This window comes from Grus americana, chromosome 7 (genome assembly GCF_028858705.1).
Source record: "Grus americana isolate bGruAme1 chromosome 7, bGruAme1.mat, whole genome shotgun sequence".
Taxonomy (NCBI): Eukaryota; Metazoa; Chordata; class Aves; order Gruiformes; family Gruidae; genus Grus; species Grus americana.
In genome coordinates, this window is record NC_072858.1 from 19,628,013 (window position 1) to 19,753,297 (window position 125,285).

Sequence of the window (125,285 nt, forward strand, 5' to 3'; positions counted from 1 at the left end):
TTTTATTTGGCGATGCAAAATCTTGTATTCATTTTATTGTGGTCCTTGCAGACCTATTTTGGAAGCTTATTTCTTTAGGTTGGCTCCCTGGTGATAGTGTCGTTGCAAGAACAATGAGCCTATTCAAGACTAATACATGATTTCTAAGTGGGGGCGATTTACGCTATTAATAGTTCCAGGCAAGCCAATAACAACAATAAGTCTCAGTGGACAGACTGTTATGTAAATACAGGAAAAGCTAAACTTTACTGCATTTTCCTATAAAGGCAATGTTTACTGACAAATTGGATGCCTTTATTTAAATTATGAAGTGTATGAATTGTAAATGAACTACATGAAACAGTGACCTATGTTGTGACTTAACATTTTAACTTATTAAACACCATATATGTTCCTATTTCTATGATGAAGCTTTCCCTAGAGCACAGCAAGTGCTTGGGGAGGTTGTAGCCAACTCCACATATGACCTCCAACTGCCTATTTCAAAGCTGCTTTTTCAGAAGTGTTGTTCTTTTATTATACAGTTCAATAACCCATAGTTTCCAACTCATCAGAACAGTTGCTTCGTTTTCAAACTTTCTCCTACTCATTTGATTGTATGCCTCTCCACTGTATACAGCAGAGATGACCAGCTTCAAGTTTGAAATACTCTTTTGAGTGGTTATACCTCCTCTCAAAGCAAGTTACAGGGTAAACTCAGGACTGCGAAGGAGGAGCCAGGCAATTATTTTAAAAGAATAATTGATTTCATTGGTATCGGCTTGCAGGGGGGTCCTGAGAATTGTCAGGTGTTCATTACAGTGTGCTGAAAATCCATGGTGCCATTTATTGAGCAAGTTGAGAGTAAGAATAAAGGTTTTTTTCTTTAGCGGTAGTCATTGGTATGACCAGAAAGGTAGTGCATGTGCTCTCCTGATGTGCCAACCAGTTCCACTCTGACAGCCGGGGACATCTGGTGCTCTGTGTCAGCAGGGACAACCAAAATGTTAGTGTTCTTTTGTGAGAAACAGCAAAATAAGCAGGATCTAATCACTGAAAATACTTGCAGAGTGGTCAGGCTAGTAAAAAAAAAACATGCGGGGACAGCTGTAAGTCAGTACCAAATTAAATTGCATTTGAGAAGTGAACACTATGAAGTCAGAGAAATTTGTGTGCATTTGCTTCATTTGTAGTCCTCAAAGATTCATCATACTCCCAGCTGCTGTTTCTTCAATCACTTATTAAATGTTACCAAATCTGAGCTGAGACAGAGCTATTTGGCAAGTAAGTCTTGAGACTTAGAAGATAAGATTAATTTGTTTTCAATTTTCACTGTATAAAACCCAACACCCTTTGTTTTTAAGATTAAGTAATTCTGATAATGAAGAAAAATAAAGAAGTTTCCCTGGCATATGTTTATCTCTGACAGATTCTCCGTATCACTCACATATTGTAATATGTAAATTTCTTTTCTTCACCAAATATAACTAAGCCAATACTTCTTAGGAAAATGAGTCTTCCACTGAGAAGACTTTTGTCTACTTATGGGAAGAAGTTAGGTTTCAAAGATTATGTTTTCCAGAATGAAACAAGGTAAAAAGCCTTTGATCTGTCCAGATGTTTCCTCTAGGGACATGCCCTTCTCTTTGAGATCTCAACACATTTGGTGAGTCATTATGTTCTCCCTTTCAGTTTTCAGGCTTTTGTTAAACTATTAAAGGTTTCCTTTGTGGTGAGAGCTGAGTGACTGGAATGTACAGAGGAGAGTTATCTTTTGTAGTCAGGATAAGTGTTTATTCTCATAAGGTTATTAATGAGATATTTCCTCATGTGATGTATTAGCCATATAGCATTTACTTAGTTGGGGTATTCACTATCTGAGCTTCTGACACCTACTTTCAGGAGCTCAAACCACTTCACAGATGTCAGATTTTGTGTCTAGCATTAAGCTTTTAGGTCTTTATATATTCCTCTACTTTCAGCTTCTACAGCTAGAATGCATATAATCCTTACTATTTTTATCCAAGAAACTAATACTGTATTCCCTTAATCTGCTTTAACTCCTCTTCTACACTTCCCTTCAGAGCAGTTTCCCAGAGAAACAAGATTTCTCCATTCCCTATGTGGTCCCTACAGGCATCTTCCTTCCATTGGGTAGGTCCAAATGATCAAAGACTTTCTGCCCGTGTCTATGTCCTACCTGAGCTGGCCAGGCCCAGAGCAGCCAAAAACTTTGGGTGGTCTGAGACTGGTGCTTCATTTCCATATTGCTCCTTTAGGTAGTTTGCCCTAGGCCCATTATTTATGTTGCAAAACGTATCTGTATGGCATCTGGGGCATTTCTAGGATCCTGAACTCTCTTCTTTGATGTTAGTCACATAACAACACTTTAATAGTAGATGGGATAAATGGGGGCCAAACAAGACCACCTGACATAATTATACAAAAACTTTTGGGGAAAACTGAATTGACCTAGAGCTAGTCGCAAGTCATATAACATGAGCATAACTGTCACCTTCAGCTAGGCTTTGGTAGTTCTTGTATCTGTGTATGACTGCGGCATTCACTGTGAACCAGTGTCTGGCCAAAAAAAATAAATAGAGTTCATTATGGAATAATTTTGGGGGTGCAACGTACACCTACCATCTCGAAATAACACTTTGATATTGCAGAAAATGCCAGTGTTGCTGTTTCAGGAAGGGAATCTTTGGTACATGAAGGCAGTGAAAGCATGGCACCAGGACAGTACCACTCTCCCACTGAGCTTTGATAAATGGTAATCCCTTCTAAATGGAAAGCAATCCTCCCATATACTTCCCCATGCTCTATGGTATGGAGGGAAGCCTCTGTAAAGTCTCTGCAAATACAAACCGTGGAGTAACATGATTGCAACACTGGTAAGGATTATGCTATGAATGTGGAAAGAGATGGTATTTTGTCAGCCAGTAAGCACTGGCAAAGAGGGAGAGAACTCAGTCCAAGGGTTCCAGTGTGCATCCATCTAACTGGGCTCCTGGGAACAGCAAGAGCACAAAGCAGACATGGGTGGCTGGAAGCAGGATCGGTCAGGTCATTTTACTCTTCAGAGGAAGCTGGGCCATTGTAAACCTAACTGGATGCTTCATTGCACTGCATAGATATATTTTTGGTTTCAGTAACGGCAGGGATGTTCAGTGGTGAGAAGATATTGATTTTTGGGTATAAAAAGAAAAAATAACATGGCTGCAAGTGGGGATTGGACTAAGTGAAGCACGCTGTTAACTCTTCTTTTTCTCCCAGCAAACACTTCCATCAGATTATTTACTTTGTGGTAGATCACGTGTTTTAGTTTCAGGGTGTTTGTTTTTAAACATGTGAAGTGGTAACAGAATCAATCAGACATGAAATATATTAAGAATAGGATTGTTTCGCAAAGGAATTTAACTTAAAATAATGATTTTTGAATGTTCAAATTAGTTCTGCAATTTTCTTCCTGCTTTTTTTTTTTTCTAAATTTTATTTTATTTGAAGGGTTTCTTTTTTGCTATGAATGTGTAGTGGATAAAACAAGTTGACTGAAAATAGTGGTAAGATTAGCTGTAGTGTGCTTCAATTAATAATTTTTATTCAAGAAACTTGTCCATCAATACTATGTTTTCCTCATGTGTCAGGTTCTCCCTCCTACCCAGGGATCAACATAGAAGAGATAATTATAGTAAATTAAATCCAAGAGCTCTGAGCATTATGCCAACCTGCATGTCCTAACACATGGGAAAGAGTGGAGGCGCATTCCTCTCGATTTGTAAGGGATTCCCATTTCTTGAAGCTGAATAGGTGAATGGAAATTTTGCTGATGAGAACAGTTATCCACCCACGCTTCCCTCCAGCAGTGCCATGAAAGTCACCGGAAGACCTGCCGGTATTAGACTTGTTTCTACTACTAGCCGACGTCAGGTGATTGAAACTGAAGTAGGCCTGTGGACTTTCACTAAGTGAAATATAATTGTTTTGCACTCCTACGTGTGCTTTTGTCAGCATTCAGAGGCATTCATATTTTCCATTCCACCAGTGACGTGCTCCAGAACTTATCCTTGCCCCCAGGGGCACTTAGCATAGCTCCGTGCAGCACGGTTATTTGGCAGACAGATTCTCCTTGCTCTTTATGAAAAATTGCCCAGCTTTTCAAATAGCTTGCTGATGCCAAATCCTGCCTTCCTTGTTCTATATTAGTCCCCGAAAGGTTTCTTTCTTCACTAAATTTTACCATAAATGTGTGTGGAAACTGTAGTTCTAATACCGTTTGGAAGGTTTTTATAGGTGATTCTGTAAGCACGAAGATAGTACAGGACAAGAAACTCTTCAGATTAATTGGTTGCTACTTAACCATTTCAGTTCATGTCATATATGCTGGCAGCACTTCTTTTAGGAGTGCCTATTTGAATAAAATATAAAAGTACATGGTAAACAGAGTGCTGATGCTGCAGTCCTTGACTTTGGTCGCATCTAGTGTGAGAGGACCAAGGCTGTACCACGTGCAGCATGCGTGGTAAAGCCAACTGATATGACAAATTGCAACAGCAGTCCTAAAAAAAGGCTTTCCTGGTGGGTAACTACTGGAATAATAATATGAAACAGATTTTTCAGGACTCAACTGGACAAGACCCTGAGCAATTTGATCTGACTTCGAAGCTGGCCCTGCCCTGAGCAGGGTGTTGGAGAAGACGACTTTCAGAGGTCCTCTCCTGCTTCGGTGAGTCTAACCACATGTTAATTGATCTTTTAACTGATTAACTGCTTCAGTGATTTCATGAGATCTAATGGATGAAAATGGAATATTCCATTGTCATAATAGTAGGAAGCTACAGAGGGTTGTCTGGATTAAAAAAAACCCTTGTCATCAACATACTTAACTGTAATGATTGAAGCACTTTTTATAGGTAGTTGAAAGAAATCCTATTCAGCTCATTAAAATCACTTTTCAGATCAGGCATAATTAGTCAATAATTTGCTGGATTAAGAAAGGCATTTGCTCCCCCCCCCCGGGTATCCACTCAGAATTCTCAAGTTATTTGAATTAAAAACAAGTTTGGAAATATGACTTTATTTTTTCTTGCCAGGAATATGCAAACAAGATAAAGTAGGCTTTCTCTTTGCCTGGAAATGACAGGATGTCCTCCAATTGTTAAATTCACTTCTAGACTACAGTTTAGAAACATTTTTCACATTGTTCTAACAATTTTCATGCACTTTTGATGACACTTTCTAGTATTTCCTTTTGAATGCTAGCTATTTACTGTTTATCTATGAAGTCTCTGACTTTCCAGTAGATCCTGTACAGCTGCAGTAAACTGATCATAGTGTTAAGTTTAATTCTATAATAATTTTTTCCTGGCAGCTCCTTGTATACTGCTGACTTCAGTGACTTCATCTGCAAAATTCTTCTGAACTGAGCTGAATACATACTTGTATCCACTGCTCAGACCCTCTTTTTGTATTTTCTCTGCATCAGTGAGAAGAAAAGTAGAAAAGAAGAACTGAAGACTAAGACTCATCAGCTCAGTTTAAATTGAAGTCATAATAAACTGTGAAACTATTTCTAAGCAGATTAGTCTATTTCTCTTCTAAGTCTCTGTGTAGCTGGCCTCGTGGGCATGGAGGAAGGTGTAGGTTTCAGATGGTTTTGATTTTACCGAGGCTTTTGATGTTCAGATCAGCAAATCAGGGAAACATAGTGTAGATTAATCTACTATAACATGGATAAAATGGAAGAATGAGGTGCTTCATGAGCATGTCTTGTGTCTGATAATATTTTCAGTAAATTGAAGGACAATAGAATTCAAAATTATTTTGACAAATTGAAGAAATGGTCTGATAAAAATAGGATGTGATTTTTAAAACAGATCAAGCAGTCTGTCACAGGTTTTAGTGGGGAACAAGTAGTTAAGTGGTAGAAAAAAGGATTGAGTGAGTGAAAACATGAAAATGCATCAACAGTGCTTCTACTCTGCAAATGACAAATCCTGGGTATTTAAGTAAAGAGCTTAGCTTGCAGGATAGATCAAGGTTTTTCCACTTGACATTAGCAGAATGTTAGCTGCAGCACTGTGTCTAGTTGGAGCAGTATGGCTTTAGGATGTAGACTGATTGGAGATAATTCAGAGAAAAGGGACAGCAATAAGGAGTCTTTTAGGATACATGATCTATGAGGAAATAGGGGAAAAAATTGGCACTCTGGAGTTGATTAATCAAAAATGAAGACGAAGGGGAGACATTACCGGTCTTCAAATGCATAAAGGACTGCTTAAAGATAGAAGCAATAGCTTTTTTATATATATACCTACTGTATGTAGGATAGAAACAGTGAGTTTCAACTGCAATGAAGGAAGATTTGGTTAGACATTAGGCAAATGCAATATATTAGCAAAATGTGTGAGGGTAAGGATCATAAAAGGCTGGAATGTGATTCTCAGGAGGGTTTTCAGTCATCTTTATCAGAAAGAGCAGTTCAGAGATATCCATGTGGCTTTGTGATTCTGCCCTAAACCAGGGAGTGTTAACAGATACATATTAACTGGGTTCTCCTCTTGCTCAATTCTGTACAGTCCTGGGAAAAAACCAGAAGCTCGCGGCTGGTTGGGGCCAGCGGCACAGATCTGCTGTATGTGGTGTGGAGCTCCCTTCTGCCCTGTAAACAGCTCGCTGCTAACCTCCGCTCCTAACCTGTGCTTGAACTCCCACTCCCTGCTGTGTCCACACATTTACCCCCCCCTTCTGTCCTCTGGGCACTTTCAGTTCAGTTCCTGGTGAGCTGCTCGTCCTGTGCCTGTCTGTAAAAGGAAAGCACACGTGAACTAGAAATAGAATTACTAGTAAACCAGGGAAGTTAGTAGCTCCACTTCGGATAAGGAAATCTTGAGTGGGCTGGAGGACAGCCCCAACCGTGTTATGCGAGTGCTGAAGTGATCTGGGCAAACAGATCTCACATAATGTGGAAAGATTGAAACAATGGTCTCTTGTGAATTTAAGTTACTTTTTCTACTGGCTGGAGTTGCAGGTTTCTCGTGCTATTTCTCTGCATTTATAATCTCTTATTCAGTTGCTAGAAATGTGCTACTGGCTAATGATATATAACTGTCTCCCTTCTGTTACATAATGTGTATTTAAATATGAACAGGGATATAGATGGGCAACAAGTCCTAAAATCTTGGGAAATTCCCTGTTCTATTTTGTGACTGTTTCTGAAACCTCATTTTATTACCATTGTAGTAAAGAAATGGGAATCTTTTCAGCTGCTTTTTTTAAGTGACCTTTTTTGGTTTTTGTCAAAAACATTTGTCATTTCCCAGCAGTGTCAAGTGTAGTCTGTCTGACCTTCCTCTTATTTAAATGCTGTAAACTGTCTCTGCTGAAAGCTGGAAATGTCTTCAGAATTCTTTTGAGAGAATCACTAGCGGTTCTACACTTTAATGTCAAAAAGGACTATGCAGTTGACCATCTACTGTCATAGTTGCTGTGTGACATGAAGCTTTTACAGCTTGCGCTGAGACCAAACTGCAACAGTTCTTTGCGGACCACACACCAAAAGCAATTGTACTTCAGCAAGAACATGTACATAGAATATACACATATCTGTGCAAATGCGCATGACATACTATTAACTAAGGACATCAAGAGCCTGGTCAGAACCGACATCTAAAATGTTTGCACGCAGCTTTACACAGGATATATTATCTCTTGCCAAACTATGCAACACTGCAAAATGGACAGCTTTGCTTTTGGTATAAACCTTAAAAAGTAAAAGCCCTGAGCCAGTCCCTCATAAAAGTCATTGCACAAAATCTGCTCCAAATACTTTAATGTCACTCATTCCTTAAGATTAGTAGGATAAAACTGAGAATAGCTAAAGACAGTGAATTAAGTCCCATAACAGCAAACAAAAGGGATAAGTTTACATTAGGGATTGAGAATGAGTTTGTTTGCAATGCTAAAACTATTCCGATGATACCTTCTTTCAAGTGGTCTCTTCCCCTTGTGTGTCAGACCAGGGCCTCAAATATCAGCAGAGGGTGACCCTTGAATCTGTAACAAGCAGGTTGCTTTTCTAATTAAAAAAGTCCCATATGTGGGCCACTGACAAGTATCTCAAAATAGATGATCAAAATTTTCTGGAGGTCTCTTGCGGTCAGGCATACTTGGTCCTTTCTGACTCACAAAGGGAAAGGGACTGTGAGCCGGTTCCCCATGCTTGATTTGAATGCTGAAGAGTCAGAGCAGATGACAGACCAGAAAAAGACACAGGAGTGAGATGAAGAGACTTTGCTTGGTGGGAAGAATAGAAAACATGCCTGCCTTTTCCATTTTTTTTAACTCTCCTGTCTCCAAAATGTGTGTCGGTGCATCCTGAAAGAGCCTGGGTGCTTTCCACTGGTCTGTGAAAAGTATGGTGTGGAGTTTATGTCATTAAATACACTCAGAGTGTGGTACAGCATGTTTTAAAGACTGTGGGGAACAGTCACCCCAAACTAACAATCATCCTGAACTGCTTGGTCACATCTGGTGTCAGTCACGGGCAATATACTTTAATCACATTTGAAAACCAAATCATCTGGATATCAGAACAAGAATTTTCTGATTCTCTCAGTAATTTCTATAAAATCTAGACACTTCTGTCCATCTTGGATGTGATCAACAAATGCTTTTTTAGCCGCATTTTACCTTTAGTCTGACTTGAGCTGAGTGTTGGTATAAGGTCACTCGGGGTTTAAGGTTTATCCAACAGTGAGGCTTTCTTCATCCTTCTGTTTAGGGAACCGATGAGCCGGGACACGGCCTTGTCACAACAACTACCTGCTATCTCTAGTGCATTCTCCAGCCTGCCCAAAGTGTAAGCAGTGCACCTTTGTTAGCCTTGTGGGTAACTGGTGGCCTTGGGATATCCTGGCAATCTCCCCGGCGTGCAGCTCAGCGCTGATGTGCATGCTTGAACAGCAAGGATTGCAGAGCCCTTCCCGCTGCCCACATGCAGATGGCCCAGACTGATAAGTTCCGAACTTCTAAGTTCTTAACTTAGCAATCCAAATATTTCTTTTAGATCCACGTGTCACACTCTAAGTCATCTTTCTTTGCTTTGATAATAGTTAGTTATAAATGATACCCTCTTTCTGCTCTCATCGCTTTTCCTTCTTGTTCTCCCCCATCGCATAATTTTGTTATCTTCTTTTGTTATCTTCTTCTTTTGTTATCTTTTGTTATCTTTCTTCTTTTTTTTTTTTTTTTTGGTGAAATAATAAGGTTGGTCTGTCTCAAAAAAGCTTAACTGAGACACACAGAGGAACTAGACACCTAAACCTTCACCGAAATCATTTAAATGTTTGGTAGCTAAATAATTCGGTGTTTATTTAAATACTTGTGGACTTGGCACTTGAATGCCAAAGTGAAGCATAATAGGTGGAATACATTTTCACTATCTCTGCTCCCTACCTAGATCATCTCATTGCCCCAAAATTATATAAAAATATAAAACATTAATTCTAGGGCAACTACCACAAGTCACCGTTCTCTGCATTGCAAAATGGGACTATGTCAGAAGATGGATGAAAGTTCTGCAGTGATGCTCCAGTAACAACCTCAGGAGATATACTGACCAATTAATTAATTAAATATCATGGGTTCAGTCATCCATCTGCTTTTGTTGTGTTGTATCAGAAACAATACAAATACCTTTCCAAACCTGGCTGAGGTAGAAGAACAAGAGAGGACAGTGACCAGGAACATCCTGTTTGTGAGGCTCCATGGCTTCGAGAGGTACGTGTGAAGGGCAGAAGTGTCACAATAGGACAGTGACTGTTCTGATGCCTGTGGCAGCATTCCTGGCAAACCTAGGCATTCCCTTTTGGAATTCCTGCCTGTTAATGCAGGTTGAATCAGCATAAAATACCCAAGATCTGATCTGCAGCTTAATTCCTGGAGGGATAAACAGTACACTCACTGAATGGCTGATTGGCTTGCCAAAGTTGAGAAAGATGTGGAAGAAGATGTGGCAGGATCTGCATACCATATGGAAGTCCAGAGATCAGTGAGGATATGCTCTTATGAGCGCTTATGACATGTGTGCGTGGTAGATCTGACAGTTGAAAAGTTTTGAGACAGTTTAAGGTGTGGTTGTAGTTGGATCTGACTCCCTTTGGCCCAGTAAGTGAGATCATAGAATCATAGAATGGTTTGGGTTGGAAGAGACCTTAAAGATCATCTAGTTCGAACCCTCCTGCCATGGGCAAGGACACCCTCCACTAGACCAGGTTGCTCAAAGCCCCATCCAACCTGGCCTTGAAGATCATATGACAGTGATGTTTTTGTGCTGACATGAGTTAGGGATGTGTTGTATCATAGATTTCCTGCTCTACAGTCTGTTCCCTTGTGGGGCTTTTTGGGCAGATTACTTGGTGGTTCAGCCTCTTGTTTCTCAGATCAGTTACTGTCTCAGGAAGCAGCTTTTCTAAGCAGTGTCAGAGCTAGTCATTATTTGCACACTGTCATTGTGAAAGTAATGTTCCCCTTCAGCCTCCTACTGAGAACTACCAAGGAATCAGCATTCCCTTGTAACCTTTGCAGCACGGATCTTGGCTTGGCTAAGCTTCTGCCAGCCTCTGCACAGAGCAAAACATGTTGCTGGCCATTGGCTTCCTCCAGTGTGAGGCTGCATGCAATACAGAGAGATTGCAGGCTACAGTGCGGGATTAAATCACAGATGGAGTCTTGTTGATGCTCAGACAGAACGTATGTCTTGCAGCCTGCTGGTCATCCACCAGATCATGGATTCTGTTATGTTAGAGTGGAGAGGTTGGGCCCACGGAGCAAGGTAAGTACAGGCCTTGGAGAGGTGAAGAGGTGACTGCTCCAGGCATCTCATTATCACTGCACTACATCTCACACAGGCTGCAACAGTGTCTTGCCCCATGCTGCTCCCGTTCGATGCTTGTGTGCAAGACCTATGCTGATCCTGTGTGGAGTATGTCTGGGGAAAAATGAATGCTGCTTTTCTGGAACATGAATGGTTTCATTGTAGCTTTAGTGGTACTGTGATCCTTGGCCTGGACCTCTTGTGTGAGCAGGATGGACTGATAAAATGGGACCAAAGGAGTACGGCAGTCAGATGCAATGGAGAAAGAAGGTTCCACAAGTATCTTTCTGCAGGCTAGCTTAATACAGCACCCATCCATGTCAGGACTTGCCCAAGACAAGAGCAGATGGGTCCAGGCCATGTGGACAGGGAAAAGTGTCCCCAGAGGGTTAATGAAGAAGCCTGCTGTCCTGCTATATACTGCACCCTTGTCATAAAGTACTGCTCAGTCAAGTGTTGCTGGGACTGTACCAGTGTTGTGTCTGCATCTCCTCCCGAAAAAGGTAATCCAACAGGCAGTGGAAGCCAGTAGCATGCAACCTGAGGAGTATGTGCAGCAGGGAGGAAGGCTGCTGGGAAGGCATGGTGAGAGGTACGGCCCTGGGACCTGCTCCAGAGGTGGGGCAGGAATGAAATCTGGGACCGGAGTGTGTTGTGAGGTCAGGCTGGGCGTTGTCACGGAGGGTGATGATCTGCTCCAGAGGCTGAGCAGGCAAAGAGGCTCAGGCCAGAGCAGACTAGGAGGGGGGAGCAGCAGCACTCTGAGTGAGCTGTTTCTAGCTGTAAAGCTAGAAAATAATGAGAAACATAAACAGATGGGAAGGACAATCTTTTTACTAGCCAGGCAGCAGCTTTTTACTTAGACCTTCAGTTATGTCCTGGAGTTACTGGGGAACTGAGGTTATTCTGACTGTCTTTATCTATGAGGGATTTCTCTGTCCCTCCAAGTTCTCCCCCACAAATCCTTCCCACTCCTCCTAGGTAGACAGACTATCCCTGAAAGCCCTAAGATTCTCCCATGAAGTCGTTGGGGCTTCTTCAGGACCCATGGTCCCACTGAGAACATGGTTAAGCTCCCAGATGCCTTCCCCTGTGTGCAGCTAGCTGTCCTTGGCATCCCAGGCTGTCCTGACCCACCTTGGGCTCGGGTCTCTGCCTGCCCCCTTTGGCACACACACTGAGCCACCTGCGTGACCTCTTGCTGGGGCCCCCAGCCACCCAGAGATGTCCCGCCACAGGACAGGTGCTGACAGGTCATTTGGCTCCGCTGGGTTCTTGTGCAGGGCTCATGGTGTGGGATGGGATCCAGCAGAAGGATAAGCCTCTGCAGCGCAGACGGAGAGGTTCTGGCTTGGCGCCGATGTTATGCTGCCACGCGGCATGCTGGACGCAAAACCAGAAACTGGAGAGGGATTGAGATGAGTAACTCATAAAGTCACAGTCAAAGAAGAAATCTGAGGTCAAGATCTGGGTGTAAATGACTAGAAATGGGGTGAAAATTGAAATGGACAACAGAGGGTATAAGCCTGTGTTTAAAGAAGAGCAGAAGGCACCAGAAGGAAAGAATGGGTTGATGGAAATACATGCAGGGTAGCCTCTGGTCACACAGGCAGAACCTGCTCCCATAAATCCTGGTGGCACAGCTGCAAATCAGCAAAACTTTTTGGAGATGTTGTGATGTTTCTAGAAAGGATCAAGAGCTTGTTTGATCTGCCCGTGGCATGCCCAATCTGGCACTATAGCTACAGCTGGCTTTTGCATACAGTTGAGCTGGAGCTGAGGCTGCAGTTTTACAGCAGGAAGTGCTGAATGCCATATCAGCAAAGATGGTCTTGCTCCAGCTCCAGACCCCAGGCACCTGCAGTGTGTTGCTGCTCTTTCAGGAGTGCTGGTCCAAGCGTTTGCCCAGCTATCCTGCGTGCCGCCTCAGGAAGCTGATCTGTCCTGGAAAAACAACTCTGGGGAAAACAGAAAAAGGGTCATCTTTAGTTTATTTTTTTAAAAGTCAAATCTGTTCCTTGGTATGGTCTGGCATGGTGGTGGGGGCCAGTGTGCCAGGAGTAAGTGGCTGGCAGGCCTGAGCAGGGCTCCTTTAAGGCACTATTGCTACCAAAGCCTTGTGTTACAAAACCATAACATGAATTTTCCTGCAGATGCCAGAATGACCATGACATGGTGGTGGATAACCGCACTGCTTCTCTGTTTTTAGTAAATTATTATAATAACCTTTCTCTTTCACATAGATTTCCTCACAGGCACAAAAGAGCTGATTATATGTTTTATTAGTTACTGAATGTCAGAGCAGAAAAAGTAGAGGAAGTGCAGGAGGCTGACAAACAGAAAGTTTTCTACAGAGATTTCTCATACAATGTATACTTTTCCCTAATGCTGTTGTGTTTAACACAGAGAACTCTTGAACAATCTTCTGCTTGCATAAGAAACTTGTACTGTCCTGAAAATGTTATGATATTCATTATACTCAGGTTCTGAGAAAACTCTGTGTTTACAGAAGCTGCTTCATAAGTAAACACTTCTAGACGCAGCTTTACTTTTTACCAATTACTTTTGTTATATTTTGGCAATCTTTGGCTAAACAGAGTTATGTTAGTGACTAATACAGTTGTCTGCTATCTACTCACTCCCTTTTCCCAACAGCTTCCCACCCACTCTTTGGCCACTTTCAAGTAAATCTCATGATGGTATAATAATCTTAAAGACAGCACATTTCCCCGGGTGTGAAAACACCATGCCATTAATAACTGATTTTAACTTCCTGTACTGATGATGTACCCACTTTCCCCAGATAAATAACCAAAGGACTGAATGCTCCTGCGGGCATGACTGTCCAAGCGTTGCACAAGCAGCAGAGTTAATGGCGTGCCAGTCCTGCAGAGTCATGGCTTATGTCCACATTCCCCAGTGGCTAATTTAAGTGGAATCCACACAGTAGCCCTTTCTTCATTATAAAATCAACCTTCTCCTTGTCTGTTTTTCAGCAACCTGGAGAATGTTTGTTCTTTGGCTGGTACCCTATTGTCAGATTTGCTTGAAATTGGTGAGAGTGTAAAGCCATTGGGAAAAGGAGGCAATGGCATGAAAGACAGACAAAATGCCATATACCGGCAGAGTGATCACATAAACCTTTCTGTTGAATGTGAGTTTTACTGCCCTGTGACATGAGGAATGGGGGGCAAACTGGAGCAGAGGAAGTGATGCTGGGGAAATCTCTAGTCTGTGCAAAGCCTACTTTGGATAGCTTTCTCCACTGAAGCAGAGAGTGGCATTTGCGAGCTGCCTACCTGTGGCAATGGCTAAGTAGTCCTTGCCTTAAACCTCTTGGGTAGGTCACAGCTACGGGCTGCAGGAGCAGCTGCCACAGCCATACAAGTGGCACAGGGTATTCTGCCTTTCTGCTTCTGGGGACGCCTCCAAGTTCTGAGGAGCTCTTATCTGCAGGAGAGCAGGAACCCTCAAATCTTTGTTGCTATAAAAAGGAGGGAACATTAGTGTTGGAAGTCTGCTGACTTTTCCCTCTGTCTCTTTCCAGAAATCAAGAAGCTAAAGGTCACTCCATGGAATTTCTCCATCCCCAGAAGCCCTTGCCTTGTGAGCAGCATGAGCATGGTCATACTGAACATCTGTTCACTCTTATTTCTTGATGTTTTCCTTTGAGATTAAAGAGCCTATTGATGGTACTTGGCTGGATCTAATTTGGGTAGAGTGGAAGAAGCCAGACTTCATCCTTTTATATAACTCTAGCCTAGCCCTGGGGACAACTCTGAATCCATAAGGACTCTGCTGGCTTCACTTTATAACTGGTTCCTGTCCTCTGCATTGCTTATTGTGTGTGTGTGAGATTAGTAAAAATGAAACAGTGATTAAAAATTTTCTGATGGCTGTAACTGAAAAGCCAATGTGATATGTAGAAATTATTTCCTATTCAACACATTTTTTGAGTAGTTTTTCTTAGTATCTGTTTGCTTCTCTGCCATACGATCTATAGCTCCTTGTCTTATAAATGACCATTTATATGCACAGCACATCCATGCAGGTCTCCACGAACCAGGAACAGCACATAGAGCACCTGTCAAGACCACAGGCATGTTCCCTTTGGAAAGGTTGAATGGAAATTGAGGAGAAGTTTCACCATTTGGTGTCAGAACAATCCCTAATGCCTAATTAATTTTCCGTTGGCAAATAGGCAGCTGTATCACCCTTACATAACATTATTGACGTTATTGCCAGCTAGGTTAGACAGCATTAAAGGCATCTTTGAAGACAAAATACTTGTGGGTCTTTTTATGATTTGAATGGTATGTCCAGACTGACTTGCTGAGACAACATTTTGGGGAAAAAAAAAAAATGCAAGATTAAAAATTAAGAAGCCTGCCAACTACAGGCACCCTGTTATCTGTGTTAGCATTTGCAGACTCTTAAAGCATCTTGGCTGCATAATAACTTCAGGAAGGTCTAAAGGTAAAGTTCTGGGCTGTGCCTCTCAGGTATGCAATACAAAACCTTAGGCTCAGTGAGCTGTGGGCTGTGTAAGACCCATTCATGTTCTTCTGGGAGCTGGAGGAGACTTAGTTGTAATTAGTAGAACTGGGTGTTTATATAAGTGGTGACTGATTTATGGTTCAGAATAAAACCTGGGCATGTCATTGTATTGTCTGCTGTGCAAATGGACCTCCCTATCCTATGGCTACGCTGCAAGGAGCCAGCACTGAGGGAAACCTCACCGATGCAAAACTGGGAATTTTTTTTGCCTTTGGGCAAGGAAGGGGAGATGAAAATTTCTCTTCCACAGCCTTTTGAATGTTTTCTGAAAATTAGTAAAATTTAAGGCATTCTACTAAAACAATGATTCTTCACTAAAAAGGTTATATTTTGCTTATAATTAGTCAGGGTAGGTTTGATCTATTTCTGCTTCCAGGGAACCTACTGGAATTACTCCCATTGAATTCAGTGTGTATAAGATTAGACTTGCCTGGCTGTTTGTTTCAGAGTGTAGAATACTTCTGTTTCTGATGCGACTTCCTGATCAGGTAATTTTATTTGAGGTAGAAAACATATTTTCCAATCACATTTCCATTTGAATCTATTTGCTATGGCAAAGCTCCTAAGTAGTCCCTGCTGCTTCCTGACCTTTGACCAAATGTTCTAGTAGTTTCCCTATTAACAGTAAGCAGACACAGAATTTCAGATGGTACTAACTTTGCAACAAGGATTGTGTTTGGGTTTTTTATTGTTTGTCTGGTTTAATTTCCTCCCCCCCCCCCCCCCCCCGGGAGTATTCTCACTATATATGAATTTCAGATGAAAGAAAAAAATAGCGCAGAAGATTAGTTACTATATTAATCAACAAAGAAAAATCATGACATTAATGGACCACCAACAATTGTTGTTGAGAGAGTCTCAGAGACAGGAAAACATCTCTACAACGAGAAGGCCCAAGCCCCCATGGCTGGTTGTTGCAGCTTTTGTAGGGATCATTGGGTTTGGTCTGTTCATCATGGTGTTAAGAACTAGAATGTTCTCAGCGGTGGCTGGACAGAAAATGTAGATGTAGATTCTGATGATTTAGATAGGTGCCAGCCCACAGGTTTAAGTAATATGGGCAGGAAGTTTTGTCGTGCATCAGTGCGGATGTATTGAGTTCAGCAGAGCTTCTCCCATTAAACCAGCTGGGAATTTAGATACTTCTGAAATTTGAAAACTTTGAATTGGCTTTGGGCTTACTTCTGCTGTTGATTGCTGGGAAAGTCTTAGTGATTTCACTGTGAGCTCAGTGAATGAGAGTAAAATTTGCATATAAGTACTTTTGTAATCAATAAGTATGATTTTTTTTTTTTTCAGTGATGCCTACGTGGTTTTGTTCTTCCACATTCTGTATGTACAGCTGTAGGTCCACTGCCCCGTTAGCAGCCACAGACCCTGTGGGTCAGTGAGGGGAAAAGCTGTGCTTTGAGTCACGCAGCGGCTGGCTGTCATCCTCGGGGAGGTGTTGGTACCCCACTTTCTGGTGGGAGGAGAACTCCAGCCTGAAGTGCGAGAGAAGCTAGAGGGACTTGGCAGAAACGGCACCTGTGGTGCAGGGTTTTGTTGGCAGCTCCTTGCTGAGTCACTGAACCAGAGCTGCGTGGGTGCAGCAGTGCCAGGTCAGTGCCCAGGCACCTTCATGGTGAGCAGCCTTGGGCAGGGCTTGCCATGCCAGGGGCTCCAGCAGCATCTCCGGGTGCACGGCATCCAGGGGCAGGGAGCTGGCGCACCCTGCAAGAAGATGAAAGAACAAGTCTAGCTTAGCATATGGTGGGAGGAAATAAAGCAACTGCTCCCTGATTTTGAACAGCCTTATGCAAGATCAGTTTAAAAAACAAAACAAAAAAGAACTTCATGTAACGTTTAGATGATACTCTGCTGCAGTGTGTTAATGTTGGTATTTGAGCTCAGACTCAGGAAGAAAGGGGTGCAGCCTGTGCATGGTTTTATAGTGGTCAGAAAAAGATCTGCACACCACTGCAATAAAACTTTTGCTTAGGATGAGAATTCAGAGTGGAGAAAACAGACGAACAGACCAAGCAAATGACAAGCAAGCAGTTAGACAAAACCAAACCACTTCCACGTAAACACTCCTGGAAACTGCGGCCAGTACATCATGTCAAGTTTGGAGGAAGAGGCACCACACGAGACCTTCAAACACTGATTGCATGTGTGACATCTTACTTCTCTTTCCTTTTTGGCCACAGGAAGTGGAATATCTGGGGGATGGAAGAGCCTGTACCATCAGCGCTGTGGAATACACCAACAATTATAAAACCCTGCTTTGGAGGGGAAGTGAGAATTGGTGGAGTGGGAAGATGGAAGGACTTAGCTAACTCTGGTTAGGGTGACCAGATGTTTGGGTTTTAAGAGGCAGAGGGGGAAGATCCTTCTTACATCTTTTTAAGGAAGAGGAAGATGTGCTGCTGGGTCAGATGAGCAGTGGAGGAGTCTTTGCTGTCATGAAATAACGATGGAAGCAAGGTAAACATGCCTGGTGCTGCTGCTTAATGGGTGAATGCTCTGCATCTTGGCAAAATGAGAAGACGCACCACCACAGAGCTTTTTGCTAGGACAGGAGGGCAGCCTACATACTCTAAAATTGTCCCAGTCAAGGGGTATAGCTGATCCTCCATTTTTGCAGTGGTCTGTCCATTTCTACAGCATCTCTGTTAGCTACTGCCACAGAAATATGACACAATCAGTCATCTTTTGCTGTTTCCTCAACTCATTTTCTCACCATCTCTCTGTCCAGACTGCTCACTCTGTCCCTGTTTCAGCTGATGCCATCAGCTTCAGCTGCTCCACAGACACATCCTGTCTTTTATTTCATCTCACTGGTGTTAGTCTTGTTGCTCCCACTTAGTGCAGACCTCTTAAGACCTCTTTACTGAGAAGTCAGGAAACAAGATAGTTATGAAAATGTGGAAGCAGCCTATGATTTCTTCTCCAGCAAACTCCCTCTGGACAACAGTGCTGGGAATAAGCTCTTTTTCTGGAGTGTTTTGTGGGACGTGGATTGGTGGCATATGCCATGATGAATTTGCCAGGCATAGAGAATTACTGCCTTTCCCTGGGAAGAGAGAGCAGAGGGGCATGCTAGGCTGTCACAGTGGAAAAGCAAACATCTAGAAATGCTCCATGAAGGTGCTTGAAATCTAGGCTATTTCCCTTGGTGAAGGTGGATGCTGTGAGAGGAACCAGGCACTGGAAGCAATGTGTCTGGAAAGGCAGGACTTCTGATCCCTTCTGATAGTTACTGACCCAGAAAATGCCTGTGACAGAGCAGAGAAAATGAAGAACCTCAAAGAAAGGCTGATGAAATTCCTCTTCTTCCAGAGGCAGTCTTGCAGGGTCAGTGAAAAGTTTCTGTGCAGAACAGAATCCTTGGCAAGGATGCACTGCTGACAGATGTGAAGCAGATGCCCTCAAGACCAGGCAAAGCATCCAACACTCTTCTTCCTGTTCACCCCAGGTATATCTCAGCAGGTTGTGTGAACAAAGCTGGGAACTGTCTTGTCTGTCATCCTGAACTGCACATGGTGGTTTCCAAGATAGAAAAAGATGGGCACATATCATTTAGGAGGGGCTGAGGTATTAAGGAGTTAAGGTTCAAGCTGTTTCTGTTGCCAGAACAATTCTTTGGCTCAGTCGCTGGGTGTCCTCAGGTTACTCCTCAGGAAGAAGGTGGCTGGCAGTAATTTACACCCATTATTCTGGCAGTGGCAGCCTGTTCCTTGCTGGTGTTCTCCCTGAGCACGCACACGCTTCATTGGGTGGCTGCACCATGCCTGAAAGCTCCAGTGGTTTCAAGGAGCATCACGTTGACTGTGTGTGCATTGCACACCCGGTCTATATGTGTGTGCAACAAATCCAGTTTTCTGCAACAGCAGCAGGCCCCCTGTTCTTGCAGAAATAGACTGTGCTGTTCCCAGCGCAGCCACCGCAGTTGTGTGAGAGAGGAGATCTGCGTACGTGGTTTACTGGAGGGGGCTAAGGGCTGGGCACTGCTGTGCTACGCGGTGATGTGCGGGGCCATCGACCCCGCTCCCCCGAGAGAGGGGTGGCAAGGAAACTGAGGGCTAGGCAGCTGCACCTTCAGGGAACGGCACAAGGCTAGCATAGCACTTTGTGGGCTTTAAGGCACAACTGAATTGGTGACCCCTAGGAGACACCGACCACAAAAGCTTAGACGTTCTGGTGTATTTCTGTCCTCAACGCTGGGGATGCTAGAGGCCATGACAGAAATTTAAGTATAGCCAAGAAAAGAGATAACCTGAGGTTTAAGAATAGGTAGGCGAAGGATAGGGAGAAGGATATGTGGTTGTATATGCAGCTTGGCTATTATTTTTGACACCTTCATTGAATGGTGAAGGAGGAAACCCAAATTTTTGCAGCTGTAGCATATGTGGAGCCACTGTCACATTGTTTATCGTGCAAAAGTTTTGTCTTCCTCTTGAAGTGGTACGGCTGCAGCTGTTTAAACAGTCTAGCTTTCTGAAAGACAGTAAAATCTTTATGCTGTTTCATTTTTTGAAAACTTAAAACAATGGGAAAACTGAATATTGAAATTTGTCCGATTAATAAAAGCAAACCACAAATATAACTTTCTATTTGAATTTAGATTCTGTAATTATTTTGGGTCAACATCTCATTAAATATCAAACTTGTATATATTATATTTCCTTTTCCTTTCTCCTTCCAAATTGGGTAATAGGAAGTTCTCTTCCTGTGATTTACTATGATGCAGCACACTGTAGTCCTTGGTTTGGGTGTTTTCCTACACATCTCAAAACCAGAATCTTCTTCAGTTCTCTATTTTTATTCTTTCCGCACATGGATGGAACCGAAAGTTTCTGCGGACGCTGCATAATGCTCTGGGCAGCCATTAGGTGCTACCAGCTGTCTGGAAGATCTAGTTTGAGTCCTGTGGTAAGGAGACATCCTCCTATTACAGTTCCACTCTAACTTATACTGGTAGAAATTAAAAGTAATTCTATTGAAATTAATGACTTATGCCAGCCATCTAAATGTGAGGAAAATTCAATCTATTAATTTCCAAGGGACTCTTCCCTTTAACAAACTTAGGCTTGATTTAGTGCCCATTGCAAACAAGTAAGCACTTTTTATCTACAGCTAGATATCCAAAATTATCTGTGTTTAGCTGCGTACCTACAGCAATGACATGGGAAATACCTTAAACTGACGTCAGTCAGGCCAAGGCAGAAAACTGACAATCAAACCTACAGGAAGCCATAAAAGCTGTTATGTTTTGTGCTGCAGTAGCATCCCTTACTTTCTTCCATTAATTTACAGGTTTGGTTTTTTTGTTGTTGTTTTGTTTTTTGGGGTTTTTTTAATACTTTCCCGACTTACCTGTGTTTTTCTTCTCATACAGACACCATATTCCTATGGATCAGATACCAGTACATGGAGCCTCCAGCAATATCTATAATAATATTTAAACATGGATGTTTAAATGCCGCCACAAAGGTAGAGCTTTGGCAGATTAGTGGGTGTGCGGAGAGGTAGCTGAGATGAACTGCTGTCAAACACTACCGTATCTAAAACTGCAACATACTTGTGAGTCCTCAGAATGACTTTTTAGATATTGGTGAGTTCAGTGATTGACTGTTTTGCTGAATCGGGCTGTGTTTTGGCTTATGATAAACATTGTGACTGATGTGCCAGATCCTGGAAGTGTTTTAGCTATGTGACCATTGGTAGCCTTCTAGCACTGTGTTCTTCCAGATGTTTTTCTGTTGCTGTGGCACATGCTGTTCGCTTTATTTATGTTCAAATGGGCTTTCTGTTAAACATTTTCCGTATTTCTTTTTCTTTTCCTCCTCACTTCATCAGAATGCAGCAAGGCTGACTGCTGGTGTAGGGAAAGGTGCCAAAGGAGCCAGTGCCTAGTTTGGATCACAGAGCCTACCTCCAAGCTGATGAGCCACGTAGCGTCTCGAATGACGTGGATCCAAATGGCAGATTAGATCCCCATCTAGGTTCAAGCTCCGAAAATTGTTTGGAATCCAAAGTTATACTGGTAACAAACTGGTTCACCAGTGTCATCTGACAACTGATGCTGGTCTTCTTCGGCGCAGATATAGACCACAAAATAATTACATCTGTAGGGTCTTAGTCATGTGATCAATACACCAACAATGTTGACAAACTTTTGGCATGAAAGGAATCCCACCAGTAAGGGATGGCATGCAGGATAGGAGAGATTTAGAGAATGTGATGCCTGTTTCCCAGTAGCCGCCTCCTTCTTTGTTTTGTTTATCGAGATTATCACACAGTGGCGATACATGTGCTCTCATAACCCATTTAGAATAGATTTATATACAAAATGATGCTTTTGAGTTAGGGATAGGAGTACTTATTTACCTTGCCTAGTTTAAGGTGTTTAGTATTATCGATATCCAGCCATCTAATTTAGATTAAGATTTTATTTTAGCGAGAAGGTATTTTAAAAAGACTTCCTCTGGCACTGAGCAGTGTTCACGCTGGAGCTCCCATCTGTACACATCCTGAAACCTGCTTAGAAGAACAGTGCCTGAAAAATAGGGAAGGGGTTCTTTCCTAGGAGGTTGACCCTTACTGATCTTCAAGAGAAAACTTTAATTTTGAATCTAAAGATATTTCTATTTCATTTGTTCTTCTGTCTCATTTATTATTATTGTCTATAAGTCCTGTAGCTGCGCTGTTGCCAGCAGAGTAATGATATCTAGTGGAGCATGATGTGTTGGCTGACCTTTGGAGATGGCAGCTGAGGCAGGGCATGCCAGGAGTTATGCCTTAAAAATTACGGTTCAGCACCTTTTTTGTCTGCCTGTGATGTCCCAACAGTGAAGAAGGAGTTGATTAATTATAATGATTCAGAAAGTCATTACAATGATTCAGAAGGAGCTGCAGTTACAAAAAGCATGAGTTATGTTGAAATTAAATTTTAAAGACTAATTCCAGGAAAGAACTGATTTTAGACAAGTCACAATTAATTTTTCTGGTAATGGTCTGGCTGTATCTTGTAACTAAATATTGAGAAAATGGGTAAAGCAGCAAAGCTGTTATGGCAAGGGGCAGGGGTTAAAGGACTCTGCTTAGCACAAGATGTTAACATCTTCTTATTGTAATTTTGCAGTCATAACCCTGAACGTTTCCAGGGGTTTAATGATCCCATAAAAGTTAAGAAATGCATTTAGGACCTGACATAATAATAGAAAAGGGCATCCATTTAAAGAAATAAACTGCATATTTGTGGCCTTCTTACAATAAGGATGAGGCAGGAAAGAGAGAATTCCTCAGCAGACTCTTAGCATGACAGCAGAATAAAGGAAACAGATGCACAGAGCTCTTTTAGATCATATATCTAAACTAGGTGAATACAGACTTCATTCTGATGAAAACAAAGTTTTCCCTGGAAATGAAATCCAAAGCACTGTAATACCCAACGGTTTTGTACAGAGCCCAACTCCATGGGGCTCCTCACAGAGCAATATTTAGATGATATGTGAAAATGAGACAGAATAGGCCAAGTTCTGGTTGCGACAGCAAACCTGGTCATGCGTAAAATACCTTCACACTTGCAAAAGGTGCCTGGTTAGGGGCCAAGGAAATTCATGTCAGCCATTATATTTTTGCCAACTGTTTGTGGAACTAAAGCACTAACTGCATAAATTCTGCTTCCTTTGCTGAGGTGGTAATGAATACAGGAGATTTAGCAGAACTGGACTGAAATTTTTTGAGCGTAAAGATTTTCAAAAAGAATCCTGGACTAGATGTTATATACCCATAAGCATACATACTGCTGTGTGAGGGAGAGTCAGAAGTCCCTACTTGTTTAATTCTGGATTGCAATGTACACATAAATGTATGCATGTAAAAATACACTCCTACTTTGGGGACTAATTAGCAAGTTTCAAAGACAGATAACCAAAGGGAAATTCAAGGGTAACTGAACTAGCATGCTTAATCATGCTAATGTGATCATGCAGAAAAGCAGAAAAAAATGTTCTTTTCGGTTTTGCGTGCTTGTCATTGTGCAGAAGATGTGCCCTTCAATGAAAGGCTGAAAAAAGTGGTGCTGTGTAGCCTGCAGGAGCAAACAAGATGAGGTGGGAAGCATGATAATGATTTTCAAATATGTGAAAGGCTGTTGTAAAAAGGAAGGGAAGAATCTCTTCTCTATGTCATTGGGGGTATGGCAAGACAGATGACTGAAAATACACCAAGGGTTCGTTCTGATATTAAGACAAACTTTTTAAGAGTAGAGATTGTGAAAAATCAGTATGAATTACCTCAAGTATTTTGGGGTCTCCATCTCTGGAGATAGGGCAAAACTATTTTAGATAATCCTGCCTCAGGGCAAAGGACTGCAGTAAATGACCTTTCAAAGTCCTTTCTAGTCTTACAAGTCTCAGAAAGTAACTAGTAGCTTTTAAAACAGAAGGACTGCATGCCTCTATTTTAAGGTGGCTGGAATTTCCAGCCCTTTCTTTTTAAATAGGAACTCTCTCTGGAGTCCATTGTTCAACAGGAAAAATTCTTGGGTTTCACCTTAGCTAGAAGACTTAATTTCCTGTTTGATATCATAAACAGTTCTGTATTCTCATAGAAGAAAGTCCCAAATACCTTATTAGGAAAGAAGAAAAAAAAACACCTCAAAAAAATCCCAAAGGACGGTGTAGTGTGGCGACGTAAAAAACTTTATCGTGTAATGCTGCCTTCACAGCATGTTATTTGCTCTTGCTACCTCCTGCAATCTAACCAAAATTAGTCCCATAGAAGAATTTAGGTACCTAATATCTCGGTAGATGCCAGCATCTGCAAGTGAGTTCTCAGTGCTGAGCCTCTGTGCCTTAGCTGCCTGCACAAACCGGATGATTCCTTGGCTGCCTTTCCTGTGGTATGCAGTCCTTTAGATAACTGATGTGAATATCCTAATAGTTTAGGCATCCCCTGGAACAGAGAGAATTAATTTCAGTCTTACACAGCAATGAATACACATAGTGGAACTGCTTCAACAAGAGTGATCAGGAAAGAGATGTCCTCAAATAGCCCAGACTCATGCTTCTGGGAGGTGGGAGACTTGCATGCAATTTTCTACTCCAGACCAGAAAAGGGGATTCCAGCCAGATTCTGCCACATCTCATGTGAATGTTAACATCTACTGCACCAATTAGTATGAGGTTAGATTGGAAGAAGGAGGAAGAACATCTGACTTGCATTTCTGTGTTTGATAGTGTGGCAAGACACCAAAGAGATAGGCATCGTCCTATTTTAAGTCATGCCTTTAGCTCCAAGAAGGCAGTTCTAGTATTTTTAGATTTAAAAAGTCTGCTTTGCTTTTTGGCTCTGTCATGGACTCCCCCATAGACTTATCTATACCAAGGTTGTCTGTAAGTCTGCCCAGATTTGTTAAGGGTAAGTGGTGAGTGTAAGCTGATGACTGATTAGATCCTCAGGAGGAACGCTGCCTAGAACGGAAAAATTCTTCTTGCTTTCTAGTGATAACAGTTTGCCCCTTTGATCTCAGTTGCTAACTTGGATTCAAGTAGAGCAGGATTTCACCTGAAGTCCTGTTTTGAACTACTTACAGCTTCTAATGCTTTCTTTTCTTTGCTGAAATGTTCTGGACCTGGTCGCTGTCCAGACATAATGTATTGATTTAATTTGACCAACAATATTTTCAGTCACATTTGGAAGAACCATTTCCTCCATTTAAGTAAAACACAAATACATGATTATCTTTCTTTGGAATAGGTCCACAGCTAAGAGAAGAAAGTAGGAAAACTGTATTTCTTTCTGAGAAATGCTTTTGCATGTTCTGTTGGTAGTTGGTTTGGACTTAGATGAGTCAGGGGATGTTGAAAACTGCATTTCCTGGGTGATCTGTGCATTTTTATTGTGAGGTATGTCGGAATGCCTTTGGAGGGGGGAGGAGGAAGCTGGTCTCTGAAAGACTGTTTGACTCCAGCCCTTACACAGAACAGAGCTTTTATCTTGTGTCCAGCCCCCAAATTCCAGCTCATGAATTTACTCATCTGTTTTCATTTACAAATAGAGAGAGAGCCTAAAAAGTTGCACTAATAGCAGGTTAATAGAGTCTTACAGTTGTAAGGGCAAGCAATGATGAGAGGAGAAATAACCCCACAAATTTTCTATGCATCTCCTTGGCTCTCTCCTACAGTGTATATTCCTGTGGTCACCAGGTTAATGTAACTCTGTCCTGCAGTCCGTAGGCATTGAGCCCCAAGCACCTTGCAGTGGGGCCACAGCTCGGGAGTCCTTGGAAGCACCTGTTAGTTTAACTGCTCAAGAAATCGCTTAACCCAGGCTTCCTAAAGGGTGCCCATCTAACCTATTATTATTTAAATTGCATTGAGTAACATTCCTCGTTTCTTTCCTTATAGCATCTTTAGGGGTGCTCTTTGGAAGTTCCTCATGGACATGTGCCTGATGTCAGGGAAAGGATTTTGAGTGCTGTAGGGAGATCTGAATAAAGCTTTCACAGTAAGACCCTTTCTCTGGAAAGACATCTCAGTAAAGGAGCTGTGTACCTGGCACGGCTAGTTGCTAATTTGCTGTTTGCTAAAGATACATAGAGCTACGAAAAAGCATAATACATGGAGTACTTTGCAAACTCTGACGTCTCATGGTACAGGACTGTGTATTTTCAAGCACTCGTCATCGTTCTGGTTTTTCCGATGGAAGCGACAGCCATAGATTTTATAAGATTAAAAAATATCTTGGCAGCAAGCTTACTGAGGTGGTTATTCCAAACATTTATATAGCTAGACCAGAAGTCAAAACTGCATTTAATGTATAGTTATTTAAAATGATAGGCTAACTTACAAGCCTGAAAGAGAAAGAAGACAAAACCATTTACAACAGCATGTTGTAGCAATTAAGGGTATTATTCATAAACCAGTTCCTCCAGAAAGCCTCTAAGCTGTCACCACCCACCCCTTCTCCTCCCCCATCTTCACCAGTTGCTTTTTCACTCGATTATGGTGATAAAAAGACTGCCCTTTGGAGGGCCAAACATCAGGACAGCCATCCTGTCTTTCCTAGACTTTCTCAACCACTGCTAACGCCTACCTGTGACTGGTATCTTGGCAGTTGCATCGGTAACGATCAAGTGAATGTCTAACTCTCAACTGTTTTATTTTATGTGTGAATGTTTATTAAGACTTTACTGCAATGCATGTTCATGTTGGCACAGGTAATGTTGCACGTACTTCAGTAACAGTGCCAATTCTAGATTTCAGAGCATTTCGTTTCCAGCCCAAATGTGTTGTTATGACACAGTTTTTTCCATGTGGTATTAAACTTAAAACTGGTGATCATTGGCTGTGCTGCAGCAGAATTTGGCATTGCAGCGTGGGACTTTCTTGAGCCACTTAATCCTAGAGCTAGTTGAAGGGAGTCAGGCTGTGCTCATCCTCAAATCTGAGAAGCATTACAAAAGCTGTCACATAACATTTTATGACATTGTAGGTATCATTTTTAAGTCTTGTGGAACATGACTTGAGGGATCGCATGTAAAATTGGAATTGTAACTGGCTCAGCTCTACCAGGGCAAGGCTTTGTGCCCTTGTCATAGCCAGTCTGCTGCTTGCTTCGTGTGCGAGCTCATTTACAAAATGTGCTATTCCTGTGAGAATAATTCGTCTCCCCAGAGAGCGAGGAGCCGGAGAGCCTGGGAAGGAGCCGGGAGAGCTCTTGCAGGCTGTCCATCCTTGCCAAGCCAGCCCGGGGGCGTGCACGGGGACCGGGAGGAGGGGACACGCGTGGGACTGCGCGGACACAGGCTGCCACCTGCTGAGCAGGGGCGGGGAAAGACAGTCTGCAGCGCTTGGTGCATGATTTTTGTGAACAGCGAGGCAAGCTCTAGCTGTTACCTCCCTTCTTCCCAGAAAACAACCACGACCACCTCCCAGGGTGGTTGTCTACAGTTTAAACAAGTTTAAAGGAATTTAAATCTGAAGAGATTTGACTGAGAGGTTCAAAAATCCTGAATTATTTAGTGACCACTATCTATTCTTGGATAAATGAGGGGGCACTGTCTAGTATACATTTAGTTGCCCCCCTGTCCCCTAAAGTACAGGAATAAGGGTTGTCCTCATGTCTTAGAGACAGACCTTGGACCTCAAGACCCTTTGAGATCAGCCCAGATCACAGCCATCCTTCCCCACGAACTGCAGTGACAACTGCGGTCCGTGCTGCCCCCAGAAGAGGGGAGGTGCTGGGGCACAACCAGCCCTAGCAGGGATGGGGGCTGCCTCACCAGAGGGCTGACAGTGCATCAGAGCAATTTGGGGGTGTCATAAAATGTTTCCTACAGCGTCAGCTATCCCAGACATATGTCTGGAGAGGGAGCTTCATATAGTATGAAGGAAGGAGCAGGAAAAGACAAGAGAATGTAAGTCTTCAGATGTTGATAATCTGGAAAATATATCAATCTCATTAGTGACTGCAGGATAAATATGCAGGAACTGAAACTGGATACTTCTGCCTCATCCTTTCTCGTTCATATCCCAATGACACACGTACAGATGGAGAGCCAGTCGTACGGACAGCACTGCGGGAAGATGCATGGGAGGCAGGGTCAGTGACCTCTGTGTGCTGCACGCCCCTCGGGCGCAGGAGGCTGAGGGCTGTGCCTCCAAGGACTGCATCTTTGGCTCTCTCCTGCCATTGCTTTCCATCACTAACTCCTCCCCTGCATTTGTTCAGGACCTCTTTTCAGCATCCTGCAATCACAGACATTTTTTTGCTGATTCCCTGCTAGGTTGCCTGCTATGAAAACAGCACTTTGTCACAGTTGCTGGTTTACTGGGGGAGCAAGAAACCTCTGTTTAAAGCCATGGAAAAGGGCCCTCTAGCACTCACTCTGCCTTAAAAGTCTTGCTTTCAGTTTGGAAGGGAACTTGAACTAAAACCACCGAAAAGCTATCCAGAAAACACTGTACATTAAGTTTTGTGATTGTTCCCACTTCCCTCGTAATTCATAACCGCAGCTCCATAATGGAGGCTAGATACACATGGTGGGCATTTTTCCTCCTGCTAGCAGGGGGATAGCAGGAATGCGACTTCCCTTTCATGTCCAAAATCAAAGTATTGACAGTAAGAGAGGAATGTGAGTTTTGAGGTTGTATCTTCCCTCAAAACAAGAAAACTGTCCAGCTCCAAGGCTTTTCCCAGTACAGTTTTATTCTTCTTGCAAATTTGTTTGTATTGTTTTCCTTCCCTCTTCTCCATACAGGAAATAAGCCTACGGCTCTCTGACACTTTAATATGCTTGTCATGCTATCTGTGCAGAAACATCTCAGACTCTGTACTCAGGACTTCATTTCTCAGCCATGTCTTTACAAGAACTGGCAGCCTGCAGGATAACTTTAAAAATAATCTATTTCATATTGAGGAATCCTGTATACTAGAGCTGTCTTAAACCTCTTGTGCATTCTTCTGGTGCCACGCTGTAATAGTGATCTTGTTTCTGTCTTCTCGCAGGTGTTTGGTTTGCTTGCAGAGCAACGGGAACTATTCTACAGTTTGCAGCGTGGGTGAGCAGATGGGGTGGGTGTGCACGAGCAAAATAGCCTGTGGAATTTCCGAACAGACCCCTCACTCGTGTGGTCACTTTCGATTTGCAGGGGACTGATGTGAGATCATCCTTCTGGCCTTATATTTCTATGTTCCTGTTCTTCTATTGTTGTTATTTTTAAATTACATTTGTTCTGGTCTTACTATTTAAATAACAAATGCTAGTGTTGTGAAAAGTTTTAGTTAGCTTCCTGAAAAAGGAGCTTCCCCTTTGTAATCTGCTTTTCAAAATGTGCCAAGTCATTCCCTGGGCAAGTTCTTGTTTCACTTTCCACTTGCTATTCTGATGCTGGGTTTCCATAAAACAGGAGTTTCGGTTTTCAGAGTAATTTCTGTTGCTTTCATTTTTCCTTTTTTATTTTTTTCCCTTACCTAAGCTGAGAAAAGAGCTATTTTACACTGCTCATGACACAGCCTTGTTGTTTGGGAGAAAGGGGCTGGTCATTGCAAATGTGCGAAGTGCTGAGCATAGATACTGGAACTGTATTTCAGTGAGCAGCTAAGGCAGTGGCAGTCATAGAATCACGGAATTGTTTTGGTTGGAAAAGACCTTTGAGATCGTCAAGTCCAACCGTTAACTTAGCACTGCCAAGTCCACCACTAAACCATGTCCCTAAGCACCACATCTACACGTCTTTTAAATACCTCCAGGGATAGTCATCTTGTTTATCAGCATGAGACTCAGCGTGGACTTTACTTCTGAGAAGGAAAGGTGAGAGCAAAAGCTGAAACAGTGCTAATACAACCTGCTTGGTATGATTTTCCTGTGCAGCCCTAGTTTGAAAATGAGGCCAGAAGCAGGAGGCAATGGAAAGCTGGGTGTGTTACTGTGGCTCAGCAGAACTAAATTGCTTTCCGTCCCTGGTCTAGGTACTTTAAGATTGATCAGATAGCTCTACACTGCACTGCTGACTGCAATGCAGACACATACGCACTCCTTTGGAAAACCAACTGCACAATATAATAAGTCCTCTTATTTGATGCACAGTGTTCTAGCTAAGTAAAAGAATTATGATGTCTGCTAACCACTAGAGTTAATGGCAGTCTGGGTTCAGCCTTGCAGTATGACTCATTGCTCAGGGACTTTTTTTTTTTTTTTAACCATCCTTGTACTGAGGTTGGGGAATTCCGGTGTGATGAAAGGAAAATTTCTCATGCTATTTCACTGCCACAAACTCATGAGGTTTGATGTGTCCATTTTAACATCTGCCTGGTTCAGATCAGTTATACAAACTGACCCACTGAAGCCCTGAGAGGTGGACAAGTTGCTGGTCTAGAAACTGGAGGCTAGTTTCTGGTGGCCAGATGCCTCACCCTGAGAGATAAAGTCAGCAGCCAAGAAAGCCCAAGGTTCAAGTCAAGCACCTGCCAACATACCTTTAAGCTACATTTATGTCTCCCTAGGTGCGACATAGTACAGGGAGCGCCTGTCTACCAGGGCTTGTGAGAGCATGGAGCTCTCCTTCCTTCCATCTTGGCTGTGCTTCCACATAACTGCAACCTAGGAAAGGTGGCACAGCCTACACCCCTGCTGTGCTGCTTTTCTGAAAGGCATTTTATTCTCCTGTATATGTGGAGCCTGGCCAAACCATGGCAACTGTCACAGCATGTCAGATCCGTACACAGATAGCACAGACACAAGTCATTTATACAATGCTATGCCTTAATCAGCCCATAAGTGCTTAAGTCTGGTGTGCAGATATCAAACCATCCAGTTACAGCAGCCTGAAGGTTTTCCTTTGAAAAGCAGCACAATGTGGGGATTTTGGAGGTATAGTAGTGGCAAGCTGATTCATTAGACGCTTGGAAAATGCAGAGAGGTTAGAGGTGAGAGAGTCCAAAGTGAGGTGAAAGGTTTTTCCAAGCATTTAGCATCGATGTGATGCTTGAGAGCTGGGGAAGTGCTGTACAACCTGAACCGGGTCTGGGCTTGGCAACAAAAAAACATGTTCTGCAGCCTTCAGACCTTCCACGGGTCAAGTCTATGAAAGGCTTAAAGTTTTTGAAGATAATCTAAGTCCTGCTTTTCCTTTCAGGCTCCTGCTGAATGCCATACACACATTTCTAGCTGTTTCCAAGGGCCGCGTGCAACCCTTCCAGGCACCTCACTTCCAGCAGCGTGACCTTTTGGAGCAGCCCCACGCAGCTGTGGGCACCCAGCATTGCCGGCAGCTGGCACCCTGCTGCCAGACCTGCCCTGCCCTTTCCTCAGCCCCGGGGCCAGCTGGCAGCAATGGCACCCTACCCCACACCCAGCTGGCAGCAATGGCACCCTACCCCACACGCAGGTGGCAGCAATGGCACCCTACCCCACACCCAGCACGCCCCAGTAGGCAGGCAGGAGCAGGTCCAGGTAGGTCTTCTCACGTTTTGGCTGGAGATTCTCTCTTGGGAACTGATGGCAGAGCCGAAGAAGAAAGTCATCCTGCTTCTACGGGGTGACCTGGAAAAATTAAACCTTTCCACTGAGGTGTCCCCTTCTGTTGAGAGGTTTGGTGAGACTTTGCATAAAGGGTGTGTGAGCGGGGGAAGACCTCGCCACAAAGCAGCCCAGCACTACTGGCCTCGAATTTAGGAACTGAGCGCTCTGCGATGGAGGAAAGGTAAGGTGTTTTTTTCAGGGGAGTGATCTCCCTTTTTGTGATTTACTGACCTGAGTAAAAGAAAACCTAAAAATGACATCTATAGATTGCATGATAAGAAGGAAAGAGAGAAGTCATGCGCTATATGGATTTATTATTTTTTTAATGACAATGATGTTTTCATTGTATCAGTTCCTGCATTAGAAAAGCTAATGTTGCACGCTGGCTGATGGAGACTTTATAGAGCTTGTGCAGGTTGCCTTCCAAAAACCACGGTTCTGCTGTGCTGCTTCAGCTCCTGCTTCTTTGAAGGGTTTTAACATTAGGAAAGGCTTGCAATCATTGCAGACAACAAGGGAAACAATCATTTTTACTTAGCACTTGCAGCTTTTGCATAGAAAACTTGCACATGTATATATATACACATATAAATACATATATACAAAACTCTGTATATGCACACACAGAGGTGCTTTTATACAAGGGAGAAATCCCATTTACAACAGAGTAGAATTTAATTATACAGCAACACCTATATTAAAAAATAATCAGGTGTATGCTATTTTTTGTTGTTGTTCAAGTATTCTTCCCGGCACGCTTCATAGACTCGTAACACTGGAGTTTTCACTTTAAAATTGTGGGATGTTGCATTTTTTAATGTGAGCAAAACATTACATTAAGTAATGCAGGACCACACATTTAGACTAAACCTTTTCTTCAAGTAATGACTATTTCTTTTTGTAGTGAATCCTATAGCTGGACTCTTATATTGTACCTTTTAGTAAATAGGCCATAAAACCTCTCCTCCCAGTTCTTAACAACTGAAATAAAATAGATAAAACTTTTTTAAAGTACAGATACTGCTACAAAAATCATAACTGTTCCTTGTTCATATAATTTCTTGAACCAAACTGCCAATGAAAATGTCTTTTAAAAGCTGTTATATTATTAGAAAAATACTAATTCAGTCAGAAATAATTTTCAAATGACTCCGTGCTATGTCTCTTCGAAACTACTAGAACAGGTTTTGCTTAGGTCAGCACTATCTACTGATAGTAGAATTTTTCTGCTTTCCTCAGTGCAGGTTTTGCTTTGCTCAGTGTCATCACCATGAGACTGTCCCCCTTCCTGACAGCTGGAAACAGCTGCCTTCAGTTTTTCCTCAATTTTATCAGCTGCAGCGCACATTTTAAACTCTCTTAGGCTTCTTATTAGGTTTACATAGGCTCCTTTCATCCCATGTCTTTGATACCAGACTTGAAACAGCTTAATCTTCTGTTCAGATGTATCATTCAAATAATCCCGAATAGTTTGATCTATGATAGGTTCTGGTACTTTGTGATTACGAACGAATGTCTTGACTTGTTGGAGTGTCATCTCCTCCACAATTTCAGCAACATGGCTGCTCAGGTCAATATCTAGAAGCATAAAAGAAAATTAATGGTCTTGGCACTTATATCTTACTGGCTTTTTTGTCATCTGCGCTCAGAATTGGTATTTTTCCTATCCAAAACAGATTAAGTTTCTGGTATTCCTGACATGGTATGTTTTATATGTGGTTTTTTTACAATGTCTAGCGGGTCTACTTTTACATGTTCCTGCCAAATGCTAGGTAATTCAAATATTTAAGGTTGCGTCCATATTGCTTTCTACCACTTGAAATAGAATCTCAGTTCCCTCTGTAACCTGTTCTGTCCTCCTTTATCATTAAAGTGTGGTCATGCCTCATGTACCTGTTTTGCTCAAAATAGCATTGGTAAGGGTCCTGGAACAGGACAGGTCTTTTGTTGTGGTGCAGGCTTGGAGCTTATGTCCTCCTCCTGTTGTGTGCTACTACTGTGGATTTGCCCTTGAACATAAGGTAGGTTTGTCTTCCTGCGATCCCACTGCCAGGTGTGGGACTACTCCATTATCGTAATTATTCATGATTCTAAAAATTCAGCTTGCTGCCTCCTAGTATCTGTACCACATGCAGAACAGAAATTCACCTGTTATTCATTAGTAATTGCTTCCTATACAACAGAAATTCCTCCTGAGGCAAAACTTTCATGATACCACTAAATGCCTTAATAAGGATAATATGAACTGGCATTTCTTTAATACGTGTTCACTGTTGTGCTAGAATGATGGCTCTAGGCAGTGGCAAAGTCTACACAAAAATACCCTTTTTTAGTGTAGGATTTACATGTCTGTATTTTTTTTTCTTCTACTGAATTTTGAGAAATTACTTGTCTCTTACCTCTGTGTATGAGAGGTACATTCTCCTGAAAAGAGAAGCAAGAGAGAAATGAGCAGAAACATTTCATAAAACACCAACCTGGTATAAGAGGATAAACACATTTCACACCACTTGACTTCTGCAATTTTCTTTTAGTTTTTTTCCATGATTCCCTTGTGCTATGAACGAGGGAATCAGATAGGACAGACAGATCTCTTTTGACTAAGGTAACTTTGGAGAATCGCCTCACAATTGCTATTGCCTAAAAGTTTACATGGGGACAGGTACCCTGCATCAGTGGAGGCCTGATGATTTATGAAGGTTTGATCCTGGTCATGTCACTTAGGAAGCACATCAACACATCCTGAAGAAATAATACAGGGTTTGTCTTACTTCTCCCAAAAATGTCCTCATGGTGAAATTTACTTCATTAATGTCATAGAAGAGAGGCATGCACATGCCTGGGGAATCTCAGTGTAATTTAAATGGAACAAAGTTCCTTGCATGAAGCTGAGGTTTTTTGTGATCTAAGCAACAATACTTACATAAGAAGCAACTGCTTTGAGGACTACTTCATTTAGGTTCTCCTTCCTTGTACGATTTTTCCATTTTCTCTTGTCTGAAACAAAAAAAAAGCATTTTTAAAATCCAGGACAGAGTGTATCTCTTGTCTGGACCCTAAGAACATAGCATCTGAGTAAGCAGCTGAATATCTTATTCAGAGTATGGTAGGAATAGGGAATCACTTACACCAGAATATTGCTCCCGCTATTAGTAATAGTACAACCATAATCATCAAAGCAGTGGCCCACCATTGCAATCCTGTTTCTGTTGGAACATTGGAAACATTACATGAAAGTTAAGTCAAGAAATGCAATACAGCAACACACTCTAAATTTTAAACAAGATTGCATCAGATTATAAGAGCACTTCTGTTGTCTCCTAATAGTAGAAGCTACCTCTTTGTTAAAGTCTTAGCTATCATGAACTGCCCCTAAAAAGGAGTAATAGCTCCTACATCTGCACAGTGATGAAGAGAAAAGAGCAACCATGCTCCACAGGTCAGTACAGGGCCCAGAAGATATGATGCCCTTAGCTGTTAGGAATCACTATGGGCCACCATGTAGAACAGTACAATTGCAATAGCCTCTCAAAATACAGCAGATGCTAGACCATGCTAGGTCTTAAAATGCTACCTTTCATGCCGCACACAGTGTCTGAAGTTGAAGTACATTGTTTTTCAATTACACCACTTTCACATCTGCAGAAAACACAAACAAAAATTATTATGGGATTTGTTTCTTTCTTTTATAAACTCTGTCAATGGAGCAAATCAAAATCTTCTAACACTTTTTATCAGCTAAATATTTCATATATCAAGATGTTGGAGTTTGGAATTTAATAGGTCTGAAAATAGTACGGAAAGGTATGGGGGTGGAAAAAGGTGTGGAGATGATTTTCTAGATGTAACAGTTGTTCACACAAAGACAACAGGAAAGCTCAGATACTTCATGACATTTTCTTGAAAAGTATATACAGACTTGGTGGGTATATACAAGTTTTTTCTGCGTGCCTTTGGAAAACTGCATGGATGCAAGTTAAATTGACTGAGCTAAGTCAGCTCAACAAGCTAAGTGCAACAGAAAACGAGTATGTTTTCCCTCGGGTTACACGTTACCTTAGCCTCCGTCTTGAAACTGGCTGGAAAAAAGCTTGCTAACATATGATATTAACAATTTCATATTTAACAATGAAGGCATAAACTTACATGGTGCATGGACTACAGTGCCCACATGGTACAGAAGAATTGCAAAAATAGTTCTTTGCACAGGTGCATTCTGTGTTCTGCTCTGGGGTACAGTTCTTTGCAACCTCCAAACCTAAAATAAATTTCTTAAAGTTTGTTAGTTTGAAAAAGTAGGCCTTAAAAAGCAGGCGTCTGCTCACAACCTCTCGTCCTCAGACTTACGTGCTTTTAGCTCTACCACACTGGTGAGGCTTACTTGTAAGAACAAGCGAAGTTTTGTAAAGAGCCCTGCTGCCGGAGTACTGGAAATGCGGAGATGGCACAGAGACCTCTGCTGGCCAAGAGCTCAAAAAACGGATCGCTGGAAGAGGACTCCTTTGGCAGCGCCAAATGAGCTGCTGCTTCCCTTTCAGAAGTGTAAAGCCAGAAGGAAACTCAGATCATCACGTTACACATCTCCCTGCTTGATGTCAGAGAGAAGTTCTTTACTCCCCCTGACCACAAATTTATCTCTTCTTGAGGACCTCCAATGGTAAGGAATTCCACTCTCTCTCTTAGCTAACATACTCCCTGCTTAAGTATCAGAACAAGTAACTTAATTTTCTTCTATCCTCAGTGCATATGATGAAGCTATCTCCATCTATGGAAAATTATTTCTGCATTAAAAATTACTTAAAGTAACTACCTACTATGAAAGCTATTTTCATAGGCATATAGGAAAAGAAGTGAAATTTTGAGTTATCACATTCAGTGCTCTGCTGTAATGGGAAAACATGTTATCTTACAAAATTTGATGAAGCTGTACTGTGAAATCAGTGCTGAAACCATTCATGGAAATACCAAACACGAATGATCCTAAGAATGGTTCTTCTGGAACTTCAGTGGTAATTTTCCTCCTGTCTAATGTTTTCTACTGACTTCAACTACAATATTGTCCATGGGACAATGTGATTAGTCAGCCCATTACCCTTTCTTTCCCCTTCGGTTTAACCGATAGTTTCCTTTGTGGCCCTGTACAAAATGCTGAATTGTTTTGCTCTACTCCATTATCCATCCAAAAATGCTTACTATAGTAGCTAATGAGAGGAAATATTTCTATGTATATGGAGGTTTTACAGGAAGGGGAAAGCACTAAAGATTGATGTTCCAGCAGGTGATCTGAATGCAACCATACTGGAGTTGAGCTGTCTCTCTGCTCACCAAACTTGAATTTGGATATGAAGAATGCAGAACTATCATCCCCTAACTCCAGGAATACTAGAAGTACAGGACACCTGGTGGAACTGGTAGGAGATCAGTTCAATGGATTTTAAAATATATGATGGATATTTATGCAACAGGTAGTGAATTTCTGGAACCTGGTGTCCCCCAGCAGGTTCACGCACAAAGGGCTCACAAAATGACTAGGTAGGGATGGACCTTCTAATGTCCTTTCCCACAACTGTGGATGCTGGTAGACTTTGCAGGGAACAGACCACAGAAAGTAGACATGTTTGTTTGTGTTTTTTCTAAATAGCATCTCTTGCCTCCACTGCTGAATGCAGAATACTGGGGTAGGTGGACTGCTGGCCTGACCTAGTAGGGCATGCCTTGTGGTCTCATAATTTGATCCTACATCCCACATGGCATCTTGCATGTATAAAAGACACCAGTCCATCAGCTCCAGCAATTTTAAATAATATTATTAATTACATGAAAGGCTATGAAAGAAACCACTGGGACTTCTCCCATCCCTGCTTCTTACAACACCCCTCTTCTTTTAAATAGAGCGTGAAGGAGAGAGCAAGCTTTTCTTCCTTAACTCTACCCAGTTTGTATAGGGTCTGCTTTGCAAGGGCCGCTGCGCAAAGACAGATACAAGGAAAAACAATGGGCCAACGTAGCTTGTTCTTCTTCCTACTTTGTGCTTGATGAAAGGGAACTGGAGGATAAACTTATGACTTTGTCATAAATTCCTTCATGTACTACCACTAAAACATTTTAACCTGCATCCTACCCACTATTCAGGGACTGTGGCGACTTTTCAGTCAGATCCTGTATCAAAAGAGTCATTGTTGGAGCTGCTATTTCTATAGACATACCTAATATGCTGTCACATGAAGAGCATCTCATACATTCCTCCAAATCATTTTCATGATGTATGTATTCCTTTCCATTCTTACATGGAACACAGTGTTTGTTAATATCTGTTGGGCAGCTGATATTTTTAACAAAACCTGTAGAGACAGAAAAACCAGAATGAAGATTTGCAATACCTTTGGACAGAAGCCATCAGCTCTAAGACCTATGTCAGACTTTCTTTTTAATCCCTAATACTTTTTGATTTACAAATATGGACAGAATCTATATTCTTTAGGTATACATATATGCTCTTCAGGAATCTAGTATACATAAAATTTGATTATCCCCCCTCTTCCTCCAATTTAGGACTATGGAGAACACACCAAACAAAACTGTACATGCAAAATAGGAAAAACCATGAATATATAGAGTCTTGTAGGCAAAAGCCTGTGCTTGAACTGTAACCTCTTTCAAAGATGTGTATGTAATTCTTAGCTCTTTTGTGACAAGCATGTTATGCGAGAGCTACTATCTGTAATGAAAAGTTATCGGTACGCTGAGCTCAAGAAATACTTTTGAAGTGTCTGATGTCCTGTAAATAGAGAAAGATACAGCTAGAATGAAGCATCACATTCAGGAAACCACAGCATGCCACTTAGCTATCCCAGCAGAAAGCAATTGTGTAAGCTGTGGTTTCCACTCTTAATGACTTTTCGACACAGTCTTATGATACTCACCACGATTACATTTCTTGCAACACTGAACACCTGAACTGTATTCACCGTTCTGACATCTATCTTCTCTCTTAACAATGATCCTCCCTGTAATAAATTTATTGTGCACTATGTGTTTTAGAGCTTCAGTATCATTTTTGCACTGTGTTTCATTAATTAAGACAATCACCTAGGAGAGAAGAATAGCAAATTAGACAAAAAAACTGTCAAGGAACGTAGGTGTGTTTTACTACTAGTACAGCATTACATCAGTACTGTTACTTTGTTGCTAAACATACTAATATTCACCCCCTTATGAAAGTTGTTCATTACTTCGGAAGAGTTAATGGACAATGAGGACACAGATTTAATGCCATCAACCCTACCACTACAGGCACTGATCACTTTGAAAATTAATGTTTGAAAACAGGCCCATACATCTGAGTTGTAACAATTACCTCGTATGCCTAATTATAGTGCAAAGCAAAGGAACTCCCATTATTTTCTTGAAGAGCTTTCTCCGCCTCGGATCACTGTGCCTAAATCTGCCCTTTCTTAGCCAATAATAATAATGTTTCATAGAGAACTTCCTTAATTCAAATGATATCTTAATTTCTTGCCACCCTACTGTTTCTTGCAAACTGAACAGTGTTAATGCATCTCTGAAGAAAAAAAAAAAAGTAATGTTTTAATCTCAGCCAAAAATATCTGATTTCTAAAATGATCTTGTTCTCACTTTGTTTTCCAATTCAATTATTTTTCTCCTTAGTATATGACGCCTACATATTCCTGAAAGAAGTCTTACTCTCCCTTCAAATTAATTTACATCCTGATCCATTTCTCTGAATGCACTGTCAGGTTAAATTGCATAGTGCTTGCTTTTTTATTTTTTTTCCTGTTAGTAGTAACTTTAGTAGCCATCGCTGTCCTGCCTCTTTTCATGACAATGAGAAAGCACTATGGACCAGAGAACAAACCACTCTTTTTTTTCTATTTTGGGAGTAAGGTGGGAAAATGAGGACAGATCTGCTATAGTTTGCCTTCCTCTTGGCAATGGTTTGTGGAGAATTCTGTATATACTTTGCATGCACTAGGTATAAGAAGTCTATATAATGGAGCTATGTAATGCTTGTTGCCTGGACAAGTAGATTCCCTCCTAGAAATGTTATGCAGGACAGCCTGCCTTTACTTAGCCCAGTTTCTGCTGATAGTTTGGAGTGATTTGAACATTCTCACAATTTATTTTACTTGTGTTTTACTAACTCTCTGTGTGGAGTTGTAACAGAAAAAATTAGGACAGTCCTTGCCTTGATGAATTTGAAGTCTTAACATCTCTACGTTCACTGTTCTTGCTCCTCTTTAATTAAAAAAATATTGTTTCGTATTTTACAAAAGACTTGGGGATATGCACTGTGAGAGATACTGAGGAAGGGGGGAAAATGATGTCTGGGAAGAAATGGAGCAATGCTATTGTCCTTGGCAAAATGAAAGAATAGGCCAAGCTGTGAAGGAGAGGGATGGCAGGGTACCTTTTTTGGAAAGATTAGTGGGGAATGAGGTGCAACACAAAGAAACTGCCAAATCCTCATACCAACGGTGCACTGCACGGACTATAAAAGTCCTGCCGATCACAGATCCACTCACATTTTAAATCAGCATGCAAAACACCTTGAGTAATTTATTTTTAATTTTGTCTTGGATATTTGAAAGAGGTTAATTCTGAATTGTTGATTATCTTTGAACACTTTTGAATTGCAACTTAATACAAATTTGAATGTATCTGTTAATTTTAACAGCAAGGGACATGGTATATACATATTTAAGGAACTTTCCAATAATTTGAGGACTGCTTATTGTTACACTCGAGGTTTTTTTTTCCTGACAGAGGGTGATACTTAATGGCTGATTAATTCAGTCTTCATGATTTTGTGTTAAACTGCTTGGATACCAATCATAACTTTAGTTAGATGCAGAAAAATCTTTAATTATCTTAAATATGAACTGACTGAAAAATGAGTTTGGATTTCAAACTGGGCTCTCAAGTGACAGAAGTGTTATCTGTGGCTAATTAATTGAAGAAACCAATATGACCACTGTCTGCTGACTTGTACAAGTAGCCGCTTCTTTTGATCCTCTAGTCTATTCAGAGATGGGAAGGTGAAAAGCATTTTCTTTCCTTAGCAGCCATCTGTTTTTAAATTATGTAGTATTAGGAACTTGACTGAAATTAAGAAGGCCTTTCTTTGCACCTGGAGGAGAAGGTTTAGCCGCTAAAAAAGCAGTTTAGCACATGAGAAACTCTGTATATGGAAGCTCAGCCCATCACTTCCCCTGTTCAGTGCTCTGACTCTCTTCCTTTGCTGCCCAAGCTGTGAGGGTGCTCTTTGCTAAATTCCGGTGTAATGATGTTAAAAGGTTAAAGTTAATGTAAGGCCACAACAGGAGCTGTCATCTGGATGTGCCAAATTAGCGTGCTTTGTTTTCCTTTTGCCTGGGAGAACTGTCTTACTAAAAACTGGGACAGAAAGTCCAGTTGACTACTTCTTAGTAATTATTTTTTAGAGGCGTGGGTTCAGTCTGGTTTGGCTTTCCCTGAAGCAGGGTGAAGCCCCACACCTCCATCACTCCCCCGCCACATGTTGGATTGGGCCGAGCGAGGGGACGGTCACAGGACAACACTGGGGGGACGCGTTTCGTGCTGGCTCTCTGAGCTGGAGGATGGTGACACCCCGACCAGCCTGCCCGCCACGAGGCCCTGGCCAGCAGAAGGGTTCGGAAGTGAGGTGGTTGCCGGGGCAGGGAGGCCCTGAGGCAGCACAACGGATCTCTGGTGACCCCAGGAAAGCCAACAGCACCAGATGGCTTCCAACCCTGAAGGCCCGTGGCGCGGCTGGGGCACATGGTGGGCCAATGCAAATGCCGCCCGCCTGTGGGGTGAGGAAGTTGGTGGGGAAACGACCCTTTCATCTCCCCGCGCTGACGGAGGAACTGTGATTCAGCAGGGCGAGCGAAGAGCGCAGCACCGGCCGAGGCTCTGATGAAGCTGCCCCCTCGGTGGTGCTCACCTGCTGCGAGGGCCCAGCTCCTCCTCTTCCTCCTCGCCCGCCCTCGCAGCCGCACCTGGCGAAGCACTGCACACATGCGGATGCTCTCTGTCCTGCTTCTCGCACCCAAACCTCCCCTTTTTAGACCAGAGAAGTCAAGCCATTTTTGGGAGGGACAAAAAAAGACCCTGGGCAACAGTAAGGAGAAGAGGGCGAGTGAAGATAACCACAGCCCTAACGCACCCACAAACCGTACCTGGGCACAGCAGAGAAACTGAACGGCACTGGTGCAGCACAGAGCACGCACAGAGAAAGAAAGCGTACAGAGAGTTGTGCAGAAAATGGGATATAATGAAAGAAGGAAACATTTTTCTAAACGACTAATACCAGTAAAACTTAGCTGAGTTTCTTTTTGTGTTTACTGAACGCCTGCAATCACAGTGCGTGCACAGACACAGCCTTCCCTCACGCGAACAAGTCTCTCCGCCTCTTGCTTATGCTTGTATGCAAACAAGCTATGCTGATAGAAATATAACGCTTTTTGATGGAAGCCCTCCACTGTTGCTCACGTTGAACTTCCTGGTACACTTACAAGAAGTGGGGATCACTTCTCAGAATTTGACGTTTAAGCAGAACGAAACACCTACGTTGGTTCTGCTCACAGGGACGTCTTACACCATCTTCCTGTACAAGGAATAATGAGAAGACTGTGGAGACTTTATAGCTTTCAAAGCAACACCCTAATTTTTTTCAAACTTTTCTTCTTCTCCTGGATTTGCACCCTCTTAAAAGCAATCCATCTGCCATAGAGAAATTTTGGTATGTCTTATAGGAAAAAAAATTTAATAGTCATTTAGCTTCCTGTGCACACCTTAATTGCTTTCCTTGTCACTGAGCAGCGAGTGCTGCTAGTGGAAACACTTTAGGGGCTTTCGCAGAGGCACGGGTGATAGGTGCTTTTTTGGTGATGTGTACGTTCGAACAGCAGCTGTATGTTTTCAGCTTAAAATGACTCATAGAGGCTCTACTCTACCTTTCTCATCCTAACCTAAAAAACAGTTGTCATATCTAAACTGAAGACTTAGATTGAACTGAGCAGACAATGGGAATAAAATCAATCAAGCGGGGATATCTATCCTTAGCAGAATTGATAAAAATTATCAAATGAGCACAAAGTTTTTGGTTTCTCTCCTTTTGCATTGCCCAGGCACTTAAGAGACCTTTCTACCTCCTTCTCCTTCACTCCTACAGAGTCCTCCAAAATGCGTTCACCAACAAGCCTCTGCTAAGGAGACTTAGAAACCTGTTTTCATCTGTGTTCCCAGGGCAGAGTGACGGGAGCTTCAGTTTCTTTGAAAACCTGTGTGATTTTTGGGAATCTCAGGGCTCCAGTTCTGCCTGTATCAGAGTATTCTTCGTAACAGGTCAGCTTCCTTCAACTGAAAAGTTTCAGCAGACCTACCTTATGGGTATGTAATCTCTGCTTTGGAAGTGTGTGGACATGTTATTTGCATACAGGAGTTTTTAAAGCTTTACAACTTTTAACACTGAGGAAAAAAAATTGTGTCTGCTTTCTCCTGTTATCTTTGTAATACACTTTATTTTTAGCAAACCACTTCTTCCATTTCGAATCCATAGATGTCTATGGACAAGAAGGCTGGTGCCTTCTCATAGGGTGGCTTTTTTTTTTTCCACTCCACATTTGTTACATGGGGCAACATGCATGAGCTCATCGGGGCTTTCTAAGTGTTTAAAAAAAGGGGGAGAGGGGACTTTTCTTGCTTTTTTTGCTTAGTGGGAGCTGAGAAAAACTTTAACTCATTTTCTGAGTTTTGATTTGCTTCTGGTACTTTTGACAAATGGTTGCTAGAGTTAGCTCCATTTTAATAGTTTTCTATGCAATTAATCTCCGTTGCGTTAACCCTGTCAGCATGGTATTTTCAGAGAGTAATTTCACACCGCTTGTTAAGAGGATTCTCCACTCCAGTTCTTTTACAATGATAAGTAATTTCTGCTTCCAATATCTCCAGTATCATTTTTCCTCATCTCTTCCCTGCCTCCGCAAGGCAGAAGTTGATAGCACCAAAATAACCACTAAAAATAGTATTTCGTCTTCTACAGTCTTTTATGAGAAGGACAAAAAGAATCCAGTTCCATTTTCTGAAGCCCAGCAATGGGAGTTGGTATTTCCCTGCAACTAGAAGCATCCTGAGCTTCTTAAATTTCAAGTGTGATGCACGTGTTCAGTGCCTGTGAGAATAAGAAGCCTCAGCTACTGTCCAGTGTCTTAAAATAGTTGCTGTCCAAATTCAATCCATTACTATTCACGTCTTGGCTGACTCACGTGCAAATTATGGCAATATATTGAGGGGTGGGAGTTGTTATTTTGGTTTTGGTTTTTAGGAGTACTGTACTAGTGAACACCTAACAAATGCTATACAGTTTGGGAGAGTTGGAGCAATATTAACAGCTCCAACCTCACTTTGATGTAGTGGCTAAGGATGAACATGAGCTGGACAGTGTAGAAATTTATCAACTTTTCCCCATTTTCCTTTTGTAACAGTTTCTTATTGGCACTCTTAACTGTGGAAATGTGAGCAGACAAATGTTTCCAGAATTGGGGCCTTTGTAGTTTTCACTGGAGTCTTGGGTCATCCCATGACTTTATGGCTGTTTATAGGCATACATTTAAATGTGTGCTTTAGTTGTCTGGGAAATGAGAAAAAAGGGTTAGCACAGTAATGTAGGAGTACTGTTTTCAAAAGTCTGTCTTCTAAATTTCCAGAAAACTGCCTCTTTGTAGTCATATCAGATAATTACAAAATACTTAGATAACACTTCACTCTCTTAAGATGGCCTATTCCTTTAGAGTGTGTCTCTGAGTGGTATGTGGCTTTGTGGCTTGTTTTACAGGGTTAAAGTTAAATGTTTTCTAACTACGTAGGCCATTGTTATTTTGCATGAGTATCCCTGCAACTGCTTCTACTTTAATGCAACGTGGAGTTGCTTACCAAATTGAGGTCTCATTCAACAAGCTACTTTCATGTTCTGGTTTAATCAATATGTCAAATGCTGTCCAGCTGTACTGATTTATTAGTAGTGGAACAACATGCTAATTAAAAAAAAAAAACCCAAACATAATTTGTTTTTTATAAATACAAAGTATGTAGGAGTGCCACAGTCTTTCCAAGGGCTACCAAAATTTGGAACAAGTGGAAAATAAGAATAGGAATGATACTTATTCTCTGGGAGCAGTGAGATAAGAGAAAGTATTTTTTACCTTAATTTATATTCTGAATAGTTCTAAGATACTGAGCTAGACTGACATTTCCGCTAGTTGTTTGCTGCTTTGTATTTAACTATGCTCTGGTGCTTTGTGCAGGGGCATGGATATAACCCTTTGAATCACTTTAAATATTTTACTACCTGTTATATAGTAAATCAGATCAGAATTTGAATAGTTTTTACCCTACCATCTGATTTTAAGCTGCCAAACCCCAAAGCAAACTGCATTCATTAGCAATGTAACCACACTGTGAACAGATTTTGAATGTGAACTCCAGTGAGTTCTCTCTGAAATAGGTGAGAACTGGGGCTGGTGAAGCAATGTATACCACATCCGCAATTCCAGGCAGGTCATGGCTCTGCTATGCAGCAGGGCTTACTGCCACCTGCCTGATCCCCACTATCCTGCCCCTGGGCTCTCGGAGCAGGGCTGCCTCGGGCAGCTCTGCCAGAGTGCGGGCAGAGCCAGTCCGTCTGTACCAGCACGTGCCAAGGTCTCCTGCCGAGGAGCTTGCTGCCGCTACAGCTCTTTGGCCTAATGCACCGGTACCAGCAGAGATCCCTGTGCAGCAGGTGCTGAAACACTTCCTTACCTTCCTTGCTGGCAGTAGCCCTCCAAAATGAGTGTTTGTGAAGGTAACTCTACTGATGACAAACCTAGACACATGACCTAAGTTCTGAAGCTGCAGAGACTCATACTGTGCATGGTGGATGATTAAGCCAAGAAAGGAAAGCCCTGCCCCACTTCCAATAAACACCGCAATTTGTGCCAGTGGACTTGGCCTATTTCCCTAGCTTTTCCTTGGTCACAGTCAGTAGTGGTTCAAAACTCCTCTGCCACAGGCGTTTGCTTTGATGTTGCTTTACCAGATCACTGCATTACAGAGGTGCAGTGCAAGTCAGCTTTCACTAGCGCGGTCTTTGCCCGGGCAGATACTCAGCCACAGATCTAACTGTGCTGTCTACGCATGGACGTTGGACCTGCGTCGCCCACATCTCCGCCCAGGTCTAGGTGGCTGCAGACCGAGGCCAACGGCAGCTGTCCCGGGGTCCCCCCCAGCTGTGGCACACGGCCCGGTGCTCCCTGACAGCTACCTGCATCCATCCCCCTTTTCTTTCCCTCTGCTTTTCCACAACGCCCGCTTCCCTCTGCTTGGCACACTAAGAAGTGACTGTACAATCATAAAGTGCCTCAATTTGAAGATGGGCTTTTTAAAGAAGAAAAAAATCGTCTAAATGAATTACTTGAAATCGCGAAAAAAGTTTGTTGCGGCCGGCGGCGATCAGAAACCAGGCAGCGGTTCTAGCACCGCCCGCCGCAGCACCCCGCGTTCCCCCCCGGCTACGGCTGGCGCCGGCCGGGGCTGGCCCCACCGCCGGCCGCCCTGCTGCGCAGCGCCAGCCCGTCCCGCCGCCGCCCGGCTCCCGGGCGCCCGTCCCGCTCCCCCGCGCAGGCAGACACTTACGAGGAGCAGGGGGAGGAGTGCCCGGGCCATGCCGCTGCTGCCCAGCGCTCTCCCTTGCACCTTCCGGCAAAGCGAAAGCGGGGCCCGTCCCATCACAGCCGCCAGCGGTCTGCTCCCGTCTGCGCCCTGCCCACGCCAGGCTCCTCCCATGCTGGCCCGCGCCGGCGCTGGGGCGGGGGAGCGGAGGGGCCGGCGGCTGGTAGCGGGCCGAGCTGCCTCTTCCCCGCCCTGCCCGCAGGTGCCCGCCGCGTCGGGAGCCAGCCCCGGGCAGGAGCTTCCGCCCCCGAATGACCCCACGGGCGTGGGACGGACGGTTCTGCCCACGGGCAGCCCCGTGCGCTCTGCGCTGAGCTCCCCTCTGTGAAGGGGAGGCAAGGGCATGCCGGCCCCCCCTCGGGGTGTCCTGGGCACCACGCTCTCAGCGGGGGCTGAGGTGTTTGGGCTGTACGGGGTGGGGAGCACCCGCTCGGCAGCTTGTGAATGCCAGGCATGGCCCTGAGGTCACGAAGCAAAACGCCAACAGATTCTGGGCTGGGTGTGAGGCGCTTGCTTCTTGTGCTTCAACTGCTGAGTAGAGCAACTGCCTCCACATCAAGGGCAGAAACTCCAGTTTTGCAATATTAGTAGGGACAGGCTTGTGGCAGCGAGTCCTCAATCATCTGTAGGAGCAGAGCAGTCTTTCAGAGTAGGCTAAATTCACTGCAGCAGAAGATACTGCCTTTTGCTGTTCTATTGAAAGGATTCCTCAAGCCAGTGACTTCTATTTCATAGCTATTTCCAGTCACTTCTTGTGTTTTTCTTGCAAGCTTTCAGTGGTTTGAAATGCCCATAGTCTGGCCTCCTCCGTAGTGTTAGAAATAACATGATGGTGTCAGTTACCGATATGTGTTTTGATCTTTCAGGTTTTGACATGATGCTGTTGCCTTGGGAGGACGATGGTTGCAGTTGAGCTCACATTTTCATTTTAAACACCATTTTTCAGTGGTTTATGACTCAGATTTTGAGAAATCCTTCAGATTTTCTGCTGGCATGGCTCTTAGCTGCCATACAGATAAACTGGGTTCATAATATCATAAAAAGTAGCTGCTGTTTTAAATATTTCAGGCTTTTTAACCACTTCCGGATAAAATGAAATGTACTGCTGACACATTTTTAGAGATGCAGCCTTTGGAGTATCCGTTAACAATCAGCTTTTTGCGTTCTCAGTGGCAGTATGGAGTCTGACGAACGAGAGGCACCTCTCTTGGGTGCAGTGTCTGTGTTACACGTCTGTCTGTAGTTCCCAATGGGCAAACCCAAATCAGTGTGTACCCCAGGCTGTTAATTTTAGCGGAAATTTGCGTGCAGCTGGGGTGGAGTAGGGACTGCGAGCAGCGTTGCCCGGATCTGGACGGCTGCTGCAGCAGAAAGCTCCGTAGACTTGTTTCCAAATTCATCGTTTGGGGGATTGTGGTTTGTCCTAAAAACAAAACCTGATGTGGCTGGGCCCTCAGCAGGCATCGCTTAGCGCTCAATGACACTTCAGTGTGTTGCTCGCCCTTATTATCCAATGTCTTCTGCTAATGTAGCTAACATCTATTGCATGTAGTTTATGCTCTTCCCCCCCCCGGAGGTGTGATGACTGCATGCATATATCTGTTTTGCGGTGGAGTGTTTTTGTCTTGGTAGGGACCTTTGAGAAACATTTGAGAAGCCACCAGATTCTTGTCAAAACAATAGTGTCGGCATATGACTTGGAGTGATACCGCATGTAGTTAACAACTGTAGCTGTTTGGGATTTTTTTAATAAATATAATGGATACAAACCAAGAGACAGCAATGTGTTTGGATGATTTTTTTTTTTGTTTGTTCATCCTGAGTTGCTATCAGTAGGTACTGTAAGGCCAGTGTTTTCATCTTTGACCTGTTCCTTGGGTTGCAGCAGCTTCTTTTGGCTGGTGAAAGTGGCAGCATTGTCTGTTTTCTTTACTCGCCCTCGATCTAAAGCTTATTTCAGGTGTCAGTTGAGGAGTGCTAAGCAGTACAAGACGCTGCACTGTTTTGCTCACCAGCAGATGGCCTTGCACCTTTCCTAACAGGCAAAGAGAGGCTAGACTGAGCTGGGATCAAACTCCAGGAACAGTTAACACACAGGAGACTGACTTTTTAGTTCTTTTGCTATTCCACCTTTAAAAATGTAATGGTTTGGAATTAAAGTGGTGATTTTTATTTATCTACTGTACTGGTGTGTGGGGGGTTTCTGGTTTTGTTTGTTTGGTTTGGTTTATCGTTTTTTTTTTTTCTTGTTAGTGTTATTCTATGTCCACACATGTGCAATGGTCATAGGAAATTCTGTTCAAGTTAGCTGCAAAAACACCCAAGGAATAATTTTGGACACATATGATTACAGTATTCTGGCTTTGAGAGTCACTGAGTTGGAATCTGTATTCATTCCTTAACCAGCATCAAACCTTTTCTTCCCTCTCCAGAAGCCTACTGGCACCTAGAGAAACTGACTCCAGCAGGGTATTATGACTTTATTATTTGCTAAGTTTTTGAGTTTTTAATTAGTCTCTCCAGGTGAAGAAAAATTTGTCAAGGTGAAATAAAACACGATTGACGGCTCAGAGGCCTGTGCATTGTATTAGTCTCATCTCAAAATGTTGAATCCGTATTTATATTCTAGAAGGAAGATAACAGCGTGGGGGAAAAGCATAAGATCTGACTTGCTTTCTACTACTTCTTTCTTTGTTAGATGGTTACAGGGGTTTTTGGTGTTGTTTTTTTGTGGTTTTTGGGGGTTTTTTTGGGGCGGGGGAGAAGGGTGTTGGGGTGCTTGTTTGTTTGTTTGGGGTTTTTTAAATTTAAATATACTGTTGGTTTTTTTTAATACTTGGTTGAGATTTGTTTTGATGTATTGGTAATTATTTAGCAGTTCTTTTGTACTAAGATTGGGCAATTAGATTAATGTAGTGTAACTTAACCAAAGTAGTTCCATCAAACCTAAATTGTCCTTTGACCTACAACACATGTTAGAAGATTATTGTTGCACAGAAGACTTACACTGGGTTACCTTAATATAATAAATATAGGAGCTGTTGAATTTGAGAAGAGTTATGCACTCCTCACTTCAATTGTCTTCCTGTTCACTTTGCATTTTCCTGTCTTCTACATGTTGACTTATTCCCCTTTCTTTTAGTAGACAGTAAGTTTGCCTTAAAATGTGGATTAGGGGACACAACTATTGTATTTGGACAACTTGATTTGGCTGAAAAGGTTGGAAAATGGGAGAGAACACAAAATATATGCTTTGGAGATAACAAAATATTTCATTTAAAGTATGTGATTCATGTTTTGTAAATAACCTGAAGTTTAAAGGGAAGAGGAAAAAGCTCAAATAATAATCGGGCCCAAGTAGAGTCATGTTTTTTCACATCGTGTCTGCATTTTGTTTTATTTTGCTTTTCTGCTTTGTCTCTCCCCTCCCTCATGTATGTTCAGAACAACCTAATTTTGACGTTTGGTTCAAGTATTAGACTGAGCAATCCATTACTCATGCAGCTCTCCTGCATCTCCTTCGTCCTTGGTTCAAACCTGCTTCGTTCTGTGACTCTGGTCACAAGCATCAGATAACCCTATTGGGAAAAGAATGGCATCAGTCCTTACATCATCAGCTCTTACCGAGTACAGTTTTATGGTGGAATACTTTGCCCTTTTTTTCCCAAATTCTCTGTGAAACATTAAAACAGTGACCTTGCTCCATCCATCAGCTTCACCCTTTGCTCCATGGTCTTGTGGACCAGAAATGATCTGTAACTGCTGTAACTATTGGCTATTTTGTTGCACTGTGACATGGCCAGATTGTGACAATTAGAGGTTACCTTTCTCCCTTTCTGAGGTACTAGTTATAATCACTTGATTCAGTGGTATAGTGCAAGGTTCTTGGTCAGATGATGTGGTAGCAAAACACTGTATTGGCCCAAACACCCTGTTCTGCAGCTGGAGAAGCTGACAGGACAGCATAGAAGTGGGAAAGCAATGTGTCATCAGAGAGGTTTATGAACACCCTGTGGGTTTGGGTTTTTTCTTTTTGGTGTTGTTGAGTTTTTTTGGGTTGGTGTTGTGGTTTGTTTTTTTTTTTTTTTTGGAAAGGGTGCTGCATGGTGTTACATCAAATCAGATCAGGGAGTTCTGGCATACAGCATATTCCTATTAGAAGTAATAGTGATCTGATACACAGGCCTGTGGAGCCATAGATACTAGTGTTTATCTAAAAAAACCCCACACTAGCGACAAAACAGAGTGGAAACACAATAAAGCAGAGTAGAAACTGAAACTTGTAGCAAGTCACTTGTCCTCTCTAGCAGTTCTTCTCTGGAGAAGGTGATAAAGGAGAATTGGGAATAGTCCCTGTCACTCTAAAAGAAAGTTGAAGCAGATGTCTGTCCTTTTTCTTGTAATTCAACTTCTTGACACAACCCTGGATCCATGCTTTTTTTCAACAGACCCAGTTTGATGACGTCAATGCATTCTTCACAGCAGGAAAAAAATCATTTTTCAAACAAACCGAGCATTTCCTTAGACTGGAAAAGCAAATTGGCTGGATGCCTGGTGGCTCCTACAGCCAATCACTATAACCTTACCATAAATGTAGATGTGTTTCTATCTTAGGGTTGATTATTGACTTTATTTTAGCCATGGGACCATCCTGTCCCAGTCCTCTGTGTGCGCACTGTACCAATGCGTGCTGAGATCCTGAATGCTGCATTATTTAGCAAAGATTTTGCACATCACACGGGATCACTTAAAATTTGACTTTGTGACTTGATATATTGTAAATGCATCTCTTAAATGTTTTGCAGAGCTCTGTCTCCATCTAGAACTTGCAGCAGGCAGCTTAGCTTCAGAGGTTGGCTGGTGCTCTTTTCTCTTTTTTTCAGGCATATTGCTCTTAGTTGTTTTTTGATGATGGTATTACTAATACTAAGATTATGCTTTATACTTGCAAAGCTTGGTGTACAGCAAATGCTGTCAAATGGGTAACAGATGAACTGTAAAAGGTCTTGAGATAATGTGCTAGGAAGGCTAGATGTTCTCCAGAGATGAGTGAGGAAGTGTTCAAATCTTTTTTCCTTCAAGCACTGCCTGGACAGAGCATGACTGATTTAGTCTATGAGCAATATTATTTTCCTCATGAGTTAAATCCAAGGCTGAATCCTCGTACTAAGGATCAGAGAGGAAAGATCTGTAGACAAATATCTGGAGTTAAAAGGTAAATGTGAGCAAAAAGAGGTCTTTTGTTCTGCTTTTAACCTTTGATCTGAAGTGGCAGTAACGGGCACACCAGGTGGCTTTGTTTCCGATGTTGAGTAAGTGACACACAAACAGCCTCCCTTCAAGGAACGAAGTTTTCTTAATAGTTTTAAAGTTAACTAAGATAAATTTTATTACAGGTGGTGGTGGGGAAGAGAAGCTAAAAGAAACATTCTAAAAGATCTTAGCATACTGTAGTTGATCAGAATTTCTGAAACTGTAAGAAATATTATGTCTTTTGGGATTTAATTCCAGCAGCTTGCTTTACTCTGTCATGATCCTCTTCCTGGGATATCACCTAACAAGGGAGACTAGCATGCTTGGGTAGAGCAATGTCTTGTGGCTGACACTCCAAACACTCTTGGGTTTTTTTGGATATCACTTAACTTTTGAAATTCTTTGAGGTGGGGGAGGGACAGTGATTTGAAAAGTTTTATCCCTCCCACTAACGTCTCAGATGCAGTTCGGCATCCTCTGTGACATCAAACGTTCTTCAGAGCGAGAACAGGATGCAGTGATCTCACTCTGAATGTTTGTCTCCTGGGCACTGCTGTGCGCTTTTAACCAGGGCTTGTGCTTCAGGTAGACGATCAAGAGCTAAATTCTGGCAGAGAGGGGCTGTTGTGGTAGGAGCAAGGTCTGGAGGTGGTGGGGCTGCCACCGTTCTCTGCCTTCATCTACTCACCCACTTCCACCACACATCTGCACAAACAGAGGAGAGACCTGGGTAGCTCATGCAGCGACAGGAGTGAGTCATTTCTGTTCAGCTGCACAGCCCACTGAATAGTCAAGCTTTTATGAGCATGAAGCAAATTAAATGAGTATGTAGCACAGGCTAATTTATATTTCTATCAAAAAGCAGTTGATTGTTTTCTGTCAGTGGTTCTCATCAGTGATTAAATGGTGGGCTTAGAAAGCTGTACATCTCCAGGGATGATCATAACAAGAAGGAATACACTGTTTGCTGTCTGAAGCAGTTTGTTAAGTTCCCAGATAAGACGTTAGTGGTATTTTTCAGTTGAATCATTTCTCAAATACTCTTTGAAGCCAAGTATTTCAGAAGAGGCATCCTTTCCAAACTGCACAGTGGCTGCCTCTTCTGCTGTCAGCTAGCTCAGCCCGTGTCTCACGCAGGAACGGAAGACTGGATGGGGAACTGCAGAGTGATGAATAGCAGAATGTGTGTTTCTTGTTCCCTGGGATGGGCAGGAGAGCCTGGGGCCAGCACAGGCCAAGGCTTTAACAGTCAGAGGTTTCCCCTGTGTTTCTGCTAGGTCAGAGGTGCTCAGAAACTCCCTGTTTGGAGGCAGCCTGCTGGGAGGAGAGCAGTTCCTCGGTGTGAGAAATTAAGAAGGACTGGCATCCGTTTGCTGTAATAGCGTAAGGAAATTGTCTTACCTTCTTGAAGTAGAGGTTTCGGACCAGATTCTCAGATGTTATTGACTCACTTCAGTGAGCCGTGATTTTACTTGAGACCAATGGTAATTATACTGTTGTCTTGAGTGAAGCTAAAATTTCACTGCACATGCTCAAGGTGGATGTAAAGATATGTTATATCAGTAACTGAGGACTTCTGTCCCTCTGGAAGACAGGCTGGCTGCCAACCTCCTCTCCATCGGCCCCCACTTGCTGCATGGCTGAGCCTGGAGCATCTCAGCTTCATGCAGTGAAGGGCTGTTGCTACATGGAGCTTGTTCCTTGCTGTCCCACTATTCCTGAGTGACCTGGTACAAAACCCATGTGTTTTCTTTTCACAGGGCCTACCTGAAAAACAGGATCTGACAAAAACAAGTCTACAGAAGAATAAATATACATTATTATAATCAAGCTAATAGGGAAGGTTTAGCCCTCATGAAAACAGTAGCTTGTATTGTGTAAGCAGAAAAAAATAAAACAGATGTTAGCCCTTTTTCCCAAGTGTGATTGTCCCCTGTTCCCCCCAGCCCATTTTTCTGAGAAGGCCTGGCTATTTGCAGTGCAAGTGGCGCTGAGTTTTTAATGCTATAAAATACTATAACAACACTGTTTTATTTAAATACAATTCAGAAAGGAGGACATGTTTATATTGAAGACCTGCTAATTGCACAATTTTCTCCTTTTATTAAACAATGTGTTCATGCTGTGTCACACAGACTAATCAGAGTGCAGAGGAAAGATTTATATTACGTTGAAGAGGTCTGAGCATTTGACCTCGTAAGTGAATTCCCAGAGACAGCTAAATACAATGCAGAAAGTAATAGGCTGTAATTAGGAAGCTGAAAGAGTTGTGTGTAGTTCTGGTATCCTGATGTGGAAACTATCCAGACATTTTCAAGATCCTTGGGCAACAGTGTTTTGCAGCAGTGAAAGGAGTTACTGCGTCTATTCAAGAAGTTACTAGCAAGGAACTGAAAGGAGAAACCTGGTGAGTGCCTACAGGGGTGACAACATGGTAGAAACTGTAATTCTGAGACAGAGATATACAAAACCTTGTCTTTTATTTAGTGCTGTTACTGACTTACAAGAAGAACTGAACATGAATCACCAGCATATAGCATTTTCTGCCAGCAGGTACGTGGCATATTCTCAAAGTCCTGGAAATCGCAGTGAAACCAGGCAGATGTTAGCCTTCTGTCTATGGAATGGAGAAGTGCGTGCAGCAAGAGCTGCATCTCTGCCGGTCCCTATGGGCACGCTATATGTGTGTGTGCAATACAGAACAGTATCTGTGATCTTATCCTGGTTAAGAAATGGATTGAAAAGCAGTTGAGGTTGGAGAAATCTCCAGCTGGGCTGTAGGCAGATTAGACCTGAGTCCTGGCAGTTTTCATCCCCCATGAGGCCAGTGGTAGTCTTGCCATTGATTCCAGTGGAGCAACGATTGGTCTTGAAATGGGCCTGAATGAGCAAAAGCTTTGCAGAATTCTGTGGGTTTTCCTTATTTCTGAAGGATGGTTATATTTGTTTCAGAAATGCGTGTCTAAGTCAATCTTACAGTCATAAAAGGAAAAGAACAAAATATTGTTCTTTGATCTGATATGGAATTTGAGCAAACAGTTAAAGATGGGCATGTAAAACACATTTAGTGGAAGAGAAAAAACCTCCCACATTTGCCTGGAAAATGCTGATACACTTTCAGAAAACCAGCCAAATTGTAAAATAAATATAGCATGTTATCTTGTACTTTTCCATAGTTCTTCTGATGGTAGGAAAGAGGAAGAAACTAACTTACGTAACTAAGATGCATCTGCAAAGCAAAGGCGAAAAACCTGCCTACTTCAGTCTTCTTATGAGTCTTGAGCATCGTTTGGGGAGAGGTTTATAAACAGAATGTGCTAGACCATGAGTAATAGCTGTGTGCTAAGTTCCTCCTGGCTAAGTGATCAGCCATCACCAGCTGTCAGTCTCCTGGAGCATCACAGTAGATAACAAGAGGGTCTTCCAGGCCCAAGCAGCAGCCAGGATGTGTGCAGGAAGGTGTGACAGAGGCATGGTGACACTGCACACAGGGCAGAGGAGAGCACCAGTGAAGTCCTGTCCTTTCTGCAACCTGCAGTGAGTTAGGCACCACTTTGCCAGGTGTGTTTGCACCTAGTTTTCATCAACCAAAATAACATTCAGCAAAAGTGCGATGGATGGGGGTAGGGATCCTTTTGCACAGGTCAGAGATGCAAAGAATTTTCTCAAGGCTTCGTATTATAAACAGGATTCTGCTGGGGAGGACTGTTTTATCCTAGATCTATAATGTAGATTGTAGCAAGTTATAAAAACACACACACGCACCTTCTCTGTGACCTTTATCTGTAACTTCTGTTATTGTTCAGATCACTGATAAAGGCGTTAAGGTGCATAGCCAATGATGGGAGAGAAGGTCCCACAGAATCTCTCCCACTCAGCAGTGATTTCCCTGCGCTGATGTGCTGTGAGACTTCAGCTAGGCAGAAATTACTGCTGTGAATGCAGAATTGACCTATGCAGAGCACTGTTCACATTCTGCATTCACCTTATTTTTAATTATTTTATGTTTTAGAAGGTAAAAGGCTTTAGGGGGCTTTTACAACTAAGTTTGCAATATTCCTCAAAAGTTTGACAAGAAGTAATTTTTATAAAGCCTTATTCATCAGCATTTATTATATTATCTTCTTTTTCATTATTTGGCTTGTGTATTGGCAGCTGTAATAGTCTGACTTAGAGGGTGTGTTCATCTGGCAAGTGTGTAATTAACTACTTGCCATTACGTGCTTGAAATTGTTAAACTGCCTTTCTTCCTCTTTTGGGAAAACCCCTTAAGCACTTTTAAGGACTAATGAAAATAAATGTTAATTATTCTGGAGACGCTTTGGCCTGTTCTCTAGAACACCTGGATGGATGCAGGCTATCCAAACCTGCTGCACTGTGCATGCCAGACTTTACTGCTGGCTCTTTTCACACTCTCCTGCAACGGCGTTGAAATAGAAAGTCCCAAACAGTTTTGCAGTCCTTTGAATTGACATCTGACTTTTTCCTGGTACAGAAAACGCACATGTATTAAATATGCTTGCATTTGCCACGTTATTTTTAACAATTCCATATAACAACATATATTTCCATATTATAGCATGCCAATTCCAAAACTATGTTTCCTTTTCATCCTAAAGTATTCTTTAAAGTATGTGTTCCCTTTAGTCATATAGGTTGTAGATTTCCCCTTGTATTTTTTGTACATTCTTCAGTTTATGGCCATATAATGCTCACTCCTACGTTGTGATACAGTGGTTCTCATGGAGGTTTAAAAAAAGAGTTCAGCTGTGGTCTGGGGGGTTAAGTTTGTTTATAGATTGTGCTGAGTGGCTCACACAAGACAAGGAAGTTGCAGCAGGGCTGTGTCTCCTTGTCCTGCCCAGCAGCGACACCTAACTGCTCTGAGCACACCGAGTCCAGGTGCCAGGAGAAGGGCTGGAGAGCAGGGCTGGGCCATCTGAAGGGGTAGGTACCTTCTTGCTGACATTTGTGGTGAGAGGGACTCCACAATTTGTCATCATCCAGAGCCCACGAGGAAAGAAGCTGTGTGGGTTTCAAAAAGTGAAACTAGCACTACAGAAAATTATTAAATTTGGTAGTGAAAGAAATTACCCCATAGAGGTCCTTTTCCTGCTGTTTGCCAAACTGGCTGATAGAGGCAGTTGAGCTTGTGAAGCTGTGTGATGTAACTAGGTATGCAATGAGTCCACAGTCTTTATCTGTAATAGCCTTATGCAACCTGCTTCCAGCACGTTTCTCTGATGGGAATTGTCTCATCAAGTGCAAGCTCATCTTGAAACCTTTCTTTTCATGAGATAATAACAAGGCAACCACTTCAAAAAAATATGGTAGGAACTTGGTCTCCTTGTTGCTGTCCATCTAGGAATATGTTGGCTGGGGAGCTTGGAAGTTATTGTGGAGGAAGGACCTCTGTGCTCCGCCTGCCCCGCTCACACGCTGCGTAGGTCTGACTTCTGTAGGAGTACAGGGCTTGTTTTTCAGTGATATGGTGGGAAGATTTCATTTACATTTTGACAAATTTAGATAGCATGTTATGGGGGAGGTTCTGATAATCGTCTGGGGGAATCTGTTCTTTCTCAGCTCTTAGGAGATGTACTGATGTAACGTTATCATGAAGCCTTGTCTACAATGTCATTTAGGACAGATATCTCTGCATGAACTGTGAACAAGGTACTGAGGTGCTAAGAGTTTGTGCACAGTGGGGCAGAACTCAGCCTTGGCCAGTGGCCTGAGGGCTCACCCAGGATCTCTGGTGGATTTGCAGCTCTTGGTATAAATACAGTGTTCCTTTGACTATGCTTCTAATATATTTCATGTTTTCTTTCTAACATTAGGCATATCTACACCAGCTGGAGTGCGAGCTATGGGTGCTGCCTTGCAGATAAAAAGTAGAGCTTATTTCCACAAAAAATCATGGAGGGCAATCTATCTCCAAAACTATGTGTTTAAATTAGGCAAATTTATGGAGAATAAAATCTGTATGCTTCTATTACAGATGGATATAGGTACAAACTCCTGTCTCAAGAAATCCTTACATTGCACACAAGGAAGCAGAAAGGATATAGGAAAAAAATTATGAATGTAGGCGTTCCATTTCTTTCCTAAGCATCCGCTATAAGGAAATCTCAGAGACAGGATACTGAGCTAGATCGATATCAGCCTGACCCAGCAGGGCTCATTCTCATGTTCTATTTATTTATTTAAGGAGGGTGGGGAGGGAGCTATTAGCTCATTTTTACTTTGACTATGTTCCTTTGATTTTGAATGAGAGATAACATTACCATGGAGAAAGATACCTTGTCAGGAAGATGAAGGAAGGTTGTGAATTAACATGCTGCATCACCCCGCTCAAGAGGCTCAGGAGGCAAATGTTGTATCCTCTGGCTCTTGAACAGCACTGGCAAAACTATTTCCCAAACTTTGTAGGTTGAAAGCTGACGTATTTGAGAATGATTAGAGCCATTTTGTCTTAGTTGTTAGAGAGAGACCAGTGCAAGAGCCTGACAATCATAGGGAAAGCTAGTCTATGGTTCTGACAGCTCATGGTTGATCTGACACTTTACAGATGCATACTGTGTGACAGCTGCAATGAATCAGGTTATTAGAGGGACTTTCTGCTCCCTAAAGCTTATTTATTCCTGCCTTTCTCAAATGGGGGGGTGGAGAAGCGTAAAGCCTATCAATGAGATAGAGGAGAGGGCCTGAAGCCAGACAAACCAAAACATTTGGAGTTTCTGCTAATGCTACGAAGATGAAAGGAATCCCCAAATAAAAAGGAGCCAGGGACATATTTAGCAGAGCCTCATTCCTAAACAGCCAATTGGATGTAGGCAGGAAGGTCTCCATGCACGTCGGAGAAGTTGTTTTCCCTTATAAAGTAATAGCTTGTAATGCTATGAGTAAAGAGGTTACTTTATTCCCAGTTTTCTACAGCAGTTGGGATAAGACTGCAGCTTCTGCCCTCCTTTACCAAAAAAGTATGGCATCTACGAAATGGTGCATGGCCTCTGAGCTGGCATTCTTCAGGCCAGCTGAAGTCCATTTCCTAGGCGTGGTGGCCATACAGCTCCTGCTGCTGCGGAGTCCCAAGTACGTTTTCTGTCCATACAATCTGCACAAGTTACTGAAAACCAAAGAACGTGACCTAAGGAACACGCAGCTAAGAGTTTGCACTGATATCTTGAAAGATGCTTGAGGTGAATAGGAAGCTCCCAATGTGCATGGGAGCTTTGCTAGTATTGCTATAAAGAGAGCAGGGAAAAGTCTATGAAAGAAAGAGGCAAAATTACTTTTTCTGCTTCTTTTCCTTTCTCAGATCATACTCTGGACATGCTCCTGTGATGGAGGCTGCAAAAGGGTTTAGCATGGACAAACAGAGAAGTTCTCAGGGGAAGCCAAACAAAAGCCATCGTTTTTGGCTATGGGCACAATGAAAGAACTAGAACTTCAGGGTACAGACACACTGGGCAAATCGTGCTGTGGCAGTTTCTATAGAAATGAGTGGGGTAAGTACTAAAAGATAAGCAGCAGAAAGTGGTGATGGAAGTGGCCTCCAGAGGGGAAGCTAAACTACTTCCAGGGGTGTTGTGTTCTTTATCTTGAAAAAAATCGTATATGTATTTGGCTAAGCTGGTACATGTCTATTGAGGAAGATTCAGAGGTTGTACCCCCAGCATTTAGGCTTGGTTCTCAGACAACTTGTTCTGTTCAGTTCTCTTTAAGTTCTTATTCCTGTCTCATGCCAAGTAGATTCTCCCCTTCCTCCTACCCCTCTCGTAATGACCTATGTTGCTGACAAGAAAGGTATAAACTACTAATGTAATTGTTTCCCCATGTGTTTTTATCTGTAGTAATACCTGTGTGATCATAACTCGAGCATGGAATCACAAAAAAGAAAAGAAATACTTATTATGTCCCTTGAACCGGACTGACCTAACTTCCTGGCACAGTTTACCTGTTTTCCTTCCTTCCTTCCTGCCCCAGGACCTTCCATAACGTAACGCCCCAGAGACAAGCTGCCTGCTGAGCGCTGGCTCTCCATTGTGTGCTGGAGGCAAGGCTGTGCAGCGTCTCCATGCTTTTGCTGTCCTGTTCCTGTGTATCCATCACTACTGATCAGTCAGTCTCTGGGCTTACTTCGCCCTTCTAGTCCGTATAGCCCTGTCTCTGACACATATCCTGCATATGGTAGGTCCCCCCAAACAACTGGTGTTTCCTCTTTATTGCCCTATCAACAGCTACCTGCTCTGAATAAGACTGTGTCAGCCATATCTTTTTCATGAGCACCCTAAAAGCTGGGATTCCTACACCTTTGGTGCCTGCGACAGACAAGGTTATGTGTGATCCCCACCCGAATAATTGTTCCTCATAGCAGCCAAGGGGCTGCTGCTGCCGTCATTCCCTCCACCAGTAATTGTGGTACACAGCAGGCTAAGTTTACAGGAACTGTGATGAAGCTTAACAGAGATACAAAGGTGTCTGTGGTTTCTGTGTGGCCACTGCCTCCTATAATATCCACAGAGGTCTCTTGTAGAAACCTGTTGCCTGTATTCCTAGTTATGCTGAGGTGCAGTGTGAATGGTGTACCAGTTCTGCTGAAGGGTTGTTTACTTTGCTTTGCAATCTCAGGTGTGCTTTATCGGCATCATCACCAGTAAGCTTTTTTGGGAGTGTGAGCCTCTTCTCATTAAGGTGAAGAGTTTAGATTCTTTTGGATCTTTGTCCCAGTCTTGATATTTCCAAGGAGAAGTAGTAGATGATGCTTCTGAAAACCTTGGATTATGTTTCCTCCAGTCTAAGAGGTAATTGATGTTTGTATCAAATCAGACATGATACTGTGGTGAAGATACTGTACTGCTGTGTGAAATTCTCCTTCCCCTTGACCTGATATTCCTTGGTCTAATACCGTACGTTCTATGTGAGGTAAGTAATTTTTCTCAGCTGTGTTTGAGTGTTGTTTGAAAACAAAGAATTTGGTTTTGGCTGTCCTCTGAGTGTCAGTCGGAGATATGAAAAAAAGAATCTGTTTATATCCTCTGTTGTAGGTTGCTTACCTTGGTGGGTTTTTTTTTCCCTTTTTAATTTTATTTAAATATCTCTTGTCTTTTGCCCCAATGCTGGAAGTGAAATAATAAATAGCTTTTGCATGGCTCATGTTCTAACACTTGTTAGCTTCTGTTTCTGACCCTCAAAGGCAGTTACATTCCTTAAAAGTTCCTTTCCTTAAAAGTTAAATTCCTTTTGGTCTTCAATCCATAATTCTGCCTATCTGCTATCTCTACTAGTGGCCTAATCCTTATAATCTCTACATCAGAAAAACTCCCACTGTGGTTGTATGGGAGATTTTCTTGCATTAAGACTACTCAATTAAGCAGCAAACGCTGTAAGCAAACGTGATGCCCCTCCCCATTGTAACAAGACTCGCAACACAAGGATCTCACTTGGATTTTCACATCTTTCTTGACCTGTGTGTGTAGAGCAGTTCTGAATTTGTAATGGTTTAGTATTGGAGTTTTGAAATGTTGATTTCTGGTCTTTAGTACAAACTTAATGACAAAATATTGTTGACTATGAAAGTGCTGCTTTGCTAGAATCAGCCTGTCCAGAGAACAGCTGGCTACAGCTGTAAAGATCCAGTCCTGTGCTGAAAATAACTTCTACAGTGAGAACCCTTGCTTTATTTGCTAAAAATATGTTAAACGGAAAAGTTAGATGGGGGTTATAAAATTTAACAACTTTATTATGAACAATTTGAGATGAGTTTACAACAGTCCAAACTCGTGGCCATCAGTGGAGCAGCACTAGGGTGAAGTTGGCCCACGGTTCCTAGAGTTTTGAAAATAAGCTGACAGAGAAACAGAACGGATTCTAACCCATCGCAATCCAGAAGGGATCATAACAATCTTTTAATAGAACATTTTCACAATCTTCAAAGACTTCACCGTGAACCCTATACAACAGCAGGTACTTTTTTCACTACCCTTAAGCCTGTGGGCAGTATTTAGCATACAAGCAAAACACGGAGCTTTTAAAGAGACCTTGTAGCAAAATTCAGCAACTGTGTAGCTTGCCAGAAATATGTTCATTGTTTTTGTCAAAATATTTAATGAAAGCAAAGTGTTTCTTTAAAAATGCCTTCCCTATTACAAATGATTGCTCTTTCCATTTATCTCTCTGCCTCTTGGATGTTACTATGGAGGCCTGGACCTCTCTTGTGTGAACACATGCTCCTCCTGCCAGAGGGTATCTATTGCGGGCACACTCCATCTTGCTGTATTTTAGCAGCTCTCCTGAAGTTTTAAAGTGTTTATCTTACACAGCTGAAAGTCTCCTCCTGTTTCATGAGCTCTACACTGGAATGCAGTGGAAGAGACCCAGGGCCTGTGGCCACCCAGATTAGAGGTTTTTGTAATAAGGTCCCTATATGGTTTTGTTAGAGACTTCAGCTCTGTCTCTGTCTGTCTCTGCTCCTTGTTTGGGAGGCTGGTGGGAGGAGAAGAACCGAAGAGGCTATATAACCTCAGAGCTTTCCGATACAGAGTGCACCATCCCAGAGCAGCTATCCCCAGCCAAGCACTGTCAGGGTAAGTGGCACTGAACCAGTAGCGTGATTTACAGATTGCTGGAGGACTTCAGTTAAATAATGTCCAATGGAGGTTATTCAGGATGATGTACTGCTGTGCTGTAGTTTGCTTAAGCAAACTTACTTATTAGAATTGAACTGATAAAATGCTTGTAATATCTATATTGAGTTGTCTTTATTTTCTAGCACTTCTGAAAGGGAAATAAAAGTTCTACCTGATGATTTTCCTGATTCCACCAGCACTCCAGCAATAGCATGAAGACATTCTGCGTAATGCCATGGCTGGAATTATAGCTTTTTTAATTTTTAAATGAAACCATGTGACCCTGCGGTGTTAGTTTTGTACAGAACAGAGTTCCTGAAGGGGTGAATTTGCTCACTGTGTAGTAGGGTTTCTCAGCAGGTGCTGTTCGCTTGGTGTAAGGTGAGGTGTTTTGGGGAATGTGACTGTAAGAAGAGCTGGAAGTATGCAAAATAGCAATGTCTAATAGGATACAATGAGGAGTGTGTATTTGTCCTTGTCTCTATGTATATAAATCTACTGTTCTGTAAAATGCCAAACATTTTGTTAAGGAACAGGCTCCACACAGTATTTCTTGTGGGGCGGGAGTTCTTGTAGTAGATTGTTGTGGAGATTGGTGAGTGATTGGTTATCTTTAGATGTAAAGCAGGTAGAAGAGAGGCTAAATACTGTCTTAATTTCTTGGGAGAAAAATTTTCTTTCTTCCACAGTGCTGAGTGACATTTGCTATTGTAAGATCTTAGTACTGCATGCCGTGGCAGTCCTGAGCTGTAACTCACTGGCTGGTGGCAGAGAGCCCTGTCTGAAATCATTAAGCTTTGATTTTTCAACTTTTGGTGCTTTATTACTAAATATGGTTTTCATTTAGAGTCCACTAAGCTCAGAAATGTAGCCTTTCCTACCCGCTTCTTTCCCCTCCCCCAAGTGATTTTTGGCATTGCATTAGCAGCATGGGTTTGAGTGAACCCCCTGACCTTGAACTCTGTTCCAAAAACAGATGGTTGAAAAGCCTATTTCCTAATTAGGAAATGGTTTGTCCAAACCAGTCTGTTCATTCATGTTAGATAACAATTGTACTCCATTCAGTAAATGTTTGACTATAAAGGGCCTATTTTCCCAGGAGTTTAATAAATACAAAAATTGCAACCTACTTTCCTTTCCCAATAATAATGATAAAATATCTGAATACCTCCAGTTAGGATTTTCCTACCCTTGTCTTCTCCTGGGAGCTACGCTCAAGCAGCCTGCAGGAGCGGGGCTGCAGCATGTCTCATGGCTGCCTGGCTAGGGAGAGACAGAGGATCTCGAGTGAAGGATTTAAGAGAACTGTCTGTGCTTGTTCCATCCGATGTGGAGGCTAAACAGATTGTGGGCTCCTTTGCTCATCAGCTGTGGCTCTTGCTGACCCCATTCCCACTTCGTCCTGCGTTTCCAGTTCTCCTGTGGCAGAAGGTTTTGGAGACTGTGTGCGGAGCCAGCTGGTCTGTGGATGACAGCTGTCTCCTTTAGCTGCTAACACGCTGCAATTTGTTGAACTCTGCGTGGAAGCCCAGGCTCAGAGCTAGCCAAGTGATTCCCTACCTATAAATTGCAAGCAAAGAGTTCTTCTCGAGTCCTGGTATTCAGTGCTTGTTTCTGTAATTGACTTTAATGCCTTCAAAGCATTTTTATTACCCATATTATCTTCCTGTTGCCAGAGGAGGAAAACAGTTTCTTTTTACTGAGACAAGGAGCCAACATAAATTACTCTGCCACTCTACAAATGCAGTTTATTAGCTCTTTTGAAATGTTGATAGACCATATGCTATGGCCTGTTTTTAAAATGCATACTGTCCCTGACTTAATTTTAAAGGTGAGTTATTTTTTCTGAGTGACTAGGGGAGGGCTGGAAAAGGCTTCCCCCCCCCCCCTTTTTTTTTAATTGGGAACATTTATTCTCTTTTAAAAGGTTAAATGTAAACTTGATTGGCCATCTTGGCCCAGTGGGTAAACATCTGCATCAGGAAAGCACCACTGGTACATGACTAGCATTTAATGTGGAAGCCCAAGACTGGATGGGGAAGACTGAAGTGCTCTTACCTTTGATAGCTTTCCAGTTGTGTCAGGACTTTGCCAGGGTGATAGAAAAGTGGGGGAAGTTGTGCTGAATCCGATGCAAAGGGATCTTTGTTTTTGCAGCTGTCAGTCCAGCATTCTCTTTTATCTCCCACTCACCCCTAGCTGTGGAGTTCTGTGACCAAATTTAGATAAACATTTGCTACTCCCTGATCTGTCTGCCCATGACACAGGACTAGAAGTCTTCTCTGGAATCTCCCGGATAATCTCTAGTGCATATGGCCCTCCGGCAGACGTGGTTGAAACCTCTCACATTTTGAAAAGGAAGCCCGTTCCCGTGTATGGCCCCACAGGTCTCGTGATTGCCAAACCGGGGCCATACCTCTCTTTGCTGGTGCTGGTTGCTTTCATACAGTTGTCCCTGTCTTCAAGGGTGGATCTGCTACCCGAGTACGGTTTGTTGTTTGGGGTTTTTTAATTATTTTCTGCTGTTTTTGTAGGGCCATTTTCCGTCTGGAGGGCCTGAGGACATTGACATAGAAGATGTGCGAGGAAGAGGACAGCACTGCCCTTGTTTGTGACAATGGGTCAGGGCTCTGTAAAGCTGGCTTCGCTGGGGACGATGCTCCAAGAGCAGTTTTCCCTTCCATTGTGGGTCGTCCCAGGCACCAGGTGATGAACTGTTTTGGTTATTCCACACTGGGCTTGTAGAAGGCTTTGCTGCGCCGTCCCCAGCCCTCCACCCCAGAGCCACCTTCTCCTGTGTTTGGGACTAGCCCAGCCCTGGGTGATCTGTGTAACGCCGCATTTCCAGGCAAAATGAGTCCAGCAGTGTACTCACCTGAGTCGAAGCAGGTCTCTTGCCTTGGGAGAGAAGTTCTAAAATTTTTCACTCCCTTATATGCTCTCTTCTCCCTGTCCCTTAATTTTGGATTACCCAAAGAACTTGGTGAGTAAAGCTAGTTTAAAAAAACCCCACAAAAGCCCAATGCAGAAGTATCTGGAAATTTTGACTGTCCTAGAAGCTGATGATAGGTCATGTGTGGAAAACTAAAGGAGGAAGAGGAAGTTTTCAGTCAGCTTCCTATTAACCTTCCTGACCTTATTCATTTAGTTGTATCACGAATGGGCACCTGTCTTGGGTTGAGTTTCTTTAGCTTCAAGGTTTACGTTTGAGTATATGATGCATTCCAGTCGATTTTAATAGTTTGCAATACATATATTATCTGAGCTGTTAAATATAGAGAGTTTCTGAGCCAGATCATCATTAGCATGAATTAGAGCAGCTTGGGTAGGTCATGACAAACTAATCTTCCTAATGAATAGATCCACCTAATTGCTTCTATGCCATCTAAGGACCTGGTGAAATGGGAAGAAGTAAACTGGTTGTAAGATGCAGCACTTTATATACCCAGCAAATACATTTTAAGCTTTTCAGGGCAGAAGAAATGTGTGCCTAATTGAGGCCTCTGGGCATTAACATAATTGGAAAAAAATGCCAGCTTCTTTAGATAGTGGGAATGGTATTAATTGCTCAAAAGCAAGACATACAGCCACAGTGGAAACAAATACAGCAGATTTCTAGGGCATTTCTTTCCTGATCATGTATCATGGATAGCATTAGTGGCCTGAAGGAAGGATCATCCCATCATAAATTGAAAATCCAGCTTGCTTGTTTCTAAGACAGGGCAGTTAGAGATGCCAAGGTTTGGAGTGTGTAATGACTAAGTTCTGATGAGAGTATTATGCATTCAAGGTATCCTACTATATGTTATATTTTATCCCAGTATTTCTAATTTTAACACAGAGATTACTGTATATCTACAGTAGTTTCCAGCTCCTGGTCCACAGACCATTTCTACAGGATCCGTGAAAATACCTACAGAGAAGCCTGCACCAGCAGATTTAAATTGTCTGTGTCTAATGGCAATATTATAGTGTTCAAAAAGAAGATTTAAAAATGTTGATATTTAAGTTTTGGGAGGTGTAAAGTGTGTATTTCTCCATCTTGCCCCTTAGATGGCACAACATCACTTTCTGCTTTTACTCTACTTCATTATAGTTCAGCAGACAGTTCATCCCTAAATAATAACAAACATTAAAACAAACCTGTTTTTCCAGTTTATCTTGATGAATTTAACATTATACTTGTGCCATTTACTTAAACTATAGTGGAAACATGAACTCCAGAGGTTTAAGTGAACTAAACATTTAATTTTGGAAATTAAAAAGCAATGAGTATTTCTCCATTCATTAGTACTTGTAAAGTATTTTGTAACTAGTATCACTGGTAACTGGATTTATTTCACAGCTAATGTTCTATTTACTTTGTGATGCCTCTCCTTGAGAGACTAACTCCATTTGTGTTATTTTATAGGGTGTGATGGTTGGTATGGGTCAAAAAGACAGCTACGTAGGTGATGAGGCTCAAAGCAAGAGAGGAATCCTGACCTTGAAATACCCCATAGAACATGGCATCATTACAAACTGGGATGACATGGAGAAGGTATTTCAGCTTTCAAAAGTTGATGTGCATTGCTGGTAAACAAAAATACTTGAACCAAACGTTTACAGAATACTCCCTAAATTTTAGATGAAAGCATCATGCTATCAATTATGGTTTGGTGGAAAGGTTGTTAACAACAAGAATTAACTTGCATCTAAAGCTGATGTATCACTAGGAGTACATCAAAATAGTTAGGAGGAGTTCTTTTACTCCAGTATGATCTGTACATCTTTGCATTAGCAAAGGAGGGGGAAGAAAGGAGAAAAAAAAGAAAAAAGAAAAAAAAAAAGGAAGAAAAGGAATATCCTCAATTTGCTAGTAAAGAAATGGAACTTAAGAAGGTATCTGTTTCTGCAAAAATGCAAAGCATGTATGTAATTTTGATATGAAGGGCACTGTTTACACACATATTTTTTAATGCTCAAAAGATTAACAATATTGCAGTGGAATGCATCTATTTCAGAGCCAGTACTTGGATGAAAGGCTTCCAGAACCATGTTTACAGTGGTAGTCTGTACGGTTGATGATAAAATTTCTAAGATGGTATTTGTATTTAATATTGTGCTGTGGAAATAGGGCTATTTGGAACACTTGGGACATCACAACACACTGGAAGTGTGTGGAGCCACACAGGACTTACTGACTCTGATAGTATTGTATGTTTTACTTGGAAAGACAGCAAAACGTTTCAGATGCCTAACCTATCAACCAGTCTCTAATCACCACCAGCTTGAAAACAGGCTTAGAAAAAGCTTTTTGACCTTTAGAAAGTCTCTGGTGGTTTTACTTCTTATTGGTGTATTAACTTCCTCATTGCTGTCCACTTGGCCTCACATTTTTACAGCTGGTAGGAATCAGCCATGAGGAGGCAATAAACACAAGTTGACTTTCAGCCTCACAAACCATTTGCCTTTATTTCTTTTTATGAATCCTTGCACTAGTCTCTCCAAACCAAAAGATGAAACTGTTTCCAAGAGACCCATTATCTATTGAGCTCTAGGTCTGCGTATGTTCTAGAGTTGTTCTGGAACTGTTTAACTTTCAATCATTATTGAAACTGCATTGCTGAAACCAAGTCTGTCTTGCTCTGTCTCTTCTACTGTAAGAATAACGTATTTATTCTCATTAACTTATGTGTCCTTAAAAGAAGTGATATATTACTAGCAGTAAAACCTGAGGATAGCAGTTTTCTTTCTCCAGTTACTTTGGTAATCTCTATGAAGGCAATAAGAACAACTGCATGAGAAATGTTACTAGCCTGTCTCTAGGGCTGTAAGCAGAGTGCTGGAGCACAATACCTGTCTGGAAGTGATTCTGGGCTGCTGGTTGATAGTGTTTCTTTCCTTTGGCTTCTCCTATTGTTCTCAGATCTGGCATCACTCTTTCTATAATGAGCTCCGTGTTGCACCTGAAGAACACCCAACTCTATTGACTGAAGCACCACTGAATCCCAAAGCAAATAGAGAGAAAATGACCCAGGTAAGCTCATGCCGAAGCTATGGAATAATTCCAAGTTTGTGAATTCAACAGGGTGTGAACTTTATCATTTCAGTTAATCATGCTGTCCAGTAGTCTATCTCTCTTAGTTATGGAAGATAGAAAGTGCATAGTGACCACCTGTCATATTTGGATATTATTACATTTACTTTAGAAAGTCAATGTATCTGCTTTGAATGTGAGTACTTCAGAAGCTTTATGTCATCTTAATCTGTTTTTATGCCCAGACCTATTACAAATTATCTTCAATATGTGCATGTGTCTATACTCATGTTAAAGATATAGGCCAGGTACAGGGAGATGTCTTACAGGACAAATATTTTTTGATTCAGATTTTGTATCTTCCTTCCTTGTTATTACCAACCATCAAGAAATATGAAAATCTTGTCTTCTCCCTCTCTTTCAGTATATTGCTTCAACTAAGCTAAAACCCCTAGTGTTAAGGCAATTATTTTAATTGCATTTCAGATTATGTTTGAGACTTTCAATGTGCCAGCCATGTATGTAGCTATTCAAGCCGTTCTGTCCCTCTATGCTTCTGGACGTACCACAGGTAGGCCTCTGGGGAACATGGCACAGGCATGTGAAATAGTTGTGTTGATGTGCACCTAGGAATGAATTGTATGTTATCTCCTCAAAGGGATTGTGCTTGATTCTGGGGATGGTGTCACCCACAATGTGCCAATTTATGAAGGCTATGCCTTGCCGCACGCCATCATGCGTCTGGACCTGGCTGGCCGTGACCTGACAGACTACCTCATGAAAATCCTGACGGAACGTGGCTACTCCTTTGTGACCACTGGTAAGGGCATGCTGCTGACTGAAGAGGAGAGTTCTTTAATCTGTAGCTTTTCTAGCGGCCTTAGAAGGTGTAGTAGTGCTTCTGCAGTTGATTAGACACAAGAAGGAATCTAACCGGAAAGTCTCCTGTGAGACTAGCAGAGGATTTGTTTAAAAAATGGAGGGGGGGAAGGAATGAAAGAGGACAACCTGCCAACATGTCTGGGTCCTTTCTAAAAATTGAATCCTCTTGACAGCGGAGCGTGAAATTGTCCGTGATATCAAGGAGAAGCTGTGTTACGTGGCCCTGGACTTTGAAAATGAGATGGCCACTGCTGCCTCTTCCTCCTCTCTGGAAAAAAGCTATGAGCTTCCTGATGGTCAGGTGATCACCATTGGAAATGAACGCTTCCGCTGCCCAGAGACCCTCTTCCAGCCATCTTTCATTGGTAGGTTGAATGATTGTTCTGCCTTGGGAAACTGCACATAAATATCAAGTCCTTATTATCTTTTGATTGTGTCCCATTCCTAGCTCACTTAGATGTTTACATGAGTATGTCCTAGCGCCCATTATAAAACAATCTTTTAGAACAACACTATTAATATAGTGAGAGGAACTTCATGTCAAACAATAAGGCAAAATGTTTTCCCAAAATAAACCCTAAATGTTTTTTTCCTGCCTTCTGGCATTGGGTCCATGCCATTTTGTGTGTTATGCAGTCGGGTACTAGGAGAAGTGTGGTCGCAAGGTCACTTTTCCAAATAGTGTGAGAATTTTTGTTTGAATGTGCTCGCAGGGAGCGGGTGGTGGTGGTGGGAAGCACTACTTTTATTTTTCAGAGAGACTGCTCCAAATCCTGAATCCATGGCTCATCGCATTTGCAGAGCAAAGCCAACACAAAGCCATGCTAATCAACAGCCACGAAAGCAGACTTGGAAGGAGATCACACAAATCCAGTGTCGGTTCTGCCAATCGGCAGAATTTCAGCTCAGAAACAGATAAAGTAGTTGCATAGTTAGAGGTATTAGGACATATTTTGACTGTTCTGTCTCTAAGCTGGCTTAATTTAAAAGGAAAAAAAATAGAAAAACAAATGATTCCAAGACCATATAAGGAATTCTTAGGACATTTGAGATTTGCCTGCAAAAGCCTAGTGGAAACTTCACTATTCCACACCCCCAGCTTTCTTTTTAAGGACAAGTTGTGTGTGTAAGGGGGAGAGGAGGGCTGTACACCAAGGAACTTCTAAGCAAATAATTTAGGCAGCTGCAGAATGACTTTCCGGATTTCCACAGCTCTGAAGACTGATGTCTTCCAAAGAGAGACTAAAGTTCATGTTGTTAGTTCTGTGTTAACAATTTTAAGTCTCTGTATGGAGTTGCTTCCTCAGTGTTCTGTAACTTCCCCAGGCATGGAGTCTGCTGGCATTCATGAAACCACTTACAACAGCATCATGAAGTGCGACATAGACATCAGGAAGGATCTTTATGCCAACAACGTGCTGTCTGGAGGCACTACAATGTACCCGGGTATTGCAGACAGGATGCAGAAGGAAATAACTGCTCTAGCTCCCAGCACTATGAAGATCAAGGTATGGTGCAATTACGTGTAGACTATTTGAATTGGCATGTACAAAGTCCTCAAAAATCTAGTGAAACATAGCAACGCTTTACAAAGTAAGTGCTTTGTACGTATTTTGAATCATGTCAGGAGGAAATGCTGGTTTTGTCCTTGGCCTACAAGTTCAGAAAAGAAAGAGTCTCTGACAAGCCTATCTTCCTTCTGCTGCTTCAAATCTTCCGTTCCTTGCTTTGCAAACATTTTATCAGCTATGCCAATGAGTGCTCCATAGGTCACTTGTTTTTCCAAGCCCTCCTGGGCTATTATTATATGTTTCCAGAGCAATTATCTCCCCTTTTCTGATATGTAGCCATGAATATGTTGCGCACATAATGCACAACTCTTCCTGGGCAGACTGACTCGGGCAGAGAAATTGAGGAGTTAGTTAGACTCAGACTTTAATAACAACTTTTAAACTTTACTGCTTGCAGCAATGGCTAACTGTAATGCCAGGGATTACACTAGCACATAGATACAGTGGTGGTGTTAATATCAAGTATCACTGCTTTAATATTTTTGTATAACAAATGTATTTTATTCACAGTGGACAGTTGTGCTTAATGCTTTTATTTCCTAAACAGATCATTGCTCCTCCTGAACGTAAGTACTCCGTCTGGATTGGAGGCTCTATTCTTGCCTCCCTGTCTACTTTCCAGCAGATGTGGATCAGTAAACAGGAATATGATGAAGCCGGCCCATCCATCGTTCACCGCAAATGCTTTTAAATTGCTTTATCTTTATACGTTTCCTTAGTGTATTACTGTGAATGTATTCAGGAAAATACATTCTTATAATTTCATTCCATAAATCCTTCATCATAATGACTCTAATTAATTGGATACTATGTATTTTTTTGAATAAATTTTAAATGTTCTATGACATTGCTGCTCCTGGTAAGAAAAAAAAAAAAAAAAGCATTTGTGGAGGGACCATTACAGCTGGTTTGAAGCTCCATCTTGTGACAAGAATTTGTTACTACATTATACTGAGCATAGAAAAAGTGGTACCTTTCGCTCAATTATACCACTGCCAGAAAATGCTCAGCTATCAGGCTGCACGTTGTCAAAGTTGAGCCTCAGTAAACATTTTAGTCTGCAAACAGAACTAGTCTTGATTTTTCCAAAGTTCTGGGCGGTACCAAAGGAGCATAGCATCTGTTTGATACCAGGATGAACATGGGTGCTCTGCTTTGCATCTGCTCTATCCAGAAATATTATCTATCCACATCACTTCTAGTTCATAGCAGTCACGCTGAAAAAGCTAATTTTTTTCAGTGTGTGGCCCAGAGGTATATGATGCGTACTACAACACTTCTGTGTGCATTCTTTAAAGAAACAAAACCTGTTCCTTTGGGAGCATATCTAAACATTAATTTGGATTGAACACATGACTTTCCTATCGTATGCTCTCAGGATGAGTGTAGCCTATTATTTTTATTATTTTTATGTTGTGATTTCTGGCAAGGTCTAAAGGGTAATTAAGCTGGCTTAATACAATTTCTCTTCAGAACTGTGTTTTTTTTGGGGGGGAGGGGTAATGTAATCAAAGTAGATAAAAGATTTTCTTTTTCTGTGACACTTCTGATTCCATTTATAGTCTTAAATACATCAAAACTGATATTCAACTAGAAGTATATGCATAGAAGCTGAAGCCAGTAATTCTGTCTTAAAATTATCTATATGGTCAAAGAATTCACTAAGACAGACCTGGAAAAGGTCAGTTCTAATTAACTTGCTGCAATGTGTATTCATTGGAGTTCAGGATAAAGGATGCTATTTATTTTTGTTACCTATTTTCCTGTCTATACTCAATAGTTTACCTCACTTGCCTGTTACTCGTTATCTTTCAAACTGTAAGCTCTTTGCAACAGCACGTGTTATTTACTATGTCTGCGTAACCCCTGGGTTCCACATCTCGTCCAGCATCTGACTGTTAGCACGTTCCAAACTTTTTTTGTACTAACCTTATTATTTAAAGTATAGGTCAACTAGGTTCTTGGAACAGCTACTAAATAAACTCTTTTAAGAGCAAATAACTTTGTATGGTTCTTACTTCTAACTCTATCTAGATCTTTTTATCCAGCTCCAGATAGAACCAGGGAATCCCTTTCAGGGCAAGAACTTGATTTCAAATAAAAGTTTCTACTAGAGGGTTGCTGGAGAAGACGCATTTCTCTAAGTGACTCTGCTGCATCTCTGCTATTCCATGAGGTGATGAGAGTCAGCTCTCAGGTAACAGACTTGTGTTTTCCTAAGCATTTTTTTGCTTAATAACTTAGCCAAAATTTGAGCTATACAAGGATGGAATGGGGAAAAGGATGGGAAAAAAAAAATCACTTAAACTGATGTATTTGCCTCTATTACATATAATATAAATTCACTGAAGCAGTAGAGGTACATAGCTGCAAGTCACAAAAAGCCAAACACTGTTAAAAATCCCTAATTCTCAGAAAGCACTTAATGCCAAGTGACAAAAGAAACATTACTTATTTCAACACAGTTGCTGTTGTTTGAAGTTCATTTTATTGTTGTGTTTTATAAGTGAGATTTGTTTACAGATTCAGGGGTAATGCCACTGAATTCCATCTTGACAGAGCAACAAAATAACTCCAAAACAGGCTAGAGCAATAAATATCAAACCATTCAATCTAAAATGTATAAATATAAAAGTCATTTCTGAAAATGTAGGAAAAACAGGAATCCATTTTTCTGTTTTGGCCATTTGTATAGTAACATCACTATCATCCATCCGTATCACCTCAGATCCAGCACAATTATCTTTATGTCTTTCCCAACCACGTGGGTACATGGCTGCAAAAGGAGTGAACCCATTACTCACAGAAATCAGTTTCAGTAAAATAGCATATGAGGGCTATTGTTTCCTTTTAATTTTCTGAGCCTGCTTAATACTACGCTTAGTTATCCAACTTAGATTGTACCTGTCACTGTGCCTGTTCACAGGCAAACCCCATCGTCACAGGCAGCAGTGAAGCAGTGGCTTCAGATATGTCTGCCCACATGATGGGGGTTTTTTTAAGCATTTAGAACTAGATTGTGCCTTTAGACACAGACATGACTAAGTAACAGCTTGTATTGGGTCTATGGAGAAGAGTTTTTACCAGAAACAGGACCAATGCAGATTAGGGTTGTTTTAGTCAGGTTTCATGAAGCTTCCTGTATTATCACCCCTGATATTTTTCCTCCAGGAAATGAGGCTGTGATCTCACTGTTTTTGTTGGAAGATCAATGTGTTTTGTGGATTGTACTTGAAAGGATATTTGTGTTTGATATGCGATACTAACAGTGTGCCTAATGATTATAAATGAACTCAAGTAGCCAGTAGCTTCACTGATGAACTAAGCCTGTAAAAGACCACTGAAAGGAGCCCATCTGGAACAAAAGTCTTCAAATTTTTCAGAGTTAGAGTACCATCTCATTATCCCTACAGTCAACTATAAAACAATAGAAAAAAACAAAGAACTCCAACCTCTCCTTTTCAGGAGTAATACTGACATTCTGAGAGTCTTACAACAAAGAATTAATTTCCACTGTCTTTCAGCATTACTTCTCTGCATTTGATCATTTTATTTTGAACTATATGAGATTCTCTGTACTTGAAGTGAGCCCCATTTAAAAAAAAAATCTCAATTATTCAAAGGCAAAGATTGTTGTCTTCCAGATAACAGTGATGTTTCTGATAATTCTGAATGACTATACTGTTCAGCCATACTTACAGTGTACTATGCTATTAAAGCATCAAAAGATAGGGCAGTTACTGAGAAAAGCTTAGGAGAAGCCAGGGGAAAATTATGGGCAATGAAGGAAATGGGGTTAATTTACTCATAGTTGCACTTTTTAGCAGCTGGGGTGTTCTGTTGAGACACTACAGTTGGGGACATGAACTGAATTCTTTGTTTAAAAACTGAAGAGCTTGGAAATAACTCCCATTTGAAACTGTGGCTTTTGCTTTTTCTGAAAGCAGGTAAAAGTGGTGATGATGGTAACTGCCTCTGGTTACCCACCACTTGAATGGCAGTGTGTGACATGTCATGGCTGTTATTGACTGCTTAAGTAGACTTCTAATGCCTACCTTGGTCAGTGAAACAAAGGTAATGAATTATTAAAATGGGGCGGGGGGGGGGAATTATGAAGAAATCCAGTGTGAAGCTTATGTAATTTCTGCTTACAGCAGAACCATGGGTAAGAATTTGAATAGTTAAAACCATGTTGGATTATATACTTACATTAAATAACCTTGGGTCCTTTGTGTGTGGATGGAATCCCTTCTTTTTACAAGCAGAAACTTCTAGCATGCCAGCATTAGTAAGTCTGAAGATGCCAGTGCTGTAAAGCAAAAGATGAAATTCCTGTTACATACTGCTCCAATACAAGTCCAAGGTTTCACATGCAAATTGCTTAGCCTAACAGAAGGACAACAGAATGGTACTCAGTAACCTTTGATACACAGGAGTCAAGGCTGAATTGGATTCTTAAAGGTTTTTGAGATCAAGGGGAATTGTATTTCTGTAAAGGAAGAGATGATGAGGGGAAGGGGAGAGGAAAACAGAAAAGAAAAAAAAAATACCACAGTACCAGTGCTATTAGGTAGGTTAGCCTATTAAGGGCCGAGGCTAGTTCATACAGAAAGAGAAACAAAACAGAAACTTGTGTACTGGATTGCATTTCACCCACTGAACTCTAGAGGGTCAACTTAAAAGAGAGCAGCCTCTAAGCTAACTGTGTAAATGAATAGTGAGAGTACACATCCTCCCCACTCTTTTGTAATCAAGTAATGCAAAGCACTAGAAAACCCACTGCTGCATATGTGTGATCTAACACTTTGAGTATTAAATAAAGCATTAGAAAACCCACTCTTCCATAAAGAACGTTAATACCTAATAACTACAGGACAGCACCTGATTAATAAGTGTTACAGATAGGAGTAACAGGTTAGAATTAGTTACAGGGTATCAGCATAAACTATAAAAGAAGTTTGGAAGACCAGAGATTTGAAAAGGTATGCGGACATGCTCTGGGTTACAAAGCCTAGTGCTCGTGCACTTGCCCCCCAATCTGTATTTACAGCTCTGCTACCTGAATGGCCCCTATAGGAAGTTAGGCAACCAGAAGGGATTCATAGAAGTCATCTACAGGGGCAGAAGGCCAGTAAGAAAGGCTGAAGAAATGCACAGGCTAACCAACAGACAGCCCTGGGGCCTTGAAACTCCAAGCACACCAAAGCAGAGTCACAAAACTGAGGTTGGAAGGAACGTCTGAAGATTGTCTAGTCCAACCCCCCTGCTCCAACAGAATCACCTTGAGCAGGCTGCCCAGGACCATGTCCAGTCAGGTTTTGAATATCTCCAAGGATGTAGACTTCATACCCTCTCTGGGCAACCTGTTCCATTATAAACCTTCACATTAATTGTTACGCAATTCCAGGTTTTTCCAGATACTTATTGGTTATATTTTATGAAATACAAAAATAGGCACTTATCAAAAAAGCGATCTTTTTCCTCTACTCCCCAGACTGCAATTTTCATATCATCCTAGAGAAATACATCTAATCCCTCCACTTCCTTCATCAGACAGAATGAAGATAGGTTTATGGTAGGGCACTGGCAATGAGGTCTCCAGAAGAACGGCTCCTGTCATTACCACTTGGTTGGGCAGACCATAAAACCAAATAAAATTTAAAACCTGGGGCTGGGAGGGAGGAGGAGAGAGAAGCCAGAAACAATACTGTGCATATAGACTGACTAGAATGTAAGTCTAAACAACTTAAAGAAAACAAACTCACAATACAGTATTCTGCTCTTCATCCCAGTTGACATGTGCTGTTTGCATTTGATCAAATTTTATGATAAGAAGCAGGGGAAAATGTCTAAATATTACTTAGAAAAATCAGAACTCACTCATTATGCTTTGGTGAACAAACAATTGCAATGGCCTCTGGCAACATTAGCTGATAAGAACAATGAGTATGAAGATCAACACTGGATAAGAATGCAGTTTGTGTTGGATGTGTCTACAAAAAGAAAGGGAAAACTCAACATCATGAAATATTTCTTACAAATCAAGGTCGACATACATTCAAGAAGGAACAATAATTTGTAACAAGCAAAAGCATCAGTACTTCCCCAGGTTGGTTTCTTAAGTTCCTACTAACCCAGATTCTGCATTGTTAGGGTGGCTTTTCGGTATGAGGTTTATGGAGGCACATTCACAACCAGATGTACAAGCACTTTTCTGATCATGGGGGGAGAAAGGTGGAACAAAGAAGCACAAGACAAAGGGAAATGACTTGATTGTCCAAAATCCTGAGAGTGAAAGTAATATGAAGTTTAAACAACACCCCCCCCCCTCAATTTTGAATATAGTAGAAAAATAAATGGCATTAAAAAGTAATAAAATATCCCTAAATCAACATAAACAAAAGTTGCACTGGCAAAAGCAGGCCCATTGTGTCAACAGGACGCCTGAACTTCATTAAGAAATACCCATCTGTGGAGAACATTAGCGCTTATTTACATCACTAGAATTAGAATTAAGTGAGCAAATTAATTTGGATTATTCCAGTTATTTCTTTAGTTTGTTATTTCCAAGACTTCTTTCGCATAGTATGGAGAGCTGATACAGAAAAGCCAGAGTCTATGATTCATACGTACATGGATCCAACCCAAAGTGAGGAGATCGTACTGATCCTGAATACCAAATAATTCTTCCACATTTTCCATGTCACAGTAGTCTGGTCCTGCAGATTGCTTTGGCACTATTACATGGGTAATAGTAAATTCATTATGTGTCTGTAAAACAAACATTGACTTAGAGTGGAACAAATGAACTAATGAATAAATGCTGAATCAGAATCTGAAAGATGTCAGCCTGTCAGCTAAAACAGAGCAGCATAGCTCCACTGATACCAGTGCAGCTATACTGACTTACTGCACCTGAAAATACACCTTAGCTTTTGATCATGAAAACATATAAGGAAGCGTTAGTAACAACATGAGATTCTTGGATTGAAATCTTCACAGATAGCAGTGTGAAAAGGTTGTCTTTTAAAAAAATTAAAAACATGATAAAAAGGAGGTTTGAGAATACCATAATTATTTTCTGTGAAAATTGGAACATCACTAGTCTTGCTATTCTTTCTCTTTATACAATTCAAACACACTCAGACATACATCATCTTTAAAATTCTTTGTATGTCAGCATCAGCTGTGACATCTTTCCCTACTCTGAAAGGACATTAAATGTTTTCTAGGTCAAAGGAAAAAACCCAGCCTGAAAATCAGATGTTCTACAGCTTGATGGGCTATTTTCTTCTTTTTTGTAGTGCCATTATGAATTTGATGACTCCAGTAGATTCTAACAGTCTTTATATTTCATTGTCCTGTAACTAAACCTCACTTACCTTAGATGAATGCCAGAGAAAGTACTCGAAAAAGCCTGTATTGTACAGCGTGCTGAAAATCTTGCTACGGTTATAATGACAGCAGTGTACTTTGATCAGATGTTTTCCCAATAAGGCAAGCCCACGCTGCTGAAGTGACCACTCATGTTATAATATGAAGTTAATTACATTAAAGACTAATTGTTTAGATCTGCTTTTGCTCTGAAGTTGATACATTACAGGAAAATACAGCATTATCAAATACATCTTCCCCGTACAAATGGGAGGGTTAAACTGTACCAGTTTTCCACAGAGAATTCCACATGTCTCTATTCCTCTTACTGTATTTGCCTCCGCTAGCAGCAGAAATTTGTGACAGAGATCCCTGGGCAAAATGACGCCTCTGAGTGCTTCGACCAATTGAGCTAATGAAGAAAACAAACAAACAAACAAACAAGCAGAGAAAGATAAAAAGGCATTTGCACAGTGAAATTCCCTAAAATAAGGAAATACAAGGAAATATACACAGGAAATTATTACAAGTGAAAGAATTATACTTACCGCATCACAGATTTCTAATGAGACTAAATGTACAGCACAGGCACTTCACCCTAAACTGACGTCACCAGCCCATAAGATACGCTCACTAGCCTGCCCCTGAGGTGACAGTGAGCTGACAGCATTTCCCAGGCCAAGGCTTTCCAGGAGGAACCACTGTTGGTTCTGCTTCTGTTCCTTTGAAGTCCATTTCAAGATTCAGACACTGAGGCTCAATCTCTAGATCCATCTACTGGCACTCAACTGGAAAATGTGAAACTGTACAGCTAATCTCCTCTCTTAAAATGAAGAAAATACATGGAACTGTTGTGTGTACATTGATCTTTTCATGATTATTTCATTATGGACACCCTCACAGCGAATAAATACATATGCATATGCAATATGTGCATTGCTATAAGTAGCAAAGAAGCAGATAAAATAAAAAAGGGGAAAAAAATAAATCTATGGACTTACTCTGAACAGCACTTAAAGTAGCTGCTGGCTTTAAGACCCGGTTTACTGGAGGCGAATGTCCAGTGCAGCCAGATGTGCCACTCCTCTCTTTTTTCTCAAGCAATGCAGCAGATAAGGAACTGTTCTCTGGTACAGAAATACAAGACAGCATACTTCCATCTATCTGTTCAGACATAACCATGCTCTCTTTGATTTTCTGATCTCGAGCTAGTTCTTGCTTCTTAAGTTGATCTTCAAAGAATTGAAACTGTTCTGATTCAAGCTGCTGTTGCCGCATAAGTGCGATTCGTTTCTTCTCTGCCTCTATTAGCTTTTGATGCTCTAGTTTCTTCAGAAATTCAGTTTTGCATTTGTTCTGAAACATATGCAAAATAGCGACATTCTCAGAACACTAAAAAAAGCTACAAAGATGAAGGAAAATAAACATTCTGATTGTTTTATAAAACCATTAAATCCTGTCATTAAAAATTAAGTCTTTTGGAACCTGTTTGCTGAACTGGCAAATACAACTATATCCCCAAAAGTAGTATGATACGGAAGGAAATACAGCAAGAAAGACATTCCTAACACAAAGCTTCTAATCTGCATACCTGTGGTGCTCTGTTTTACTTCAGTAGCGATAACACTGCCCTCATTTGCCCATTATAATAAAGTCATGAGAAAAACACTTTTCAGAACACTGATGGTAAAGAGACTAGACACAAGCATAAGCCCTTACAATTTGCAGTGCAACAAGATATCCATGGGTTTTCAGGGTAGATTTCATAATCCATTTTGTTTTGTTTCTTGTTGCTGCTGTTTGGATAGGTTTGTCGATTTTCTCTTGCTACTTTTTCCTCAATTTTCCTTAGCTTTCTTAACCTGACTTTGGTGTGCAGCCTCCCCAGCTTTCTCCACCCTAGTCTATGCTCCCCTGCCCCCAAGTCACCTGCTGTTCCACCAACTGCAAGGGAAGCTTCAGGTTTCAACAGCCCTTCCTGCTCCCTGGTAAAGGGGAGCATCAAGCATCTCCAGAAGCAAATGAAAGAAACCAGAGCAAAGTCATTTCTTAAATGTCATGAACAAAACAGAGCAGGAAAGAAAGCCTCAAACCAATCGGTGACAGGAATATGGGGTGTGGGGTGTTTTAGGTTTTGGTGTTTATTTTAGGGTTGGGTTGGTTTTTTTCATAGTTCCTTAGGTCAATTTTAAAGGAAGGAAAGAAAAAGATGTTTTCCTCAGACTTCTTTCCTTGACAAGTTTTTCAACTACAGATCCTTTTTTCAGTGACTTCAATACACAAGATGGAGTAGTTTACAGTTACTTAAAGACTCAAACAGGATCAGTTCAAACTCAGGCACATTTGGAGCCAAGCAACTTTTTCCACATACTCATCTAAGTGTCTGAACAGTATCGTCTTTATGAAACAAAACTGGAGCATACTCAAGACTATTCAGATATTCATAGACTGTTATTATGTAAATGTCACAGCACGTTTATTTCCAAGCACACACTTGCATTACTTATTTTCAAATGACCAATCAATTAGATTCTGAGAAGTGAAAAGTAATTCTAAGCAGCCTGTGAAATTATTATGTTCTTTAGAACTAGCATTTTATTGCTTAATTTTGAAGATTTTGTTCTGATGATAGAAAAAATATTTGTACAAAAAATTTAATAACCATATAAAACTTACTTTGTTTTGCATGTATTCTTGATATTCTAAGTTGTATTTTTTTAAAAGATCTCTCTTCAATTCATCTGTCCGTGGAAATGCCACCTCTTTCAATTTCTTTGTGGTGGGGGAAAAAGATAGAAAAGATTATTTTTTATTTTTTGAAAGAACCACCTGGAAAGCAAACTCATCTGTAATACAGATTTCAAAAAATACAAAATAATAATACAAAATACTGCTCTTGTCCCAGGAAAGAAAGGAAGAAATACACACTAAATCATCAGCTTCTGAAACTTTTATAGTACTCTGATTTCAATAAAGCTGTATTAATTCATGTCAGTAAAAGCTGTGACACTACTACTTCTTATATCAAGGAAAGATTAGTCCTTTTTCTAGCAATCTGTTCTCTCTGTTTTGTGTAATAGGTGTGTGTGATGACTAATATTTTTGTTGTAGGTGTAATTTATTAAAAAAAGCTAAGTCCAACTTCCAATGTTTCAGGTAGGATCATCACATTTTTCTCTGGGACTTCCTGGACAGAAATATGACTGAATATGCCCATTTCCAGGTGGGGAGAGAAAAAAAAAAGTCTATTTACAGGGATAGCTACACATGTAGTTTCCTGTGACAGCCCCAGCAGACAAAACAATTTTGTTTTGTAAATCAAAAACAATGCTCAATGTTTGCTGCTGATGCAGAGACTACTACAAAATAATTTAGAGGCTGTAGGCAGGAGAGGGAAAGAGGCCATGTGCTTAATCCTACTGAGTGCCGTGGGAGGGAGCACATTAGAGGGATGTTTTCCTAGATTGTAGGCCACAGTCAAAAATTTGGCATGAAGCATTTTGGTTTTGAATATAACATTATTCAGCTTTAACAGTAGAGAAAGCATGCAAACATGGCAGCATGAAGCAAGAGACACTTATGTTTATTCTAACAATTCTTGATGGACTATTACAGATGTTTTAAGCTCAGTATAAGGTTGTATTTGAAATTTCTCTTTTAGCAAGAGAAAAAAAAGTAAAACTATTTTGTATACAAGTGGAGGAAAAAAAAATCTGGTGAAAACTATGTAAATACATAGTTGGTAATACAGAAAGCAAAAAAATATATTTTGATTATTTAGCAGGGTAAGCAAATACTGCACAGACACCGGTAATGCCACACATCTCTCTCCCCTCTGTTTGCAATAGTCAGTTTGGACCGTTAGCCACTCATGTAATTGGGACCAGAATCAAACTCTAAGTACTGTTGAATTAGTGTATTTTTAATATGTAAACTTTCAGAAATAGATGTATCTGGGTTTCCAACAGTCTACCAACTCATTCAGAGACCATTCTTGTTCACCTTTTAGAATGATAATTTTATTAATGATCAAGTGATTAAACCAAAACAAAACATGAATGACTAGTGGAGAAAAGTATCAGAAATTCAAACTGTGGTGGCTGCCATGGGCTATATGTGTACTTGTGAAAAAGGAGTGCTAGGAAAAATGGAGAGATTCTGGGGGAAACATTTCTTAAAGGCCAGGAAACCATAACCCTACCTTAATAATATCTTGTTTTTCTGGTACTGCACATTGGTGATAGTCTCGGTGACTGGGTAGCTTTTCCACAAACAACCTAGAAAATTAAACATGTATGTGTTTTGCCTCAATAGCCAGAGGAATATCCACAATAGCTTTTATGATGGCAAAAAAATCAGTGTCACATAACTGTTAAACACTGAATTCCAGATGATTTGGAGCAGGTTTCTATACATTTGTTTAAAGTAGCACTTAAATTCTTGTATAGACTTGCATGAGACACATAGGGTAACGATAGGACATTATTTTCTACATCTGAATATATTTCATTTTTCATTAGTACTAGGTTGGGTTAAAAAAGGACTAACTAGGAGCCAGCACCTAAAAATAGCCTTCAGAAGTACCTTACACCCTAGCCAGTGTTAATAAATCCTATTTCTACTGTCTTTATCTGTCCTTAGCTGAAATGCTGAATCTTAAATGGGAAGTCCAGAATGCAATACTGGCTACCATTAAAGCAGTTATTTTTACCAGACCAAGCTGCACAGCTAACTGCAGTATTATTAACCTACCCAGACATCTCAATTATGGCAACATTCAGCTGCAAAGAGTTTGGAATACACAGCTGCTATCATTCTTTCAGCAATTTGTGCAATGTTCACCTCCAGACCCTCTTTTTATAGAGATACATACATTTAAAATTAAGTGGAATAAGAAAGATTTGGGTTAGCTTTCAGACTATGAAGAAAAGGGGGCGGGGGGGGGGTGTGGATAAGGTCTCCTATTATAAAAGTTTTAAAATATGCATATTAAAAAAATAGCCTTTCAGAAGTAAGAAGCCAAAACAATCAATCCTACAGCAAAACTAGCTAGTTAAAAAGTTTAAGTCTGCCACTGATATATTTTTCAGCTGCCTACTTTGAGACTTGTAATGAAAACTGTCTGGATTTGGTTTCTTTTGGGTGGGGAGACTAATCATCCAATATACGTATATTGTGGATTTTGCTTTTATTTCTGTAAGAAGCAATAAATTATACTTAATCCTTTTGGGAAAGAAAAGTAAACAGAGGCAAAATGCCATTTTTTCCATGTTTTTAAGTGCTGTGCAATACTACAATCTTTAAGATTGGCAGAAGGTCATAGAGATTACTATTAAAAGCTCAGAAATCTTACCTAAACATTGCTTTTTAGGCCCTGCACTGTATTTAAACAACATGCTGATAGATACAGAATAATCTGTGGGAAACATTGCTGATAGTATAGCCTGGTACAGTAAACTTAAACTACTGTATGTTAGGGTAGTTCACACCTGACAGTTAATAGATGGATAGGATTACTATACTAACAGCTGAGATGAAATGATAACGAAGTCTGTGGTTAAAGATCTTCAAAGAATAAAGCTATTCTGCAAGAAGACACTAAACATTTTTCTCCTAATCCAAAGGGGTGCCTTGTTTTCACCACAACTCTTAATTTCAGTTTACTCAGAATTATAAGCTGTAATGACTACAAATAGTTTCTTACGTTATGAACTTATTATAAAAAACAAAAGCATTCTCCAGGTTTCCCTCCTCCATATATACTGACGCCATTCGCTCCATCTCTACTCCAGATCTAAAGTAACGACGTGGAGTGATATCTTCATTGATTGTGATGTTGCTGCCAAGTTTGCTTAAGGCACGTACTCTCTCTTCTGGGGTCACAGAGACATCTGTATGGTCAGGAATAGCTACTAGCTTCTTCTGAAAAAGAACAGAGAAATTAGCAAAGAGAACCAGATATTACGCTTCACTTTCAGGAAGTGATCTCGATGAAGAAACTCAAGGGAAATCTTCAGCTTTTTTTCTTCAAAATAGGCATTGATTTCCCCACTGCTAGCCACAGTTGAAACACTGCAACATGTTTCTCAATTGCAAATAAATTGTGATTGCAATTACAAAGAAGAAGTGATCTTATTCCCCTCCCCCAAATCTTCAAACTACAAAAACATCCCAGAAAAGAAATAAGATAAAATCAAGTAAACCCCTGTAGAAATTATCAAAGGCAGCACAAAGCGTGCCCTCTTTAGAATCTCCCACACATAAAATTCTATAAGGTTCTGCCTTATTAGTTATTGAAATAATTTGGTGGAGGGCCTGAATACTCAGACTCCTATTACATGATGTATAGGGTATGACTGCAGGGTATAGTTCAGCTAACAAAGAGCAAGAAGTGTCCCTGGTCATTCAATAGTTCTCTTGAAACATTCATTTCCAGTTTCAAATGAGGCAGTTAAAGCCTACGAAGTTAGAACTAACTCTACTGAAGAAGAAGCATAGCTGTTTATTATAATCATTACCTTCCTGTTCAGTGGCTAAATAAATGGCTACTGCAAGTTGTTTCCTCTTACTTTGATGAAAATTTTTACTCTTTCACTTCAACTTCTTAAAAACCTGATCACTGAAACAAGCTAAAACCTCATAAATCACATATATAGAAATAAAATAAATTCCAACAAAACCATCAGATAGAATGTGGGAGGAACTGGCAACATGCAGGAAAAGACCCTTGTGCCTGACAGCCAACACTGCTGTACAGCTCTCTTGAATTGTTTCCTACTTGAAAGAGAGTGCCAAGCCATTAAAGCATTTCTTCGTAATACATACCAACGAGCTAACAGCGAATGGTTGTTCCATGCTGTTCTCTGTCTGCAAACCAAGGAGATCGCTCTTTTCCTCCAAAGTCTCCATCTGACTGCAAAGGGCAGTATCAATCCAGCACTCAATATTTGCAGCAAGCAGTCTCAGGGTTTCTTAGCCCAAGGGAAACTTGAACATAGATATGTTGATTGTGGTCGTGTGCTGGAAAAAACATGACGAGTCATTCAGATTAGAAATATATTCAAATGTCACGTAAGTTTGCATGCCTGCAACCTCATTACTTTAGTATCACAGTACTTACATATTTAATAATAATCTAAAATTTACCAGGCATCTAGAATTTAAAATGAGAATGTATGGGGGCTTAGAGGACAGTTGTGGACTAGCCGACTTGTTCTAATGTTACTACAGTGGATTAGAACACAATATAACTAATTATTTTTACAATACTTACAGCAAGTTCAAAACCCCCAACTTTCAAGCATTAAGTGAAAAAAAGGGTCAAAAACTAATCAGAGTCCATGTTTCCTTGAGCATATGTTTTGACAAACATATTTATAAACTGTGTGAATCTGGCATCTTTTTTTCCTGCTAAGCCTACAATTAAAAATAAAACTTAGCACACAAACTCATATGAGTAATATAAAGCAGAGAAAATATTTCAAGCACCACATGTTCAATCTGCACAGCTTGCTGACTTCAATAATACTTAAAATACAATGAACTCTGATGTGATGAATCAACTGATAGTAATTGCTTCTTGCACAGCTCTGAACAAGTAAAGACAAATATTTAGACATGTTGTGGTCATCAGCAAAAAAAAAAAAAAAAAAAAACCAAACCCAAACAAATCCCCCCCCAAAGAAAAAAAAAAAGAAAAAAAAAAAGAACCCAAGCAAAAAAACCTCCCCAAAACCAACCAAACTAACAAACCCCTGAAAGGGAGATGAATTATTTAAATTACACTGGAAATATGAAAATGAAGCTCCTAATGTGGTTTTTCACTTCTGTGCACTCAATCTAAACAGATTTGATCCTAACTGTCAAAGATACTTCATATATCACAATAAACATGTTTTATGCTTTTGTAAAAGCATAGAGTGGGTTCAACAAAGATATTTTCTCAGCACTCCTCTCTCTAGAAGCCAGGGGACTCAGGTTAGAGAAAAACAACACTAATGTGTTTTTAGCTGGCTGCATTTCTCAAGTACTGATTTCTGTATTTGGGTCTTCCTCATTTTCGCCCCAAAACTAACAGTATCTATTAGATCAGTCTTTAATTTGAACAACTAGTGCAAGTATTACAGGAGAAATTAAACTTATTTAAGTAACATACTTTCTCTAAAATACTCAGAATCATCCTGGTTTACTTGTAAAAGCCCTTACTGGTATACTCATTCCACTTTATTAACTCAGTCTTACTCTGCTTTTATGTATGATCTCCCAATCTCAATAGATATGTTCTTGCTTGACGTTATACCCATGTTTTCCATTTTGAAGATTATTATTCTCATCAGGTACATCACAGGTCTGTGAATTCAGTTTCAAGACTTGCTTTTTTCAAAGTAAGGTATTCAAAATGCTTGCACAATTTAAAAAAAAAAAAAAAAGAAGCATGGCTTATACACTGAAGACATCAACATAAGTTGTGGTGGCAGTGCTAATGGAAACAGTTCTCTAAACAATTTAATTTTACATACATGGAGCTCTGGTGTAAATGATCAGCTTGGCAGGAGAGCATATTCATTGCCTGTTCATGGACTGCAGAAAAGCCTCATGGGACCACAGCAATTAAATATTTGTGCTTTAGCTTACACCAAGAAACATACTGCCTTATGGCTAGTTCCACCTGAAACCCTTCTTCAGCTGAACTACTCTAGATGTGGTAGACTGTGAAAGGAGAGGGCTAAATGCTTGGCCAGCACGGAGCTCACGTCAGTCTTCTGCCCCTGCGGTTCAGATTCTAAGCAGAAATAAAATCTCCCATAAGAGACTGCATTCATACATTCTGTGTGGCTCAGACACAACAATTTAAAAAAAAAATCTGAGACCTAAAAAGCATGTTTCAAAAACATTTATTCACTCACTTATCCATCACTTGTGAATTTTTTTATTATTATTTTTATTTTATTTCCTCTAGAAGCAACTGGGAGATCTATGATAGCTGAATGGAAGGCTTGTTTTGGTCTAAAGTATGCATCCGAGTATGACAAACTGCAAAATATTCTAGTCATTCAACTTGTAAAAAAAATTGTTCAGAAGTAAAGGGTGCAGAAATGTTTTTCTATTTGATTCCATATTTCAATTAGCAGCTTTTGAGCAAGAAAATTGCTTTTCAAGCACTTTCTCCCTTACAGACTTTCTCCAAAATCTAGTGAGGAAATGGACACTAAAGACGATGCTCTTGAAATGCTTCCCTATCGAGGACATGGGATATGGATCATATGCTTCTTTCAACTATTACCACACCTTGAAGACTTTCAGCCTAGCTGGTAAGCACATGCTGAAAAAATGTTAGCGCAGCAAGTGGGAAACACAAAAGCCACCAATCGGTGTTTTGGTTTGGTTTTTTTGGGAGGCAGTATTCCCAAAGAGGTCTTTGCTGAAGAAGCCTATGGCATCCCCCAGCCAAAATATCTTTGGAACTGGCACAGGAAGACATCATGGAACCCTTTACTTGCAAACATTTCTCATCTTGGTTGCCTCTAAGGATATTAAAGTTTTAAATATAAGTTAGTTCAGAGATTTTTTTAGTTTTTTATTATTTTTTTTAACCTAAAGAGGAATTAAAAATAATAAGAAAAAACCAAAACAAAACCAAAACTGTGTAATACCAGGTATTTTAAAGAGGAGATATCTGGTGACAGCAGAAACTCACACTTCCTCAAAGTTGTGTCAGAGCTTTGAAAGGATGAAGAAGCTCTGCAGAGACCACAAGCCAAGCCACAGTGCAAGAGCTTAGCAGAAGCATCACTGTAAATAAAACAGGAAACTGACTCTTTAAATTTAGCTTCAGGAGCATATTAAAAACCAGACACTGTAAATAAAGAAGAACTACTAGGATAAATTTGTATCGCTCTTACAAAAATGTCAAATATGACTCAAGTATACTAGCTATTATATGTGGCAGCATAATTAGAAAAAAAAAATCTAAAAAGAACGTGGGCTGTCTTATGACTGCACTCCAATATATTATCCTTAACATGTGGACACACTGGCCAGAATTATAAATGGTCAAAATGCAGAAAGTTAAGCTTTACTAAAAACACCACCACACCGGCACATGTCTGCCAGTTCCCTGAAATGCCTCTGTGCATAATGTTCCTCATGACACAGCGTCACAATCACCTTCAGCTGGTGGAAGGCCATGGTACTGCCCAAGGGGCTCCCCTCACCCCACCATACTTCTTTGTACTCCCACTTCATTGACACCAGTGACTTCAAGGCAAGTTGTAGCTGATCCAAACTAAAATCAAACGGACTTTTAAAATTAATTACTTCCTTCTCAAACTCAGAATGCAAGGAAGGAGGCAGAAACATGAAGCCAGCAAAACAGCAAGACTTGCTCCTTTCCAAGGCAGTGCTGTCCTAGATTGATATGAGCTGGCTTTGAAAATGCACCCTAAGAGCTTATACAGTGTCTACAAGAGTTGCCCAGTCCTGATGAGTGACTCTTTGTCTTCTGGAAATACACTTACATTTCACTCTACAAGGGCAAAGAGAAATTCAAACCTCTGTGTGGAACTGAAACTAATTATATTCAAATACACAGCACAGTTATGCTAATACAGTGAACTACACTCCAACCCCAACCACAGAGGATAAGTAGCAACACTAGCTTGGAGCTGCCTTAGTCTATTGGAGTGTAAAGTGCTCTAAATTCTGAAAGTAAAGACGCATTTTTCTGCTTTACAATTTTAGGCACTCCAACTATCTTAGATGGACTTAGGTAATGTTAGATTAATAAGAAATATCTGGACATTTAGCATGCAAATCAAGCTTTTTCTAATGATGAATTTTCTGAGAGTCATAATCAGAATATAAGAATATAACATCCATTCAACAGTTAAGAAACTTTTCTTGATTTTATTTGTAATGGCACTTCAAATCCCATTTCCTCCTCAAAACCCACTTGTTTTCCTATATGATCCAGCTTATTATACTATGCATTAATCCTTTGTAAAATGCAGCTTTATTAAATCAAAGGCCTTCAGCCACAGAAAATAGAGCAAAGTGAGAAAACCAGCATTTTAAATGACATTGAAAGTCATACTTTCTGTTCAAGCTAACAAGCATGCTACCAAGTACCTTCACAAGGGAAGTGAAAATCAGAGAGAGCAATTTTACCTTAAAAGTATATGCAAATAATAGTAATTGAAGATAGAATATGCATATCAAGACGTATCAAGTACCTCAAGAGTAGGCTAATATGATAGAGATGTACGAGAAGATCTGGAGAATGCATACACAAACTCTCATGGTTTTCTGAGAGGTATAATATCATAATTCATCACAAATTCTCCAATGCCCTCACAGTTCGCTGCATGCTGGCATGTTTCAAACAATTCCCAGGATGGATGGATGTGGACAAACAAGAGCCCCTCTGCCTATGCTCGGAGCCCAAGAGACATGACCCAGCTAAGTTTGCAAGCTACGTAACCGTGCTCAGTGATAGCGAGAGGCGGTACACATGGCTGCACCGCAAGGCTTATTAGCTCAAGTGCAGTATGAACTATTTAAGTTACACAGTTTATGTTTCCAATGTCTTGTGGTGATCCAGCTCACAGGCTGGGCAGAAAGAGCTCATGCTAGTCTTCATGCATTCCTATGACAGGCTCTGAAATGTCCTTCATTGATATAACCTGACTGTGTGAGACGACCGGACCAGCAAAGACAATGAAGCCAAGCAGGACCATGCTCTGCCCCAGGATGCGCACAGTGACTGGCAGTACCCCTGCGAGAGTCGTGCTGCTTAAACTTTCTAGAGAAGAGAGCCCCAAAGAGGAGCTCAGAGCACCAGTGCCTCCCAGAAACAAGTTGACTACAGAGCATAAGGACTGAATTTCAACTCCTTATCATCATCTTGAGGCTGCTTTTCCTTCTTCCGTTCTTCAGAAGAGGTTTTTAAATGTTGAATGAGCTTTTCAGGTTTATAAACAAGTAACTGCCTAACTTCAATAACTATTAGTTTAATCATTAGTTTCCACTTTGTAACATTAGTAGCATTGTAACATCCCCTACCTTGAAACATTGTGGCAGTAGTTAATTTGAACTTGTAACAGTAGCATTGTAACATCCCCTACCTTGAAACATTGTGGCAGTAGTCAATTTGAACTTGTAACATTAGTAGCATTGTAACATCCCCTACCTTGAAACATTGTGGCAGTAGTTAATTTGAACTTGTAACAGTAGCATTGTAATATCCCTTACTTTGAAACATTGTGGCACTAGTTAATTCAAACTTGTAACATCAGTTGCATTGTAATATCCCCTACCTTGAAACATTGTGGCACTAGTTAATTCAAACTTGTAACATTAGTAGCATTGTAACATCCCTTACTTTGAAACATTGTGGCACTAGTTAATTCAAACTTGTAACATTAGTAGCATTGTAACATCCCTTACCTTGAAACATTGTGGCAGTAGTTAATTTGAACTTGTAACATTAGTAGCATTGTAACAACCCTTACCTTGAAACATTGTGGCACTTGAAACATTGTGGCACTAGTTAATTCAAACTTGTAACATTAGTAGCATTGTAACATCCCTTACTTTGAAACATTGTGGCACTAGTTAATTTCAACTTGTAACATTAGTTGCATTGTAACATCCTTTACCTTGAAACATTGTGGCACTTGAAACATTGTGGCACTAGTTACTTTGAAACATTAGTTTCCCCTTTGTAGCATATTTTTAAATTCCAAGGGAATTAGTCATAACACACTGACGTCAGTGCTGTCAGCAACATTTGCCAATACTTTGACTACTGGTCTTACTAGAAAACTACATTAAAGGGATCATTGGTAAAATTTTCCAAAGCACTTTTTTTCATTTACAGCTTAATCTGCGTTGAAAATAACAGGGACTTGGGGCAGAAGTACTATGCATTTCTTATTTCAGAAATACTCATCCTTTTGTTTGATATTTTGGTGAAATGTAAAGCCCAGATGTGGTTCTCATAAAAATAATTAATTTCAGTTCATTGGGATCAGGATCCTTATAGTATTTCTAGAAATATTTGCTAATATAGGAGCTAAAAATTGGCATAGTTCTGCTTTTTACAAACTGCTCTCCAGAGCACTGTTCTGCATTCATCCCATGCTAAGGAAAAGCTTACTTTAATATTAATCATGAGAAGTTTAAACAGTAATACTCTGTTTTACTGCACTAGGAAGTGTGATGACTATAGAATCCTAGAATATAAATGCATCTTGAACCATAAAGGGGTCAGTCCTCACTAAAATAGCCAAATTAGCAAGTGCAAAAAACACCTTTTCATTACCCATAATGGAACCAAACTGTCTGAACAAACTTGATATAGGGCACATCCAGTGATTGACAGATGAAGATAAAAGGACTGCTTCATGCCAGTAAGTCACTCATGATGCAGACACCTGTATTTCTTTACTTTGAAGTGGGTGTTCAAATGAATGTGTTGAAAAATAGGTTAGAAATAGAGAAACCTAATTCATTCAGTTCTTTTTGAAATGCCAGGCCATGTATTGGCATAGCACATGATCATTTATACACACACTTGGATTTGACATAAAATATGCTAAGCCCCAGTCTAAATAGCAGACTGCCTTCTGTTGGTTCTCTCCAAAAAGAAAGAGCATGCTCATCTGTCAACATGGTTTTCTTAAACAACCATTCACTGTTACAGCAAGTGATTCAGCTAGTATAGTAAGCACTCTTTTCTGGAAAAAAACAACAAAGCACTGAATGTCATGGCAAGATCATTCTCTTGTGCAGAGAAAAAAAGAAAAAAAAAAAAATCAGTCAACCAAAACCAACAGAATGGCCTTTCAATGAAAAGAAGCACTGCCAGGAGCCACTGGCTGAGAACCCCACATCTTTCAGCAGAGAAGTTGCTCTTCATAGTAGGAGCTACTAAGCCAGACTCTAGAAAAGCCTGTCTTAATAACAGTTCATAATAGCTTCATAGCTCCATGGCTCCATTTAAACAGCGTTACCAAGACCTCCCAGGCTTCACTAGCTCCCAGAGGCAGCTGCTGAGCTATACATCATCTCTCCTAGAAGTGGGTCAAGGTTATATCCTCTTTTTCATCTACGGTGAAGGACCAGTCCCACCCGCCTCCCAGCACACTGCCTAGAGGTCTCTGTGCAGACTGTGTCAGCAGCATACAGACAGTAGCATCTTCACCTGCTTGGGTACTGAGAAGCAGAAATCATGTGCGGAGGAGATCCTTCATGCACAGATCTGCCAAAACCAAGTCTTGTCTATCTGGTTACAGCACTCAGTGCTGTATCTTACATCACAAATCTGAGCTTTATTTTCCTCTAAAGAAAATATGGGTGACTCAAGGGTCTGTTTTCCCACAATTAAAAAAAAAAAAATAGAACAATTATTTGAAGTCTTCTAAAGTTGTTCTGCAAATATTCGGATGATTGCAGTTAGTTAATGTAGCTACTTGAATATCATTGACTGGCTGTTTTCTAGGGACAGTTTTCCTTTTGGAATGGATACAAACATTACTGTATTAAGAAGCAACATCAATAAAGTTAGATTGCTCCTGGGTCTGCTGAGACTCTGAAAAACCACTACAATATGCAGATAATGTCCAACATGACACATGCAAAAACCTGCCTCTTACTCCCCACAGAGAATATGAATGTAGAACCTACAGGCTTTTCCCGTTGCTTCAGAGCACAGAGAACTCTGACATTCACCTATTTTCTCATTCATTTTTATGCAGACTATTCTGAAGTCAAGATCTAGTATGTCCATGCTACTACAACATAATCTTATGCATTTGAGCTGTATACATAGGTGATGGCTCACTACCAGATTTATTCATATGCTCTGTGTACAAAGATATTAGTCACTTTTAAGACAAAGTGCTGAAAAACAGACTGGAAAAATTGAACATTGAAACAAGCATCTGTGAACTGCTGACAGTTTTTTCTCTTGTGGTTTCTTGTGTCAAAACAAAACACAGTCCGTCCATCCCTCCCTCTCCCTTTTCTGGTAACATCGTTCAGTTTCAACAGAGAAGCATTTTTAACATAATGGCTAAAGTATCACCAATGTTAGAATGTCTTGGATTACAAGCAATAGCCTTCTTAGCTACTGAAATATACTTATACAACACAGAACAGCATCTTTCCAATGACCCAGTAAAAGGATGTTCTAGACGTGGTGTGGAAAAGCAGCGCCATTTCCTTCCTTTACGAAATCCTCAACAATCTCCCATCAAAATTCACGTACCAGGGCACAGCAAGACAGAAGAGGGCGGAAGTAAAAGAAGTAGTTGTTGTTATATAATTTGTTCTTTGTCGATTCTGCTGAAATACTGAAAAAAGAGAGATACCTGCAATACATAATATCACTGATAAAACTAACTTCCACCAATGTAAACAAGAAGCTGTGTTGCTAAGGGAAACAAATGAGAGGCTAAAATCAGCACAGAGGTTTGCAACACTTCACAGACTTCTGAGAAACAAAGAAAGCATGATTCCTTGGAAATCCTCAGGTTTCACAGATTTTTTGGCCTGTAGCCCTATTTCTCTCAGAGCCAAATCCCACTAGGATACAAGGGTTAAGAACCTTCCCATTCTTCCTATGAAAGGTAATGATTTTTCTGGCAATATTTGCTACTTAATTTTATAGCACTTTCAGACCCATAACCTCTAATAAAGGTGAGTAACCAGTTGCAACAATCAATTTCTATTTCAATCTGATGACAAATTTGTATTCTGTCTTACTTATTATGGTTCATAATGTAGGTGACAAAAAAAGAATTATATTTAATTGACATTTCTGACACACAAATTCACAGCTCATCTGAAGTCTACTGAGTTACCTATAAAGAATAAAGCTTGTCTTGTGGCCTCAAATCTAGAAAAAATAATTTAGGGCATTAGTTCAATGGATTCTGATTATTTTGTACACTAATGGTTAAGTAAGCAAAGTGCAGGTAAAAAATTGACGGTGATATTACCTACAGGGTGGAGTGTGGTCAACCAGTACAAATAACTATCAGTTAATCTGGCATGTTTCTGCAGTATGATGCTTATATTAAAATAATACAGTTAGTTGATTTCATAACGAAATCTTTGGCCTCCCGCCCTATCCTATGAGCAGATGGGGGAGAAAAACAAAATAAAACAAGAATGAATGTCTGGCTCTACAAGAAGAATTCTGTATGCTTTAGGCCATTTTTTTCCACTTTGATAGTTACAATATTTAATTACTCTTTTGTAAATTTGCTAAGATTGACCATGGTAAGCACATGTCTTATAGCAGCACTGACTGTAACACAGTAAGTTCACATGGTTGCTTGAAAGGCAGCTGAATTATCCAGAATATCAAAGCTGAGGACAATGATTTGTGGCTAACATTTTAGATACTTGCAGGCCAACAGACTATTCATCCCAGTGAAGCTATGCACAGGCTACCTTTGAGCCTATTTCCAAATTATTTGCTTTTCCCTTCAGGATGAGTCCAATGATCTCTGCAGCCTGTCCAAGCTCCTTTCCATATCAATGGAGAGAGCCAGACATCTCCAAAAGCCTTTTGACAGTGGTTCAGAGGTGCTATAAGAGGAAGATAGTTTCTATGTTGATAACGTAGTGAGCCCACAGTCTGCCTAATGTTGTGTGCTGAACTGTGAGTCACCTTGAGCTGCTAGCAGGAAGTGGTAGGCAAAGGGTTGTGTCTGAGCAGGTGCCTGACTCACAGTATTACCATCAGGTATCATCATCCTTTTAAGATTGAAAATACCAGATTTTTATAAGAGGGATGCCTATGCAACGACAGTACTAAGCCACTACACATGGATCACTCAGGAGCTGTACAGACAAGTAATTTGCTTTCATGGACTGATACTTCTGAACTATGACCAGAAAATATGTTTTCTGGCATGGCAATATATTTATTAAAATTATAAAGACAAAGATTTTCCTTACAAGGCAGCAAACTAGGTTTCAGAACACAAATTTGAATTTTAACCTTTGATACAGAAATAAAATCTCAGGAGTCAGATAAGAACAGGAAAAAACCACTATATGTACAAGTCTGGCAAACAGACACTGAATATTTATTTTTATACAGCATTTGCTCAGTGTTTTCATGTATAAGTCACCTTGTCAGTCCCTCAGCAGTTGAAGATTTCATGACACCCCTCACCTTGAGCTATACTCTTCCTCAGTTTGGTGATTAACTTCCGGGAAATGCCTTAAGGCCTGACCTTGAGCACACCTTGTGCACATAAAGAAAACCACATGAGAAATGCCTTCACAGCATTCCCATAGCAATACCAGTAATACACATGATTGCAGGACTGATCAAGACACTGAACCCTATTTTGAACATAATACTACAAAATACCCCCCCTGCACTTACAGCTATTTAAATTATGATAAACAAAAAACATAATCATGAAATTCACACCTACAGAATTATATGGCATTTGGGAGCAATGCTTCCTATGCTCTCCTGTGATCTACAAAACTCCGGATTTGTCAACACTGGCCTTTGGTTTAGTTATTCATACCTTTAGCATCTACACATGCAATATACCAGGCAGAAATGCATTTAGCACATCAGAGAATCCAGCTGTTACACAGTAACCCAACATATTGCATCAGCAACATCCACAACAACAAACTTGAACTCCATTCTCCTAGGAATATTTCATGAAGTCCTGGATCTGTATCCCATTTTCTACGACCTGATGGTCTAAGGCAATTTATCAAATATATGCTAACTACAGCTTTGGACTTCCAAACACTTCAGCTTGCAATGAGGAAAAAACCCACTTCTATGAAGACAGAACTTTCACAAAGCAAACTTATGCCTGAGGAACAAGCTTCCTGGGAACTACAGTCCATCCAAGACCTCATAACCTCACCATTTTCCATTCTCATTTAAAGCTCGGGTTTTTTCTGCCCATGACTTCTTAGAAAAGCACTCAGAACCATGTGCATATTAAATAAAAAGAATTCCAAACCAAGAGGGATTCCCCCAGCAGAGACTTTTTGCCACCCTTCTGAAACAGGACAGTGCATCCATGTGTGAGAAAAGTGAAATACATTCCTCCACGCACTTCAGAGAGACACCTTAGATCCTACAGAAGTCAGAATGAGGTACATGACCAGAAATAGCTTATGAGAGTTACAGATGCCCAAGAAACACAATTTCTTTTTTTTTTTTTCACATTCTCTCACTTTCTTTTCCGATGATAATCTTTCACATGTATATGGAAATTATTTACAAATAGAGTACTGTTATAAGTCCGATTTCTCTCTGAAACACAGTAACGTTCTGAACACTACAAGCACCTATTTTTGTAGGCGCAGTACAATCAGCAGCTTTACCCAGCCCAGGCTCGCTGCTCCGCCGCCTCCCCGCACACCCGCGAGTTGCCAGTGACACCGCGATGCCCACGCTGCATCCACGCACCAACAGCTGCTCCCTCTCCCCTCCTCGCCCCAGTGCGCACCCCGCCTGAGGCGGCTCATACAGAAAGTTCCGCCCTGCCTGGAGGAGGGCGATTTCCGACAGGCCTCCTGGGAACGCAGCACCTGACACCCGAGGCGGGGATGGGCCGGACCGATCGCTCACGGGTGACATTCGCCAGGGCAGCGGAGCTGATGGAGCTCGCCCCGGCCGCGCACGGCACGGCGCCGCGCCACCTCTTTCCCCCTCTGCCCGCAGGGACCATTGGCGCGAAGCAGAGGGATGGGGGAGGGATGGGGGCGGGATGGGGGATGGCCCCTTGCCCCGCGCTCCCCTGACCGGGGAAGGCGACAGCTGCTTACCGGGTCTCGCATCCGTGTGAGCGGCCCCGGCGGCCAGTGCTGGAGACAAAGCGAGGGGCGCCCGCCCCGCCGCCGAGGGGGGGGAGGCAGGAGCGGCGGGGCGGCCTGGGCCTCCGCCGCCCGGCCTCGCCTCGCCTCGCCTCGCCCCGCCGGGACTCGGTGCCCTGAGCGCCCTGCGCAGGAGCGGCGGGCGAGGCGGCAGGTGCCGGCGGCGACGCAAGGCGCTCGAGTCGGCTCCTCTCCGCGCCGCCGCAGCCGGCCCAGGTTACGGTGCGGGGCGAAGGGAGGAGCCTGCGCGGCGCCGAGGCGAGCGGCGTGGCCGCGTCCCGCTCTGCGCCGCGGGGTCTGCCGCCGCTACAGCCCAACGGCCGCGGGCGCCGCCGCGCGCACCGGGCCGCTGTTGCAGCCTAACGGCTGCCGGGGAGGGCGAGGGGAAGCGGCGAGCGCGGGAGGTGCCTGTGGGAGTGGAGGCGGGCGAGGGGAGAGGGGTCGGGGGGGCTTGCAGCACCCCCGTGCTCACCTCGCGTGTTCCCCACGTTGCTGGTGTCAGTCCAGCCATTGGTGAGGTAAGTCCATAGCTGCTTGGGCGCTGGTGGGCACACACACCTCACCTGGGCTAATCCACACCTGGGATGTGACTAACTGAGGGAAACACAATTAGTACTGTTGCTGAGGAAGGTGGCTATGGATGAGGAGGAAGAGGAGGCAGCTTTAAACGAAAGTGTGGTGGTCAGAAGGGGGCTGTGCTACCCGGGAAAGCGGGATGGCTGGAGAGGAGGGGACTTCTCCCCTAAGGCAGAGGAGGTAAGGGGTGGCAGTAGGAAGAAGGGATGTCAGCCTGGGTTTCTGAGGAGGTAGTACAGTGCAGTACTGTGCTGTGGGCTGGCCCAGAACTCTGCTGCAAATGTCTAGCTAACACAATGGTCGCTCCATGAAAAGCTTGGATGACCTTCTTGGTGGCCTTCTGCTGAACTTGCTCAACAGGTATTGAACATATAGATGTTTTTTTCTGAGGCCCAAACCTGGACACGAAGTCTAGATGTGGTTTAAGATACTTGTATTTAGCTCTTCCTGCACCCCCAGGCATGGTAAGTGCACTTCCCTTCCTTCCTTTCATCATGTGTGTGGCTGTGCTGGCTGCTTGGCATCCCAGCCTTGAAGTGCTTCTTCAGATGGATGCTGTCATCCTTTGTGTGTAGGCTACTGCTATGTCTGCATCTCCTCAATCCTCAGTTGCCAGGTTATGAGCATGAAGACAGTTATGTTCTTTGTAGTCTCTAGGGGTGAACAAACCATTAGTTAGTGTGAGGGTAAATGAGTACCTGCAGCTGTCCAACAATCAAGTAATTTCTCTCTGACATAGGTTTTTTGATGTTGGGTTCCTTGGCATTTGGGCCATTAAAGCCGACTACTGTCTGCTTAGATGTCAGGGTAGTCTTAAAACTGAAGGTCTTCTGGGTCTGGCTTGCTACTGTTAGTCATGCGAGGAGAGGAAAAGAGGCAAACCACGCTATCAAGAGGATAGATGATTTAATTTAAAAAAAGATCAGTAATGCTTCAACAGAGAAATTAGTATATCCCGTTTTTGAGTTTTCATGGGATAATACCTCTGTCTCAGGTGGAATATGTGATATTGATCTACAAAAGAAGAGAAAATGAAATCTTAGTTGCAGCAAAATCAGTCCTATAAAAGCTAAAATCTTCCAAAATAAGTGATCCCTGAAACGTTCCTTATAATATGTTTGTATTTTCAGCGATCGTCCTCATGTACCTGAACCTCTTCAGAGAGACTGCAGTTACCAAGATAATGTAGCACCATGGAAAACAATGTAAAAAAAAAAATGTAAACCAATCAACAGTGGTTTGTAAACTCCCATGCCAATGCCTATACCCATTCTCTACTGCTAAATAGAAATCTTCGGGGTTTTTATTGGATGAATGAATTCCCCGTGTGAAGCTTTAAGGGTGTTTTGTTATTAGTTCAATGATTTTCCAATACATTTTCTCAGTTGCATCAAGGCCCCAGATGAAATCAAGATGTCCCCAAGCAGGAAAATGCTCATGGTAAATGAGATTAGTAATCCGAGGCAGTAGCTTTGCCATGTCTTTTGGATCTGCAAATTTGTCACGTCCACCGCTCCAAACAGCAATTGGTGTGCTTATCTTCTCTATCTCGTACACAGGAGGAGTAGACTGTAAGAAAGGGAGGAGACCTGAGTGAGTGCTGTTGTATCAGAAGTTGTGCTTAGAGAAAGGATTCTGTGCAAGCATCTGTTTCTCCTTTCTGCGCTCTCTACAATGCAACAGTAGGGATGAGGGCTGCCCTCTTAGTGTCTATTTCCCCTACCCTGTTCCCTGTCTACTGTGACAAGGAGCGATCCATCCTATCCTGTGTCTTTCTGTAATGCATGGCTATGAGTTATCCTGCAATTTGACACCTGCTTGTGCCCTTCAGAGGTGGGGACATGGAAAGAGTAGAGTCTGTGTTTATCAGGCAAGGGCTGCAGAGTTATTCTGTGTACTTTCGTAGGGTTGTCTTCATGCTGTTGAGGGGCATGGAGTAAAAGACTTTTAGTTGTATTGTTCCAGACTTCACTTGCACTCTCTAGGTCACAGTGTTGCTACTGATGGAGTAATAGCCCGTGAGCATACTTGCCTTGCCTATGATCCCAAAGGAAATCAAAGAAACGTGGAAGAGTAGAATGGGGGTCTTCTGAGACTTGAGGCAAATGACTTAATGCAGGATGGTTAGTTGTCTATGGGGTGGTAAGGGACCATGCACAATATGCTTTTGAATTGACTCTTATTATCTAAGGGTGGTTCTGTTATTTTTCTCATTGTCTGCTTTTTTGGGCAGTTTCCTATTCAGCCAAAGTATTGGGAACAGAACATTTCCCATTCCAAAATTTAAACTTCAGTATTTAAAGACAGTATGTGTAGATGGAAGGTGTCTGAGAAATCTTTGGAGTCTTTCTTCACCTGTGAAATACTGTGCCACCCATAAAATAACCTACCCTGACTCAGGAAAGCTCACCACAAGTCAACTGATCTGATCAAATCTCAAGAAATTGTCAGCCAAGTTATCAGCATTGCAGGAGCAGTTCAGCATTTCTGAGTGTTGACTAGGCAGTAACCAAATTTTATCTATTTCATTTTTTTATACAGGATACATTAGTTCACTATAGCAGTAGTCTAGTCCTAGGACTTGGGTGTGGCTTTTAGTCTTTCGGGAATGACAGGTAAATTGACATGTCGTTGGACACATCCTTGCATCAGTAGGGGAGGCAAAACAAACTTCTGTTAGCTGTCTGCAAGGAATCACCTATGCCTTGTCTGTTCTTAGTTTTGCCAGGACCCAAGGATGAGTTCTCAGGGAAACCATATTGCCTTACCTGGTTGTATTTCTTCATGTTTTCCTTAGAACCGTAGTCATAAGCTTGAAACTGGTCTGCACGTGTTAGCTATTAATATTGTAAGAAGGACAGATAAAATGAAAGTGTTTAGAGACAGAGCAGAATGAAGGAGGCATTTTCCTGCCTGTGATTGAAGCCAAGGCTCAGGCAGTGGATACTGAGGATGGATTGTAGGACAAGTGGCTTCATCACCTTTCCCCTTGCTAACATTGTCTCCTGATCCTCAGCCGCCACCCTTGGTATATTTTGTTATTAAAATTTTGCTTGACCATCTTAGTTAGCTAAAGTTGGAGTCCCTATTTGTGATGTGGAGGTGTCAGGGATATTACTAGTCTCGTATAACATATGATACCTCCTCACACACCTTGACTTTTGTGTATCAGTTTGGCCTGCTTGCAGTAGTAGTGACATTTCCAGAGGCTATGTACTTCTTACAAGAGTTTGGCTGGTGGGAGCAGGGTGTGATTAGCTTAACACTAAACTGTTGTCATCTTGAATGTGCTTTGTCTAAAAGGAAAAAAAAAAAGTAATAAAAGATTAATCTGTCTTACTGAAAATGTGTATTTTTTTAATCCAAACCTTTAAGTAACTGAGGATATGCTAGAAATCTGCTAGCTTGTCTCTATTTCCTGGCTCTGGGTACTGGTTGTCTGGATCCTGGAAGTTTTAGGCAGGGGTGTGTGCAGGAACATGCATATATTTACATTTTGGCAGAAGTGGCAACAATTCTGTGCACATACAGTGATGTGTTTCTCAGCCGAAATTCTCTTGCCCTGGTCTGATTTGGAGTATAGGCAGACCAAGCTTAGGTCTGAGTGTGGCATAAGATGCCAACGGAAGAGGCAGTCCCCACTTGCCGCTTGTGCTAGCAGAAGCATTTGTGTGATTAACTGGCTTTGGGAGGTGATCCAGGCTGCAACTAACTCCCTGGGAGAAGAGCTTTAACCTGGATCACTTCTTTGTCTGGCTCATCCCCTGGCTGCTCAAGTTTCCAGTCTCCTCCTATTGCCTGCCAAGTGCCTAGACTGTGCTCGCGTTCCCTTCTGCAGCTCTCAAGGCAAATATCTTCATAAAAAAGATGAATGCTGGAAGCCTTTAGAGCCCAACATGCAGAGAGGGCTGATGTGCCCGGGGGAAATGTCAGTGCCTGATACCAAAGGGGACAATTCAGGTAACAGTCTGGTGAGCCATGGGAAGAGTGCTCCCCCTGTGGCAAGTGCTCACAGCAGCAGGTGAGAAGATGTGATGGGCAGTTTCCCAGATCCACGGCCTCCGGACTCCCCTGTAGGCTGTCGGTTGCACAAAAAGCAGCAGTAAGAGCCAGTACACAGTTATACCTGATGCCAATGAATAACGTTCTGTACGGATGTTCCAGCAGGATAATGTCCTACGTAGGTATCCATTCGACTCTGGAGAGAAAGCAGAAATGTTATAAAGGCAGGGAACTAGTGTTGTGACAGTATAAAGCTGTGAAGGATCTGAGCAACATACTGCTGATGTGTGTGTTAAAACCCCATTTTAATAGGATAGTCTTCAAATATCAGACAGGATATTGAGGACAGACTCACAAATATGTGATTTCACAGTAGGAATGAGTATGTAGAATTTTATCCCTTTGGGAGACTCTTTTCCACATTAGTGCTTAGTCATATGGAAAACATAATTTGGGGAGTGTGTATGGCCTTTGTTTTTCCCGGTTTCTGCAGTTGTACAACGCTTTTAAATAGTGCTGTGCTTAATCAGTAGAGGAGGATTGTTAGTAGACTGTCTGCTCCAGCATAATGAGGCTACATGTGTGGGAGCTTTTTATGGGAACACTTGTTAAATAGTCTGAGAGATCAAAGGCCACTGGAGAGCAGACATGTGGAAGTCTGCAAGAAAAAACGATAGTAGCCAAAGTAAAGGAGTAAGATCTTGCTATTGAGAGAAGTGTGAAGAAACAGCTTTGAGTTTTGGCTGGAAATGCTTTGATGTGTAGTGACCAAAAAGAAACGATCTCCTATGTTCAGATGATCTGGATGTCTTCCTATTTAGGAAGGAAAATATGAATTGTGCAAAAGAAGAAGATATTTCTCCATCCTTTTGTCCATTTTGAAAAGCTTTGGTATCTGTCCAACTTTTCTTTGGCTTAACCCCAGAAGAGGGGACACTGAGGGATATCATTGCAAGATGGGACCATTCTGAATTCAGCCTTTCTTCCTTGTGTGATTTGAAAGTGTCAGATGGCACATCTCATCATAAGCTGAGGTCTTAATTGGCATTACTCGAAAACCCTTACAAATTTCTCTATGTCCCTGCAACTGTATGTAGACGTAAGGCAGAAAAAATTGTTTTCCTTCAAAATTACTTTAGCTTTACTTCTATTAAGGTGTTCTTGGACATGCTTACTGTGTTCAGATTTTGTATCCTGCCCCCGGCTATGTAGCAGAAGACACTGCAACAAACTTTTCCCAGAGATCCACAGATCCGTGTTAGAGGCCCTTTCAGCAGTTCATTCTGGTGAAGAACTCCTTTGCAGCCAAGTAGTAACTGAGGGGAAGAAAAGTGCAAAACTTTTTTCATAAATGAACTGCATGTCTAATAAAATTAAGATGTGAAATATCTTGTTTGTAGTTTTCTGCTAGTGCTTAAAGCTAGATTTAGTAGACTATGTTAGGTGCCTCTTATTCTGATATTTGTGGGCTTCCTTCAAAAATATTTGATTTAAAGAAATAATGGTGAAAGTATGCCTGTTATCTTAAAGAAGTTGCAAACCAGATACCGCATCAAGCCTTGCAGCTTAGCTCTGTGGAAAGTCTGAAGTCTACCAGCACTGTTAGCAGTCTGATACACTGAATTCATTCTTAACTCATTACCCCCTTAAAATCAGTTCAGGTTGATTGAGTCCAGTAGAGACAAAGCAGACAATCATGTCTTTTAGAAAGAGGAATGACATACCCTGATCAGTGACTGGGGAAGACGTGCAAATGTTACCAGAGGACTGGTAGCGTGTGTGATTGTGGCTACTGGTCCCAAAGCAAAGAACGCTTTAACCCTTTGAGCCAACTCGGGATAAGTAGAAAATGCTATGAAGCCTGCAAGCACAGAAGACATAAGTCAAGTTGGTGAAGAGATCTCCACAGACCAAATAAATAAAAAAAGCAGTAGGCAGCAAATAACTGAGACAAGATTGGCAGCCCATTGGCTGTTGCCTGTTTCTGTGCTGCAGACCTAAAGAAAGTGTTTGATTCTTGAAACTTTTATTTGGGAGACAAAGCTCATTCTAAGGATACAGGTTCATTAAAGCATGCCCAGATACTAATTCCTTCACAACTGACAATTTTGTGTTAAGGCCATTTTCTGGGGACAAGATGCATTAATCTTCTTATTTCAAATTCCCTCTAAAGTTCCTCAAACTCTAATAAAATAATGAGTTTTTCAGCTTGCAGTCTCTAAAAGACTGTATATGTTTATACTGGTATGCAGTAATACAATAATTATCTGAGGATTAAGAACAGAATTTTTACTTGTAACTAAGCACAACCTGGTGTGAGAGTGAACACACACATAAAGTAAGAGTATGAGGAAGGGATGAAGTAGGGAAAACCAAAAAGGGTGCATCCCATCCTGTTTTCTGAAATGTCTAAATTTCTCCACTGATGGATTTGGTGACAACTTTAACTGGTTGCCTAAAACATAGTTATCTAAAGACAAAGAAGGTGATGTCTTGGCCTGAATGATTTGTTCCGAAAAAAGACCCTTAGAATGCACATATGAGAAGAAAGGAAAATAATTGCTTAAGAATGTGACCACATGCCACTTCCCTCCCATTTTCTCCTCTATGTCTGAGTTTATTTTTGTAAAAAGGCAATGGCACGTCATGGCATAAATGCCAGTATCTACTTGTGGATCTTATATATAAATCTTGAACACTAACAGTAACTGTTTTGTACCCCGGCAGTCCTAACATTACCTGCAGTTGAAGCCTCTGAGTGACCAACATAATATACATCCTTCTGTCCAGTTTTATTCATGATGAAGTACAGCTCTGCTGGAATATCGTATTTACCTATCTCATCGAAGCTACAGGGGAGAAACACAAAAAGCTAGCAGATAAGTTTGACTATCACAGTACGAGTTACTGAATGTCAGTTTTGTTGATTGCACCAAGCAGAACCCATTGAAAGATGAGGTTGCACACTTTGTCTGCATTCTAGCTTGAGTTGGGGAATGGAGTAAAGGGACACAGCTGTATTGCCAGGCTGCCCAATGCCTTGGGCTCTCTGCAGAGGAGGTGCCAGTTTTATCTGTTAGCTGAGGCTCTTGCCTCACCTTTAATAAGCGCTCTCACCACCATGGGTTACAAAAAATATTTCTCTCTCAGTTAACATCAGTTGTGATAGATCAGATTTCTAGACTGACCTGAGCAGTGTCCTCTCCTGTCTGTGCTTGGGACATGGTATCTAGTGGAAGATTCAAGGTTACAGATGCCTCCCAGTTTCGGAAGACTTTTCACCAAAGAAACCAACACTGTGCATGGACAAAGGTTACCTTTGTACTTCCAGCTTTGCTTCTGTATGTGCTGATTCCAAAAGGGCCTGTCCAGATCACGCAGCCAAGCCCTTCCTGTGACCCCTGTAACATGCCCAGAAATGGCTGCATCTGGGGAAAAGAGTTGGTCTAGTCTACTTAGATGTTGCATGTCCCACTTGAAGTCAGACTATATGAAAACTCTGTTGGTTTTCATATAATCCAGACAGAGATTTTTTTCATATAACCAGAAGGGGAAAGGTTCTGCATCCCAATATTAACTGCCTAATCATGCTAGTGCCCTGAAAGTTGCTTTCTTCAGTAATTCTCCCTCTACAGAGTACCTGTACTGCCAGAACTCTTTCTGGCAGGACTTAAGGGTCTTGTGTTTTAAAGACCAAGTGTCTCCTCGGCTGTTTCCCATCCAGACGTCATAGCCAGCATCTGCAAGAAGGAAGCCCAAGCTGTTGTTGGGCAGGTTAGAAATCCAGTGAATAGAATCTCCTAAAGTACCATGGTGTAGCAAGATGGCAGGCTTTTTCCCTGAAAAAGAAGAGAGTTTTCTTATGTGGTAGTAGTAAGTAATGTGTAGTTAAAAATATGGGTACAGAGTCTGGTTTTGCAGGAGCTTTTTGACCTATATACAGAATTCAGGCTACATTCCTGACTAGGTGCTCTTGCCGAGAAGGAAAGTTGTGCAACATGCCATTGCATATGCAAAGGGGAAAGATGGGGGACCCATGTAAGAGCTGACTCTCAGGTTTTCCTTATGTCCTATAACTGTGTCACACCTGTATTTTGGCTGTTTCTGCCAGCGGGAATTCTGAAAACACCAAGAATGTATCCATCGTCTGTGGTAACTTGATATTCCTCGCTGGGGTATCCATGATATCTGATGATTTCACTCTGTGGGAAGCCAAAGGAGAGTTAGTTAAGATGCAAGCTGTCCCGTTTTGGACGGTAACCAAGATGAGCGGTGTGGATGTGGGCTGTTCTGTGATGGTAGTGCAAGGCTCCTGGTCACAGGGACCATGGCTCAGAATGAATATTACAGGTCTTGCACAAAGATGCATCAAAATTCTTCTTCTGACCTGCCTAGGTTGTTAGTTGTCTGTATTTGATCCCGTCTCATGGGACAAAGCAGAACTGTACTGAGTGACTAACCTTTTGGGAGACAATTTGTCATGTTTTGCAAGGCTAATGCAGATCCTACCTTTCTAGAGAGTAAACATGCAGCAGTATCTGTATAAGACAGTGCCAAAAGATCTGGGCTTTGTGCCATTAGTGAACCCTAATCTTGCCAAAGTGTGGTTAGGCAAGCCAGTTAGGGTGGATCTCCTATTACAGACTCATTCACAGCACTACCTATTACAGTCTTGCCACTATTGTGAGGAAATCTTTGGTGATTCAGAGCAAGGGGTCTTGGATTGCTTTGTGTTGTGAGAATCTGCTGTTTGAAGAAGGGGTTCATCCCCCCTTGCCACTGTACCGAGCAAACAGGTTGTTACAGGAGGGGAGGACTTTGCTTCCCTTGCAACTAGAAACCAGCCTTTGCCTCCACTGCGAAGGAGTTCTCCTCTCTGGCAGCTCAGACTGTTTGGATAGGAGCATCAAGGTTTCTTCTAGGCCAGTGCTCCCTATCATAGTGCTGGAGAGATCCCTTTGAAGGGGCCTTACTTCTAGCCTCCTGACAGGGACTGTTAGCGATGGGGCAGTGGTAGTGGTACAGGGAGAGACAATTTAGAAAGAAAAGGGAGAGAAAGTGACCCAACTTACAACGTTCATGAAGCATTCGGGGTTGCGAGTCTTCCTGCACTGGCTTTTGTCTGAATTGAGAGTGAAGGGTGCTGTGAGTCCTGCTGAAAAGGCAATTGCTTGGGAGCAGAGCAGCACGAGGAGGCGCCACATCTTGGGTCTATGTGAAAGAGCACATGCAGGGGGGGTTGCGTTAGGAAGAGAGTGGCATGGAATTGTACAGGAAGACCCAAGTGGGGAGTCTCCTGAAGGTTGCCCAAGGTCTGTTGCCTGAGGGGCTGCCAGAATAAGTACCTGTGTGAAGAGGGACTGTCTACAGTTCACACTATGTAACAGGGGCCAGGAGTGAGTCAAAGGCTCCAGGAAGATGTGGGACCAGCCTGGGGGAATGTGCTTGTATGGTATCGGTGCCATGAGTTCCTTTCTCTCTCACATATGGTCCTCCCTATTGTAAATCTGTGTCTCGGCCACCTGGAGGAGAGACTGCATTTTCGTGGTTGTAGGGATTGACTGCTTGTCACAGGAAAGCTTTTCTGAACAGAAATTGTAAAGTGCAGTTTATCTAGTTAGTGCCCTGCTTTCTGGCTGTAGTCACCTTTATAATCAGCACAGAGGAAATAGGTCATAAAACCAGAGCGTATTATCTGACATATCATGGGGAAGATTTGTAAGATTTGAAGAGTCTGGAAAGGATAGCCAAAACATTTGTTTTCTCTGAACTTCTTCATGAGGGAGGGAGTTCTTAATTATTTTCATTTTTGATTAAATCTATCATAACCCTTGAATCGCTAGAACATTTGGATTAAACCAGAACTGGGATATACCCTTAATTTTAATATTGGCATCCAAACTCACTCTAGTCCATCCACTTTTTAGGAGAGTACTTCCCTTCTTCTGTCAGTAGAACAGAAATCCTCCCACCTGTGTGCTCTGGAAGCACAGCTTTATAGTAGCTACTCCACTGCTTTCTGCTGTTTTACTCAGTTCAAACAGAAGTAAAACATGTTCCTCTATTTCTGCATGTGGAATGTCATTCAGGAACAACACTGACAAGTTCAGTTTAAGTCACAGTTCCTTTTTCTGCTAAAGGTGAGGCAATGGTGTAGCTAAATTGTTGCCCTTTTTAGGGTACACTTTTTTTATATATGTGCTGTATTGTCACCTGGCTTAGCTGGCATGTTTTAAGGCACTTACAGATGAATACTTTGTGAATCAGATTGAGCATACCAATAAACTCCAAGGCTTGGCACACTCTATCTCATTAATTACAGCAGCAAAGTCTTGACTGTAGGAGGCTTGAACGGCAATCTAGTCTTTTTATGTAATGAAACAATGCCAAAGTGTGGCATTTACCATGGCAAACTGGAATTAACTGAAATATTTAATTTAAAAAAAAAAAAAAGTAGGGGAAGAGACCTGAAAGATCTATCCAAAAAGCCCTTTCTGGAGACTTTTGATATTTAAAGAAAATAAGCTTTAAACCTTCTAGGGCCACGAAGCTGATCAGAGGGCTGGAGCACCTCTCCTATGAGGACAGGCTGAGAGAGTTGGGATTGTTCAGCCTGGAGAAAAGGCAGCTCTGGGGGGATCTAATTGCGGCTTACCAGTACCTGAAGGGGCCTACAGGAAAGATGGTGAGGGACTGTTTATGAGGGAGTGTAGTGACAGGACAAGGGGTAATGGGTTTAAGCTGAAGGAGGGTCAATTTAGATTATATGTTAGAAAGAAATTCTTTACCGTTAGAGTGGTGAGGCACTGGAACAGGTTGCCCAGAGAGGCTGTGGATGCCCCATCCCTGGAAGTGTTTAAGACCAGGCTGGATGAGGCTTTGGGCAACGTGGTCTAGTTGAGGGTGTCCCTGCCCGCAGCAAGGGGGTTGGAACTAGAGGATCTTTAAGATCCCTTCCAACCCAAACCATTTTATGATTCTACGAAATTCATCAGTGTACTTGAAAGAGTCATAATGTTTTTTTCACGTACACTATAGTGGGACAGAAAGGCACCAGGGCAGTTAACGTGGCTAGCAGATGTCAGAATCTCCTCGTTAACTTACAAGGAAAGCTTAAATGCATTGGGAACTATGAGAGCACAATGTCCAATTTCTACACACACTTTCAATACTGAGATGTTCATGCACCCATAGTGACATCCTTAGAGAAAAACCCCAACAGATAAAATAAAATGAAACCATCAGTCACTCCTTTTTCCCATTTTTGCAGGTCAAAGACTTCTTCCTCTCCTCAACCTTAGCAAACATGCACTTTGATGCGTAGCATCAGGCTTGCAGATCAGAAAGGATGCAGGGTGTCCACTCTAAGAAGCAACTGCACAAAAGCAAGACTGCACGTGTTTATGGAGACAGGCAACAGAGAAAGAGACCATGAATACATATGTACAGGCAACTTACCTCTGCTTTGATTGCCTTGCTTGTGTCTTCTGCCACAGTTCCTAGTCTGTCTCCACTAGCAGACTGATTCACTGGCAGAAACCTTTGCCAATAAAAGGAAATAAAAATTCACTTATGAGCAGCAGTAGATTGCTGTGTGATGTCTGCATGCATAAGAAAACATGTTTAAGTGCTGATTTGGCAATATTTAAGGAGTGGAGTTATTTTATGTTAAACAGCACCGTTGCATGACATTCTGAAAGACCAAATTGCACCATGGAGCAGGAGAGGTAAAGAGGCATCTAACCTGTGGTTAGGATATTTAGCGGGGGGGGGGGGGGGGGGGGGAGGCGGGATTCTTGCACCCTGTGGCTGTGACAGATCTTCATCTGTACTGCTGCCTGTCTTGAGAAGTGCTGTGACCACGTTATTTTGGGATGAAGAGGAGGAAGAGTCCAACTTGACACTTCCCACCTATGAACATGGTCTCTGCTGTTGTGATTTGTATGGAAGCAGGCATGGTCACTGGTTTCACACCTGTAACTTGTTTTCTGAACTGCTGTTTGCAGATTGCTCAGGAACAATTCTTCTTTGTTAAGTAATCTTAGAATAAAATACAAGTGATTTGAAAGGTATGTATTTAGCATCATACACACATTCTTAAATCTGCTTTTCAGTGAACACCACAACACGCAAAGACCAGTTTGCTCTGAATTAGCCTGCTCCTGTAGGGATTCTCAGGTATTGAATTAAGTTTGAAAAAGTTGTGTAGACTTTGACTCAGAGAGTATGCTAACAAGATTTCTTGCTTCTTCCAAGCCGTTTCCATGTATTCTGTGAAAACACAGTATGTTTGGAGACCTCTGCCTAACTGCTGAATTGATTGTAGTCAGCCTGGGGGCTCAGTCCTCACTGAAATTGGCCTGGTGCCCTGGTGCAGCAAATTGTCTGGAATGTGGGTGCTAATGATCTGCTGTCTTGTGTGGGCAAATGGAATGAAGTAAGTCTTTGTTAGTAAACAGAATCTGAGAGTCACCACAGAAACAATTCTGCTTTATAAAAAGTAGAGTGCAGTTTGTGGAAAAGCTAAATAAATGATTACTTATTGAAAAACATTACAGCTTGGCAAGTTTGATGCCCCTGATTAGTGAGGGATACAGAAGACTCTTCTCTGCTGTATTCCCAGCTAACATCAAAATACAGTTTTTTGTTTTATAGAACTGTCAGCCTGGAATGATCTGCAACATTGTACCTAGTTTCACCTCATGCTGGCATATAGGATGTATGATATTGTTTCTGATATTGTTACTAGAGCAAAAGAAAGGTAAACCCACCTGAACAGGGCAAATAGACAACGTATATAAAAAGAGCATAGGAAACACAAAACCTAAAAGGTATACAGAAATTTTCCAGGATGTGCTGTCCGTAGAGAACCATGCCAGCTGAGATAGAAAGTTTTCTGTTTTGAGAGTGCTGGAACAAAACATTGATGCCCAGGTGGTCTAGCCTACAGCTGCACATAGCATTAAGAGCCCAAGTATGTCTTAACATACTTGAGTCTGCCAACTCTCTCTTAGGTATCCCCAAGGTACCCTGTGTCTCTAAATACATCCCTGATGATTTGCAGGCTTAGAGGGGGAGGACAAGGGGGAATACATGTGTTCCTTTCTCCTTTGCAAACCCCATAAAATATAAAAGTAGTGTTCATTTAAGGAAAAGGTCTGTATATGCTCTTCCTTTTGTCTTGAAACCCTATTCCTCTTCCCAAGTACTTTTGTGGTTCTCATCAATTTTGTCCCTGCATTTGCCAGATGATTACCTGTTGTTTGAGTAGGCATGTATGGGAAAGAAGGTAGCTGTTTATCAAATGCTTCAGTCTGCTGAGGCACCGCCCAGTCACTATGCTACTTGGCCAATTTAAATTGAGTTACCATATAGGATAACAGGGATCATGAAAATGCATACATGTGTCAGCAGGTTTGTGCAGATGTACAGCCCCACAGGACTGTTGTGTTCTACGTTGTGCAGTACTGCCCGTGAACTGATTATGGGGAACAGGATCTTGGGTGAGACAGGATCAGCCTGTATGAACGATGAGCTGCTGGAGCTTAGCCACAGGGTGGGCTGCAACAGCAGTAACCCAGTAGTGACCATATGAGCATCAGGAGGCAAGGGAAGGGCTGGGAAGTCCTGCATTTTTCGTGTGACACCAGTGGTTCACTGAGTTTGGCTGAAAGTGTTATAAAATACAGGCTCCGTTCTGTGCCATTGAGGGGCTTCTTTCTGCTCAGCAAGGCTGTTGAGTTAATCCTGTCCTGAAGCAGAGATGCAAGGGACCGTTGCAGTGCTACAAGGATGTGGTCCAAGTAGCTAACAGTCTTCTGAGGCAAGTGTAAGGGGTGGATGTTCCTGTTGTCCAGACACTGGCCATGCCAGGACTGCATTTCTTGGGAATACAGGTTTCTGAGGACTGCTCTGCACACACAACTCCAGCAGGCCACAAATTTCTTTCCTCGGAGTAGTGTAACTCATGCCATTTGGAGCAATATCATCTATAGTGGTTGGAAATTAAAGAGACAAATGATCTTCCATGTCTTTTATCAAATGTGCTGTCTGGAAGTTTAATTGATATTTAATTTTAAAGATGAGTTGCCCTTATTCTTTCTCTGGTGAAGGCTCTTCTGACAAACTCTTAGTTTACTTCTGGCTCACATGAAACTTTTGAAATGTTGTTAAATTCTTTCAGGAAGTGAGAAACACATTGCCTACACAGACTGAGTAGGTGACAGTTTGCCCATGTGTTGAGTCTTGGCACCTTTTGGAGAAAAAAAGAATTATTCAACAAAAACAATTAAAATGCTCAGAATTCAAATCCTCCTTTACAAGCATGGTGAAGAACACTAAAGCAATATGTGAAGTAAAAATGAATGTATGACTACACAAATTTGCATGAGTCTCATACTTCATCATGGCTAGGCTGCTTATCTGTTCTCCAGCTGAAGCTCTGACCAAAGTAGTCACTTAAGTGATTTTCAAGAGGGCCTGAGATGTGATGCTAGATTCAATGGTAATTTACACTATCTTGGGAAAGGTGGTGCCTGAAGCTATTGCTGTGCTTTGTGGAGGAGGTAGGTTTTTTTGTGGGGTTTTTTGTGGTTTTGGGTTGGTTTTTTTTTAAATACTTTTCCATATTGCTATGCATTTATATATTGGTGTTAAGAGAGGATTAAGTAAACTACTAAGTTGTTATATGTAACAGCTGAGTGATTTGAGGTTCTTTCAACAAGCTGTAGTTCATAAATTCCAACAGCCTGGCCAGTGGATGTAGGAGGGTGTCCATTCCTTAGGATTTGGATGTGAAGAAATAGTGGCGAGGAATACTTTTTCACCTTTGAGGTGTTACTCCTTCATGACTTTAGGCCAACAGAATATTCACTGCATGCTGAAAGATCAATCTATTGGGAGTATCCCAGTGACGTTTGTCACATGTAGGTGTAGGGATATGTTTCTGTTACAAGCCAACATGATTTTCCTCAGGTAAACAGCCATTGAAAAGGTTAGAACTGGTGCCAGCAAACTAACACTACAGTCAGTGATGCTACACTACTTTAATCATAGAAGGATAGAGACAGTATAATTAATTTTATATGGTCCTCCACCTCACTGGAGAATAAATATGAAAATTATGTGGAAATAAAAGTTCTCAAATGTAAGGCAGAGGGCTTGGATTTCAGATGGACAGTTACATGCATGTATTTTAAAACTTGTTTAAAGATATGCTTGAAATACAGAAAATGTGAATTTAAACTACAAAGGGAAAAGATATTTTGGGGTGTCTGCAGACTCTTGAAATATGCATGCCCTGCTCAGAAAGATGGTAGTAGAGAAATACTATCAGCATCTTATCCTCAGAGCCGTGAACATGCAAAGGGGATGGAGACATCAACAATAGTTCTCCTTCCAAGGAAGCTCTAATGCAATTAACATATAAAATTAGCAGGTTAAACATGAATCGTATTCATTGTTTGGGCTGGTCTAGGAAGAGAAGACTGAGAAAAATGTAATGAAAGGGGCTGGCCTATTTAATAAGAGACTGAAGCTAATTATACTGGGAACTCTCATTAAAGGTGTGGGATCTAGTGGCTTCCCTTTTCCCAGTAGGCATCTTGAGGTGTTATTACAGAGTGTTTCAAATGTCTTTTAGTCAGAAGTAGCTTGGGTGGCAAACTAGCTACCATTCATAGTTACTTGTTTTAAGTTTTAGGTTTCATGCTTTTTTTTCTTTTTTCTCTTTTTCCTCCTCCCTTTCTTCACTTGTGAAACTTTCTTCCTCTCTCTCTCCCTCCTCCCCGCCTCAGCCTGTTTTGCTACTTTCCTTTTTAGGCAACTGGAGGCTGTTATTGCAAAAATGACATAGGAAAATGCTGTTGTAACTTGTTCTGTCAGTCTCCCGTAAGCTGCTGTTCTCATGTTTACCTTCCAGAGTTGGGTTTCTGAAGGAAATTGTTTCATGCTACCAAGTAGAAAGCACTTAAAGGAAATGCAGCTTAAGAAAGAGTGATTCTTTTAAGTTAAATATTAACCAGATTCAAACAAGTTCAAGAGCATTTCAATTGAGGTTAGCTTGTTGGGCTGGTGAACAAGAACGAACTCAAGCAGTGAAGAATAGGCATGGGGATACTCTATTCAGAGGTACGTGACCATTTTCTGCACAGTAACTGATGCTATTGAAGATATGGATATTCACTGAGTTTGGTTTGTTCCATTGACAGCCTTCCATTCACAGTTCTTTTCCTTTGGAAAGGCTGTCCTTCAGCTATTACAAATTGACAGAAGTACAGTTTGTAGTAGTAAAGATAATGCAATATCCAGTGTAATTATTGTGGCTTCACAGAGAAAGTATGTATTCAAGATTTTTTTGTTGTTCTGAGTTGAGATCAGAATGCTTCTGAGCATAGTGCAAACAACAAACAACTTTGCAAACTGCAAACAGATCATTGGCTTATGTTGAATATAGATAATAAAGATAATGCCCAAGGACACCCCCCCCCCCAATTGTTTTAGGAATGGGATTTTTTTTAGCTCTTATCTTTATGGGTTTGTCCCCAGACCATGGTCCATTTAGCATACCCCTGGATTTTAGCATAAATGCTACCTAAACATACTCATTATTATATAAACTTCCCATTTGTACACTTGGAAACAAATGAGGATTTTTGTCCTTTTTGACTGTGAATACAATGTATTGCAATGCTGTTTCTTTTTCTGGAGATAGCATTACATAGCTATTCCTTTAAAAAATTACATTTCTATGCTGAAAGCCACCCTTTTATTTTTAAAAGACCATTCAATGAAATAAAATATCTTCTCCTCTTTCAGTATTACAGGGAGTTTGTATCTGTGCATTCATAAGGTGATGGGCTGGGTAGACTGCACTTTATTCTGAAAGGATTTGTTGCCTCTCTCCAGATCTACTACTCTGAGATAGCATTGTACAAGAAACCAGTGTCATCTAGCTTAATTAAAGTTATGTTTAGAGAATGCTTATTAGTTAATACTTTCATATGCATTAGTTCTTGTCCTTCAAAAATTTTGAGTCAGATATAGTTTTTTGGGTAAAGTATGGTTCATTTATACAGGGTAAAAATGTAGAGAATTGCAAATAAGAAAGTGTAAGTTGCCTTTTCTGAGAAGTATGGATTGGATACTAGTTCATTCCTCATGACTTAGACTTTCCTGATTAGTTAGTAGCATGCCTTTGGATGAATTGTAGTGCACAGGAAGTGACTATGGATTGGTTCAGAATATCTGGACTTTATGAAGTGACTCCTTTTTTTCTAAACAACTGCAAAGCATTGCCGTAACTTAGGCAATCCCCTGCAATTCTCAAAGGAGGAAGCAATTATAATCTGAAATTGCTCTCCCGGTTGCAAGACAGGCTTTACCTTAACCTCCTTTCTATTGGCTGAATGCTTTGTCCTTAGTGCTGTGCCTTCAACCTTTGTTTGATGTGTGGTAGAACTTGCTGAATTGCTCATGGTTTATCGCTACCTCAGCAAAGCTAAGCAGAGGGAGATGCAAGAAGCTCTGAAGAGAAGTAGACAAATTCAGATGTAGCAGTTCATCTGGATCTGAGTAAACTACTAGGTCCTGTTTTGAATTATATGGCCCACAATTGATTAAAAAAAATAAAAAATAAAAAAATCAGTTGTGTAGAGGTATTGTCCTTCTTCCTGACAGTGAAAGGATTTTTATTTTTTTTAACTTTTCTTGCACCCTTTATCTGGTGATCTTGTACTGAGTGATCTCAGCCATGACAACCCTTGCCTGTCCTATGACTACTTCTCACCTGTCCTGAAGCCTCAGATACTGAACAATGAAATCCTCTTCTGAAGGGCTTGTAGAAGAAGTAGTATTGTAGAAAGAGAGATTCTAATCTAACTACAGAGGTTTTGGTTTAAAACTGCTTGTTCAGTTTTCCTCTGAACACCTGACTTGGGTGAGTGTCACTCAGTCATTGGCATATCTAATCAATTTCCAGGCCCTGGTGTCTGCCCTTTGCCTTCTTCAGTTGGGCAGAGCCATGTGCACTGGTTCATAGTTAGCCCTGATGCTGTGGCAGGGACCACTGGTGAGGGTAGAAGGAGTTTGGTGTTGTGATTCTCTGTTTTCCCGCTCTTCTTTGTATGTTTTGTGCAGCGTTATGATGTCAGGCTCATCGTGTGCATCTTGTCTGAATGTTAGGTGGTGCTGCAGAAGTGTGAATGATAGCAGAGGTGAAGGGCTTTGCTGCCAGATAGTTCAAAGAGGAGCTCGCTTCCTCTTTACCTAAGCTGGAATATTTGGTCCTGCTCCCCCTCCCTTCAGACCTAGAGGTCATGTTTGTATTGGGTGTAATGTTTGATGTGCCTTGCAAGGTCTGCCCTGCTATGTTGTGGAGGTGGGCTAGGTTTGTTCTGAGTTCTCTGAGGTGGTCAGGACAATGGGGTTTATAAAGAATGTGGTATAGGTGTGTCATGGACTGCCAGCACCCCCAGAAGTTGTGAGCTCAGTTCCCACTGATGCTTTCTTCAGAGTTTTTTCTTGTGGGAGCACTGGCCTTTGTTTCTCACACGTGCCTAAAAGAGATGCCATAGGCATCTGTCTGTGCTCTGGTTGCCAGTGCATCTCTGAAGAGGGAAGCTGCAGGGGTTCTCCTGGCTGTTCTACACTGCCGTGAGCCTTCTGCACTCATTGTCCTGCTCCTCTCCACAGCTGAGCCCGAGTCTGAGATGTGAACTTTGGATTCTTCTAATACTGCTTCCTTCTTGTATGTGAAGCTCAGTTATTCTCAGTACCTGTCTCATAGGCTTATTTCCCTCTTGTGTATGATGAGTGGATGACAATAATGTAATAAACATAACATGAATCAGAAGCTGGTTGTTAAGCCACATCATTGCTTCTGTAGAAAACTAAGTGAGGTTTTCCAGACTTGTAGCTTCTGTGCTTTTCTGTAGACATAAAGGAAATATGTTTTTTTGTGTTTTGGATGGATTCTACTGCTTGTACATAACATTGTCCTAATTCTGTATTTGGCCTCACTGCTGATATTCCAGACAGGTGCTGTCTAACTTTATGTAAGAAACTCTATTCATTGTCTTCTGAGCAGAGTTTGGAGAACCGTTTAAAACATTCTTAAGCACAGTTAGTCCTAATTTAGATATAGCTGTCAGAGTGGCAACCCAGAAAAATGAAAGATGGAAGAGAGGTTTGTGGCAGAGGCTTCACAACCGCAGAAATCCTTGCACACTTCTTAAGCTCCAGCCTGGAGCCAGTCAGGCTTTGTGCCTGTTCTGATGCTACTAGAAGCCTGGTTTTCGGCTTTACTCTGTATGTGGCTAGAAATCTCTTTCTAATTTTCATGCTAAACTTCTTGGCCAGATATATTGCCTGTTTTACCTTGTTCCTTGAAATTAATTGGCTCTTCTTCTCTAATACTCACCCTTTAATTTATTTTGGAACACTTACAGCAAATCAGTCTTTCTTCAGGCTCTTCATATTTCTTCAGGCTCTTCTCAGTTGTGTAGAGGTTTTACGCTCCTGCCATAGTCTGATCTCATTTTTGGACCCAGGTGACAAGAACTGTATCCAACTACCCCAGTTAAGTGCCTTTTATAACAGCTCTCTTTCTGTGAGAAAGACTGCCTAATACAATGTTTACCACTGGTTGCTGTTTCTGATGCCTTTCCCACACAGGTGTCTGATTGCCACCTATTTGTAAATTTTCTTATCTTTATTCTTTCCTAACACATTTTTTTTTTCTGAAGTCCTGTTGTTACTGATATAAAAATAATGAGCTTATAGTTGTTTGGATTGCTTTGTTCCCTTACTTAAATATTCTGCTGCTATATTTGCTCCTCTAGTCATGGCGTTGTGTTTGTCAATTTGGGAGGTATATTACAAGTCTGACCTTTGGGACTTTTCACCTTTCTTTGACTAAAAGAAGCATTTTATAGAATGCAAACCAGCAGAGTGGGCCTCAATAAAATCCCATAAAACCAGGAAAAAAAGTTGAGTTTGGGTTTGGGTTTGCTGTTGTTGTTTGGGGTTTTTTTTAATATGAATGGAACATATGAAAGCATGAAAGAATCATTTCTACAAAGAACCTCCACTGCAGTGGAATAATAATAATAACAACAACAACAACAATAACAACAGCAACAACAACAACAACAACAATAATAATACTTTAAGTATGTCAATTAGTCATGTATTAGCTGTTGGAATGGATGAAAATTGCTTCCTTATATTCTCTGTGCCCTGGATGTTTTCTGAGAACAGCCTGTTTGGGAAGGTAAAAGAGCACAGGTGACTCTTGTGTGCCGGTCTCTGTGAATGACTTCAGTCCCAAATAATGTGGTCTCTTAGGGAGTGGTAAGTGCTCTATCATTATTCATGGCTCTAGAACTGGGTTCAACAGTAGTGTAAGGTTTAGAAAAAGATCCCACACGTCAATGAGAGTATCAGTCAGAAATGCCTTGGGCTTAATGGCCTAGCAAGTAAAACTTTGAGGCAGCACAGAAAGAAAAGCACAAAAGCATATAATTTGATCTCACAAGCTTCTGAACTAGCAAGAATCAAACTAGAAAGGAGTAAAGTTGCATGGTAAATTGCTGGGATTTCAACAGGTGTTTAACCAAACAGCAAATCTCCTGCATCTTTAAATAAGCTAAGCAATACTTAAGAGCGAGAATAGTAGGCAGACTCCATTTGATCTTCTCTTTCCTGGACATGAAGATACCGTACTAGACACCAACATGACAGAGAGCGAGGTTCTAGAGCAAACTGATCATGGCACTGGTGTGCAGGTTACTTACACCAAGATAGATTTAAAAGTGGGGTTTCTCCTCAAAATCATTAAAATGGTTCTGGTTCTGGAGAAGTGTATAATAGCAAATGGCATACGTAGGCTTTCATAAGAATACAGACAGATGTGCAAATTTAAAATATTGTGTGTATTCTTTGTAGATTTTTGTCTGATATAATAAAAATAAACAAGAAGTGGTGCAAGGTCCGGTAAGCATGTAAATACTCTCTTTAGAAAGGAAAATCACTTCTCATGCATCTGTCAAGAAGACTAAGCAGCAGTGATGCTGGAGGTAAACTTGTGTTGTAGATCAACATTTGTCTGAAGCAAAAGTGTAAATAAGATGAATCTTTTTAATGTGGGGAGGAAAAAAAAGCTAACCGTGGGGGAGTGAGGAAAGGGCTCAGAGTTCCGGGCTAGATCTTGTTCATGTAGTGTATTTAGGATGTGATAAGAGGAGGACTGGAAGGAATAACTGCAGATAATATTTAAAGAAAATGCCTGTCTTGAAAAATGGTGAATAACAGCTTCAGTATCAAAGACAGAAGAAAAGAAAGAAATTTATTGTCTTTTTGACAGAAGAACTTGAAATGCTACCAGTCTACCACACTTCCCACTGTTATTTTCTGCCTCTATTAGGCCATTAGGAACTCACAGTACTCCTGTCATTCTCAGCCTCTTCTTAGTCTGAGTTCTTGCTGCTGGAGAGGGAAGGAATTGCAGGTTAGGTCAAGGGTGTGTGGAAGTACTGAGTGGAGACATGAGCAGCAAGCAGCTCTCAAAAGCTAAGCAGGATCTGAGCTGTCGGCATACATGCATGTATTTTTTAGGTATGAAGTTTAACTTCAAGCCCTAGGAGAGAAACATTGTAGGGATTTGGTTTTTCACCTTTCACCTGAAGTGTGGTTCTGTTCTGGGAACCAGGGCGTCAGAAGTGGTACCTCTTGTTCAGCAGTGCTCATTCAAAGGCAAAGCCTGTTGTAAACTTAGAGAGGCATGAGGTTCTCAGTGCTTGCCGCTTAATACAGTGACCAACTCCTGTGAGGTTGGAAGCCATTTTTTCAATGGCTGCAAATGAACCAGATTTATTTCTTGAAGTGTAGACACACCTCCCAAAAGTTTATTCCACTGTGCGAGGGCTATGACTTGTCAGGCTGAGACTTGAAAGCTGCTGTGTGGCAGCTGCAGGAGTATCGCTTACCACCATCTTCTGGAAGTCACCTAGAACTACAACTTCTGTCAGAAGCACTTGGCAGTCTTAAAATGTGCAAGTAGTAAGTCAGAATGGGATGTATGGATGTCTTAGTGAAATGTGTGCTGATGAATATTATCTTCTCTCTTCAGCCCATTTGTCAGGCAGCTTATAATAATGATTTCAATGAAGTTCAGCTCCTTTTGGAACGCAACAGCAACTATCTCAACATCCAGGACAGCTTTGGTGGAGACACTCCATTAATTTGTGCATGCAAACAGGGAAACAACAGGATTGTTAGCTATCTTCTAAAAAGAAATGCCAATGTCAACCTCAGAAACAAGGTAAGTGAACACCGACTCCTCTTTTGCAGTGACTGTTCTTTCAGATTCTTGCAGTGTGTGTGTGGGAACACTGGCCGTACTGCCAAATCTGAGGTTTGTTTCCAACTGAGGCATAATAGCCCCAAATTATAATTTAATAAACTTTTATGTTTCTGTTTGTGTCCTCATTTATTTCCCTAACTTTCCATTGCATACAAGATAATAAACTTTTCCAACCTGAATTTCTCTCTGTGTTCATGTTCCCAGTTTAGATAACACTGCATGCCATCCCCAGTCCCTAGTGAGTTCGCCTGCTTACCCATGCAGCACTCTGCATTCATCCTGCCCTCCAGCTTGTATCTGTCCCTTCTGTAACTTTTCCCTCTGTCTTTTTCTTCACCCTGGTTTAAAGGAAGGTCTGAAGGAGAGTCTGTCCATCTCTCACAAAGGTATTCCTGAGGAGAGACTGACTCTATAAAAACCTTTTTTATTCCCTCTGCAGACCTGCTTTTGTCACATTATTTGACACATAAAAATGTGTGGTGGGGTGTTCTTCATCTGTTCGCTATTTCAAAAAACCTACCTGCCTTGCACAATAGCTGTGACCGGCTGTTTTCCCGAAGGTGATGAGGAAGTGTGTGTTTGTGGTAGATTTACTTGTAGGTTACAAATAAAACATAGCCAAAAGATATGTCTTCTGGCTTCATTGCTAGTTTATTCTTATGATGTTAAGGGTGATAAATAGCCATGAAAAACCCCACAACGTTGTCAATTCTATTGTATCATCTCATACTCCAAGGCAATGCTTAGTGAGTTCCTACACATTTGTGGGCGGTGTTATATCTCTGGTTTCCAGTGCATCTTTTTTTTCATAGGAGGGCAGTAAACGTTCATGAAGTCAGTGGCATATTCTGTCCTATCTATTCTTGATGCAGAAGGTTCTCCATCTTACCTCAAAGTCCCTTTGAAAAGGTTCAGTATTTTGCAGTAAGATCATTCTAATTGCATTGGCAACCATTTGCTAGCTGTGCCTGGCTTTCTTAAATGCTTCACCTTCACAGATAGAATCAGACCCTTGGGTGTAGAGCTTGACTTTGCTGCTCAGGACTGAGAATGGAGAGCAGAGGATGACACAGAATGTCTTCTCTGCTTATTTTGGTCCTTAGTGTAACACTGTAACCTAGTTTGTCAAACTCCAGTTTGACAACCTGTAGGAGATTTAATACGAATGTTCTTTAACACACAAGTTAAAAGCTCTACCCTTTAGTTGCTTTGGTACACTCAGTATTCAAAGATTTTTTTACATTCCCTTCTTACTAGGAATCTTCTAGGGTGTTGCTGCTCACCTGTGTTTCTCACGTGTGCCAAAGGAGATGCCATAAACTCTCTTATGTCTTTGCTTCAGTAACCAGCACCTCTATAAGAAGAGCTGTGGGGATTCTTCCTGCTGATTTAACTTGGTGGGCAGCAGTAGTAGCCACATGAAATATCCACTCTGCCCTCTTTCCCTCTGCAGCCATGTCCAAGTTTGCAGTCATACACGTGGAACCCTTTGGATCCCACATCCTTTTTACACATGTAGCCCAATTTCCATGAGCCTGAATGTCTTGAATGTGCTTCTACTTGAAGGAAGCAAAATGCATGTGTCTGTTTCTGCTTGAAAATCAGAGAAATATTTCTAGTAAATAACCTAAAAGAAAGCTTTTGAAATATAAAATGGTCTCCCATTGTCAATATTAAACACATATAATCAGATCACGGATTCTGGTACTAATCAGAGTTATTTTGTGTTTAGAAAGACCGCACGTGTCTGCATTATGCTGTGAGAAAACGGTTTACCTTTCTTGACTATGTGCTCATCATAATCCTCATGCCAGTTATGCTTATTGGATATCTTCTCATGGTGAGTCTGGATGGAAGCAGGAAAGACCCTGTACCTTTCCCTTTCCCCTTATCACCTTTCTCATGGCAGTATTTCAGGCCAGGAACCTGTATAGAATATGGACTGCTGTGTTTAAAAGCAAGGACTTCTGGAGAGCAACAGAGGAAGCAGGGATTTTGCTGTGAATATAGTGAAGGAACAGAATTGTATCACTGCATCAGTCTGGCATTTGTAGAAGCCAGACACTCTTCTTTTTGGAAAAAAAATGCAGTATTTAGCAAAAATCTAGTTAGTATTATAGGTAGATGAACTGTCTTACTGTGTTACTCTTTCCCTTGCACCAAACAGGTCTCAAAGACTAAACAGAATGAAAACCTGATCAACATGTTGCTGAGAGCTGGAGTGGATGTTAATGCTACAGACTTTGTAAGTGGGTTTATACAAATGCAAATGTGGTTTACATTACTAAAAACAGACTTCAGAATCTTCTGGCAATATAGTCCTGCTTTCAGAGGAGGATCAGGGACTGAATTGACTGTGATGTAGCAGGATTCAGTGCTTCCCCTTGACACTTAGGCAATAGTTTTGTAATGTACACAGAAATAATTCTCCACTGATCAACTAGTTCTCCCTTTCTGACCAATGCCCTCTTAAGAGAATCCAGGCAAGCTGGGTTGAAATACTTAGATACTTATGTATTAAATACCTGATTCTATAAAGATTCTAGTCATATAAGGATCTGAGTTTATCACCATTTATGAGTTCTTGGAGCAGATTTGTGGGCAAAGGTAGTGCCACAGTGCTAGACCCTGTGTCTTCTCTTGATCTTCAGAGTATGCTGATCTGCCATGTGTAGAGTTCTGCATCCACTAACCTACTTGGGTGTGGTAAAGAGCTCCTCTCCTCTAAGGCAGAAAAGGACAACCCCCAATTTTAGCAGCACCAAATTCTAAAACACTGAAGTGTCAGCAAACAGTATTGCTTAACACACATGGAACCTTCTGAAATCAGTAAAGAACTATTGGCTTCCTGCTGAAGGTATCAGACCTGGTTTAGCAGCTGCATCGTGAGGGAGGAATGATTTTTTTGTTCCTGTGACTCTTATAAGAATGTATTTGTTTTACTGGCTAGTGTGTTGTGGCAGGAAATTATATGTGTCTTTTGCATCCAGCTGTTAGGGGGAAACTGATACAGCTACAGGTAGTCGTACTTGCCTAAGGTTTACTAAAGAAGTAATAGAACTAAAATTCATCTGCTTCTCTTTCCCTTCAGTCTGGTAGCACAGCCCTTCACTATGCTTGTGAAATGAAAAACCAGGCAGTCATACCTCTACTGCTTAAAGCTCACGCAGACACTTCTGTAAAGAATCAGGTAAGAAGGTGAAGTTGTTAACTGTATTTCCTTACCATGATGGTGAACCAGTATGTTGTAGGCCTTAGGTGGTGTGCAGTGGTTTAAAAAAAAAAGAGTACGCAGCTTCCTGGCAGCAGATTACTTTGCTGTGTGGTATAAAGCAACATTTGCTCCATTGTCTTTGTCGGCAAGAGCAACTTTAAAGTCCAAATCCTTTACTGCTGGATTTCTACCAGTAAACACTGCCTGCATGTCCACTGGATCGACAGATCTCTTAGCTATCTTTACTGTACCATTTCTTAACTCAGAGCTGCTCTACAGTTGTTTCTAAGATGCAGGCTGCAGGGTAAGAGCCTTCCTAGGTGCTTTTTATGCCACTGGACACCATTCTTCTGAGAGGTACTAAGTCAAGCTGCTTCTGTCATCAGAAAAGCTCAAATGTTGTCCAAATAAATATTGACCTGGGAGTATCTGCATTACTGAGTTGAGGTGACCAATGTATTGCCCATGTTGCTCTTGAAATCACGTCTTTGCTTAGCTCAGCTCTGCCTTTGGATATTAGCCCCAGGAAACAGTGGAATGGCTGTCACTACTGGAGGGGAGGACTCTGCCCCTGGCTTCAGTGAGAGCAGTATTAGGTCCAGCACGTTCTGAAACCTTTGTTTTAGAGCAAGGATGTGACAGTGAAACTTATGCAGGACAGCACTGCATCTGGGTGGCAAATTTGGGAAAGCTCTTTGTTCTTGACCCATAGCTATCATATTGCAATGTATTTCATCTGTTTATTTCAGGATGGGGAGACTCCCTTAGATATAGCAAGAAGATTGCAGTTCCACGACATTGAAAGCATGCTAAGGAAAAGTTCCTAGTCATCAAGGACTCTTGAACATGCAGAAAATTACCTCACCTGGCAATCCATCTTGCAGAGCAGCAGGAGTCCTGCAGAGGGTTGAGGGCTGTTACTTGATAAAGACTTGGTCCAAATCCTCTCATTCCTTACTGCAGACTTTGACTATTTTGTGCGAGCCTTGTCAGTACCCCCAAGGCCACATGGGCTGAAAAGAGTTCATTTTACTTTACTAAGCCATGAACGACTACAATAGTTTTCAAAACATTGCCCTTCCCCTCTGCTTCCCCAGTTTTATTATTTGACTTGTGCAGACTGTGGATTTTTAAAGCTAGCTACAGCATTTCTGGAAGCTTAAACTTTGCACATGATGGTTGGCAGCCAATGCAAAAATAAAATATCCTTTAGAGTGTGCGTTACTTGTTCTGTAGGGGATAAACATGACAACTGAACATTATACCACAGCAGCTTATACAAAGTCTGGCACCCTTCCTCTTTGTATTTCTCTTCCTACAATGTGAGCGACTGGGAAAATAGACGTCTCAGCTTAGCACTTCCTCCTTCCATCCCTTCTACAAGTTTCACACACCTTTATTCTCACTATGTTGCTACAAGGGAAGGATTATCTTCTTTTTCTTTTTTTTAATATAAGAAACAGCAAAAAAAGATTCAATGAGTTGTTGGAGACCACAAAGACAGACAATTCCCAGGTCACTTTAATGCATTAAGAAATAATAATGAAAATACGTTTGGCACAGAAGAGAAACAAGTCTCTTGACTGCCTTTCCAATATTAACAGTATACTAAAGAAAAAAAATAATCAATAAATGAAATGTTGTTGATGGGAACCAGATGTATCATTCCCAGGAGACTGGACAGGATACATGCTTTTCAGAGTGGTGCATGCAACAGGAGATGCGTATACCAAAATAGTAGTAATAATAATAATAATAGTCATCGTCATCATCTCATGAACCTTCTCTTGCATAGATAAAGGCAGAAGAAAACCTGCAGTGGTAAGCAATTTATTAATGTGGCCTGGTGCTTTGTGATTTAATAATGAAGCAATAAAGGGGAATCTCCTCTTAAACGCTGCTCTATCTTGCTTTATAGGTCTAATGGATCTTTATTTTTGTTGATAGTTTTGGCCATTTCCTGTAAGCTGTCCTAAGTTCAGAAGATAGATGCCGTGATCAGCACTGCTAATGGCAGCTAGACCAGGTGCATGGACAAGTTCGTGTATTTTTCCTGTGTTACAGAACACAGATATATTTTTCAGTGTAACTATTCTATTGGATGATGACTCCAAATACAAAAGGTCTTGGTTGGGCAATAAGAGCTTGAGGCCCCACCCAGAAACACCCTGGGGGGAAAAAAGCACCCCACCTGAGCCTGTAATAATGAACATTTTGGGTGTAACCTGGGGACAGACACTCTTACTTATGAGATCAACTTGTAGGTGAGTAGATGCAAGGCACTTGCATGGATAATGGAGATGCTATCTCTTTGGGCTAATGGCTCAAAGGGAAAACAGCTGACTGCTTTCCCATGCTGCAGAAATTGTTTGAAC

At 41.4% G+C, this 125,285-nt stretch overlaps 5 protein-coding genes across 8 annotated transcripts; 2 read left to right on the plus strand and 3 right to left on the minus strand.

The window, feature by feature from the left end:
• Nucleotides 1-31,736: 31,736 nt before the first annotated feature.
• On the minus strand, nt 31,737-46,352 carry FAS (Fas cell surface death receptor). The gene is made up of 9 exons (XM_054832121.1): nt 46,125-46,352; nt 38,354-38,519; nt 37,637-37,771; nt 35,577-35,688; nt 35,005-35,069; nt 34,559-34,636; nt 34,354-34,427; nt 33,830-33,854; nt 31,737-33,008 (listed from the first exon to the last, which is right to left on the minus strand). Exons 1-9 carry the CDS (start codon nt 46,272-46,274, stop codon nt 32,587-32,589), a joined length of 1,227 nt encoding a protein of 408 aa, XP_054688096.1. The 5' UTR covers nt 46,275-46,352; the 3' UTR covers nt 31,737-32,586.
• A 15,527-nt stretch (nt 46,353-61,879) lies between these two features.
• On the plus strand, nt 61,880-72,511 carry ACTA2 (actin alpha 2, smooth muscle). Its single transcript, XM_054832127.1, has 9 exons — nt 61,880-61,999; nt 64,576-64,747; nt 66,453-66,581; nt 67,950-68,060; nt 68,547-68,631; nt 68,719-68,880; nt 69,116-69,307; nt 70,269-70,450; nt 71,061-72,511. The coding sequence occupies exons 2-9, from the start codon at nt 64,619-64,621 to the stop codon at nt 71,202-71,204; spliced, it is 1,134 nt and encodes a 377-aa protein (XP_054688102.1). The 5' UTR covers nt 61,880-61,999; nt 64,576-64,618; the 3' UTR covers nt 71,205-72,511.
• Nucleotides 72,512-72,992: 481 nt separating this feature from the next.
• Nucleotides 72,993-96,862, minus strand: STAMBPL1 (STAM binding protein like 1). 3 transcript variants are annotated; one of them, XM_054832118.1, is made up of 11 exons: nt 96,710-96,862; nt 84,713-84,907; nt 83,592-83,809; nt 82,089-82,164; nt 80,564-80,659; nt 78,889-79,243; nt 78,175-78,299; nt 77,147-77,284; nt 76,394-76,506; nt 74,723-74,822; nt 72,993-73,289 (listed from the first exon to the last, which is right to left on the minus strand). In XM_054832118.1, exons 2-11 carry the CDS (start codon nt 84,794-84,796, stop codon nt 73,233-73,235), a joined length of 1,362 nt encoding a protein of 453 aa, XP_054688093.1. In that variant the 5' UTR covers nt 84,797-84,907; nt 96,710-96,862; the 3' UTR covers nt 72,993-73,232. The 3 variants fall into 3 exon arrangements, with proteins under 3 accessions (XP_054688093.1, XP_054688094.1, XP_054688095.1); XM_054832119.1 differs by lacking the exon at nt 96,710-96,862 and adding an exon at nt 96,266-96,344; XM_054832120.1 differs by lacking the exon at nt 72,993-73,289 and adding an exon at nt 76,648-76,727.
• Nucleotides 96,863-98,461: 1,599 nt separating this feature from the next.
• On the minus strand, nt 98,462-106,539 carry LOC129208794 (lysosomal acid lipase/cholesteryl ester hydrolase-like). The gene is made up of 9 exons (XM_054832128.1): nt 106,408-106,539; nt 105,423-105,537; nt 104,976-105,174; nt 104,075-104,184; nt 103,060-103,196; nt 102,511-102,651; nt 101,460-101,531; nt 100,102-100,170; nt 98,462-98,902 (listed from the first exon to the last, which is right to left on the minus strand). Exons 1-9 carry the CDS (start codon nt 106,537-106,539, stop codon nt 98,669-98,671), a joined length of 1,209 nt encoding a protein of 402 aa, XP_054688103.1. The 3' UTR covers nt 98,462-98,668.
• Nucleotides 106,540-113,277: 6,738 nt separating this feature from the next.
• ANKRD22 (ankyrin repeat domain 22) lies at nt 113,278-124,925 on the plus strand. Of its 2 annotated transcripts, XM_054832132.1 has the most exons (6): nt 113,278-113,464; nt 119,463-119,654; nt 121,429-121,536; nt 121,864-121,941; nt 122,788-122,886; nt 123,660-124,925. In XM_054832132.1, exons 1-6 carry the CDS (start codon nt 113,444-113,446, stop codon nt 123,735-123,737), a joined length of 576 nt encoding a protein of 191 aa, XP_054688107.1. In that variant the 5' UTR covers nt 113,278-113,443; the 3' UTR covers nt 123,738-124,925. The 2 variants fall into 2 exon arrangements, with proteins under 2 accessions (XP_054688107.1, XP_054688106.1); XM_054832131.1 differs by lacking the exon at nt 113,278-113,464 and having other exon boundaries at nt 119,403-119,654.
• Nucleotides 124,926-125,285: the final 360 nt, after the last annotated feature.

Coding starts and splice junctions, on each gene's coding strand:
- FAS (XM_054832121.1), bottom strand. CDS start 46,274: ATGGGAGGAGCCTGGCGTGGGCAGGGCGCAGACGGGAGCAGACCGCTG. Junction 38,520..46,124: donor CACTCCTCCCCCTGCTCCTC/GTAAGTGTCTGC, acceptor CTTCTCTCCTAG/GTGATTGTCTTAATTAATGA. Junction 33,855..34,353: donor TCAAAGCAGTTGCTTCTTAT/GTAAGTATTGTT, acceptor TTCTCTTTTCAG/GAGAATGTACCTCTCATACA.
- ACTA2 (XM_054832127.1), top strand. CDS start 64,619: ATGTGCGAGGAAGAGGACAGCACTGCCCTTGTTTGTGACAATGGGTCA. Junction 69,308..70,268: donor CTTCCAGCCATCTTTCATTG/GTAGGTTGAATG, acceptor TAACTTCCCCAG/GCATGGAGTCTGCTGGCATT. Junction 70,451..71,060: donor CCAGCACTATGAAGATCAAG/GTATGGTGCAAT, acceptor TTTCCTAAACAG/ATCATTGCTCCTCCTGAACG.
- STAMBPL1 (XM_054832118.1), bottom strand. CDS start 84,796: ATGGAGACTTTGGAGGAAAAGAGCGATCTCCTTGGTTTGCAGACAGAG. Junction 78,300..78,888: donor TACTTTAAGTGCTGTTCAGA/GTAAGTCCATAG, acceptor TTTCTTCATTAG/CTCAATTGGTCGAAGCACTC. Junction 73,290..74,722: donor AGGACCCAAGGTTATTTAAT/GTAAGTATATAA, acceptor CTCCTTTTGCAG/CCATGTACCCACGTGGTTGG.
- LOC129208794 (XM_054832128.1), bottom strand. CDS start 106,539: ATGTGGCGCCTCCTCGTGCTGCTCTGCTCCCAAGCAATTGCCTTTTCA. Junction 104,185..104,975: donor AAAGAGTTCTGGCAGTACAG/GTACTCTGTAGA, acceptor TCTCCCCTGTAG/CTTCGATGAGATAGGTAAAT. Junction 102,652..103,059: donor TTCCCCAGTCACTGATCAGG/GTATGTCATTCC, acceptor TCTTCCCCTCAG/TTACTACTTGGCTGCAAAGG.
- ANKRD22 (XM_054832131.1), top strand. CDS start 119,403: ATGGGATGTATGGATGTCTTAGTGAAATGTGTGCTGATGAATATTATC. Junction 121,942..122,787: donor ATGTTAATGCTACAGACTTT/GTAAGTGGGTTT, acceptor CTTTCCCTTCAG/TCTGGTAGCACAGCCCTTCA. Junction 122,887..123,659: donor ACACTTCTGTAAAGAATCAG/GTAAGAAGGTGA, acceptor TGTTTATTTCAG/GATGGGGAGACTCCCTTAGA.